This window comes from Xyrauchen texanus, chromosome 2 (assembly GCF_025860055.1).
Source record: "Xyrauchen texanus isolate HMW12.3.18 chromosome 2, RBS_HiC_50CHRs, whole genome shotgun sequence".
In the NCBI taxonomy this organism is placed as follows: domain Eukaryota; kingdom Metazoa; phylum Chordata; class Actinopteri; order Cypriniformes; family Catostomidae; genus Xyrauchen; species Xyrauchen texanus.
In genome coordinates this window covers 13,607,341-13,751,519 of record NC_068277.1, presented here as the reverse complement: position 1 = coordinate 13,751,519, position 144,179 = coordinate 13,607,341, and the positions used below count along the sequence as shown (strand labels likewise).

The 144,179-nt window shown below is 38.0% G+C and overlaps 4 protein-coding genes across 4 annotated transcripts; all 4 read left to right on the top strand.

The window, feature by feature from the left end:
• The first annotated feature begins 78,837 nt into the window (after positions 1–78,837).
• LOC127658546 (probable U2 small nuclear ribonucleoprotein A') lies at positions 78,838–83,431 on the top strand. Its single transcript, XM_052147897.1, has 5 exons — positions 78,838–78,963; positions 79,918–80,157; positions 81,497–81,679; positions 81,885–81,962; positions 82,378–83,431. The coding sequence occupies exons 2-5, from the start codon at positions 79,946–79,948 to the stop codon at positions 82,520–82,522; spliced, it is 618 nt and encodes a 205-aa protein (XP_052003857.1). The 5' UTR covers positions 78,838–78,963; positions 79,918–79,945; the 3' UTR covers positions 82,523–83,431.
• A 763-nt stretch (positions 83,432–84,194) lies between these two features.
• On the top strand, positions 84,195–109,352 carry LOC127658466 (cytoplasmic aconitate hydratase-like). The gene is made up of 21 exons (XM_052147792.1): positions 84,195–84,265; positions 87,828–87,960; positions 88,180–88,348; positions 89,181–89,318; positions 91,404–91,473; positions 91,581–91,764; positions 94,756–94,895; positions 94,984–95,155; positions 95,348–95,448; positions 95,658–95,774; positions 95,947–96,106; positions 96,492–96,627; positions 97,369–97,453; positions 97,550–97,706; positions 97,880–98,004; positions 98,676–98,780; positions 101,067–101,209; positions 101,348–101,495; positions 101,714–101,836; positions 106,395–106,580; positions 106,806–109,352. Exons 2-21 carry the CDS (start codon positions 87,864–87,866, stop codon positions 106,920–106,922), a joined length of 2,673 nt encoding a protein of 890 aa, XP_052003752.1. The 5' UTR covers positions 84,195–84,265; positions 87,828–87,863; the 3' UTR covers positions 106,923–109,352.
• A 1,678-nt stretch (positions 109,353–111,030) lies between these two features.
• Positions 111,031–123,710, top strand: LOC127658515 (O-phosphoseryl-tRNA(Sec) selenium transferase). The gene is made up of 11 exons (XM_052147830.1): positions 111,031–111,577; positions 112,464–112,618; positions 112,798–112,916; positions 113,101–113,259; positions 114,058–114,211; positions 114,382–114,484; positions 114,619–114,748; positions 116,130–116,221; positions 118,759–118,852; positions 119,862–119,952; positions 123,198–123,710. The coding sequence occupies exons 1-11, from the start codon at positions 111,464–111,466 to the stop codon at positions 123,442–123,444; spliced, it is 1,458 nt and encodes a 485-aa protein (XP_052003790.1). The 5' UTR covers positions 111,031–111,463; the 3' UTR covers positions 123,445–123,710.
• Positions 123,711–128,781: 5,071 nt separating this feature from the next.
• On the top strand, positions 128,782–137,303 carry lgi2a (leucine-rich repeat LGI family, member 2a). The gene is made up of 8 exons (XM_052147806.1): positions 128,782–129,036; positions 130,074–130,145; positions 131,779–131,850; positions 132,216–132,287; positions 132,398–132,469; positions 132,732–132,901; positions 134,584–134,748; positions 134,998–137,303. Exons 1-8 carry the CDS (start codon positions 128,804–128,806, stop codon positions 135,813–135,815), a joined length of 1,674 nt encoding a protein of 557 aa, XP_052003766.1. The 5' UTR covers positions 128,782–128,803; the 3' UTR covers positions 135,816–137,303.
• The last annotated feature ends 6,876 nt before the right edge of the window (positions 137,304–144,179 follow it).

The window sequence follows — 144,179 nt, the reverse complement described above, 5'->3', positions numbered from 1 at the left end:
TCTTTAGGTAAGCACGACCTGATCCTCAGGTTCCTGAGAGGCGCCCGGAGGTGGAATCCCTCCCGGCCAGGCCTAGTTCCCTCCTGGGATCTCTCGGTAGTCTTGGCAGGACTCCAGAGACCCCCCTTCGAGCCGCTTGAATCAATTGGACTCAGGGCCCTCTCTCTTAAGACGGCCCTGCTGATCGCGCTCGCCTCTATCAAGAGGGTCGGGGACCTGCAAGCGTTCTCTGTCAGCGACACTTGCCTGGAGTTCGGTGTGGCAGATACATCTGTGATCCTAAGGCCGTGACCGGGCTATGTGCCCAAGGTTCCTACCGCACCATTCCGAGATCAGGTAGTGAACCTGCAAGCGCTGCCCCGGGAGGAGGCAGACCCAGCCCTTTCGTTGCTATGTCCAGTGCGCGCCCTGCGCCTTTACCTGGACTGCACACAGAGCACCAGACGCTCTGAGCAGCTCTTTGTCTGCTTTGGGGGATGGCAGAAAGGGAATGCCGTCTCCAAACAGAGGCTCGCCCACTGGGTTGTTGATGCCATCACACTGGCTTATCACACCCAGGCCGTGCCCCTACCCTTGCGGGTCCGATCTCACTCAACAAGGGGTGTTGCGTCCTCATGGGCACTGGCCAAGGGCACCTCCCTAGCAGACATCTGTAGAGCCGCGGGTTGGGCAACACCCAACACCTTCGCAAGGTTTTACAGCCTCCGCGTTGAGTCGGTTGCATCTCGCGTTTTCTCAGGTCCGAGCCCGTAGAACTCAGTAACACGTAGACTGACCGGCCGGGTGGATCGCTTGCGCCCTGCGCCCTTTTCCTGACGTCAAGGTTAAGTAGTGCGCCTTTTTTCCCAGGGCGCCCCACTCCGAGTCGGGACCCTGGTCGATTCCTCCCCAGCCCTCCGGGTCCGCGGTTCAGCGGAGGAACTCGCCGACCCAAGCCACTCGCGGGTACCCTGATGGCTACCCTGTACTGGTATAGGTGCTCCACAGGTAAGGCCTCCTGCTCGGACTCCCCTGTGTGTAATTCCACGGTTCTGTCCCCTACGCGCGGACCCCCGTGTCTCCCTTAGGCAGTTACAGCTGCCCCGGTCGCCGTGCTGTAGCAACTCCCCCCTTTCGAGGCTGGATCTACCACCGCACCATACTTTCCACACGAGTCCTAAGACGGCCATGTGACGTGTCTACCACTTTTCCTCCCCAAGAAAAAGGGCAAGTGTGGTCTCCGCAGGGTCTGGGTAAGACCCCCTTCCCTATATGCCTGTAAGGGCCCCGGCCGTGATTGCTCTATGCGAGAAACATAGAGAGAAAAGAGGCCAGCCAGGCTGGCCCGTTCCCATGTTGGCAAACATCGCCTTGTTCCCCTCTCAGGGTAACTAGAAGGATCCCGATGTTCGTATCGGCAGTCCACGTACACGGTTCAGCACATGGCAAGATTGGAATGGGTCCCCTAGTGTTGCTTCTCCGACACAACGTGGAGAGAGCGACAGAAGGGGAACGTTTGGTTACGTATGTAACCTCCGTTCCCCGAGGGAGGGAACGACACGTTGTGTCTTTCCTCCGCCATGTCGCTGAACCGAGCCACTGTTGTGGCCAGACCATTTCCGGCTCCTCAGAAAAATCCTGAATGAACTCCCATATTTGCGCCGCTTAAATACCCGTATGTCTGGGGGCGGGACATGCAAATACTGGCTGCCAACTCTCATTGGCCTTTTTTCATAGATCAGAGGTGGATATCGGCGCTCAAGAGAGACCCCTAGTGTCGCTTCTGCGACACAACGTGTCGTTCCCTACGTTGTTTCGAAGTCTTCACTGAATTTTTGTTAGATATAATGCTTTTATACAGATTTGATGCTGCTGGGTTTTGACTCAGAAGCAGATCTGTAATAAAATTATAATTTACTGTTAATTAACTGCTTGTTATGATTTATATGCCAATAAATCCACCACACAGGAAAATCTGGCAACACTGCAATTGGCATTTCGCCCACCCCTTAACGCAGAGTACTGCAATTTTTAATAGAACGTTATTAACCGTTCTTTAATTTTGTCCTTACCGGTAACCTTTTGAAAATGAGGCTGCGGAACTTCTGAACCAGAAAATAAAATACAGTTTGTGCTCAGAATGAAACAAAATTAAAAACATTTCATTTTTAATCCCTGTGTAGATCTTACTTTACTGAGTTTTCATCCAGATTAGAAACAGACCAAGCCACTGTTAATAGTAGAAAATATTAATTCCTAAGCAGTCGGTGGATTAACAAGGTTCTGTCTATGTGTTACAAATTGAGTGAGCAACCGTTGTTATTCCCCCAGCTTTAAGCCATATACATGACATTATTACTGTGTTTTTGGATGGACAGTCAGCCTCAGCTTTTTATCAAAAATGTTTAAATTGTTACGCTTTTCATATTTAAATTATTTTCAGAAAAATATATATATTGTTTGTAATCCATTTTGTTTGTCCAGCTTCTTTTTTCTTATCCCGGTTCTTATGCTGTAGGCTCTTTGAAGTTATGTTCATTTGAAATTTTTTAACAATTTAGAGGGAAAATGTGGCAAAATAATATGGAACAGTAATGTGGTCAACTTGGAAATTTTTCATAGCCGTGCAGTTATAGACTAATTAATCAACACCTCGGAACGTCTGTCAACCAATCAGAATCAAACATGACTCGTTATATGTCCAAACTCACACATTATATATCCTTCAAAAACATTGTTTTAGTCTCATGGAAGAAAGTCAAACGAGTTTGAGATTACATAAAGGTGAGTAAATTATGAGAGTATTATCATTTTTAGGTGAACTGTTCCTTTAATGTTTGATGCATATTGCACAAAAAACTGAAAAACACTTTGTCTGTTTACTAATCTGGTTGGCTGGTTTGTTGCAGCATCATCACTATAAACTGAAACATGACACTCTAAAAAATAGGCACATACACACACAGAACAGAAAAATATTGGACACCATATTTCCAGAAAGGACTTCCTCCCAAGCAATGCAGTAATTCTCTCATGGAGTACAGCTAAATTAAAAAAATAAATACAATATTTACTTAAGTAAATTTTTGACTTGAATAAAAACAGTTCAGTCATGTCAACTCTCTGAAAGGTTTAGCATGTTAATGTAGGTGTGACATATTGATAGAATATTGGTCTTGGCGGACAAGACCTGCTATGCTGCTGCTGCAGAGCAAGTACAGAGATTTGCTACTGTTAGAACACACATAGACATACGGAGTTGAGCATGTGGACATGCTGCTACAAAATTATACGAAATGCAAGACATGTTGCTGCACAAATAAAAACATATAATCCCTCAACAAAGCAGAGAAGCTGCACAAACACATAAAACAAACCCCAACCAAGCAGACCTATCGCCATGACTTCGGTCCGGCAGATACGTCTGTGATCCTAAGGCCGCGACCAGGCTATGTGCCCAAGGTTCCTACCACACCATTCCGAGATCAGGTAGTGAACCTGCAAGCGCTGCCCCGGGAGGAGGCAGACCCAGCCCTTTCGTTGCTATGTCCAGTGCGCGCCCTGCGCATTTACCTGGACCGCACACAGAGCACCAGACGCTCTGAGCAGCTCTTTGTCTGCTTTGGGGGACGGCAGAAAGGGAATTCCGTCTCCAAACAGAGGCTCGCCCACTGGGTTGTTGACGCCATCACACTGGCTTATCACACCCAGGCCGTGCCCCTACCCTTGCGGGTCCGAGCTCACTCAACAAGGGGTGTTGCGTCCTCATGGGCACTGGCCAAGGGCACCTCCCTAGCAGACATCTGTAGAGCCGCGGGTTGGGCAACACCCAACACCTTCGCGAGGTTTTACAACCTCCGCGTTGAGTCGGTTGCATCTCGTGTTTTCTCAGGTCCGAGCCCGTAGAACTCAGTAACACGTAGACTGACCGGCCGGGTGGATCGCTTGCGCCCTGCGCCCTTTTCCTGACGTCAAGGTTAAGTAGTGCGCCTTTTTTCCCAGGGCGCCCCACTCCGAGTCGGGACCCTGGTCGATTCCTCCCCAGCCCTCCGGGTCCGCGGTTCAGCGGAGGAACTCGCCGACCCAAGCCACTGCGGGTACCCTGATGGCTACCCTGTACTGGTATAGGTGCTCCACAGGTAAGGCCTCCTGCTCGGACTCCCCTGTGTGTAATTCCACGGATCTGTCCCCTTACGAGCGGACCCCGTGTCTCCCTTAGGCAGTTACAGCTGCCCCGGTCGCCGTGCTGTAGCAACTCCCCCCTTTCGAGGCTGGATCTACCACCGCACCATACTTTCCACACGAGTCCTAAGACGGCCGTGTGACGTGTCTACCACTTTTCCTCCCCAAGAAAAAGGGCAAGTGTGGTCTCCGCAGGGTCTGGGTAAGACCCCCTTCCCTATATGCGTGTAAGGGCCCCGGCCGTGATTGCTCTATGCGAGAAACATAGAGAGAAAAGAGGCCAGCCAGGCTGGCCCGTTCCCATGTTGGCAAACATCGCCTTGTTCCCCTCTCAGGGTAACTAGAAGGATCCCGATGTTCGTATCGGCAGTCCACGTACACGGTTCAGCACATGGCAAGATTGGAATGGGTCCCCTAGTGTTGCTTCTCTGACACAACGTGGAGAGAGCGACAGAAGGGGAACGTTTGGTTACGTATGTAACCTCCGTTCCCCGAGGGAGGGAACGACACGTTGTGTCTTTCCTCCGCCATGTCGCTGAACCGAGCCACTGTTGTGGCCGGACCATTTCCAGCTCCTCAGAAAAGTCCTGAATGAACTCCCGTATTTGCGCCGCTTAAATACCCGTATGTCTGGGGGCGGGACATGCAAATACTGGCTGCCAACTCTCATTGGCCTTTTTTCATAAATCAGAGGTGGATATCGGCGCTCAAGAGAGACCCCTAGTATCGCTTCTCCGACACAACGTGTCATTCCCTACGTTGTTTCCAAGTCTTCACTGAATTTTTGTTAGATATAATGCTTTTATACAGATTTGATGCTGCTGGGTTTTGACTCAGAAGCAGATCTGTAATAAAATTATAATTTACTGTTAATTAACTGCTTGTTATGATTTATATGCCAATAAATCCACCACACAGGAAAATCTGGCAACACTGCAATTGGCATTTCGCCCACCCCTTAACGCAGAGTACTGCAATTTTTAATAGAACGTTATTAACCGTTCTTTAATTTTGTCCTTACCGTAACCTTTTGAAAATGAGGCTGCGGAACTTCTGAACCAGAAAATAAAATACAGTTTGTGCTCAGAATGAAACAAAATTAAAAACATTTCATTTTTAATCCCTGTGTAGATCTTACTTTACTGAGTTTTCATCCAGATTAGAAACAGACCAAGCCACTGTTAATAGTAGAAAATATTAATTCCTAAGCAGTCGGTGGATTAACAAGGTTCTGTCTATGTGTTACAAATTGAGTGAGCAACCGTTGTTATTCCCCCAGCTTTAAGCCATATACATGACATTATTACTGTGTTTTTGGATGGACAGTCGCCTCAGCTTTTTATCAAAAATGTTTAAATTGTTGCGTTTTTCATATTTAAATTATTTTCAGAAAAATATATATATTGTTTGTAATCCATTTTGTTTGTCCAGCTTCTTTTTTCTTATCCCGGTTCTTATGCTGTAGGCTCTTTGAAGTTATGTTCATTTGAAATTTTTTAACAATTTAGAGGGAAAATGTGGCAAAATAATATGGAACAGTAATGTGGTCAACTTGGAACTTTTTCATAGCCGTGCAGTTATAGACTAATTAATCAACACCTCGGAACGTCTGTCAACCAATCAGAATCAAACATGACTCGTTATACGTCCAAACTCACACATATATCCTTCAAAAACATTGTTTTAGTCTCATGGAAGAAAGTCAAACGAGTTTGAGATTACATAAAGGTGAGTAAATTATGAGAGTATTATAATTTTTAGGTGAACTGTTCCTTTAATGTTTGATGCATATTGCACAAAAAACTGAAAAACACTTTGTCTGTTTACTAATCTGGTTTTACTGGTTTGTTGCAGCATCATCACTATAAACTAAAACATGACACTCTAAAAAATAGGCACATACACACACAGAACAGAAAAATATTGGACACCATATTTCCAGAAAGGACTTCCTCCCAAGCAATGCAGTAATTCTCTCATGGAGTACAGCTAAATTAAAAAAATAAATACAATATTTACTTAAGTTAATTTTTGACTTGAATAAAAACAGTTCAGTCATGTCAACTCTCTGAAAGGTTTAGCATGTTAATGTAGGTGTGACATATTGATAGAATATTGGTCTTGGCGGACTAGACCTGCTATGCTGCTGCTGCAGAGCAAGTACAGAGATTTGCTACTGTTAGAACACACATAGACATACGGAGTTGAGCATGTGGACATGCTGCTACAAAATTATACCTTACCATGCAAGCTAAGAGAATAAAAAGCCCCAGCAATCACCCAAGCAATTTCAAAGATAAACTTTCGCAGCGCACTGTAGTGAAACTGGCTTATCTCTAAAACTGAACCATTTAACTTTTAGACAAAGAGAGAGAGACACAAGTTGATTGGCTCTCTGATTACATGTCAAAGGACCATTCAGCTTACACCATGCAAGCCAATAGGCTTAAAATGTGACATGTGAGCGAGCTGATTGGTTAACAGTTAGGTTCTTTGAACTATTATCAGCTTGCACCACATAGAATTACATGGCTGAACTTCAGTCATTTAATTGATATGTTACCACATAAAGAACATTTCTAGGTTACCTAGCAAAACATTTTCTACAGTGTAACTGTGTACTAGGTTAGTTAATTTGATTATACTCAAGCAAACACTGAGAAAAACGTATGAGCATGTCACACAATTGAATGAATGGATATGAACACATATACAGCATCTTCAGTTCTTGAATAACTCACAAGTGTGCCAGCTGTCTATCCTTACAAAAGGTCAATTTCTTGTTCTTCACTCTTAAACACCCAGATTGTGTTTGACTGATTGTTGGTGCCACAAATGTCTGTTTATGTGTCAGTTTAGAGATATTTTAATTCAAAGGTGTTGGCATGTTCTGTTTTCATGCCTCCACATTAAATTCTGAAAATATTGCTTTCAGTAGTGTCTAATCAGCTGGACTTCCATTCTTAGAGTTTGTTTTGGAAGAAAGGGGAATAATGAATCATGAAAGTGCAGTCTTCAGAATGATTACCCATAATAAACATGCTTCATTAAAGAGGAAAGCAAAAGATAAAAACTCACATAATTGGACATTAATAATGCTCACAAATGCAGTAAGGTTAAACAACAATAAAATATATAATAAAAAGATTTTGTGTGTTTGATGTGTCTTCTCTCTTATTAAACAGATAAACAACTAAATCAAATTGGTCCCATCCTTTATAATTGGTGGTAAATCTTCAGCTAGTCTCAGCCTCAGATTGTCAGGATACGTAAACAGTAAGGAGGCCTCTTGGCATCCACACCCGACAGGACTGATGGGTTGGCCCAGGGAGTGGGCAGAGGACCAGGACAGCAGAAAGCAGATCGAGGAGGGGGCTGGGAAGACCAGGGGAAAGGAATGGGCCAGGCCGAGGGACAGATGACAGTCTGGTAGCTGGTGTCTGATGGCTGCTGGTTATTGGGCTGAACAACATACTGGTTGATGGTGTCTGACGGCTGCTGGTTATTGGGCTGAACAACATACTGGTTGATGGTGTCTGACGGCTGCTGGTTACTGGGCTGAACAACAGACTGGTTGATGGTGTCTGACGGCTGCTGGTTACTGGGCTGAACAACAGACTGGTTGATGGTGTCTGACCGGTAGCTAGCTTGGGCTGGTTGTTGGCTGCCTACATGAGCTAGTTGCTGGCTAAGGGCCTGGGAAACAGAATGGTATCTGGTGTCTGATGGCCAGGAGCGCTTGGGAACGGCCTCTGTGGCCGTGAGAGCTGGCAGCGGATGGTGAACAACACCTTATTTGGCTTCCTACTCCTCCTGGCAGCACTGAAGTTGGAACGGCCACCGCCTCCTGGCAGTCGACAGCGGGAACGGCCCCCGCCTCCTAACGGGCAGCCACGGACTCAGGTGTGGAGCTCCGTCCCATTCCTGGTTGAAGCCCAAACCAGAGGCTATTGCTAGAAACTCCAGCGAATATTCACTCACCGGCTGGTTCCCCTGACGGAGACCATCGGTATTGGCAGCTCTTTGGCAAACTGGAGAATCAGAAGAAAAAAAGAAACTCATTCCTGCTTGTTCCATTTGTGGTCAAATTGTTCTGTCAGGGTACAAAAGTAGTAAGGAGGACCCAAGTGCAGGAATGAGTAAAACACAATTTTATTAAACAACTGAAACAAACAGGTAACACAAAACTCATAAGGGAGAGAAAACAAAATGAACAGACCAGAATATAAACAAATTACTAGGACCTACCAGGACTGGGATAGACGAGCACACTAACAAATCTCACAAAACAATTTGACAAACACAAGAGGAAAAGGGCACAATAAATACAGGACATACATGAGGGAAAGGTGCAGACAATCAACATAACGAGAACTAAACTAGGGGTGAGGCGAGAGGGAACAAGGGGGCAGAGATGGGAGAGCACATGGCAAATGAAAACATTAGCCTAAGCCATGAGTTCATACATAAAACAAACTCACACAGATGAAAAACTGACAAAGACAGAAAGGCAGACAGAGAAGAATCATGACACGGATGCAATATCTACCAACAAATAGATTGACAATGAAATACAATGGACAGAAATACATTTCTAGCTTGCTACATAATTTTTTTCAGTCTTCAGATATATATATATATATATATATATATATATATATATATATATATATGTGTGTGTGTGTGTGTGTGTGTGTATATACACACAAGTGTGTGTGTGTGTGTGTGTGTGTGTGTGTGTGTGTGTGTGTGTGTGTGTGTGTGTGTGTGTGTGTGTGTGTGTGTGTGTGTGGTTTCTTCTGGTATCAGTATATCATTATTTTTGAATAAAAATAACAGATTTGGATATATGGATATAAAACTCATGGCTGGGAATGATGCTGAAAAATGATCATAGATTGCATTCTAGTACTGGCCCTTATTAAATGGGCTATATGTTCATACAGTATGTTTACTTTATATAAAAACATGACTTAAATAGCAACTTGATTTATGACAACATAATTTAAATTTCCTGTACCATAACTCACAGTAAGAAGGTTGTGGGTTCAAACCCTGGTTGCCCCGGCCTTTCTGTGTGGAGTTTGCATGTTCTCCCCGTGTCTGCGTGGGTTCTCTCCGGGTACTCCGGCTTCCTCCCACCATCCAAAAGACATGCAGGCTAGGTTAATTGGTGTCTCCAAAAAATTGCCCTAGGTGTGGATGTGGATGTGGATGTGGATGTGGAGGTGAGTGTGAGTGTATGTCTGTCTATGTGTGGCCCTGCGATGGACTGGCGACCTGTCCAGGGTGTCCCCCGCCTTTCGCCCAATGTTAGCTGGGATAGGCTCCAGCCCCCACGACCCTGTACACAGGATAAGCGGTTGACGATGGATGGATGGATAACTCACAGTAGTATCACTGTATGGTCAGGTAAATTGGGCCACGTTTTGACCTCAAAGACTAAAAAACAATATAATTACTATTACAGGGAACAGTAGCCTATATAGCGAGTTTTGTTAGAAACATATACTGAAGTAACAAGTAAACTAGGCATCCGAGAGCAGAACTGTATTTACTGTTGTATGTAAAAATCAGCAATTTGGTACACCATTTTTTAATGATTTATTATTCTATGCAAGTGTATTATTTACATTTTACATTCATGAATTTGGCAGACGCTATTATCCAAAGCGACTTACAGTGCCCTTATTACAGAGACAATTCCCCCGGAGCAACCTGGAGTTAAGTGCCTTGTTCAAGGACACAATGGTGGTGGCTGTGGGGATTGAACTGACAACCTTCTGTTGTGGTCTAATCTATTGCGAATAAACCCACCCCTAAATGACATGTAAAACAAAATGAACATTGGTTGTTCACTTTAAAATATAGTGTCTTCTTTTAGGTGGCTTTTTTTAACAGTGAACATAATGGTGATAGTAATTTAATTAAAAACACTCTCCTATACTTACCTCAAACTTTTCACAGTTTGCCATATAATGTCTAATTCTGACATCAAATTTTTTTAATTTTTTATTTAAATAAATACATAACATTTTACAGTAATAAAATAACATACTTTCCTGACAGGCTGTTTATTGGAGAAAGCGGCTTTGACATATGTCCATATTGATCATGCCCACAGCCAAAAAGGAGGCCCTTCCATTTCTACCCACTTGTCATAAAAAATAAATATAAGACAACTTGCAGTACAAAAATACACATTATTTCACTTAGATTTCTTAGAACTGCTTTGTGGGCAGAAGCCAGTCATTTATCAGCCCATGAAATTAATTTCCTACTCAAAATTGCAGCGGGTTTTCTTTCGCATGCGAGAAAGGTTAACCTGGTCCATTTCTTGTTTTGCCACTGTCACATTTCATTAGACAACATATCAACACCACACCCACATGCTATATATGTATTTAATTATGCCACTGGACAGGGTATTGGACAGCCTCAGTAACCACATGAGCTATAATGCTCATCTTAACTGGCTGACTTCACTAACTTTGTGATGATTAATAATTGTCCCTGGGAGGGAGAAACATTATTATGACTGTTCACTTTTTCCCTGCATCTGCTATCATGTCGTTTCCGATAGGGCACCCACCGGAAGAAACATAAGTCGTTGCCTGAGGCTCTGGTTTTCAAAGAAGAGTGTCCTGCAGTACCTTTGTGTGTGAAGCAGTGTTGGCAATCAATTCAAATTTGTTGTCAAAATAATTACATTAATTCTTCATCTCATCTGAATTCACTAGATTGATCTGCATGAGGCATAACTAGACAGAACCTCATGAAAGCTTTCCATTAAAAAAAAGGATTCTAAAATATTGGTATATCATTAACCTTTGATATATATGTTTAATTTGTCTCTGAAAAACACAGGAAAGTGTAAGTCAACATAAGCCTATATTTCTACACACTGTATTAAAATGATAACTAATGAGCATGACCAGCTAGTCACAACTGCATACAATTTCTATTAATTTATCCCTTAATTTATGTTGGTTATTCACATTGCTGGTTTGTCTAGATTACTGTCAAGCTGAGTAGAGCTGGCTGGAGTCCAGTTGGCCGAAGGGATCCAGAGACTGCAGTCATATAACAACATGTGGAGAACAAAGACTTCATTCATATAACCTCCCACTGCCCTTACTAATGCATTAGTGTATTTGATCTAAAGCAAGGGCTTGACAACCAGCATTTTAATTTATTTTACCTGCCTCTTTAATGCAAAATTCATTATAAAATAATTACATTTGCTTTGCTTTGTTAAGTTCATATTTCTATGTTTTACATCCATTTCTGATCATCATTATGTCACTGACAGTTGTATCAGTTGTATCCAAAACACATAATCCAAAACAATAAAGTATTTAGCAAATATTGAATTTTTGCATATTCCCAAGTGTAGTCAAGCAAACGTTTCTGGTAAACAATGCTGTTAGATTTCAGCCCTCTTTTACAAATTGTAGCTTCAAAATAACTAAAGAAAAGCTGTTTCATTTTTGAAGGTAAAAGAAGTGTACTAAGCCATTTACTGTTAACAACTCATGGATTAGGAGACACTGGACACTGTAATGCCTTCCCTTTCACCAGCTCTCTTTGAAACTATCAAAATAGAAAAAACATGTGCAACAGTGAAAAGGGAAGAACAAATGACAGGTCTGCAGAACAAACTGATTTCAGTTGAAGGTCCTTCATGGACACCAATATTGTCCATTTAACACAAAGCTAATTCAAATAAAAGCAGTGATTTCATCTGCAGCTACCCATACTCAAAGACAGCGGGTCATACTATGCAGTCAGTATAAAAAGCTATAAAATTGTATCCAGCATACAGGGCTTTTTGAATGACAGCAGTGGTGTAGGGACTTATGAAAGAAAGACAATGGGGAGAATTCACTAAACAGCTGCACCACTTTTGCAAGTGGTATTACAAATCAAGTGTAAGAAAGTGCCATCATTACTGAAATTGTGCTGTGTCTTGAGTATTAAAATTATCATATCATATCAGTCATTGTCATTCCTTTACACACAAACACACTTCAATTCTATGTAAATTAGGCTGATTGTAGATTGCACTTCATTCACAAAAATTGTCTGGCACAATTTACTTTACTCCACCTCCTTTTGAAATCAGGCAGTAAAATGTATTTTATTTAAAAGAGATGATTGTGTACATTTCTATCGATCATATCAGCAGTATAAGCAAACAATTACTAAAATGACTAAATAATGAAAAAAGTCCTGTATGCTGGATAAAATGTAATTGCTTTTTATACTGACCACATCGTAGGAATGACCCACTGTCTTTGAGTATGGGTAGTTAGTGCATTAGCAGTATTGGGTCAAGTGCTCACAAGAAATGCTTCTTTAGGATATTTCCTGAAAGTATTTTGAGAATCAGCAGCTTGGGTGGAGTTCAGTAGGTCATTCCACCAGCGAGGGACAGTGGACGTGAAAGTCAACTAAAGCGATTTTGTGCCTCTAAGAGATGCTACCATGAGGCACCAATCGCAAGCTTCTGGAGGGCACATAGACATGAAGTAGTGAGTCCAGATCGGGGGACGGAACTCCCGCTTGCAGCTGTTCTGTAAGCAAGAATCAATGTCTTGAACAAGACTCAAGCAACCATTGGCAGTTAGTGTTGTTTAATGAAGAGAGCTGTGAGTTTATGTAGCATGCTTAGATAGTAAAGTTCTGATCTACCTAATGTTATACAGTGCAAATCTGCATGATCGGGCTGTGTGGTCCGTGAAGTTCAACTGATCGTCAAACACTACTCCAAGATTTCTGGCTGTCCTGGATGGTGTCATCATTGATTCAACTAGCTAAATGGTGAAGTTATGTTGTATAGCTAGGCTTGCTGAAACAATGAGAAGTTCCTTCTTTGCTAGGTTGAGTTGCATGTGGTTTTCTGTCTTCCAGCACGAGATGTCTACCAGGCAGGCTGAGATCCTACAGCTACTGTAGGATCATAAGGCTGGAATAAGAGGTAAAGTTGTGTGTCATCGACATAGCAATGCTAGGAAAAGCTATGTGCAGAAATGACACATCCCATTTATGTCATGCATATAGTCTCAGTTGAGTGTTCACTTTTGAAGCCAGACTGGTTGATATCTTGTGAGTTGGAATGGGAGAGAAAAAATAAGCCCTGATTGAACATGATTTGTCAGTTGTTTTTGTTAAGAAAGGGAGGAGAGAGAGCAGTCTGTCAGGATTTAGTGTGGGTGTCTAAAGCAGTGGGGTTACTCAAGCTTGATTGAATGTAGTGGAAAAGGCACCAGGGAGGAGAGAAGTGTCAATAATGTGCATGAGTTCAGGTAGGATAGAAGAAATGGGCTGGAGAAGATGAGCGGGAATAGGACAGATGCATTGTTGTATCAAGTATCCAGTCATCATACTTAAGTAAATGTAAAGATACCTTCATGAAAATTGACTCAAGCAAACTTCATCAATTACAGCACAGCTAATTTTACCCATGGCAAAGTAGTTGACTGGCAGTGCCATGCTGGTGTCTAGATTTGTAATGTGTAGGTGCCGTACAGAATGACCCTGGAGCACATTTAACGGTTCCAAAAATAATTTAATAAAGTCAGTAATATGCCACCACACAGAGTAGGGAGTGGTGTGTTCGTCAGTGGAGTGTGTGCATTGTGAAAGTCAGGAAGACCTTCGCAGAATACTCAGTAGAAGCTTGGCGATGAGAGAGATGCAAGCAACAGCAGAAGTGTAGATCCCCGGCACACAGGCATAGAGCGGAACTCCTTTGTGGATTGCCAGGCTGGACTCAGTGAAGACTGAAAAGCAAACCACAATTCAACAATCCAGGCAAACCAACAGAGTGACAAGACAGGACCAGCTAGACAAGGAGGTCAAGGTTAGTACACAACTTAGCATAATAATCTGTCAAAGAAACCGAGAAATATAAGGGCATATGCCCTCATATGTAAGGAGTGCAATCAGGCTGGAACAGGTGTTTCTCGACAAGCAATCAATGGCATGAAAAACGAGGGAGAGAAAATTACAAAAGAAACCTGTGGGCTTACCAGAACCGTGACAATATTAGGAGGAGTCATTGTTATATTAGGTTATATTTGAAGGATTTAAAATATATTCGAAAAAGATTGCAAAAAAGAAAAGTGAAAAAAGTGAGGGAACAGAGAGTAAAATATGAAATTTCCAAAAATACGATCACTTTTCTGTTAAAATCACTGGAACTCACATTACATCGTAATTAGACTTCGGACTGTGTCGGTACAAACTTTCAAGGAATACTTGAACACTGCATTAACTACAACATTACTGAAATAGTCTTTATGCTGGTTATGTGTTGAAATCAGGGGTGAACTGGGAAGAGAAATCGGCCTGGGTCACTGTTCTATTCTACATATCGCTGCCCCCTTTGGCATATCGTGGCGCCGTTTTGTGGCCCATTGTGCATAATGTGGCAGCTCATATCAGCTTATCACAGCTCATTTGGCCCGTTTCACGGCCGGCCTGGTTCTCCCGATGGCCAGTCCTCCCCTGATCGTTTGCAAAGTGCACTGGGCCAACAGGAAAATTCCCAGTATGCCAGATTGCCAATCCAGACCTGGTTGAACTTGATTGATATGAAGAAAAAACTGTCCATAAAAAATTTGAAAATTTATGGAGGGACCTGTGCCATATTTAGTGACCAGAATAGAGACTTGTGTATGGTCTCTTTCTTTTTGGGCCAGTAAGCAACCACCCACCCAACCCACTACATAGCAATGTTCTATAAACACAGAGAACAACTTAGCAACAGCATAGCAACAACCTGAAAACAACCCAGAACAGCCTAGCAAATTCTAGCAATGTGCTGCAAAGATAGTGAACAACTTAGCAACAGCATAGCAACATCCTGGCAACCACCCAGAATACACTAGCAATGACATACTGTAGCAATGCGCTAAAACACGGAGCAGATCATCTTGGCAACTGCATAGTAATTACTCAGAATACCCTAGTTTTGCTTCACATCTTCTTCGGAAATAAAAAATATTCTCCTGAAAAAATATTCTCCTGTTGTTCAGGTTAAATGAGTTTTGCAAATGTTATTGTTAGACATTTTCAATAGCACTTATGTTCATTATATATACATTGTTCTTGTTTAAATGCAAAAGGTAACCACACTGATTGACTTGAAAATTCTGGAAAGGCAGGAAACTGATCACACAGAACTTCATTATTATTTCACAACATGCATAATGAAGCCAAAACTTTAATTAATTCAAAGTCATAACACAGATTAAAACTTAAATGAGCGTTTTCTTCTCTTTCTCAGTAGAGACAGCGCAGCATTGTCTGAGTTGCGCTTCTTTGTGATTTTGATTCAGTTTGTGCATAACAGTAATGATTCACCTAATATTTGACTTTCAAAATAAACCAGGTACCGGTAACTGTTAATTGCTGGAGATTGCAATGGCTTATTTGTTTGACTTATGTGGCATAAAATCTAATACTCTCATACAAAATTGCCTCTTGTACTCTACCATAGGTATTTTCTTACATACATTATATAGCTAAATGTATTTAAAATTCAGAGAGACCATACAATGATCCCCATTTACTAGTTTTCTGAACAGTTCAATTTGGTCACTGATCCAAATGAATTTCATGCTCGGTTCCCTTTTACCCTTGTGTCTTTGGCACCTTTTCTGTTCCCAGCATTCAGCTGTGCCCTTAACTATGCATGATGGCATCCTATAAATTGACAATCTTCTCCTGGCTTGACTATCTGTCTCTCATTTCTGAGGTTTCATAGGTTTTCTTCTTCCCTTAAAGACATCTAAGAAGAAGAAACTGACCCATTCCGGTGTAATCACCCTGCACTTCTCAGAGCCATTCAGTCTGAATACACAAAGTCATGCCAATTCAGGTTCTACAGGTCAAAGTCCATGACCTCTGACCTCCTTGCACTCACAACTTGCCTCAGTGACTTTCCATTGAATGGCACTAATTGTTTTTCAGTTACGGACAGAGGCTCATAAATCGTGTGTATGCAGGCTTTACAGGAGGCATTGTGCCATAGCGAAGGCGACATAAGCAGAGAATAAATCTACCTTCTTTATCTCATCCCTGCCTTACAATTTTTACAAATGGAAAAAATAGCTTAGGCGCAGTGCTCGGTAGTAACGGATTACATGTAATCTGGATTATGTAATCAGATTCCAAAAATCAAGTACTTGTAGTTACAGTAGATAAAGATTTCAGTTACTTTTAATGATTACACATTCATCAGGAAACTACAGTGAATTGTTCATTATTTATTAACTCCCAAGTATTTTTTCTTATTTTAATCTTTTAATTTCTTTCATTATAAATCAGCCTACCGCTGATATAATCGGTAAGTCTTCAAGTGTTTACGAAACCACTTAGACCTGATAACAGAGGCAGATTACAACTAGCAAGAGCCCGGGGGTTTAAGTCTTTTTTATCTTTTAAGGCAATTAGCTATCACAACAAGTAGCAATTACATTTACACACAAAAATTACACACATTACCAAAAGAACTGAGGGCCATGCTCAGCGCAACATCAAACAAGCAAACACATTCCAAGAAAACAATCCATTGCACATACCAGGGTTTATGTTAGCTAGTAAATACAGTTTTTAGACCTTTGAAACATCCTAATGTTAGACAAATAAAAAAAACTGTCGGACACAATGTCCGGTGAAAATATTAACACTAAGCATCAGCAACCCCTTTAATTGATGCTACAAGTGTACAGCATCCCAATGTATTACCGAATATTCTAAATGTTATTCTTAACATTTTAAGTTACAATCCACACCCAATGTTACAAAGCACCTCTGTCTTCCACTAGGTGGCATCATTTCAATATCTGATGTTTTCACAACCTTTCCACTACTGACTTTTGCTACCTCCTTCAATAATAGTTTTTGTCATTTGGTGTCCTTAGTGTATATGGCTTTGCAAGGTACACTGGCTGTATGCATGTTCAGGCCCATATGAAATCTGTGCACACAGAATTCCACTATGAGTAAGCCTGTAGTACTCTCAGTGCTACTTTGCTACTTTCACCTGTTTTACAATCTTCACTATTTTTAAATCCATTTTGCAGTATTTCACGGATTTTCAACTCAAATAAGTGCAGAGAATTTGAAAAAGTCAGCAAGACAGGAAAAGACCTCAGACTTGACTCTGACAAAATGGTGACGTACTTAGCACCATGACTTGTGATGGACATCTACAAGTATGAAATATTTGAAATATTTATCCAATATTTCTGTTTCCCAGAATAGGACAACTAGATCCCATTAATGTGGTTCTATCCTCTCAGCAGAATCTTAGCAACTTTACTTTCAGGGACAGACACCTTGTTACGATCCCTGGTTGTCTGCCCCGTGTTTTCTGTGTCGCCGTCACCCTGATTCCCGTCCTTCATCACTGTGTCATTGTTCGCACCTGATTGTCATTTGTTATCATCATGTCTCTGTGCATTTAAACCCCGCTGTTCCTCCATTCCCTGGTCATTCGTTATTCTGACTGTTTTGATGTTTTGAGGTCCTGACTGTTTAGCCCATGTCCTGATGTTTGTGGATGTCCGATGTAGATGCCTTGCCCTGTTCTCCCTGTTAGTGTTCCCTTGAAGTTTTCATGTTTTGGTTTAATTTTTCCCCTTGTGGTTGTTTCCTTTGTTCCTGTCTTGTTTATTTGAATTTTGTTCAATAAAGAACCCGCGTGTAGATCCCCACTCCTCGTCTGCCTCACCTACTTACGTAACACACCTGTCTTATTCACACCTAGACAATTTCACTTAGACTAGGTCTCTCAACGACCTCATGCAACAACATGATCACACAGGAAACTGACATGTTGCTATCGAATGTTCCGGTACACTGATATCAACCCTTATTCTGCAGTGTTACTGACATCAGACAATTTTTTAAACAATTAAAATGTATGTACCTTTTCCTGTTGAGCTGATGAGCAGCCTCAGAGACACGGTTCTGGTCACATGGAAACCAAGAAGTAATTGCATTCACATAATTATTGGCAGGTGTGTTGCATTTTCCCTATGAGGTTACATTTTTACTACACTGACAGTTAGGTTTAGTGTTGGGGATTGGGTTAGGCTATTTAAAATATTAATTCCTGACTGTATTACATCATTTATAACTAAATATACAACACGTTTTTGGCACCGCTCTGTGGATATTTTTTCCAGAAAATTAAGCTCACATGTGCCTATTCGTTCAGCAACACTTCAAGCTTCGGACACTGGGGGAAGTGTTTTGAATTTTAATGAACACAAACCAAATTTTCAGCAAACTTTCGGCCTACTGTTGCCGAACTCAAAGTGACATCAGTCTGTACATAATTCGCACCTCATTTCCTAGTCACTGCTTTTGTGACAGGTTTTTTCTCCTACTCGGTTTGAGGTTTGTAGATTGCTTTGTCATGTTGCCAATCATTGATATTTCTATTAGAAAGACTCACAGACTTGAGTGAAATTTAAAATGACGTTTATTTGATGAATATAAAACAGAAATGTAATGTCTCTCTTTGGCGTAAGCCCCGTCTGGAAGTCTGAAGAAGTTGTGCACGTAACGGTCAAATCCTGCCGGAGATAGCAGGCAGGACCAAGAAGCCTGCCCCCGTGAAGGACGGGACTCAACTTGTGGTGGTGGGGTGGTGGAGGTTGCCGTGTTAGCACACTGAATCAGCAATGTGATATTGTGAGCAGACTTATAAAGCAATGGCTTACATGTGATTGGCTAGGAGGTACCTAGCTAATGGTACGATGATATGCAGTAAAATGCGTAAAATGAGTATGGGCACTAAAGCCCATTACCCATACCCAGGCTTATGTACTGTAGAACCAAGACTCACTTTCCATTGCCCCATAACTTCACTGATATCGGCCTAGACATACTGTATTTAAAGGGGTCATCAAATTTTCATAGATATTTTAACATATAAGAGTTTATTGTTCTATAAATACATACTGTACGCTTCAAAATTCAAAACATCCCTTCCAATGAAAAAAGGAAGAGGCTATCTGCACATTGTATTTGCTAAATTAAATGTGTTTACTATATTAGCACCATATTACTTTAGTAACACCATGGTTAATTGCATTAAAGCTATGGCTTCCACCAAAACATATGATTACAACAATATTACTACAGTAAAATCATGGTTAATATTACCCGGATCAAAGAAACTCTTGATCGTCACCATGATATATTAATTTAGATTTATTATTATAAATAGTATTAAAGGAAATAGTAAGAGTGGAAACAGGCTTAATGCTGTGAAGGCTAGCGGAGCATCCCAACATTAGAAAAGAGCATCTGAAGTTTAACAAAGATTCTGAACATGTCAGTGCAGAATAATATGTTTGATCAGCACATTTCAACGTAGATTATTTGTGTGTTCAACAGATTTCAGTGTGGATTTATTTTGAAACAGTAACAATGTGATGCAGGCTTTGAAACATTGGACCTGATCGCAAAAACACTAGTGTGGCAGCAGGGGCGTGGTCAGGCGCCCGTCCGGGAGGGAAAGCGGTAAGGGCGCTTGCACTTAAGCTAAATTATGTCTAACACCTGGCTCTAATTTCAGTGAGCTCGGGGAGAGCGGAGAAAAGCAGCCACAGAACCTCGAGTGAGAGGGAGAGACAGACATAAGATGTTGTGTGTGCAAATGTCCACTAAGAACTGTATAATTTATGATATTTGTGAAGCTGAAGGCTTCCTGCCTTATTGTTGTATCCCTTACACTGGTGCCGGAACCCGGGAAGCGGGGTGGCCGTTCAGGTTAGTCAAATTTTAATGGTGTTTTCAACGTCACAAACACAGCACTGAGCCTTCAGCTTCACAAATTTCACAAAGGTTCTGTGACTGCTTTTCTCCGCTCTCCCTGTGCTCACTGAAATTTGAGACAGGTGTTAGACATAATTTAGCTCAGGTGTAAGCGCCTTTACCGCTTTCCCTCCCGGACGGGCGCCTGACCACGCCCCCGCTGCCACAACTAGTAACTAGTATTACTATGTGTTAATGCTTCATCTGTCGATGACTGTTTGATATTTATGGTTTATAATGCTGGGCTTGAGTTAACAGTTTGAAACATTTATGGGATTTATTTTTAGCTTCAGATTTCTGGTCACCATTCACTTGCATTGAAACGATCTATAGACCTTAAATATTTTTCTTTAAATCTGTGTATGTGTTCAACAGAAGACAAAGTCATACACATCTGGGATGGCATGACATAGAGTAAATTATGAGAGAATTTTCATTTGTGGATGAACAATCCCTTTAAGATATGGAAAATATCTGTTAAATAATCAGTACTCATTACTTTTGGATAGACAGAAATTGTAATTATAAAGTCTATGCACATTTTTCAATATGAATTGAAAAATGTGAATTGGAATTGGTGTGTTGTTATCCTTGGCAAAGGTGAATACATTCATGTAAGCAACATGGAGAATGTATTCTCTGATCAGATGCATAGCCCTTGTTTTTCTTGATTGAATTAAATTTTTTACATTACTACCCTAAAAATGTAATTATGTAAGGGAACTGAATGACCTCTGTCTGTACTGTGCACAAAACTGTATGGTAACATCTACAAATCATGTGCATTCCCAGAGCTGAAACAGGATAAACCCTTTAGACTAGAACCATCAACACTGCTCCATCTTTCAAGGAATCTCCTCTGGGATTTTAATGAGTGGAAAATCTGACACTGCGAGATTGAGATGGAAAGGAGATGAAAGGAGGGTGCTTAGACAAGTAGGGAGGAGGTGCTTACTCAGCAATTCCAGTGATCTCACTTCCTCTCCCACCATTGGTTAACAAGACCTGTTAGAACACTCATCTCTGAGATTCACAGGCTCATACGGGGTATCTTTTTATTGATTAGGAAAAAACATCATGCTGTTCTTTAAGAAACAATACAATGGATTGTAGGAACAATTTATGACCAATTTACAATTATAAAACTGATCGAAACAGCATTCCAGCCATGCTAAAATACAATATTGTCTGTATTTGTGCAAGTGTCTTTTCCTCCAACCAATAAGGCATGAAACGGCATTCACAACACATTTAATTCTGCAAAACATTTAGCATTTTTTAATTAAACAACATATTCAGCAGGAAATATTATAGGATTAGACATGATTTTATTCATCAGGATATGGTTGGATCATGGATGTTAGGCTTTCACATTATTGGTAGAAAATTCTCTTCACCCAACTTGCCTTGGTTACATAAGCAGAAAAGACTTTGCAAGTTATTACATTTTTATGAAAGATTCAAATTTGTGTTGTTGTCTAGAATAATGTGCACTGACAAAAGAAAATAAGAAACGAAATAAGTTAAATGATAAGAGCTCTTTAATACACACTCTAAAATTATGGAATAGTTTTCTTGAGGATGTACGCAAGTGTGTGTGTGTGGGCATGTTTATGTGGATTACGAGGACAATTTTTTTAGGTTACAAACTGGTAATTACAAGGGTATTATGCTATAAATGTGGTTTATGAGGACATTTCTAGTGTCCCCATAATTCAAATTGCTTAAGAAAACATACTAAACAATGTTTTATTGAAAATTTATAAATGTAGAAAGTTTTCTGTGAGGGTTAGGTTTAGGGGATAGAATCTATAGTTTGTACAGTATAAAAATCATTATGTCTATGGAAAGTCCTCCTAATGATAGGTAGACCAATGTGTGTGTGTACATGCATTTAACTTTCCAAACAGTGATCTTCTGAAGGTTTTCAGTAGTTTACACAGCTGATTCCTGGCAAAGGTCTGGATTAAGTTTCTGTCTGGCGTGGTGTGCTAAGATGCTGACAAATTTCCTCTTCCTCCCTTCACCAGCCCTTCATTCAAAAGCTCAATGAGTGCTAAGAGTTCACTGAAATTGAATTGCACTGTAGTGCATTTGTGAATCATGCCTGACTTTACGTTTTAAGCCAAAGCTAAATAGCACAGATTTGAAATAAGTCAAGCAAAACATCCAAAGAACACCACATGGATGTAATTATCTCATTTGATCCTCATTTATCTCTTCCCCTTTTCCTTTTTATCCAGTTCCCTGACTGGTAATAAAGTAGTGCTTTACATAGTGATGTATTTTCATCTGCTGGAAATTGTTACCTCAAATTTTTCAGAGCATTATTTATGTATCTTTTTTACATCAAGATTGCAAGAATGAAACCACATGGCCTGTCTGAAGGTTTTCCTACTTAGCACAATATAATTGAGGGTGAAAAAAAAAAGAACACATGTGGTTTTATGACACATTATAAAGAATGCCTCATCCACATTAAAACTGTAACAAGCATATATGTCAAAGTGAGATTTTGTTTGAGTTTTAATTTGGAAGGTTTTCTTTAATTAGTCATACACTGAATTTTTTTTAAAAATGTTCTTCATTTGGTAACATCCATCTTTTATATACACTTATACTGTAGGGTAACAGGGTGGTGCTGGAGCCTACCAGCTACTGTAGCAGGTCTAAGCCTTGAACCAAACCTACCCACTGCAAGAAGAATCACATTACAACATTTCAAAATTTGATTTGAAGTAAAAAAATAAATTGGGGAAAAAAGACAAAGTTTCAAGACTGTGTACTTAGATTTTGAATGGCAGAGGCTGTTTGCTATTTGCACAATGGTGAAATTAGTGACAGATAGGCCACTATTTACACTCTTAATTACTACAGTAACCATAGAATCACCATGGCATTTTGTGGTAAACTCATCATAACCACAAAATTAAACATGGTCACTATATTAATACCATACTACTGTAGTACTACCACTGTAAATTAAAACTATGGCTTCCACAAAAAAAAAAAAACATGGTTACTATAATATAACTATAGTAAAACCATGGTTAATTTTACCCAGATAAAGCCTTTCTCTCAACTCCCCGAACCTCACCGTGAGCAAATCACTGCGAGGAAATGAATCATTGTATTAATTGTTATTTATTATTACAAGTAGTAAAACTACTTATCTTAATTAATATAATAAGAGTGTAGACAGGAAACAGGATGGAGAAAAGTGGGGCAAAAGGCAGATTAGAATCTCGGTCGTCCGCATGAATTAAAGCACACCCACGCTCTTTTTGCACACTACATTATTGCAGCAACAAATTGAAGTGTATTGTATATTAATTAAGTAATAAAATGTACTTTTTTCCTAAGAAATAAGTATACGTGCTAAGACATTTCAATACCACCTCTTAACTCAGCGCTAAATCCGCATTCAGTTCCTGCATGTGCAGTTTGGAGATTCCACCAGCAGCTGGTAATAAAGTTCATGTCCAAATTCTGAGAGTACAGAACATCTAATAATGTCCCTTCAAATCGCTGTTGAAGCCATTTTTTAAACCAAACAAATATGCGATTTGTGTTAAACTTTCTAGAGGTCATGGCTTCAGTGATTATTTTTATGTTTATATGATTATTATTATTATTGAATATTTACAATTTTATTTATGATTTAATTTGTAGCTTACTAGTATTTCATTGAGGGATTTTAAGTCACTGTAAAATGTGCTGGTTGAAGGAGAGAGTAACATTTTTGGATTTGGTATGAATTTTTGGACCACTTTTTATTTTTATAGTATTTTAGTTTAGTTTGAAGTGTAATTTGAATTTATAAATATTTTTATATGTTTAGTTTTTCATGTTTCAATAACTGTATTAAATTTTTCAAATTCAAAATCGACCGATTTTCAGAAGTGCGTTCCGATAAAATCACTGTTAATACTAGCCATGATTTGTGCGTCAGTAGATGAAAATGAATGAAACTTGCATTCTCTTTAATTTAATGAAGCGTAAATACAAATTCTGATCATATGTTCCATATGTATAAAATGTCACTGTCATAGAAATATGGCTGAAATTTAACGAGGATGCAGTCATTGCAAGTAGTCAATTTACACTACCAACTTCTTATGAATGTGCTGTCTTTGTTTATATTGCTGGTGCTTGACAGGGAATGGACAATATAATAGGATGCGGATGCTGGAATAACTTGAAGAACCTTAGAATTAAATTGCACTTGACCCATACCATTTGTGCATTGTGAGGGCGATTTCGCCAAACCCACTTGCGTCTAGACTTAGCGCATGGTTGTACATAAATACCAAAACTCCATGGCCATGCCCACTGACTTTGCGCTTATGACTTAAAACATTGTGCTCCACTTAATGCTAATGCTCTTAAAATAGGACCTGTAAATGTAATGTCAAGTTTCCCAGCATGCAACACTGTATGAGTACAAACTGTGAATTAATGTCTTAATAATTGCTTTTTGTTGCAGTATTTCCCTGAAAATCTCAACTCGCTCACTCCACTTAAAATTTTAGTGGAAACGGCTTGCACATAAAACCTTTAGTTTAGTCCAGCACAGTGACATGAAAGTTTTAAGTACACTTGACACAAATGTAGGTGTTGGTTTTACTCTTAGATTTTAAATGGTAAATGGTCTGCACTATATAGCATCTTTTTAACCTTAGCGGCATTCAGAGCGCTTTACCCATTCACACACCAATGACAGCAGAGTTGCCATGCAAGGCACTAGCCTGCCATTGGGAGCAACTTTGGGTTCAGTGTCTTGTCCAAGGACGCTTCAGCATGTGGTGTCATGTGAGCTGGGAATTGAACCACCAACCCTGCGATTAATGGCCAACCCACGCTACCACCTGAGCCACAGCCACCCCATAACCTGAGCCACAGCCACCCCATAACCTGAGCCAGAGCCGCCCCACAATATAACAGTATAATTTTAAGTGAAGTGAATGAAATATTAATTTTATTGAGTAACAAAATCACAACATAAAAACAATACCTTTTTTGTGTTCAGTAGGCTGTTAAATGACATGCTAATTGCACAATGTATTTGTTGTTAATTGAACTTGAGCACATTAGGCTATATGTGCTTAATAAATCTTAGTACAGTTAACTCGTTGACTTAACATAAAAAAATGTCAAACTAACATGATATGTGTTTTTTGTCAATTGAACAATACATTTTTGACATTTCTTACCATTTGTGTAGATTCTTGTGGGGCGGCTGTGGCTCAGGTGGTAGAGTGGGTCGGTGGCTAATCGCAAGGTTGGCGGTTCGATTCCGGCCCACACGACTCCACATGCCGAAGTGTCCTTGGGCAAGACACTGAACCCCAAGTTGCTCCCAATGGCAGGCTAGTGCCTTGCATGGCAACTCTGCATTGGTGTGTGAATGGGTAAAGCGCTTTGAATGCCGCTAAGGTTAAAAAATTAAGCACTACATAAGTGCAGACCATTTACTGTACACTAAAATTTTGTGTCATGGATGAGTTAGGATTTATTGTGACTGGTGGTGTTGTTTGTTTTCCCTTTGGGTTTTGTTTCATGTGAGAACCTCGGTTTCCAAAAATGTAATTGTTGAGTCATTGTGGTTTGTGTGTTGGATGTTATGGACACTGCATGGCTGGTTGTAAAGCTTCAATTTAAACTCATTGGCAAGATGTTGCTCTCTATTGCCAAGACAACAAGCTCACAGCTCATTACACAAACAACAAATGTTTGACAAAAGAAAACAAAAAACTAATAAAACATAAAACTAAAACTAAGTGGGATCAATTAAGTCGCCTAAATGTAATAAAAAAATATCACTTTGACAAATGTTTATCTAGGTTATGTGACAAAATTAATGTAAGTTTCTTACAATCAAAGTAATTCAAAATAAATTAGTTTTTCATGAAAAGATGTAATTTAATTTAGTGCAAAAGTGTTCCTTAATTTTCATTCAAAAGTTAATTGAATGTTTTTATGTTTTGAGCGTATGGCTATTAAAACGTACTATTTAATTAAAAATCTCTATCTCTTTCTTCTGTGCTAGCTACTATGCACTATCTTCTCCTGAAACTTGGCAGTGTGAAACAGCAGATATTGTTGACTTTTGTTAGACAAATTGCATGTTATGTTCCTCATTTATAAGTTGCTTTGGAGAAAAAAAAGTGTCTGCTAAATAACAAAATGTAAATGTAATTTAAATGTACTATCAGCTGGAACTGTGACAAGATCACTTGGTGGCTAGACAGCCCATTAACCAGGTATTAAACTCTCCTTTAGATAAGGCTGCAGCTCAATTGCCAAAAAACAAAACAAAAAGGAATGCAAAGCTATCGGCTTGCACTTGCCAGACTGCTTGGATAGATCTATGACATGTCTGGCTTATTTCCTGATGGGGTTCTGGCACGGCAAAACATGTCCAACATCCCAAATAAACATTTTGAAAGGCCCAAGAGACCACTTTTAGAACGTTTCCAACTCTGTGCTTCTCTGCCCTTTCTATAGATGTCTCTTTCCCCCACCCCTGTCCCGTCTGACTCAGTATTAGGTCAGCAAACCAGTATAAAAGTTAACAATTATAAAGCTTTTAAACATGCTGACCATGAGGAAAAGGCACTGGAATCTTGCTGGAAGTGAATTTGCAACATCAAATCAAGAGTGTAGTACTCCCAGCTGCATTTAACATACAGTATAATAATAAGTAGTAGTTGATTTAATTCTTCTAGTGAAATTGGTGAATGAACGGTGCGAGTGATCCAGGGCTGTTCATCTCTTCAATTACATGGCACTTAAAATGAATATAATGTTCAAAATTCCTCCGTGAATCACCAGTTCTTTAAAATGTGATGCAACTAAAAGAATTTCAGGTAGCATTGTGTATTTTAAAGACATAGGAAATCAGGTTTGAGCCAAATGTATTATTTAAGAATTGCCCATGCCCTACACGATGTTGAATTGCAGAAAGAGGAATTTATTTTAAGAAATTCAACACAATCACACAATATGGACTTTTTATTAGTCCAACACAACAAGATAACTTCATAAGTATTCTGTTTTTAAGATTTATGTAAGACATTTTGTAATCTGCATCCCAGGGATGAAAAAAATAAATAAAAAATAAATAAAAAAATAAATAAAAAAAGATTTGGTTTTACATAAAATAAGCAAAATGTAACATTTCCCCCAAATTTGAAGTTTTAAGCAACTGGTATCAGGATTAAATTATGGTCCCACAATTATATGTCCCCCTTACCCACCAGTTCTCTGGCCAAGCTTTCCTATATGCATTAAAGGGCCTAGGTGTTTCGCTCATGGTTTTTAATGACAGGGCCAGCTTGTGCTGTATTCACTGAGAGGGCCCAGGACTCTAGTCAGCTCTGTACTTCAGTGGTTAGCTCAATCTGTATGCAGGGTGGTATAGTGATTGTATTAGATGGTAGTAACAAAGTACGGTGAAATATACAGTGGTTCTGAATAGCATCATCTTCATTTAGCATGGAACAGTATTTCAAGTTACTTCAAAGAATACCATGGTACTACCATTATACATACCCAAAACACATGGTATTTCTATGTCCAAAAAATTGCATTATTATGGAGGTAGGTCCAGAAAACACAGTCATAACATGTTATACAATGGTGCTTGTTTGTGTTATAAAATGTTCTGAAACCAAACTCATGTTTTAAAAATGTATTTATTTGGTTTGAAATGTTAAAATCTTGTAAGAAGTGAAGGCAAATATGAACTGTACTTTAAATGGACAATGTAACCTGGAAAATACAAACTGTAAATTTTTTATATAAAAAGCAAGGAAAACATTCAGTTTCATTGTTTGAGTCCTAATGTGTTGGAAAAGAGCACACATTATTTTTTGTTTTCTTAAGTATTTTTTGTCCCTGCCTATTTTAAGGAATAGTTCACCCAAAAATAAGAATTATTTCATCATTTACTCACCCTCAAACCATCCCAGTTGTGTATGACTTACTTTCTTCTACTGAACAAAAATTAAGGTTTTTAGAAGAATATTTCAGCTCTATAGGTCCATACAATGCAAGTGAATGGTGGCCAGAAATTTGAAGGTTCAAAAAGCACATAGCATAAAAGTAATCCATGTGACTCCAGTGGTTGAGTCCATGTCTTTAAAGGCAATATGATTGGTCTGTATATCTCCACTTTAATTTTCACATTTTTCTTCTTCTTCTGTTTTTGGCAATTCACATTCTTTGTACATATTGCCACCTACTGGGCAGGGAAGATCATTTATAGTAAATAGTATGCATTAATTATTGATCTGCTTCTCACTCAAACCTATCCTATCATATCGCTTCTGAATATGGAGTTAACCACTTTAGTCGTCTGGATTACTGCCTTTATGTGCTCTTTGGACCTTCAAATTTCTGACAACCATTCACTTGCATTGTGAAGACCTACAGAGCTGAAATATTCTTCTAAACTTTGTTTGTGATTAACAGAAGTAAGTCATACATGTCTGAGATGGTATGAGGGTGAGTAAATTATCCATCCATCCATCCATCCATCGTCAACCGCTTATCCTGTGTACAGGGTCGCGGGGGTGAGTAAATTAGTGAATTTTAATTTTTGCGTGAACTATCCCTCTAAGGGTTCAAAGGCATTCTCATTCAAATCTGAAAGGTACACAAATCTGAAAAACGTTATGTTCAAAATACCTCTGTGAATCTTACAGTTCTCAATTTATAAAATATTAAATGTACAACAAGTTCAATTATGTGTATTTAACCAAAGTACCTTAAGTTCACGTACCTTGCATGGTTTGTCCTAGATGGTTTGTCACCGTTCTAAATGCAAACCAATACTGGGGTGGGACTTGTGGATGCTGTGCCCTGGGTCAACCACTTAAAAGTAATTGCACCAGTGAAACATCCAGCTGTAATAACATTTCACTTTAACAACACATAAAGAGAAATAACTATGTAATTCGGTAAGAAGTGAAGAAAATATGTTTTCTGCATTTATCATGATTTTAGACCGCAAATAGTTTTCTCATACAGAAAGTATGCATACTTGCACTAGCCAGTTTGTCAAAGACTTGAAAAACGAAATGCAATTAAATAAAGCTGACAGTTATATAAAAGAAAAGTGAAAAATGTTTTTTTAAAATTACATATGCCACTTGATGGTATGATGTTTTAATGACATTTCAAAAATTTTAAACTTACATTTTTGGGGCCCAGTGTATATCTCCTATCATATCAATGTACAATAAACCTAAAAAAACTAAATATTAATTATGCACTTCTTATCATACATCTGCATCAGTAGCATTTTTGTACCCTTTGTTTTTGTGTTCTGCCAACTAAATAATTTATAAGCAATTAATGTTTATGCAAACTTTTCATACAGAGGCAGTCTTATAATCAGAGGTGGAAAGTAACGAATTACAACTATGCTTGTTACAGTACTTGAGAAATGTATTTCAAAATGTTTTTTTTTTTTTAAAGTATAAATAATTAAAAGTAATTTTACTTGAGTTGATTAAAAGTATTCAACTTTGCTACAATTATTTATTACCACAACTACAAAAAAATACATAATATTTTTGAATTTTTGGAAAGAAGAAAGTTATAAGTGCTAAATCTGTTTATAAAGTAAAATGCACTGTGCACGGCACGACAGAAGCCCACAGGGCACAGCATCATGAGCACAGCAGAGCAAACTTGAGCAAACTTGAGCAAACTTCTGCCGGTGTCCTTTCTTCTCTAACTTTATCAAGACTTTCTGCCATGTCACTGTAATACTTTGATTGTCCATATTTTTCATTGTATACTGGAAAGGAGCCGTTCATTCAGGTACGAGGGAACCGTCTGAACATGTTTAACCACTGATCAAACTTAACTTGTTTTAACTGTGTCAAACATTAACACAATGTAGGTTGACATACATGTGGGGATATCTTGTTGATGATCACTGTGCAAATGGGAAGATGATAGAAAAGGAGAAAGGCCTTCACGCTCATTGCTTCTGCATCCGAAGCAATCACAAGCAGAAATCCAAAAGAGAATCAAGAAAGGACAGACAAAAGTAAAACACAAATCACAGTCACAAGCAAGACATTACACCTAAACAATAATCTGCTTGCATACAACATGTATATTTGAGTAAATAAGGGGGTCTTGAACCACACTTTGTATTTTTCCCCCTCTTAACTCTATTAGACATTTTTATAATTAAGTTTTGCATGACCATTTTTCATGTTCTTTCTGACTGACCTTTCTTACTTACTACTTTATGTTTAAGATTTCTGTATGGAAATTACCTTTGTTAAAATGCTCTGAAATAGATGGTTGAGACTATTGACAACTGTATTGGACAAGGCTAATTAATCAGCTGATATCTGGCCATTTTTAAATAATCAGTGCATAACGTAAAAGAAGAATCTTATCAATTGATATTGAACATTGTCTTTTATATATTTTGTATACTTTGTATTAATATTGTGTGACATAAATGTCCATTTGAGCAATTGTGTGTATGCCTCACTGGCTACCATTAGATTGTATTGTAATATAAACACACTTTGCAAATTACTAGGAACACTATGGGTCTAATAAATGCCCAATGTGGTCTGCTGTTGCAGCCCATACGCATCAATGTTCAACATGTTGTGCATTCTGAGATGCTATTCTACTCACTACAATAACGTAGTAAGTGAGTTATATTGTTCATTGTTAGTTCATGATACCTAATGCATTAACTAATGTTAACGAATTGAACTTTATTGTAAAGTGTTACCAAAAATCCTTTTTCCATTACATGTCCCCTTTAATGCATTCCGAGAGCTTAATTTTCTCAAGGAGGAGACAATGAATTATTATTGATCACATGCTTGGCATGAGGCACATGGACGTTACTAAAATCATATTTTTATGGTGCTTATTTTTTTTAGCATGTCTAAATCGCCATCCACTTTCCTTGGATGGAAAACAGAAGCTTGGGCATTCTGCCTAGAGTCTTCTTTTGTGTTTCATGCAAGAAAGAAAATAATATAGGGGTGGAATAACATGGGGGTGATTAAATGATGACAACATTTTTGGGTGAACTATTCCTTTAAAGGGGGATTGAGATTATTTATTTTTAAATCAAAGTCATAGTCAAAGGAGTAGCTCCTAAAATATATCTTTGACTGTTTTCTGCTCTCTCTGCTCTTGTTCCTGTAGGCTTTTTTAGTCTGTTCTTGAGATGAAGATGTATCAAAGTATCCTTAGCATGCATCTGGTGACATAACACATGCCAATATAAGATGCACAACAGAAATGTGATTGGTGCCAGGCTTGTTAGAAGTAAAGCCAAAGCCCTCAGGGGCATAGTACTGGAAAATAGAGATGGAGGCCATAACACTTTTGCATCAGCTACAGGAACCAAAAAGGCACATATTTGCTCTCACATGTCTTAGAATTCTCTCCCCTTTTCTATTATTTCTATCACATTTTATTCAAATCCATTTTACTCTTGTGCTGTCTTTTTTTTTTTTCTTCTTTTTTTAGAGTTGGGGTAATCGAGTTTGGATTCCAATTTTAATGGACGTTTTTTTACTCTGACTTGACTCCGACTCGAGCCTTTGGGACTCTGGATTTTTTTCAAATCAATGTCATGGAGTCCATGACATTTGTGATAGTCAGAGTTGTTTCATTGTGTTTAAGCACACACACACAAAAACAAAGATCCCCCATTTAGCCTTAACAGACTGTAGGGGCAAGTGCTGTTAGCGAGCGCCTATGAAGGCCGGAACAGTACACTGTTCAAAAAGGGGCTGGGTGGCCAGCACCATGCCTGACCGCCTTTGTCTCCCCAGTGGTGATGTTTTACACACTGCACCAGGTACTCCTTTTAGGCTGAGTCGAACTAGGGGAGGCCCGGGACCAGTTCAGATAATCGTCACTGGTGTTGGCCATGAGCAGGAATCGAACTCGGGTCGCCAGGTTCGTAGCGCTGCACGCACGCACGCACGCGCGCTCACGTACACGCGCTCATACAGCAACTCTAAACAGATAAATAGCACCTATTTATTATTTATTGACTATATTCAGAGCATTGACGAGCTGCTTACATTCTTTTACAGTATTTGTCCAACATTCAAACATGCACAGTAAAATATTAGGATATTTTGGGCAGTGGAATGTTTTGTTTATAATTTAATTATAGACTATAAAATAAATGTATTATTCGATGACAGAGTTTGTGTATGAAGCTAAACTTTATGTTACAAGATGAATTTAGATGGTTATGATGTTTTATTTAACATTTTTATTGGAAAGCTTATTGGAAACTTATGCATGTCTTTTTTTTTTAGCCTATATCTCTGACACTTCTGAAGGAAAATTCTGTTAAATGTTTGACTCAAAATTATTATTCGCCCGGTTTCTCCAAGAAGAGCTCAATTAAATTTTCTTTGGTTGGTATTTAAAGATTTCCGACTGACTGCAGACCAACACGGCTGCCCCTCAAGCAAATATAAATTATTATTATTATTATTATTCTTTATCTTCTGCTGCAGCTGCTGCGAGACACACATGGACACATCAGGAATTTAGGTACACGAGCAGCACTCAGAACTGCCCTGCATTGTGCGGTTTCCCACAAATTACCTACAAAATGATGTCCGTGACGACATGGCCCTAATATTATCAGTGGGCTTTTCTGAGTTTTCGGATGTAGCATTTGCAGTCAAACGTGAGTGCTCAGTGATTGCTAATTACTACTGTGTTGTCTCATTTGTACAGTATGTATTTTCCTAAATCAATCGTCAGATAGAGAAAAGGGATTCAGCAAGAAATCTCATTATAGACTATTATTTATTTCGATAGGGATGATTTTAAATAAAACTAATTGATAATGAAGTAGAAATAAAAACTAATAAAAATTTGAAACCTAATGACCTTGGTTGTAATGACTAAAGCAGCTTTCACCGTTTACACGGAGTATGAGTGGAGGGGGAAAAGCAACAAATAATTGATATGTCAACAGAACGCATTAAGAATTGTGTCGAAGGACAGTTTTGTCACCTAAAGCTTATGCTTTCATTCTGAAACCACTTTGAAGTCTTTTCAGCAGGATACTAATCATAAAATGGATTTATGAAATGCAACAGAGGGGTTTTTGTTACATTTATATTGACATACTGTTTTATTTTTTTTAAATGAGCTTAAAATATTGATGTTGAGTTTACGGTTACAATTTTAATTCAGATTCTTGACAGATTCATTTCAGACTTGACTCGGCCTGTTATGGACCCGACTCGATCCCTTTTGGACTTGATTGTTTAAAGACTTGGACTTGACTCGGACTCAACTAAGGTGGACTCGAACCCAACACTCCTTTATTTCTTCCACCCTATCTTCTAAGACAGCTGGCCATACATCTAATTGCATAACCACATGGATGTATTTCTTGTGTGACCCTTGGACTCATAAAAGTTTCATAGCTCATATCTAAACAATTTCTTCATTCACAGAGCACAGAAGATTTTTAAGTGTTCGTATTTCTTTTGCTAGTGTGTATTTTGCTGATTTTAAGCCTTTAATCCACAATAGCTTTTGATATGGTATGTGCATCTTATTTAGTAAAAGTGAAAATATTTTTATTTTCTTTCTTTTTTTTAAGTTTAGGAGACTTCCTAAGTGTTTACCATGAAATCCTTTAAAATTGTATACTAACATTTATGTCAAACTTGTGAGAAAATATATATTGTCTTCGATTTAAATGACAGAATATGTGGTATTGGGCCAATGATTTTGTACGTTGTTAATACAAGATAATATGAATTTACACAAGATGTTCTAATTTTAATAATTTGTGTCATTTAAAATTGTCTCACACTGTCCACAGCATGCTGATCATTTTTTTCTACTGTAAATTACATGTAAGGCTGCATTCATAAGCAAAGCAGTTGGCATCAGCTCTAAAGCTCTTAAGGTATAAGTGATTAATGACTTGAAGTTCAGTCATGAAACTACATCTCGCAAGCTGCTAAGTTCCTTGAACTTGTTATCTGATAGCCTTGACTTGCTCATTCCATGGCTAATTCTTTGACATGTGATGTTGTAAGACAATTGCCTTACATGGTGTGAGCTGATACATCTTTTGACATGTAATCTGTTAGCCTATCATCTTGCATACTCTCTCTCTCTTTGTCTATTGCTCAGATAAGCAGGTTGCTCTGTGTAACAGTACATCCCTTCCAGGTTGACAGGTATGTTTTGGTTTTGGAACATTTCTCTCCCTCCTTTGCCCGATTCTGGTAATTACTTGACACTGACTTGAATGGTGTGGGTTGGCCTAATTAAAGATCACAGGTGTTACAGGTTACCAAGAGGCCTTATAAACCCTCAGCTGTGGCTTTTTCAGTGTGAGAGAAAGATGGAGAGTGTGTGAAAAATATTACTGTGATCTGGTTGAGGGTTTATATATATATATATATATATATAATATATATAAGACAGAATGAACAAGTCACCAGTGTGACTTATGGAATTGATATTTTTGTCAACTCTTGTGGGTGTTGTTAGAATTCTGTTTAGTTATTTTAGGGGGACTGAATATATATATATATATATATATATATATATATATATATATATATATATATATACACCCTACTTTTCACCCACTACACAATTTTCACAATCCCAAATGGCAAAATTGTATTCCTCATCTTCCCCTAACAGATCCTTTCCAAATAAATGCATATAAAATAACAAATAATGTGGCTGTAACACACTTAAATTGCTATTTGCTCAGCTGGTTGGGGTAAGGTCAGTTTTCGGCTATGGCGTGAATTGAGTGCATATGCCTTGGCCAAGACTGGCACACATGGCTATCTCAAGTCATTACTTTAAATAAATTCACACATAGCTAGGCTAAGTCATTAGTTAAATGAGCTCTGGGTTTTCCTGCTCTAGGTACACACTCTGAGTCTGGTCAGCTGCTTTAGCCATTCTGCAACGCTTGTCCAGGCGGACATTGAGATTTAGTTCATTAGTGTTACACCGTTCAGCCAAGCTGGCCCAGCCACACTTATTGTCCAAATTGATCCCGCTCCAGAGTACAGGCCTTGGTGTAACGCTCATTCCTTCAACAATAAACATCACAACATCACCCCTGGTGAGACAAAACCATGACTTGCCAGTGAAAAGCACTTTTTGCCAGTCCTGTCTGGTCCAGCAAAGGTGGGTTTGTGCCCATAGGCAACATTGTTGCCAGTTAAGTCTGGTAAGGACCTACCTTACAACAGGCCTACAAGCCCTCAGTCCAGCCTCTCTCAGCCTATTGCGGACAGTCTAAGCACTGATGGAGGGCACCTGGTGTAACTTGGGCAGTTGTTGTTGCCATCCTGTACCTCTCCCGCAGGTGTGATATTAGGATATACTGATACTGATGTTGTTACACATGGTCTGCCACTGCGAGGATGATCAGCTGTCTTTCCTGTCTCCCTGTAGCGCTATCTTAGGCGTCTCACAATATGGACATTGCAATGTATTGCCCTGGCCACATCTGCAGTCCTCATTCCTCCATGCAGCATGCCTAAGGCACATTCACACAGATGAGCAGGGACCCTGGGCATCTTTCTATTGGTGTTTTTCAGAGTCAGTAGAAAGGTCTCTTTAGTATCCTAAGTTTTAACTGTGACCTAAATTGCCTACCGTCTGTAAGCTGTTAGTGTCTTAATGACCGTTCCACAGGTGCATGTTCATTAATTGTTTATGGTTCATTGAACAAGCATGGAAAACATTGTTTAAACCCTTTACAATAAAGATCTGTAAAGTTATTTGCATTACAGTGTCCTGAAAGAGGGACGTTTTTGGGATTTTTTTGCTGAGTATAGTATACACTCATTTTGAGTAGTAGAAGCCTGTTTCAGGTTGAGAAAACCAGATAGAGCTAATCCAGTTTAGATCGGGTTCAGCAATCTCAAGACGCTTGCTTCAAATGTTCTCTGTCAACTCAGAGTTTGATCCTGAGTTCATGATTAACCTTGAAGCATATGCACATATATGAGTGACGTTTGACACGAACAGCCAATGCATGAAGCTCAGAGAGAGTCAGCGCGATTTACTTCTCATGAGAAATTCTGTGTGATATACGTCTCCATTAATGATCAAGAGAACATATAAAGAATTAACATTTTTACACAGCACAAAGAAATACAGCAGCTGCCATGGAAGTTTGAGGTGACGGCTGGAATAAATAACTGAATATAATGTGTCATTTAATTTAAATAGTTTCGCAATAAGAACATACAGGCTTTTTGTTTTTGAAAGCATCTATATTTATCTAATATGTACAAGCTTTTAAATATAAATTATAATCAATGTATTTTAATTAATTATTTTTACCAGTAGGCCTATATATGTTAAGGTGTAAACAATAAATGCGTCTTTAAAGTGTGAGAATAATCTTATGAGGTTTTCAGCATTATGCAAGGTATACATGTACAGTGTGAAAAGAAACGCAAAGAAACCCAATACAATTTGAATGTGCTGCTCAGAAAATACAAGGTTCCCCTGATCTCTCTAAAAAATTCTATATTTTATCTTAATATATAGGTATAAGATTATTAATTAATAATATATACATGCAAATCTTTTAAATATATACATTTCCCAGTGAAGTGTGCTTTAATTTGGTGCGAGAGATTCAGGGAGTGTGACTTTATTCTGTCAGAGATGTCACTTTATTTGAAGCTGATCGGTTCAGCATCAGTTTGCGATCTGTAACCCAGAATAAAACCTGCTACAGAGAAGGTTAGCCTCGTCGCCTAAGCTGCTTTGGTGATGAGTGCCGGTAAAAACAGACCCCACCACTTAAGACCGAAACACCAGAGTTTGCTCAAACCAAACACAATCTTACCACGTTAGCCACTGAAATTGGCTTTGTGTAACAGGCCACAGCAGTATACGTCTTTGCGGTATATCTGCATTGTTGGGGGTTTGTGTAATGCGTTTGTGCAGCTTACCTGCTTTATTGGGGGATTGTGTGTATGTCTAATTGTTTTGTCTAGTTTTTATCTGAAACCCTCCTCTCCAGCTCCACTTTTATAGATCTGCTAACTGCCTAATTGTCCTACATGCTTGATGCAGCATGTCTTGTTTTTGTCTAAAAACAAGCAGGCCCACATGCTCAACAGTATGTGTGTATGTTCTAGCAGTAGCAAGGCTTCTTACTTGTTGTGCAGCAGCAGCGGCGTAGCAGGTTTAGTCTGCCAAGACCATATTCAATCAATATGTCATACCCACACTAATATGTTAAATAATTCTAAGAGTTTTCTTGACCGAAATACAGTTACGGGCTCTAAATACAGTGACTTAGAAGCAGTTGATTAAGCAGGAGTTCTATGAAGATGACCCGTAGCATTTTCCAGCAGTTGGAAGAGGTTGGAAGAACAGATCCTGAGTGAGTTTATTTTGGCTGCCCTGAGGAAAATTGTCCTTTTTAGTAAAGGGATTGTTCTGATGAGAGTCTGCATTCGATGACCTTATTGGCTCTGCTTACAGTCTGTTCCAGTTTCTTTTGAACTACAATGTTACAGCTGCTGTACCAGGCAGTTACAGATGTTATCAACATACTCTGAAAGATAGCTGTTTAGAAGCTGAATCAGTAGTCTAAAGAAGTACAATCTTTACAGTGTAGGCCTAGTGTTTTTTTATTTTTTATTTAAAAACATTCTAATTCTACATTCTATTTTAAAACAGTGGCTAAATATCAAAGCTGGAGTGTGTGTGTGTGTGTGTGTGTGTGTGTGTGTGTGTGTGTGTGTGTGTGTGTATTTATCAATTTGTGCGGACCAAATAAGGATATACCCTATAAGGATAGTAAAAAAGGATAGTGATGTGAAACTCTGGCGTGGCAGCGGCGGCCATGATGTGGAACTCATATCGAGGTCGATATATTGAGCCAGGTTGAGGGGACTGTGACTGCCAGGCATCAGAGTGGAGATTGACGGGGAGACCCGTGTCTTGGCCTGTTCTGTGACAGACATTTTTGGCTTAATTATGCACAGATTGGGAAAAAGCAGAGGTAAACTTGCAGTAAATTTTAAATCCACACTAAAACTTTGAAGCCATTTTTCTCAAAGTAAAGTGTTGGTGTAGTTACATTTTTGTCTTTTGTAGGCACTCATAGCATGGTTATTTTTCTTTGCTCAGAACTAGAAAGTTTGAAACAGTCGAGCAACAGTACACAGTTAACAAACATTCAGATACCGGCCAAGCCAGTGGGGGAGATGTTTAGAGGAGAATTTAAATATGAGATGTAAAACATTTACTAATGTGCCATTATATGTGTTATGAATGACTACATGCCTAAAGTGTTGCCCTCAAAATATGCCAGGTCACACCCTCTGTTGATGTGGACCAATGACAGTGAGAGTTTAGCAATGTTTTCCTGAGAGTTCGAGCTGTTTCAAACCACTGAACAAACTCCAACACTTTTTTTTTTGTCCAGATGTTGTTCAAAATGATGTTACTCTCGAGTTTGCTAAAAGTGCAACAAACTCCTCTTCCTCTTTTGGGGCTTCTTTCCAGACACCTGCTCCTACCTAAATTGTGCTTTCTAATTGGGGAAGGGTCTGCTGTGGCTGGCAGGTTCAAGCTGATTAGGTTGGAGAATTCTCCTCCTGGCTCATCGGAGCTGCTGTAATTAGGATCCTCCTTCATTAAATGCATCTCTCTCCTACTGGGCTTGAAAATGGAGAGATTTCAGCAGCCCAAGTAATGAATGCCACATCACCCTCAGTTAATTTGTCCACATGCATATATTTTTAGATTTTACACATTTTATATTTCTCATTAAGAAAAATCATAACATTTTAACTAATGACTAATGTGAGATTTCAGTCTTATTTTCCCTTCCAATACACAATAATTTTTTTTGTTTGTTCGATAAGATCCCAGTGAGATCTTGAGTAAAAGCCAAAGCAAACTGAGCGACATCAGCTGTCACTTATGTAAAACTGTTTGACATCAGCTGTCACTTATACGGTACATTTTAGCTAATACTTAGGACAAGGTGGACATCATTGAGTAGGTGTTTAAATTTGGCATCCACTTCCATTCTGACATCCTTATTTACACATCAAGTTTTAATGCTTCTCACCATGAGCAAGTGTTGCCAATGTTTTGTCTGGGAAAAGAGAAAACACAAAATTTTATGTGTCTGGAGACAATTGCAGGCAGAAAATGTCATGAACTACTCACGATTATAACACAAAGGAATGCTGAATAATGATATATTTGTTGCATATCATATAGACAGCTGTACAAATCTTATCTCTCTCTCTCTCTCTCTCTCTCTCTCTCTCTCGCAAACACACACACACACACCTATGTCATCCATTACTGTGCTACTATTAGTTCTTCATAAGATGGCCATCACAGGAACTATCACACTGCAAGTCTATAGATTCTATGGTATAGAAGACCATAGATTTCTGAAAGCCTATGTGTCTGAAAAGCCACCGCAGCTGCCTTGATGTGTCCATGTCTAGGTAGACCTGCTAACGAGCATGAGAGCTCGTAGGAGCAAAACGAGCGTGCAAGCTCGAGCGAGCAAAACGAGTGTGGAAGCCCGAGGGAGCAAAACGAGCGTGGAAGCTCGAAGGGGCGGAGCGAGGAAGCGGGGTTCGTGACAGTACTCCCCCCTCTATAACGGACGGCTCCTGACGGCCACGCTCGGTGCGAGGAGCACGACCTCTGCCAACAAACAAAAAACCCCTGAACAGAAAACCCACAAAACACACAAACAAAATTGAGGGCAGTCCAAGGGGCACAGAGGGAAATGAGACTGTCCATGGGGTCAATGGGCAGTTTCAAGGCAAGGTCAGGGGGAACATAGCGGACAGGCGGGTGGTCGGGAGATCTAGGGGGCAGCCATAGGGCAGAGTCTGGGTCAGGGGGTCTGGAAGGCGACTGGAGGACAGGGACAGGGTCCGGGGGCCTGGAAGGTGCCCACCGGACAGGAACAGGGTCAGGAGGCCAGGGAAGAGGCCATAGGATAGGGAGAGGGTCAGGAGGCCAGGGAAAAGGCCACAGGGCAGGAAGAGGGTCAGGAGGCCACCGGACAGGGTCAGGAGGCCAGGGAAGAGCCGTGAAAGGCAGAGCCATGGGAGACTCGGCAGGCGGGGCACTGAGAGACTGAGGAGGCAGTGCCATAGGGAGCCCAGGAGGCTCTAGAGGCGGAGACTTGGAAGACTCTGGTGGCGGAGCCGAGGGAGGTGGCACCGTAGGCGGCTCTAGAGGTGGGGTTCTGGAAGGTTCTGGAGGTGGAGCCAATGATGGTGGCGCCATGGGAGGCTCTAGAGGCGGAGGCCTGGAAGGCTCTGGAGGTGGAGCCGAAGGAGGCTTTAAGGGGGAAGGCCTGGAAGGCTCTGTAGTCTCGGGGGGTAGAGCCGTAGGAGGCTCGGGAGGTGGAGCCGTAGGAGGCTTTAGGGGCGAAGGCCTGGAAGGCTCAGGAGGTGGAGCCAATGACGGTGGCGCCGTGGGAGGCTCTAGAGGTGGAGGCCTGGAAGGCTCTGGAGGTGGAGCCGAAGGAGGCTTTAAGGGGGAAGGCCTGGAAGGCTCTGTAGTCTCGGGGGGTAGAGCCGTAGGAGGCTCTGGAGGGGGAGCCGTAGGAGGCTCGGGAGGCGGAGCCATAGAAAGCTCTGGAGTCTCTGGGAGCAGAGCTGTAGGAGGCTCGGGAGGTGGAGTCTCTGGGAGCAGACCCGTGGGAGGCTCGGGAGGTGGAGTCTCTGGGAAAAAGGCTGTGGAAGACTCGAGAGGCTGTAGTGGCAGAGCCCTGGAAGGCTCGAGAGGCTTGAGGGTGGAGCCGGGAAAGACTCGAGAGACTAAGCCCTGAGAGGCTGGAGGGGAGGAGGAGCCCTGAGAGACTCGAGAGACGAAGCCCTGAGAGGCTGGAGGGGAGGAGGAGCCCTGAGAGACTCGAGAGATGAAGCCGTGAGAGGCTAGAGGGGTGGAGCCATGAAAGACTCGAGGGACGGAGCTCTGAGAGGCTCGAGGGGAGGAGGAGCCCTGAAAGACTCGAGAGGGGAAGCCCTGAGAGGCTTGAGAGGGGGAGGAGCCCTGAGAGACTCGAGAGGTGAAGCCGTGAGAGGCTTGAGGGGTGGAGCCATGAAAGACTCGAGGGACGGAGCCCTGAGAGGCTCGAGGGGAGGAGGAGCCCTGAAAGACTCGAGAGGGGAAGCCCTGAGAGGCTTGAGAGGGGGAGGAGCCCTGAGAGACTCAAGAGGCAAAGCCGTGAGAGGCTTGAGGGGTGGAGCCCTGAAATACTCGAGAGGAGAAGCCCTGAGAGGCTTGGAAGGAGGGGGAGCCCTGAGGGGCTCGAGGGGTAGAGCTCTGGGAGGCTCGAGAGACTTGAAAGGCAGAGCCCTGGGGGGCTTGGGAGGTAGAGCTCTGGGAGGCTCGAGAAACGGAGCCCTGGGAGGCTCGAGAGGAGGGGCCCTGGGAGGCTTGGGAGGAGGAGCCTTGGGAGGCTCGGAAGGAGGGGGAGCCCTGAAAGACTCGAGAGGAGAAGCTCTGGGAGGCTTGAGAGGCGGAGCTCTGGGAGGCTCGAGAGACTTGAAAGGCAGAACCCTGGGGGCTCGGGAGGTAGAGCTCTGGGAGGCTCGAGAAACGGAGCCCTAGGAGGCTCGAGAGGAGGAGCCCTGGGAGGCTCGAGAGGAGGAGCCTTGGGAGGCTCGTGAGGCGGAGCCCGCAAGGGCTCTGACGGGCGAGCAGAGCCCGGCAGAGCCGTGGAAGACTCTGAGGGCGGAGCAGAGCCCGGCAGAGCCGTGGAAGACTCTGAGGGAACCTCTGCGGTCTTGAGTACAAGACGAGACAAAAATCCACAACATAAGCTTCTAAGGGTTGGCTCCCCTGGCGCAAAACCAAGAGTCGGGCTGCTGGCTCCATAATGTCAAGGGCGGGGTTATGAGTTACACAACCGCTGCCTTGCATGAAAAACCCTTGGTTAGCGTCAGAAGAGCCATAAAACCTCTCCAGGGATGGAGAGCATACGGCGCTCGCGGATGCGTGGAGAGCATCAACGGGCTCAGGGGCAGACACAGGTGAAACAGGGTGAAATAATGCATACCTGCTGCCCCTGGGCCGCGAGCGCTTGGTCATGCCTCCAAACTGTAGCTCCTCGCGCCGAATGTGACGTGCATCTCCGCTCTAGTGAGCTGCGAAAATCCACTGTGGTTTCCATTGTGACTGTCTTCTGTAAGGTTGGTTATTCTGTCACCCGCACAAGAAGAGACAGTCACAATGTGAGTCAAAACTGCATTTTATTGCAGGCAAAAGTACAAACAAGGGCAAATCCAGTGAAGCGTCATCAAAGGGGGGCGTGATGTCAGAGCCGGGGAATCAGAATAGAATAAAGGGGCAAGTCCGGGAGAGAGTGGTCAACGAGAGCGGGAGGTCGAAGCCGGGAAAACAGTTAACAACTAGGGCGTAGAACTAGACAGGACTAGCGGGATCAAAGACAGGGGAACAAGGGGAACACTGGAGCTGGCAAGCTAAGAGGAAGACTACACACAAGGGAGTTCGAAACTAGATGGGACTAGCGGGGGGCAAAGACACGGGAAACTAAATACAATAACCAACCGGTGTGAAACGAATGTGCTGTGATATATATATGGGCGAGTGCAGGTGTAAACAATGATAGGTGATGAGACGAGTACAGGTGAAACTAATGATCTAGTGATTGGGACGAGTGCGGGTGAAACTAATACTGGTGATAGGAGAGCGGGCATGCGAGCCCGAGGAGGGAGACCTGCTAATGAGCATGAGAGCTCGTAGGAGCAAAACGAGCGTGCAAGCTCGAGCGAGCAAAACAAGCGTGGAAGCCCAAGGGAGCAAAACGAGCGTGGAAGCTCGAAGGGGCGGAGCGAGGGAGCGGGGTTCGTGACATCTGCATTTAAAACAAGATCTCACCAACCTTTAAAATATGTGAAATTCACCATCATCCAGTGGTTGACCTTGTTATAGTACATTTGCAAATCACTCATCATTACCTAGTTCTGAAAAAATGGCACCTCCCACTTCCTCTTTCTGAAAATAAACAGAATTTCAGTAGTAACATGATGTGATATTACATGGGACTACAGTGCATGTAAGAAATGGCACAAATTGACCTGAATCGCATGTGGTTAATTTCCTCTGCGAGACATAGCTCTATGGGTTATATAAAAAGAGGATGTTTTAGGGTTACCTAATAACTCATTCAACAAGCAGAGTTAGGAATGTATGGAAGCATATGAGTAGCAATATTCAATTTGACATTTAATAAGCAAAATGACAATGCAATATGTAAAATGGCAATGCATTTTGTATTTAAATTTACATTTTACATTACCATTCTAGCAACGTTTGGTGCAAAATGAAAATGAAAATGAAATTACATAATTTACATTTGCCATTTCATACACTCGTTTTAATATGCATTATTGAAACGCTTTATAAGTTGCAAAATTAAAATGAAAATGTATTACAGAAATGATTAGATATGTGTAACATGTTCAAGCAAAAACTGTGGCAAAATGATCATTCAAATGTTATTTTTCTTAATTGCATTTACACTCACAGTCAAGACACTTGCGATTGCTTTTTCATTAAATGTCCCGCAATGAATGTAGCAAAATTCAATGTGCACATTGAAAATGCATTCCGAGCTGATCTTTCTGATTTTTTGCTTGTTTATTAAGTGCTACTAGTTAAAAATCTAAATGGAAAATGCACAAAGCAGATTAGTTGGTCTGAGGAGGTTAAAGTGGAAAAAATGACATCACATTTAAAGGAATGTTCCAGGTTATATACAAGCTACTATCAACAGCATTTAAGCATAATGTTGAATACTGCAGAAAATACTTTTGACTTCTCTGTTTGTTTAAGTAAAAATCAAAGTTACCATAAGGCAATTACAATGAAAGTCCGCAAGGCAATACATGTTAAAATACACACTGTCTCTTTATCAAGGGTTCTCTCAAATGCAGCATAGGTGTAAAATATGTATGAAGCTAAACGGAAACAAAATTTAACATTGAGAAAACCTTATAAATGGGGGATCAATGTCTTGCTTGCACAACAAAAGCTTTGCAACCTACAAAGTAGTACTTCGAAAGGAATATCTTTATGTAAGAGTAATGGGATACTATGAATTCACTGACATGAGACAAGATCTTCCTCTCATTTTCCCCTGTAGACAGTGTTGGAAGAGGCAGCACCTAACTAACAGTGATGAGAACATTTCTTCCTTATATTATTTAATTAATTTTAATAAAGCTTCATTGTAATAAAAAAAATTATAATCAACCCAGAGCTGTCTTTAGGAAGCAGTGATCTCTGAAAGAGGGGCCAGCTTTAGTTATCAATTTTTTCAAGTATCTTGTACTTATCTTGTAATAGAGTATCTAATTTTCCCCTCTCTCTTTCAACACAGGTAGTAATTAAAGACATTTAAATTGGCTTCATGTCTTGGTCTGTGCATTTGTGAGGAAAAGTTGAAAAGTTCTTTGTTAAGCTGAATGTAGATTTGTTTGTGATATTAAAAGACTCACTGAAGGCCAGTGTTATGATTTCCAGGGCCCTAGACAACCACATGACCGGGGGCCCCCTGAGCGTTTTGGGATTTGGAGACAAGCAGCCTCAACACTTATCTTAGGCTGTTTGCTTTAAAATATTTTTTTTTACATGTCTGTGAGCTTGCTTGGTTAATTAATGTAATGTTATACTGTATCTCAGATGTCCAGAACAAAATATGCAGTCCAGCAGAAAAAAACCATGATAAACAAATCATCTGCAAAATATGTTCTCAACTATTGATAATGAAATGTCATACATCAGGAATGGGTACTTTGGTTTTCCTTTCTCCCAAAGTGCCGAATTACAAATCCACTCACATTGTTCACAATAATACAAATCATCAAGAACATTAAATTTAAATGTCTAATTTGTATGGTCTGTACATTTCAAACAAGGATCACATTTTCAACACAACCTCAGAAAGGTTTTCATTCATCTTTACATTTCAAAGTTAAAATAAAAAAAAAAAACTAATTATCCCAGAAATTCAAATAGTATCATCAAGAACAATATTGAATATAAGATTAACTTTTCAGTGCATAAATACAAAACATTTCCGCACCACACTACCCCCTCAACACACATGCAGACTGATCAGTTCCAATGCACAACATTTCTCATTGTTCAGTGATCACAAGATGACAGACCACCTCAACCATGCATTTCTTTGCAGTTTCTACTGAAAAACATTGTTTTTTTTTTTTCGTAAGCCTGAGCGAGACACCGTAAGATGCAATTTAGTAATTCTCGGAGTGTCAAGGATTTGGTAAAGTTTTACTGCCAATGTATTTTACCTTTTCAATCTGTGATGAGAGCAGCTCTGGTGTATACTTTGTGAGCAGTGGTGTTACAGTGATTTAGACTGAAATCTTTCATGACAGATTTCGTCTCCAAACACATGGGATTCACCGTGAACTTGAATTTCAAACGGAAAAGACATGTTTTAGTTGTCAATTACTCATTATGCCGAATATTAGCCATTTGGAACAAGCAGCCTTTATTGGTAGATAGCTGTAATAACACTCTAGCCTGAATGCTATCTTCACATGAACACTTTTTCAATGTACTAATGTGACGCTCTTGTTCTACCCACTCTGTACAGGACTCGAACCAACGTCTCCGGCATGGGAGGCGGGTGCTCTAACAAGGAAGCTAAAGGCTACAGCCTCTAACGTCAGTCGCTAGCGCACTACTTGAGGTCAGGAGAGTGAGGTTTATACACTGCACAGCTATCTACCAGCTGGCTCCCGTTACACTAACATCAGTTTTCAATCCAATATTGTCTGGCAGGTGTACCAGTTGCCCATCCTTGTTATACGTAATCGCAAAACTGAGGATCTTAGCATTGCGATTGACACACAGATAAAGCTTCTAGTCCACACTTTTATTATTACAAATTGATGATTAAAATGTTTAACTTTAAATTGTTGCTTCAGCCAACCGCTGTATTGCTGTTTGAAATGAGCTAACTCTCACGTGACGTTTGTTCCTCTGTTGTACACAAAGCACGTGCTTCTGACTTCTCGCGTGAACGTTGTGCTTACATCACCCGACAGCTTAGTGATGGGTCGACTGGTAGCAGGAAGTGTTTTTTCAAAGTTAATACAATTTTAATTATCGATTTGTTTTATTTTTATACAAACCTATCGATTTGCTTCAGAAGACATTCATTGATTGGAGTCATGTGGATTACTTTTATGCTGCCTAAATATATGCCTTTTGGACCGTTAAAAAGCCAGCAGCCTCACGGCACCCATTTACTTGGGTGCTCAAATGTGCTTATAAAAATCTTCATTTCGGTTCTGCTGAAGAAGGAAAGATCACACACACATCTGTGATGGCTTAATGGCAAGTAAATCATGAGATAATTATCATTTTTAGGTGAACTAATCCTTTAATGCCTATGAACGAGCACATGGTGACTGCTCATATATGTTAGAGCACCATCTTTATTGCACATCTGTATATTGTGTTTTTCCTAGTTCTAGCTGCCATCTAGTGGAATGAACTAACACTTTTTACAGGGACATAGAGCAAACAGAGCCTGAAAAACAGACTTTCAAAGACATGATTTTTATTTTGGGGGGGTTCTGTAAAATTAGTCTAGTCAGCCCACTCTATGTACAGTATGTAAGGTGTGATTTGGGTGTGAAAAATGGGAGATAGCAGCAAAAATATGCAGCAGAGCTTACAGGTTATGCCATACATCAATTGCTACTGTATGGAAATCAGCAATTGTGACATTCTTTAAAATATATATTTTTTGTTCCGCAAAAGAAAGAAAATCTTAACAGTTTGGAATGACATGAGGGTGTTTAAATTAAGACAGGATTGTCAGTGTTGGTGAACTTATTTTACACTGATCGAAATTCTGTAACAGTTATTCACAAACGTGTCAAAATGGGCCTCATTTTTTATTTGTGATTGGTTACAAGATTTACGATGGTACCTTGAGTTACTATTCATCAGACAGCAATTTCTGTCAACATTGTACATGGTGACGTTCAGTTTATCAACAGCATTTAACACTCTGAAGATGATTAAAGGCCTTCATGAACAGGACAGAACACAGGAGTCTTAGGACGCAATTGTAAGTGTTTTTCTTTGTATTACTTTTTGTTTGTGACAAATTAGGAATACCATCAACTCTGATTAAGGATTCAAATCTTCCAAAGAGCTTCTGCCCCTGACATTCACATGAATTCATGCTTTCCACAGCAAGAAAGCACTATAGGTTTCAATACATGGCACGCACATTTGAAACATGCAAGGCCCTACTGGGGACTGAGGCGTTTTAGGTACTGTGTTACATTTAAGGTCATCCTACCATCACAGCACTCCATGCAACGGCCTGACTACAACTCTTTGTTCGCTGGCAGCGACTCGTTTTCCAACATTCCAAATCCAGTCTGCTCCTTTATTTTTCCTGGCAGCCTTTACTCCTGTAATGTCTCTCAGTCAGAGTAAAGCACAATGCTCTATAGGAGAAAAGGATAGAGGACTACAGATAAATAAGTGATAGAAAAAGGAGAGATGGAAAAAAAGTGAGTTATTGTCTTTAATTTGTTTCCGGGAAATCTAATACTGGTGGAGCTCTGCTGGGCTCATCAGGCCTAATCAAAACCATGTGCCCGCGTCTCAGTCTTTAACATCACCTCTTCAGGCTGGACCAGGGCAGCAAAGGGTGTTTACAAAGCAGCACTCTCAGTTGCCCTCATCTCTGGCCATCTCCTCCTACCCTTCAAGTTCCCCTCTTTTTCCTCTTTAAAATTCCTCATATTTGCTCATGGAAATAAAACAAATGAAAAAAGTATTTCTTGGCAAAAAGAAGACTTTAACCCAGACATTTTTACAGATGAGCTTAAATCAAAACCAGGTTGCTGCCATGAAGATGGATGTTTCCTGCTTGGGTTAAGGCTAGTGTTCTGGGAAAGGGGCCATTTATTTTGAATATTATATTAAACTAATGTCTTAATGTAACTTCATAAAGGTTGTTTGAGTTTAAAATAAAGTTTATAATGACCAAAAACAAGTATTTGGCATTATTTAGAAAGAAATGTAAATATTGCCTTGTGGGGGACTTTGGAAATGAGGCAGTTGTGTAATTGTTTTTTTTTATATAAGTTTATTTATTAAATGTAATTATTACAGTTACAATTTGACATTTACTTATTTGTTTATTTTTAGGTTAAATACATTCATGAATCCGATATCACAATATGTAAAAAACATGGGGCTATAGTTTGTATGTTCATGTACTGTATGCTTTTCACTGATAAAAAAAAAGTCACATACTTGCATTTGTATGCAATAACAACATATTTTTCAAAATACTAAAAGGCTGCTTTCATGTAAGTAACATACAAATAATAGTGGAATTTGAATATGCAGCCTACATATACTGTATGTCCAAATATATGAACTATAGTTTGTATTTATATTCATGGCCATATATCTGATTTTCAGATGGAAAGGTATATGAAATAGCTTAAACACTGTTTATAAGCATAATATAAAATGTTTGTATATTCATAATAACAAACTATTTAAGTCTAATCAAGGCTCGGCAAGTTTTTGCATTTTATTATAATTATTTTATTGCTGACGATTTAAAGCGTTAATTCAGTGCAATTTAATTCTATAAAAAAGAAAGCGGTAAAAAAATGAATGCAATTAATCATGTCCCCGGACTGTAAAAAGGAATATTCCTTCCATCTGAGAAATTCAAGCATGGAGTACTGCCTGTTTTCTCCAGGGGGCAGTAAGTGAAACTAGCTGAATAGGGAACGTGCAACTTATACAGAGAACAAACCACACTTACCGATAGCATGCATACAAACAGAGCTTGATGTAGCGCAAATCCAAAGGCAGGCATCTCAGGATGTGTTTTTCTAAGTTTCAAACTTTATCTTGATACATCGACCTAAAACCAATATTTTTATATTGCAACCGAGGTGCTCCAAAAGCAACCTTTTAAGGCAGGTTTGACACTTCCTTAGACAAGCCCTCGTAATACATCTCGGACTGACTGAAAAATTAAATTTCCAAATGGATTGCTATAGGTCAGTGATAGGCTCGTGTTCAATAATATGGAAATAAACAATAAACAGTGGTGGCCAGAAATATTGGGACCCTTGGTAAATATGTGCAAAGAAGGCTGTGAAAAAATATGTCTTTATTGTTGATCCCTTTAATCTTTCATTCAAAATATTTGCAAAAATATATTCTCTGATGGATATCAAACGATTGCAAACACAACACAAGTTTTATCAAAAAACAAATATATCAAATATATATGTGGCACAGTTATCGGTACCCTTTTATTCGATACTTTGTGCAACCTCCCTTTGCCAAGATAACAGCTCTGAGTCTTCTCCTATAATGCCTTATGAGTTTGGAGAACACACGGCAAGGGTCTGAGACCATTCAGGCGTTTTAGGTACTGTGTTCCTCCATACAGAATCTCTCCAGATCCTTCAAATTCCAAGGTCAACATGGTGGACTCTCCTCTTCAGTTCACCCCACATGATTGCTATGGGGTTTAGGTCAGGAGACTGGGATGGCCATGGAAGAATCTTGATTCTGTGGTCAGTGACTCATTTTTCTGTTTTATTTTGACTTTGTCTTGCTGGAAGATCCAACCAGGGCCCATTTTAAGCTTTCTGGCTGAGGCAGTCAGGTTTTGATTTTTTTTTTATCTGTTGGTATTTGATAGAGTCCATGATGCCATGTATCCCAACAAGATGTTCAGGACCTCTGGCATAAAAACATCCCCACAATGTTAAAGATCCACCACCATATTTAACCGTGGCCATGAGGTACTTTTGCTTATGGCTATCTCTCTGTGTGCACCAAACCCATCTCTGGTGTTTGCTGCCAAAAAGCTCTATTTTTGTTTTATCTGACCATAGAACCCAGTCTCATTTGAAGTTCTAATAGTGTCTGGCAAACACTATATAACACTGGATGAGAGCAGAGGCTTTTTTCTTGAAACCACCCCAAACAACTTGTTGTGATGTAAGTGATGTCTGATTGTAGTTTTGGAGACTTTCTGACCACAAGACACAACTAATTTTACTAATTCTGCAGCTGTGATTCTTGATAACTCAACCCATCCTCCTAACCGTGCTTGGAGACAACACACGTTCTCTTCCAGGTTGATTCATAACATCTTCAGTTGATTTGAACTTGTTAATTATTGTACTGATGGTGCAAATTAGTATTTTCAATGTTTTAGCTATTTTCTTATAGCCGTTTTCCATTTTGTGAAGCTCAACAACCTTTTTCCGCACATCATAACTTAATTCTTTGGTCTTACCCATTGTGATAATGACTAAGGGAATTTGGCCTGTGTGTTACCTCATATTTATACCCCTCTGGAACAGGAAGTCATGGCTGAACAATGTCACGTTCCTTGTCACCCAGGTGTACTAAAACATTTAAAATATAAATGGGAATACACTTTTTACTCAAAAGAATTTCTAGCGGTGCCAATAATTTTGCCACACATATATTTGACAAACATATTTGTATATTGATAAAACTTGTGTTGTGTTTGCAATTGTTTGATATCCTTTAGTGGATATATTTTTGTGAATATTTTGAATGAAAGATCAAAAAGATAAACAATAAAGATAAATTATTTACAGACTTCTTTACTCATATTTACCAATATTTTTGGCCACCACTGTATTCTAAATACACTTTTTGTATTTTTTTTAATGCTTCACTTGTCTGCCAAAATAATGTGATGCATTTTAATTATCTGTATTATTGTTTTTTAAAATATAGATTATTTATAATTATTTTTATCATTATTATTGTTATTTGAGGGGCTTTCTCTGCAAATATTTATCTATGCGATTTAATTGCAATTAATTCAATGAATTCAATCAAAAATTTAATCGATTTGACAGTCCTAAATAATTTTTTTAATTGCTTCAAAATAATACCTATAATACTGTGGCATGGGGGGTGGTCATGTGTCGGTCTGTGGGAGAGAGAGTGGTAAGGCTTGTCACCTGGTTCATAACTGTCTCTTAACACCTGTCTCTCATTATAGTGATGGTGGAGGGAGACTTAAAAGGCACCCCAGAGCACAGAGAGGGGGAGAGAGAGTTATGAACCAGGTGACGAGCCTTACCACTCTCTATCGCCTGCAGATCAACACATGACCACCCCCCATGCCACAAATACCTATAAAAATAACACATCAACAGGCATGTTTCATGTTTCTATTATCAATTCCATTATTGTTTATAGTCACCTTATTTTTGGATCAGTTATCTACTATAAAAAAAAAACTGCTCACTGACACACCTATACAGATGATTTGGACTCATATCACATCATTTCATATTTTATTTTAGTCGATTATTTTTCACACCCAAATTTTTGCCTCTTTGGAGAAAACGCCACTGGCAAAGGCTATTGGTGCTATTTACACTTAGTGTAAATAGCTAGTGATAGATGCTAGTGATGTGTAAATATCAACCAAAAGCATCTTATTTGTAATAAGTGCAAATAGTGTATGATTCATTAGTGCATGTTATTCCAAGGAAATCTTTGTCTTTATAGTCTTTTAACAAAATGCTGATTGTGGCAGGGAGGGCGGGACCGGGTGTGTATAATCACAACCCGGCCCCGCCCTCCGCCCTGTCACATTGATTTTTCGGCTGACAATCGATTTTCAAGACATCATGAAGCTGAATTCACTTTATAATCTGAATTCACAATTTATTTTATTTTTCACTATTTGATAGAATCTAACATGTTTATTAGTTAATAATATAATTGTATTGGGTTATTACATTTTGCACATTATACAGTGAACCAGGGACATTTATTAAGAAAGTAGACTAAATTATTTAATGTTGTCTTTCAACTTGTTAAACATTCAACTATACATAATAGGTCGGTTGCTGCGGCAATTGTCTTATTAACCAAAGTATCTACAGTACAACTTAGTGTTATTATTAGATTTTCTAATGTATAAGCAACATTTTACACTTTCCCAAAGGTTTTCTTCTCCACTTTTCTCCTTGTGTCATTCATTTACCTATAATAAAATTTGACAGCCTATTTTCGAAAGTCATATGCCACCAATTCTCAAATAATCTGCACTTATTATTAAAAAGCAAAGGTGGAATAGTCTGAACATATAGCAAGCAATGTCCATGCTAGTGATGTTTGAAAGAATGTTTTTTCTTTTAACAGTAAATTGCTAGAGGAGCAGGCACTCATAAATGTGTTAATTAAACACAGCCATTTGAGGAGCAGGAGGTGGTGAAGGTCAGAATATTGAAACACCTCCACTGAGAGACCTCTCCAAATGAGTCTTGAAAATAAGATCTGTGAGGGATAGGAAAGGTTAAAAAGGATTCCAAACTAGTATGATTGCCTTCTGTGGAACACCAACGATATTTAGCAGAATGTCTGAGCTGGTATTTTCCATAATATGAGAGTGGATGATGACCAAGGGCTCTCAAGCTCCAAAAAGGACATAAAAGCATCAGAAAAGTAGTGTGGACTCATGCAATAAAATTCTTCTAAAATCTGTAGTCACTTGACAGCTCAATGATAGTACAATGTTACAAGAGGCTATGCTATATTGTGAATACAGTCACAGCTAAAGGCATGACAGTTTTTTTTGGCTTGACACACAGCCGTTATCCCTTCAGTCATGATTATATTCTCAATATAGCACACACTTAAATGCCTTTTATGGTTTTTATAAAAATCTCCACTTTCACATTCTTCTTTTGATTTGGCGATTCACATTCTTCATACATATCGCCACCTACTGTGCAGGGAGGATAATTTATAGTAGAAAAGGGCTTAAATATTGATCTGTTTCTAACCCACAATTATGATATCGCTTTTGAAGATATGGATTTAATCACTGGAGTAATATGGATTACTTTTATGCTGCCTTTTATATGCTTTTTGGACCTTCAAAGTTCTGGCCACCTTTCACTTGCAATATATGGACCTACAGAGCTTGGTTATTGTGATTTATTGAAAAACATTATTTATCCGCTTAGTGCTGTACCCAACAAAATCACCTGTGTCCCCCTCAATATTCAGAATAGTGTAAAATATTTGTTTTCAATGGTGATTCTTAATTTTACCTTTTAGTCCGCCAATATTTATTTTATATATATATATATATATATATATATATATATATATATATATATATATATATATATATATATATATATATATATTTTTTTTATTTTTTTTAATTTTTTTTATTATTATTATATATTTAATATTCTTGAATCACTGAAGCACATTGCCTCTCCACAACATTCTCCTTGCCTGCACAGTTGAAGGAAATAGTCAAGGATGTCTCTGAACTTTAACAAGCAGTATCGCTATTGTCCATTATCCTGCCATATTTGTAAAAAAAAGACCACATTTGAGCATGTGGTCCTTCTTAGTTGAGCTGATTTAACCTGAACAGAACTTTGACCATGAAACATTTCTCATGCTCTGGTTCATGTACTAAAACGTAGATAAATGGTTTTGGAAAGCTTGTTAGATAAGATGCATTTGCATTGTCAAGAGCCTGACAGCAATAATCTGGTCTGACTGAATAGTGATGTTGATGTTAACAGGTGTTAGATTATAGCGGTAAGGGTGCCCAAAAAATAGGCTTTGATTCATGAGCACAGATACAGTATGTAGAGGAATTCATCAGAGTGGAATTTTAAACCACAGGAAATGCAAATGTATTTCCAGGGAGAAAACGGGAGACAGTGGGGCGCCAGATGCATGCCGCCTTCCCCATAATTTCCCACTCTCCAAGTCTGATTCAGCTGATGGTCCACTATTGAAATGCTATCAAAACTGTTATTGCAGAGCACACAGACACTTTGATTTTAGACCTGACATTCAGTATAAACTAATCAGACATCACACAATGTCTCATCCATCTAGAATGAAACATCCTCTATCCCCAAGTAATCTGCTGTATCAGCTCTACTCATACGGCCCAATCTTTTGCAGCCTGCGTATTGATTTAAAAAAGGTTTTATCAATATTAAATGTACTTTGTCCATTTTCAAGAGTATTTTCAGTAGTTCTCTTTATTGCTGAATCACAGAACATTTGGAGAGGAAAATAAACTGCAAAAGGACGATGAAATAAACAATAATAATATATGAATATAGCTGATGTTACATGATGTTGCGTTCACTGAAACAGTATGTGCGCACAGGCACGGTCTGTCAATGAAACGAACAATCTGAGTCTTTCTTGAGTCACTTATTAGTGCGAATCTGTTTATCCTGCAATAATGCCTTCATGAAAATGCTTATTAGTGTTCTGCACCACAAAACGCCAAAGAGGGTGAACAAATCTTTATGACTTCTCACTGGAGCTGTTTTGGAGGGGTGTGCATGCGTGCGTACGTGTTTGACTTGGACAGAGACAACAGAACTGATCATGTCCATTTTCTATTTTGCAATGAATTTGGAAGAGTGACTTTTTTAAAAATATTAACCAAACCATGAAAGCATTGAACTGTTACAACCCTAATTGTATAGGCTAAATGTAATGTACTGTATAAAATAATTACTATAATTACTAAAGAATTACAATAAAAATGAGGACTGCTGCCTTTGAGGCTTTATATAATGTGTATATCTATACATGTATATAAATAAAGGAATAGTTCTCTTAAAATTCTTTCATTTACTCATCTTCATCTAGCTGCATACTCATTTGACTATCTTATTTGGAATATATGATCATTTTTAATGGATATGTCATTTCAGTACAATGGCAGTTGATAGAGACTCACTTTAAAGCTTAAAAAAGGACCCAAAAGCATCACTGAAGTAGTCCATGTGGCTTGTGCATCATACTCCATCTTCTTAAGACAAACAAATCCGAAATGTAAGTCATTTTTCAGCGTAAATCTGTTTGTTGCGCATTCATGAGTGGTTTCATACAAGAACTTGCTTTGTTCAGTGCTAAAAACAATGCATGTTCTTGCGAATTAACTGTGTCATAGCGATGATGAATGAGCAATAGACATTGTGATTATTGGAAAAAAAATTAAAATGACTAATTGTCACTCTTGGAATGCCACTTTTGGAACGCACTCTTGGAATGGCCCATTTTTTTTATCTGATTAGAGTATATGTTCTATAAAAAGAAATAGCTTATACATTAATCCGACAGACGCCCACACAGGTGAAATGCCCAATGGAATTAAGGCAGAGACAGCATTGACTAATTGTAGAGGTAATTGAATGGTTCTACCTTAATCAATTTAAAGAAAATCAATGTATGATCTTGTCAATGAACCAGTTCCTTACAGGTGTCTTTGTCACTGAGCTGATTCAAAGTTGGTGCTTTTTTGTCCAATTCGTGACTGTCTAATCAAAAAACAACCAAATTAACCTCAATTCAGCAGTACTTGCCTTGTGCACATTTTATTTGTTATTGCTTGATTAAAATTTCTAGTAACTCTAGACAAACCAGTGTTAAGAATTCAGATTTATCCTCAGGCTAGTATTGAGCAGTGTCTGGACTGCATTAAGGCGTCTGTGTGGTGAATTGAATTGTTTTTCACTTCAGTTCATTGAAACGCCGACTCCTTTTGTGTGATGTTGCTGTGATGAGGTGTTTGTCATCTAGACTGGTATATACGTATATTCATATTACTGACTGTGAGAGGGTGGAGGGGTAAACTTCAACATCCCTGCTGATCTTCCACAGCTCTCTTTGGAGTGAGTGAGTGAGTGAGTGAGTGAGTGAGTGAGTGAGTGAGTGAGTGAGTGAGTGAGTGAAAACTTGAAGTACTCTTATATTGAAAAACGTGAGATGTGATACAACAGCGAAAGATAATCTACAGTATTCATAGACCAACATGTACAGTATCTGTTAGTGATAGATCATTCATCAACAATTTGTTAATTTTGAACAAATCTTTTAAATGACTCAGGAAGTACGAGTAGTCTTAGAGAGTGATTCGTTCATTTTGTCATTGCTGCGCATAAGCAAAATGTATAGTTTTTTTTTTTTCATTCATTTTACAAATGAGTAGGTGGCGATATGCACAAGAATGTGAACTGAATTGAGATTTATAGAAAAAAAAATACTTAAATATTTAGCTGTTTCTCATCCACACCTCATATTGCTTCTGAAGACACAGATTTAACCACTGGAGTCATAAGGATAAATTTTATGCTTCCTTCAAAGGTCTGACCTCCATTCACTTGCACTGTATGGACTGACAGAGCTGAGGTATTCTTCTAAAAAGAAGAAAGCAGAAGTCAATCTCATCTGGGATGGCATGAGAGTAAATGATGAATAAATGTTCATTTTTGGTTGAACTATCCCTTTAAGGATGATTCTCTGGTCAGTTCTACCCATCTCTGTCTATTCCAAGTAAATCAGAGTTTTGAATATTTGTTCAGTCATTCTTTTGTATTACCTTTTGACTCATACCCTACATGTTAAATTGTATGCAGCACATTTAGATTCTTGCACAGGTGCATGCTTTACTGAAACAGGGATAAACAGATGTAGCTTAAAGACCCAAAGGAAGATTGAGTGCAAAACAGCTGTAAAGTGCACAAATACAGGTTTTACTCAGGGCAAAAAGCAGTTAAATGTACTGAACAATTCCTGATGGCAAAAATCATTAGCCTCTGTCTTGAGCATTCTTAACTCTAACATGCATAAAACAGAGGCAGCTGTGGCACCATCCAAGGCAATGTTGAATGAAGATGGCTTGGGTGAAAAGAGCTAATCAAGGATGCACAGGACAGGGCATTCTCTTTAAGATTATAACCCCCGAGGTCAGAAAAATATGTAATTCTGGACTAATACAGAAAAATCACATCTCTGATTGCTGTAATTATTGCTGTCTAGCACTAACTAAACTATCTACAAAAAAAATTATATAACATCTCTGTACATGTGTCACGCTCAAAGAAGTGTTCCTTCAAATGACAAATTGCGCCAAGGGAACTCCAGATGTCAAGATTTCTAGTGAAAAATAGAGTTATATATTGGTCTGTTTCTCATTCCAAACTGATCGCATTGCTTCAGGAGACATGGATTAAACCACTCGAGTTACTCAGATATTTAGGCTGCCTTTTAAGTTCTTTTTGGAGCTTGAAAGTGTGGACCCCATTGACTTGAATTGTATGGTTATTAAAGCAGCATATCTCCACCGCAGAAAAAAGTCATACAGTATGAGATGGCATAAGGGTGAGTTAATGTTTGGGTGAACTATTCCTGTAAGGGATTTAATTTGCTCACATTGTTTGATCTCCCAGAGGGGACAAAAGAGGATTATGTAGGAGTAAAATGTTTTACACAAGCTTCAACTTGTGTTTAATTAACTGAATTAATGCTGATTTTAACCTAATCAAATCTACACACAATGGTTTTACTAATACTGGGAGAAATTAATTGCTGTGGTTGAAACAAAGTTTAGCCGTCGTAGCTCATTAAGGTGTACAAAATGTTAGTTGTTTTGGAAGCTTTAATGTTGTCAAGTATGAAAATAATCTTTTCATGTAAAGCCATGCAAGGATGATTGTGACATTTTTTTTAAATTCTTAATTTATAGTCTAATTGCAGCCATGGCCTAATGGTTATAGTCTAACTGATTTGGACTTGTGGAATAAGCAATTGTAGAAGTTGTATTGAGACCGCTCCTTTGTTAGGATTTTCACTGATTATTATATAAATAATACAAATTGCCTACAATAACATTGATATCCTAAATAAATTTATCTTCGAAGAATTTTCAGCTCTCTTTAACTTGCCATACTGCATGCTCCTTAATACAACCCATCCTACAGGAGTCTGCAGACAGCCTAATTATAGCATTGGCAAGGTGAGAGGAGAGGAGAGGAGCCATCATTAATAATGCTATTTGATCTCTAGCAAGGCGCACTGGCTATCCTGCTCCCTCACGGACAGCTAGACTTATTCGAGTGTGCCTGTAGAACTCAATCACCAGTCTTTAGTGGGCCAGAAAATATGTCTTAAATCCAAACCCGGCTCATGTGCCATTGTAACAAAGCAATCACAGGAAGCTTCCTCAGCATCAGTCTTGTTCTCCAGTATTTCAGTCAGCATCAGGTAGCAAAGTCTGATTTCTAAATATGAAACTAATTGGAGAATTGCTCTGTATAAAAAGGAATTGCTCTGTATATTGACAAGAGATTGAGAGCCTGCAGTTATTCGGAATTACAGAAGAGCTTTGCTATTTCAGGAGCATGGTTCGTTTCCCTACAGCATAATGAACACCAATCATTCATAACATGGTTATGCAACCTTTTTCTTGTATCAGACCTGAAACATGTAGGCTGAGCTTTCTGACAAACACCTAAAATTATGTGTGGGCACACACACAAATGTGAAAGATGTAGCTAATATTTTTGGTTGTGTAGAGTAAAAAATCTAATTGATATGTGCCAGTTCAACAATAACATTATTTGCTTTTTTTCTGCGACTTCTCACAATATGTTGCTTTGCAACTAGCTTTCAGCTCTCACTTCATTTAAATGTCTCTCTGAATGGATTTGTAAGTGGTTGCTGTTGGAAAGGTGCATGGAGAAGACAAGAGGAAATGTAGTAGGGACTAGCAGCCCATCAAAGTACTAGGCAAAAGGCCCTTTAAGTACTTTTAGACTGCTCCTAGTGGCAGAAAAGTGCATTAAATGTTCACCCAAAATTGAAAATTCTCTCATTTACTCTCCCTCATGCCATCCCAGATATGTATGGCTTTCTTTCTTCTGTGAAACACAAACTAAGATTTTTAGAAGAATATCTCAGCTCTGTAGGTCCATACAATTCAAGTGAATGCTGACCAGACGTTTCAAGCTTAAAAAAATCACAAAGGCAGTACAAAAGTAATCCATATGACTCCAGAGAAAGCGATCGATATCAATATTAAATAGATATCCTGTACTTTCAGAATGTGAAAGTGAGATTTTTCATTAAAAAAGGACTTAAATATTGATCTGTTTCTCACCCACACCTATCATTTCACTTCTTAATACATAGATTAAACATCTGGAGTCAGATTAATTACTTTTATAATGCATTTATGTGATTTTTGGAGCTTGAATGGTCTGGTCACTATTTACTTGCATTTTATGGACCTACAGCGCAAAAAAAAAAAGTGTTTTGCAGAAGAAATAAATATATATATATATATACACATCTGAGATGGCATTAGAGTGAGTAGAGGATGAGAGAATTTACATTTTTGGGTGAACTATCCCTTTAAATGAAAAACGTCTTTACATTAAACACAATGTTGAAGACAACTTGGAAAACGTTACCTAGATCACAGAATGAAAAAAGGCAACAGGTTTGCTAAGAATACAAGCCAAATTGTTGCTTGCTCCTTTAAAAGCATATGGAGGATAAAAGATGATGAAAATGTTGTTTACTTTGCTACCTTTCAAAATGTAGTACAAAGTTATTCTTTTAAAATAAATTCCATTGATGGCACTAAACTCAATCGTCAAAAGAGTCTTCGTTATTTCATTGTCTGTTTGGTTAAAACAGCAATCCCACATTCTACTGAAGTCTAAATACCTCTAGTTCACAAAGATTCTTTGTGTCACTCATGGATTAGACAGATGAATTTAGTTTCCCAAACATACATAAGACAACAAAAACCATATTGAAGTGATACTTCAAAATAGCAAATGCCCAAAAGTTAGAGGCTAAAACAATACTTCCCCAGTGTTAAAATTGAGAAAGGAGTTTAGACTAAGGGGAAATTAATGTCTTTTTTTTTTTGGTGTTTGAAAACCTGGCACTGATACAGAGGCCTCTTGTTTTGGTCATAAGGTCTGACAGTCCTAGGCTCATGGCTAAAGTAGCTGGGGATGGGTGAGGCAGTTTGGAGGGAAATGGAAGGGGGTTTAAAAGGAAGTCTATGGTTTAAGTCCCCAGAGGCTTGTAAATCACAGAGGTACAATCCAGAGGCTGCTGCAAGCTAGCAATGAAGCTGTTATTGTGTATCATGGGAGATGAGGTAAGGGAGGGTGGGAAAGCCTTGTTTTGGCTGGATCAACACATTCAAGAAAGCAAATAACAGATTGCAAAGATCTTTGTCTTATTTTATTGCATTTATTTGTATTATTATTATTATTTTTATTATTATTGCTGTAACAACCCTCACGGGAAGGAGGACAGGAAACGAGGTTGAAACAAAAGGTAAGGCTTTTATTGCCGTCTTTCTCATACATTTACACACAACACAACATAAGCACATTGGGATGGCTTTTCGGGGGTCCCCACTGGAGGCTCTGTCTCTGCTTTTATGCCGCTCTCCTCGTGCTCACTGGAACTAGAGACAGGTGTTAGGCATAATTTAGCTCAGGTGTAAGCGCCCTTACCGCTTTCCTCTCCCGGACGGGTGCTTGACCACGCCCCCACTGCCACAATTGCATATATAACAAATCATCCATTTTGTCCATATATATTATATTTGATATCATTGTTGTTATTGGTGGAGATGTACACTTGTGGCCAAAAGTTTGGAATAATGTACAGATTTTGCTATTTCGGAAGGAAATTGGTACTTTAATTCACCAAAGTGTCATTCAACTGATCACAAAGTACAGTTATTAAATTACTGATGTAGAAAACAGCACCATCACTATTTGAAAAGTCATTTTTGGTCAAATCTAGACAGGCCCCATTTCCAGCAGCCATCACTCCAACACCTTATCCTTGAGAAATCATGCTAAATATCTAATTTAGTACTAAAAAAATATTTACCATTATATAAAAAATAGCTGAAAGCTATTTGGGCCATTCAATTTACATTTATGCATTTTGCAGACACTTTTATTCAAAGCGACTTACAGTGCCCTATTTACAGGGACAATTGCCCGGAGCAACCTAGAGTGACTGGCTCAAGGACACAATGGTGGTGGCTGTGGGAATCGAACCTACAACCTTCTGCTTACCAGTTCAGTGCTTTAGCCCACTACGCCACGACCACTCAAATTAAATGTTGCTTAACATTGTCTTTGTGTTTGTCAACATTGGCAATGGCAAAAAGAAACAACTTTCATACAAAGGTGTACAATACAGTCTTCAAAGAAAAAGGACATCTGGCAGAAAGAGACGTGGAAGGCCAAGATGTACAACTAAACAAGAGTATAAGTACATCAGAGTCTCTAGTTTGAGAAATAGACGCCTCACATGTCCTCAGTTGACAGCTTCATTGAATTCTACCTGCTCAACACCAGTTTCATGTACAACAGTAAAGAGAAGACTCCGGGGTGCAGGCCTTATGGGAAGAATTGCAAAGGAAAAGCCACTTTTGAAACTTAAAATCAAAAAGGTTGGAGTGGGCAAAGAAACAGACATTGGACAACAGATAATTGGAAAAGAGTGTTATGGATCTTAACCCCATTGAGCTTTTGTGGGATCAGCTGGACTGTAAGGTGCGTGAGATGTGCCCTACAAAACAGCCACATCTATGGCAAGAGCTACAGGAAGTGTGAGGTGAAATGTCATCTGAGTATCTGGACAAACTGACCGCTAGAATGACAAGATTCTGCAAAGCTGTCATTGCTGCACGTGGAGGATTTTTTGATGAGAACACTTTAAATGAGTTTAAGTAATTTAAAAATAATTTATAATTTTTTCAAATTGTTATATTAATTTTGCATGTTATTAATATCCTGACTATACATTGTGATCAGCTGAAAGCCACTTTGGTGAATAAAAGTACCAATTTCTTGCCATAAGAGCAAAATGTATACATTATTCCAAACTTTTGGCTGCCAGTGTATATACAAAAATAAAGATTAAAATCCCCATACAAAACATGCTTACCTTATTTTGCATTTTGGGTCCAGTTATGAATATCTTTGAGCTATGTAACTTTTTAAATAAAATGAATGTGAAAGAATTTGAAAATGGGAGATTTATATATAAATATATTAATATTTATATTACTTAAACACTTATCTGTTTCTCACCCCAATGTATCATATTGCTTCTGAAGATGTGGCTTTAACCAATGGAGGATATAGATTACCTTTGTGGCCTTTGTGGATGTGAACTATATGTGATTTTTGGAGCTTCAAAGGTCTGGTCACCATTCACTTGCATTGTAAGGACCAACAGAATATTCTTCTAAAAAGCTTCATTTGTGTTCTGCAGAAGAATGTCAGTCATGCACATCTGGGATGGCAGGAGTGTGAGTAAATAATGAGAGAATTTTCATTTTTGGATGAACTATCCCTACATCAATGACTCAAAGACAGTCCATAGAGTATGTTCAAAAGCATGTCTTTGTGCCTTTTCATTTCTGTAGAGCTTCTACTGTTTTAGGCTGGGTCATCACAGTTTATTTTGGGTTCAGTATGTAATTCCAGATTAGTGCTAAATACACAGATTTTGAAAGCATGCAAAAGAGCCTTGCCAGTTAGGAAAATTCACTATTTCAGTCATTAAATGTGCTCAAGGCACAATCAGTTCCCTTAGCAAAATCAAGAGTCACATTCTATGTGAACATCTGTAAGAGATTGATAAAATTCATTTAGCTGGTTAGGTGACCAATGTGATTAACAAACCAACTATTGTAAATCCCAATTTATTTATAATGTCCCTTCAAAAGGATGAAGCTCCTGCAGGAGGTGATACAGAATTGACTCCAGGCTTGTTATGATAAGGAAGAGGGTTTAGGTTACTCATACACACATGCTCGTCAAGCTTAATGTGCATATGTCTGCTTGCACTTCCTGGAAAACATTACGTTTGTGTACAGATGCTTGTACCTTTTGATTTTGCAAGTCAAGAGGATTAGCATGTCAAGAGCACTTTGCAAATAGATTGAAAATACATTCATTGGAAATGAGAATGAAAGGGAAATGAGAATCAATGCACCCTTGGCCCTGCCCACTGGTGCTCCAGTTCGTAAATTAAGAGAGAAGGACAAACAAGGCCTACTGTGGCCTAACTATCCCTGAACACTAAAGGGGACCCATCAGGACTATTTTAAATAATAATTTTTGTACAGACAGACATCTTTGACAGTTGTAGACATAAATCGTGCATTTAAAGTCTAGCCCTTAAGTGCGATTCATGCCATTAAGAAAATGTTTCACAATGAATCAGACGCCGTATGCCCATCATACTGTACATTACGTGGCAGTCAACTAATAATACCAATTGACATTTTAAAAACACTTCCATGAATGAAAGCCATGAACCAAGGAGGTCTAATGTCAAGAAAAACTTTCTTATAATATTAGCAATTTAAATTTTGTTAACAATAAATTCTGTTTCGTCAGGGTACACGGTTACTTTTCAAAACTTGATCCGACACTGAATGCTCAAGCAGCCTAGTTTACACTTAGAAAACTCCTGATGTTGCTATAACAATGCAAAAAGCACTTACCAATTTGCTTGAAGTGAAAATCAGTCCTCCTTTCCTGTTTAATCAATCGCACAATCATAAAGAACATCTTAAGGATCCATAAAGATATCTTTCTCAATGGCAATAACAGCAGTGATGGCAACCGATTCATCAGCAAGATCTCGCGCTATTCGCTTTCAAATTACGTTCATCACTTAAAGCGTGATTGCGTCACTCAAGGCCAGCTAGAAGGCTTAGAACTGGGACATATCCTAAAAACCACACCCACCAAGAACAAATAAATCAAACTGATTGGCTGATGAATCTGACAATCAGACTTTAGATGGCTATTCACTTACACTGTTGAGGGATTCTGTGGAAATTCTGAAGGACTAACGGGGTGGAGCTCAGACTCACTCGCTGCTTTGGCAGGAGCATGGCTTCGGGCATGCGATTTGTGAAACAGTTGTCACACTTTGCTGGTAAGCATTGAGGAATTCATTCTGATTGGATACATTTTTTTGTTTTTTTGTTATTCATTTGTAGATTAATTAGGAGTGGAAAGCGATTGAAAATACATATGCAAAAAGGTGAATGAGAATGAAAGAATGAAAAAATATTTATTTATTAGGCATGTTACGGCTTTATAAGGCTTTGCTAGCCCTGAGAAATCGCCACTGGTCAAGTTAAAACTTTTGAAGAGAAGAAGACATTCTATGTTATTCAGGTGCTCTACCTCTTGCTGTTTTGAGTGCAGACGCATCATGGATGTGTTCTTTTGCCCATCGTTGCCCAATTTGTAATTGGTGAGTGGAAACATATGCTAGATGGATGCCTTTTGACCGATTAGATGGGGGTTTATTTGGCAATGTGCATTTCAGTGCAGGAATATTTCTGGAAACTGGATGTGTCTACTGTGTATTTCAGCATGGATTGCATGTTTTTCCGGCTATCAACGTGGATTGCTTGTGAACCAGTCTTAAATCAATTCAAACTTGGCAAAGGAACTGTTATTGAAGGATAGGGCAATTAAAAACACAGTTCAGTAAACAGTTCCATGCATGAATATTTCAAATGTCAATGACTGTTTGATAGTTTATTGTAAGGACACCCTGTTCACACTGGGCGCATCCATTGACGTGATGCAACGCATTGGTTTGATGCTGTCTACACCAGGCTTGTCGATTCAAACTTTCTAAACCATTTATTTGTGTGGTTGGCAGTATTAGCACAAGCGCATGCAGCACAAAATGGAATGGGATCTGTTTACTGTCAGTGCAATGACAGGACATCTGGGATGGCATGAGGGTGGGTAAATGATACAAGAATTTAAATTTTTGGGTGAACTATTCCTTTAAGCAATGTGTTAAATAAAACATGTCTTGCTGCAGCAATGGTTGTGGACTTGAATCAACAAATGATCTCTCAGTTAACTCCAGCACACACAAAATGAGACAAGTTCACAGGAAGTTCACTTCTGCTTTCCTTTCATATGACAACCCTTTCATGTCTGTCTCCCAGCCGCTTACAGTCTCCGCACAGCAAAAGAGGACTAATTTGCACTTCATACTGAATGTGTATGAACAGGCCTGCAGATTATAACATTTATAAATGTAAAAATGTATCATCATCTGGCATATCTGTAGATTTATAATTTTCTTAATATCATAAATTAGAAAATGGAAATGTTTTGTTATTTTACACCTACTGTTTTCGACATAAAAGTTCAGATAAGCTGACTGCTAAAGTATTTAATTAGGGATCTTTATGTACTGCTTGCAAATGCAAATAGTTCAGTTATAAATAATTAATGTTTTTTTGCAATTTTGGGGGTTTTAAATTGGTGCATTTTCTTGCACCAAACTGTAGATCAATGTTAACCTTATGCCTTAGTGCAGTGTTTCCCAACCTTTTTTCTGACATGTCACACTTTTTACGACTCTAAAATTCTACTGCACACCACTATCCCACATAGGCAAACCATCGTCAATATATTTCATTTTCAAGAACTTGTCCATGTTTCCAGTCCATCTTAGGCTACGTCTACATTAATCCGGATACATTTGAAAATGGCGTTTTCGTTTTAAAATGCTCTCAAACATTTCAAGTGTTTTCCAAAAGGTGCTCGTCCACACTGAAATTAATGAAAACGCTTAAATCGTGTCACTGCGCATGCGGAAAATCCCCATAGCATGTACAGTCTGAAATTGTCCACGTGTTCTGTCGCCGGACACCAATTCTGAGTAAACTTCCCTTCGCCTTTGAAGTAATGCAATGTGAAGGTTGTACAAAGTGACATTTAGTTTTTAACAATGCTATCAAAGTGAGTATCAGGCACAACAGCGCCGCTATAACACAGGCCACCATCTTGATTGTTTTGGTTGGATAGATCACAAGACTGAAAATGCATCATCGTTTTCCAAAGCATCCGTTTTCACAGTCCACACTAAAACGTGAAAACAGCTTTTGAAATGTATCCACTTTGGAGAGCATTTTCAGTTTTCACTGACAAAAATGCAGTCTCAGTGTGGACTAGGCCTTAGTAGCGTAACTTGTAATATTTAGTACTCTCAAAGACATTTTTGGTGAAGCAAAAACGTGTGATTTAAAAACACTTTGGTGTAAAGTGGCTTCATAGACTGTGAAAGACCCTTAATGCGTATACTGTAAATATCAGTCACTTTTGCACATTAATCATTGCTCTTCACATTCACAAATGTGACTTAAAATTTGGATCCCTGAAATGATTTTTTTTTTCATGCATTTATTTATTTTGTGGAATTTATAATTTTCCATGGCACACCTGACAATCTTTCACGGCACACTAGTGTGCCCCAGCACAGTGTTTGGAAAACACTACTTTAGTGCCTCTATTTCAGTTAAAGCTAGACTCTGTACTGTCATTCCAAAATATTGATTTTTAAGCAGGTTTCCCGAACACTCCCCCTATCCTTTCTCCACTCCCCTGTTTGGACAAGGAGTCCAAATCACAAACTTGCACCAATGGTTGAGGCAATGTTGCTGAGTTAAACAAACAAAGCATTACTTTGATAGTGCTACAGAGTTGACACTTTGCATGGAAATTAACCTTTGAATGGCTTGCTTTTAGTGTCTATGCTTATTAAGATGGCTTAAGTAAAAAGTTACTATATTCACTAATGAATACACACACACACACACACACACACACAATGCATACATGGTACACTTAATTTAATAAATATGTCTGTGAATAATAAGCATCATATGTAGCGTAACCAATCTAATGTAACAGCAAATTGAATTGCCATCTGCCTTTTATGTACGTATTCCTTTTCACTCTGTTAGATGAGTTTTTCCAAAAGCAGTTTTACTCCAGTTACTTGGGTGGCCAATTAGACTTTTTTAACCCCTTTTCTATACTCAACTATTTAAAAGATTTATAGATTGTTAATTTAATTTCTCAATGTCATGATCTGACCTTTTAATCACTTAATAATTAATGATCTGGTAACCATGCATGGAGAACAGTATTGCTGAAATGCAGCATTTTAAACCAACAAAAGAAGAGAGAGATGTGCAAATGTGAGTCAGAGTAATTTGGAGATGCAATAAATCTTAGCAGCATCTCTGTATTAAGGTAGATACAGCTAAAATGGCTAGCTCAAGCTTGAACCATTTCATTAACATCTTCATGAAAACTCCTGTAAAGATGAAGCTATATCATAACCCTGAGAGAGGTGGTTATACCCAAAACAAACTATTTAAATGCAGAGACTTTGGGGAATTTGTTAAGGCCACCAATAACACACTGGGGAGACCGTTCTGCATGCAAAAATTATTTATTTAAAATTAAAACAAAAAAGAACAATGGTCGCAGATTTGAATGGAATTATAAGACGATAAAAATTTGAAAATTGTCCACACTGTAAATAATTCAAGAACGATCACTAAACCCACAGGTTACAGGGTATCATATAAATGAGGATTCTCAGCCAACTGAGAAAAAACACACACACACACACACACAAAATTATAAAAATGACATGCTCGGTGTATTATGATTTATCTGCATGGATATGCACCTATATAATGTGGGGCATTAACATGATTTAATAGTAAAAAAAAAATTACATCACATCTCCACTTTATACAGATCACCCCCCACTATTTTCAGAAGCACTTTCAGCATTTTTAATCTGGAACCGGGTCTGTGTCTTCCATTGGACTGATGATGACCATGGATGATTGAACAGATCCACACATTATCACAGCACATCACGCAGTAGAGTGCCTCTTGCATCAGGATTGCATAACTACAGATAAGAGATTCAAACACAGAGAAAACTTTGGATCTTTTCAGAGATTATGCATTTGAAAATGCCCAGGTAGAGGTTTTTTTCTCATCAGACTTGTAAGAGGCTATTCAAACTAAGTGCTACTTACACTAAGTGTAGGGGCATCTAACATACAGTATAGAGGCATCACTACAGCATGTTTATTGTGTTTATAAGAGCCTACATACACCCTACACCAACTCCTACCCCTAAATCTAAGCCTAGGCTTCTTTACAGTAACTACAGTAACCATAGTATTACCATGGTGATTTTGTAGTAAAATCATAGTAACTACAAAAATAAACATGGTTACTATATTAACACCATGTTGCTGTAGTAATAACAAAGTTATTTGCATTAAAACGTCCACCAAAAAAAAAAAAAAAAATCATGGTATCTTCAATATTATTGTAGTAAATCCATGGTAAATTTGACCCTATTCAAACCTTTCTCTCAATTCCCCAACATTCACAGTTTCAAAATCACTTCAAGGAAATCAACCCTTATATTTATTTTCATTTATTATTATAAAAAAATAGTATTTAAACTAAATACAAAAGGCAGAATCATACCCATGTCTTCCACACAAAAAAAAGCACATTCATATCGTCTTTACAACCCATGTCTCTGCAGCAATACTTGGGGGTCGCTTGTCTATAATTTCTGTTTCCAACAGACTATTGGAGCGCAAATAGTGGCACTGTGTGGCAGGTGCTATTTACACCTAGTGCAAATAGACAGCTTTTTTTAAAAAGCTCTTTTAATGAATAATATTGTCTTTAATGGCAAATATAACACCCCCACGGAGCTTGTTTTGCCCTCTGATCAGCAGTCATGTTCAGGTACAGCACAAGTAACCAGACATGAATGACATTCAATCTAAGCATATATACTGTATATACATATACATATATATATATATATATATATATATATATATATATATATATATATATATATATATATATATTATACAGTATATATCAGTTGTCGGACCACCTCCAGGGGTTTTGTGGAAGCACACAAGAGCACAGCAGTGACCCTTTCTGAAAACTAAAAAAAAAAAGTATTTAAAAATTTGTAAGAGGGTTACAAAGAAAAATATGCTATGTTTTTTTTTTTTTCATTCATTTCAACCACCTGAAGCAGTCCGAATTTCCTCTGCCATCTCTTTTTGGAGTTTCTCCATGTGCAGCCATCTCTTTATGGAGTTTCTCCATGTGCATAACAGAAGAGTGGATGTTCAGTTAACTATATTACATTTGACTTACAATATGAAAACAAAATACCTGCCATGATAAATACTCCACAGCTGTAAGAATCCTGCTGGCTCATGTGGTTTATCATCCCTCATTTCCAATTCACATCCCCCCCAATCATTTTTGCTATGACACTCCAGTCTAATCTTAAAGTACAGTCTTTATGACAAATATATGACACCGTTATGGGTAATACACTTTTAGTTACTGTTATTCATTTGTGTTGGCATTATTGCTTACTCTATGCACAAGTAGTGTACATTTACATGAATCTGGTTGCAGCATGGATAGCCTTCCTCCTCATTATTTCCTGATGGAACATACCTGATTGGTATTTTAAAAGCTTTTACCAAAACCTTCCAGTGGTTTCCATTCACGTTCAGAAAACTTATAATGGCCTTATGAAATAAGTCCACCTGAAATAAATGTTTGATATTGTCACTTTAGTAAAGCTTGCAAAACTTCTGCTTTATTCTGTTGGTCTTCAGAGTATAACAATAAATTGATACCTTCTGCAGACTCAGTCAGTGGAGACAGAGATGCAGTATGTAGACAATCACACCAGTTGAGTAGAGGTTTAACAGATAAATATAGCTTTCATGTTCCATTCTGTTCAATAATGCTTGTAAATAGCATTCAGTTGTCTGAGTAAAAGAGCAAATGGTACATTACTTGTTATATGCATAGTAGAGGTTACAGATAGGTGACTACTTACATTTACATTCATTCATTTGGCAGACGCTTTTATCCAAAGTGACTTCCAAAAGAGGAAAACATAAGCGAATCATCTTAAGGAGATGATTCACTAGCATCAGAATAGTATTCAAAACAGATTAAAGTGCAACAATAATTTTTATTTTTTTTAGTGACTGGTTAAAACACATCTTTTCCATAAGCACTTAAGTAGTTTTTTGAAGACAGAGAGTGAGTCAGCTTAATTCATGGATGGAGTTGGGAAGGTCATTCCATCAACGTGGTATGAAGAAACTGAAAGTCCGGGAAAGTGTTTTTGGTGCCTCTTTGTGTTGGTACGACAAGGCGGCGTTCCTTAGCCGACCGCAGGCTTCTGGTGGGCGTGTTGTTCTGCATAAATTATTTTAGGTATGCTGGAGCAGATTCAGTGACTGTTTTGTATGCCAGCATCAGAGCCTTGAATTGAATACGTGCATCAACCGGCAGCCAGTGGAGAGAGACAAAGAATGGTGTAACGTGTGCTCTCTTTGGTTCATAAAAGACCAGACGTGCTGCTGCATTCTGGATCAATTGCAGAGGTCTAATTACACATGCAGAGAGGCCTGCTATGAGAGAGTTACAGTTGTCCAGTCTAGTTATGACAAGTGACTGAACAAGAAGTTGTGTGCCATGTTCAGAGAGGAAGGGTCTTATCTTCCTGATATTGTAGAGTGTAAATCTACATGATCTTGCAGTCTTTGAGATGTGGTCTGTGAAATTACCTTGTTATCGATGGTTACCCCTAGATTTCTGACCATTTTGGAAGGCCATACTGTAGTTGTACCCAGCTGCACTGTGATGTTGTGTTCAACAGCCAAGGAGTTCGGACTTGGCTGGGTTGAGTTGCAGGAGGTGGCCGAGATGTCTGCCAGGCAGGCAGCAATTTTAGCAGCCACTCTGGTGTCATTGGGCTGGAAAGACAAGATACTTCTCAGATGTGTACAATTATAATGTTGCACATTGGGAATTGAGGCCCTTTTTATCCCCTTTTTATCCCAATTCCCACCACTTAGTAGGTCCTTGTGGTGGCATGGTTACTCACCTCAATCCGGGTGGTGGAGGACAAGTCTCAATTGCCTCTGCTTCTGAGACAGTCAATCTGCGCATCTTATCATGTGGCTCGCTGTGCATGACACCGCGGAGACTCACAGAATGTGGACGCTCATGCTACTCTCCGCGATCCACGCACAACTTGCCACACGCCCCATTGAGAGTGAGAACCCCTAATCGCGTGGAAGTTAGCCCATGTGACTATGCAACTGGGCAATGTGGTTGCTTAGGAGACCTGGCTGGAGTCACTCAGCACGCCCTGACTCGAGACTCCAGTGGTGGTAGTCTGCATCAATACTCGCTGAGCTACCCAGGCCCATGGAAATTGTGACCCATCTTAAATGCTAGTGATTGTTCTTGCCTCTCGCACAAGCCATTAATTGGGTTTCAGAATTTTTAGCTCAGAGTATTGAGGATGAAGAAGTTATGCACAACAGCAACTGCATCTCACATGCCTTTTTTAACTAAAGGCTTTGGATCTGCAATTAATATTTTCATTCGTTGAGAAAAAGAAAGTTTGAGAAAGTAGTTTACATTATAGGATTATGTATTAGTTAATACCTGAGCTACTGTGTCCTGAATTGTTTAATTGTAGATGTTTGGTGTTCTGCTTTCAATTCCTGATTTTCTCTTTGAATGTTATCCCTGTTTTTTTATGTTTTTACCTTATTGATTGGTCCACTGCGGTGTCTGCAATTATTTATCTGCTATCCTTTTGGCTGGCATTGCTGTCCTTTTGATTCTCAGGACTCATTGATGGTCCATAATATTTGGTTCATTGTCTTTCATGTCCTGTAGATATGTTTTTTGGCCCATTTTCCTGATCCAAGAAGTTTTTCTTGGAGCATGGATCACAGTTACAGAGAGTTACAGACAGGAAGCAGGAACTTTTTTTGAAGGATGCTCTGTTTTGCAATCCAAAACCACTGTTCAACATGACAGTTGGTTTGACAGGTTTTGGATTGTTGGAACCTGTCTTTTGGCTGTGTTGTTTTCGGAAAAGCTGCTCAGATCCCCAAGAAGTACTCCACTCTAGAAGGGAAAAATGTATGATTATGTATGTGTCCATAATGACATAAATTATTTTTGGAGAGAATTTGAGTTGTTGTTTTTCCTTTCTTACCCTCGGAGTAGAGACAGGGATCTGCCACAATAATATTTTCAAATTAATTTGACATTATTTCATCCTCCGTTATATTTGTTTTGGTCCGCATGATTTTCAGGTGACGCGATGATTTGGCACCACTCATCTTTCAAGATATAATGAAATGTCCTCTTTGTTGAAAACAAGAAGCACACTTCAATTTAGTGCCAAACTATAGTCAGTCTCCACCTGGTGTATCAGGCATGATGTGATTTGAAATGTCCTGAGTGGTTCCATTAGCCAAAAAGTTGGCACAGATTGCTTATTTGTGATTAGCACATTCAGGAAGTGGTGGCTTGATTTTTTCACCCCATTCCCGGCAGTATAAGAGCATAATAGCACTCTCTTGGGCTGGCTGGGAATGCGTGAAATTAACCTACAAGTGGCATCCAGGTGAAGAGTTACAGTTGGGTTAGTTTTTAGATGCTAGGCCAAAATATGTTAACCGCACTGTTTATACAAGTGAACAGAAAATGGGTCCACCTGCACACACTCCAAAGTAAGGCAGAACTTGTTGTCAGCTATGTTTAGCTTTGATGTGTTCATATTTGAAGGGCAATATGTATATTAATTCCTTAAATGTATATATACGTGTGTGTGTGTGTGTGTGTGTGTGTGTGTGTGTGTGTGTGTGTGTGTGTGTACACTGGCGGCCAAAGTTTTGGAATGATGTACTGATTTTTCTGTTATGGAAGGAAATTGGTACTATAATTCACCAAAGAGGCATTCAACTGATCACAAAGTATAGTCAGGAAATTACTGATGCAGAAAACAGCACCATCACTATTTGAAAAAATTGTTTTTGATCAAATATACTGTAAAATATACTGTGTGTGTTTGTATATATATATATATATATATATATATATATATATATATATATATTTATATAATATGTGAGTGTGTCTATGCATCTTCATATACAGTATATATATATTTAAGTAATTTAGACACATCTGTCTTTCTTTCCCAACTCTCAATCTTAACTGATATCATGAAATTCATAGCACCAGGTTTTGTCTCCCTCCAGTAATTTTCTCTTTTAATGTTCAGCTTTTTGTCCTCTAATCTGTTTGCTCTTCTCCCTTTCTGATCATAGTCATCTTCTCTTTCTGCATTCACACTGAGAAATTAATCTGCTTTAGTTGTCATACAGTATGTTCTTTGTGATGATGAGTTTACACTGAAATCAAACCGTCCTCCTTGTTTTCGAATACAGAGCATTTGAATTAATTCTGGAGTCATCTTCCATCACTTTCACTCCTTCTGTGATCTATAACTATTGTCATCCCTTTTATCTGGTTATGTGTGCCATCTGATATCTGGCATTTTACATTGTTTCTTCTTTTCTCTCTTCCAGGTCATGGACATCTTGTCCATCTTTGCTTTATAAAATGTAATTACTTTTATTATTTTCTGTTATGGCAGAACAATGATATCAATTTTAAGGTTTCAAGCTGACATATGTGAATCTCATAGTATTTTAGATGCATTATACAGTAGGTAGACAACCAGAATGGCCCTTACATCCATGATGAAGTGGTACACACAAGTCACATGTGACTTCTAAGCAAAATACTTTGAGGTAGGTTAGAAAAGTATCATTTTAATTTGGAAATGAACAAATTATAGGTTGCATTATAGTTATAGGTCATTAATTTAGCATTGCCATAGTATATCAGGATAGGGGCAAATTTCTTATATTGTTATTTAACTCAAGTTGCAATAATTGATATGGTGGAGCTATATACCAGTAAACATCCATACAATTCTATGGTTATAGTGCCACTTACTGGATTAAAGCGATAACCACAGTTGTAAAAAAGGTAATTCTGGCTGGGTAAGGTGTACATCTGCAGAACATATTGTTCAAGTGCAGTAAAAGACTGTGATACTGAATAATTGAATTTATTATGCAATTAGATAATACACATAATTTACTCATGATTAATGGTCAACAATAAAAATAAAACATATATAATAAAATAACTTTTTGATCAACTCTCTTACCTTTTAAGAAGAACCTCTGCACTGTTTTTCACCCATATCACCTTAAGCCATTTGCACAGTTTCTTGTTGTTACTTTTAAAAACATTCAGTGCAAGGTTTGACCATGCTTCATTTTCTTCACCTATCCCTTGTGAAATGGATGCATTTATAACCACATCCCTCCCACCAGCATCTTTCCAAAGATCTTTGTTTTTGGATTTTTGTTCTTTTTTATGCCTTCCCATTTTGTCCCTTTTGTCCAGACACGTGGGTCAAACATGAGGCTTTTCTTCTAACAATTCACTTTATATGGACAACAAAGTATGAGCCAGTGAGATACACTGCCTCCTATAGGACTTCGGATCACTCTAATTGTGATCTGGGACAGAACACAATTTCAGAATTAGCTTTATTGCCAGGTATGCTTACACATATAAGTATGTATATGTATATATATATATATATATATATATATATATATATATATATATACATACTGTACATACATATACACACACACATACATTCACACATACACAAACGTAGCGCAAAACTAAATACAAATCTGTTATATAAAGTGCAAGGGAATGTAATGGCAGAAGAAGTTGTGTTGGATAAATATAAAAAGACTAGATTGTGAATTGCACATAATTATTGCTCAGTGGGGCAGTTTTAACTGTTTGTAAGATGGATAGACTGAGGGAAAAAGTTCTCAAAAAAGTTCTGAAGCGTCGGCCAGAAGGCAACAGTTCAAAAAGGTATTGGGCAGGGTGAGTGGGGTCCAGACTGATTTTTCCAGCCTTTTTACTCATTCTGGAAGACTATAGTTCTTGAAGGAAGGGCAGGGGGCAACCAATAGTCCTCTCAGCAGTCCGAACTGTCCTCTGTGGTCTTCTGATGTCTGATTTCGTAGCTGCACCAAACCAGACAGTTATTGAAGTGCAGAGGACAGACTCAATGACTGCTGAGTAGAACTGTATCAGCAGTACCTGTGGCAGGTTGAACTTCCTCATCTGGTGAGGGAAGTACAGCCTCTGCTGGGCCTTTTTCATAATGGAGTCAATGTGGGTCTCCCACTTCAGGTCCTGTGAGATGGTAGTGCCCTGGAACATGAATGACTCCACTGCTGCCACAGTGCTGTTTAGCCTCCCTTCTGTATGCAGACACATCCTCATTTCAACCGATGACAGTTGTGTCATCTGCAAACTTCAGGAGCTTGACAGAGGGGTCCTTGGTGATGCAGTCATTACTGTAGAGCAGCGGTTCTCAAAGTGTGGGGCGCGCCCCACTGGTGGGAAATAGAGACGTGACAGGTGAGGCGCGCCAAACGGGGGGAAATTTTCCTTTTTATGCATTTCTGTCTTTATTCGTTCATGGCGAGTCCGCATCGTCAACTTCATCTTTGCAGTGACACATAAAACACCAGTTTATTAATAAAAAATTAAATGTCTCCTTGCTATTTTTGTTTCACATTCATAATCATTACTTTTGCCGGTTCTTTGTGGCAAGCTTTATGCGTCGTGATCGTGCGCTTGAGTGCGGCTATATAACGCTCAGTATCCCGTGATAGCCTACTTAAGTTATTAAATCAATATAAAGGGGCGATTTGTCCACTACTGGCTTAAATGAACAACTACTAGTCGACTAGAAAAAAACTTTAGTCGGAGGCAGCCCTTATTTCACATATTTTTGAACCAGCAGGCCATTCTGGGTTGAGCTGCGACTCTGAGCGGAATGAGCGAGCAGAGCGGAATATTCAGAAATGCGCGCTCCGCTCACATGCTCTGATCAGAATAAAGGAATATTAGAATAATGAATCATTAGTTTATCTTATAGCTACACTACCCATAATTTTAATCCAATTGTAGAGGGAGAAGAGTAGTGTGGAGAGCACACATCCCTGGGGGGCACCAGTGCTGATTGTACAGGTGCTGGAAGTGAATTTCCCCTGTCTCACAAGCTGCTGCCTGTCTATCAGAAAGCTGGTAATCCACTGGCAGATAGATGTGGGAACAGAGAGCTGGTGTAGTTTAGTCTGGAGAATAGCTGGGATGCTGGTATTGAAAGCTGAACTGAAGTCCAAAAAAAGGATCCTTGCATATGTCCCTGGTCTGTCCAGATGTTGCAGGATATGATGCAATCCCATGTTGACTGCATCGCCACAGACCTGTTTTCCCTAAGCAATTTGAAGGGGATCTAGAAAGGGTCCAGTGATGTCCTTCAGGTGGGCCAACACCAGTCTCTCAAATGATTTAATGACCACAGACGTCAGGGTGACATGTCTGTAGTCATTAAGTCCTGTGATTTTTGGTTTCTTTGGGACAGGAATGATGATTGAGCATTAGAAGCAGCATGGGACTTCACACTGCTTCAGTGATCTATTTAAGATCTGTGTGAAGTGGGGGGCCAGCTGGTTAGCACAGGGTCTAAGACACGTGGGTGAAACACCATCTGGGCCTGAAGCTTTAAAGAAGATGTGCTGTACTCATTTGGAAGTGCTCTTTATTAACCGTAAGCTGTTCTACTTACCACAGGAGTTTTCTTCATTTTTTCTGGTGAGTGTGTATATCGCACCAAACACGTGTGTGAGTGCCGTGCTGCAACAGCTGGCTGATCAAATCACAGACACAGAACAACAATACCCGGACTCCATTATTATTGTTGAGGATTAACAAAGCAAATCTCACACGTGAACTGCCCAAATACAAACAGCACATTACATGTCCAACCAGAGACAGAAATGCATTGGATCATTACAACAATAAAGGACGCATATCGCTCCATCCCTAGAGTAGCTTTTGGACTCTCTGATCACTGTCTGGTTCATTTTCCAACCTAAAGACAGAAACTAAAATCTCCTAAGCCTGTAGTAAGGACAGTAAAGAGATGGACCAATGAAGCAAAGCTGGAACTACAAGCCTGCTTTGATTGCACTGATTGGAGTGTTTTTGAGGCTGCAGCCACCGACCTGGACGAGCTCACAGTTAATGTTACATCATATATCAGTTTCTGTGAGGATATATGCATTCCTACTATGACTTATTTAACGTTCAACAACGACAAACCATGGTTTACAGCAGAACTCAGGCAGCGTCAGGCCAAAGAGGATGCTTACAGAGATGGGGATAAAGTATTGTACAATCAGGCCAGGAACACACTGAATAAGGAAATCAGAGTGGATAAAAGAAGATACTCTGAGAAGCTGAAAAACAAGTTTTCAGTTAACGACCCTGCATCAGTGTGGAGTGGCATGAAACACCTTATGAATGATAAGACTTCTACCCCCAACCCTGTGGTGGACCAACAACTGGCTGATGACCTCAATGAGTTCTACTGTAGATTTGAAAGGCCCAGTTTCAAACCCCACACATCCACTCTGACCTTCACTTCACACAAACATCAACACCTCCTGCAACCCCCCTCCTCCCCCCTCATGCTACTAAATCTGAACTTAAGATCTGTGAAGTGGAGGTGTGCCATGTCTTTCGGAAAAAAGTATAGTAAGAATTTCCTCTGTATTACCTCTGAGAGTAGTAACACTGCACACCTTTGAATTTTGGGATCTAAGCCTTTGCAAGCTATTTCTCTGTTGTAGAATTTCAACAACTTGTCTCCTGCATTTCCACAGAGTTAAAAACTGCAAGTATGTTCACTAGGAGTTTGTCACAAAACACCCTTTGGATTTGGTATGGAATAATATATGTATTTTAAATAAATGTATTCATATTTTTGCATTTCAAAAGCAGCAAAAACAACTAAAAAAATATTCCTCTAGAGGGCAGTAATAGGCACACTGCACACTCTTCGGATATGGGATGGCTTTGCAAGTTATTTCTTAGTTGTTGAATTTTAAAAGCATGTCTTCTGTATTTCACATTATGTTAAGTGGTGGCTCAGCGGTTGAGGGGTGGTTGACCAGAAGGTTGGGAGTTCAAGCCCCAGCACTGCCAAGATGCCACTGTTGGGCCCTTGAGCAAGGCCCATGACCCTATCTGCTCCAGGGGTGCTGTATCATGGCTGACCCTGCACACTGACCCCAGCTTAGCTGGGATATGTGAAAACAAATACATTTCTCTGTATATATGCATAAAGTTATGTATAAATGTTATGTATAATTGTGTGACTTCTATTCTATTAATGTATTAATGCCACCGGATTAGCATGAATTCTGTCACTGTTATTGCAGTAACATTTAAAAAAAAAAATACTTTGGATAAAATGAATTTACAATTTATTTTCAACATTTGCCTTTTTCAATTTATATTAGCAGTCTTGGCTCAAGATTGCAGTAACTTTGGAATGTCAAATCATCAACTGCATTTTAGATTTTAATTTTACAGGGATGATTCACGGTGACAGTTAAACAGTAATAATTTTATTTTTTTGTCATATTTTGCAGACACTGTGAGGTTTTATTTATTTATTTTCACAGCAAATACAATTTTAAACGTATTTATTTAAAACTGGCAAAATTATAACATGAAATTATAATATGAAAATAGTGTCTTGTTTTATTTGAGGTTCACTGCGTTTAAAGAGTAAACACCTGTAACTAACATTCATGTATGTTAGAGGCTCGGGTGTTTTACGGATGTCATTAAGATTTAATAGAATAGCCTTTCAGGATAATATACTGTTTAAGAATGAACTATCGGGCAGTAAAATATGATGATTTCATATGCAAATATCAATTAAAGATAAAAGGGAAAATATATGTGTCAGTTGAAAGTTCAAATGTTCCCACTTTTCAGTACCATAAAGCTGATTCATTAAACCTGTTGACCTATTTTAGACTGCTTCTGACATGCATGCAAACCCCGAGATAAGGAAAGGGTTAATGGCCAATGTGATTATCCCATCTTGTGATCTCATTTCCATCCATGAAAGAAAGTATTTTATTTGTGCAGAATGGTCCCACACACACACACACACTCTCTCTCACACACACACACACACACTCTCACACTCAGAAACCTCCTAAGAAACACTATGGAGAGCTTGCTAACCCTGGTGAGTACTAAGATTAAATATTCTGAAATATAGGACTTCCAAATGGAGTCACTACTGCTGAGTTTTATCTTAAACTTCTGTAAATAGATTAAGACTACTTGCAAAATGTCAATAGTTCTAAAGTATCTACCGCAGGTTTCATATGCACTGAAAGTCTTTGTGGTCTAGGATTTTTGATTACTGTTGATACATTTTCATAACAAAGGAATTTGGCTTCTGTGTTTTTTGTGGATGCATTTATAACCACTACAACCGTCTACAAACCCCTTTGAAGACTTCATATGTTCATATGGGTGTTCTAGATTTTTAAAGCACAACTCCATATTAAAGCCTTAATATTTTTTTCAATAACCTCGATGTTAATGAGATGCTTTGGCTGTCACGCAAAGTAGGACAAGCTTGTTATATAGCTTGCTATAACTCTAAGCATGTGATTAGGATTTTATGAATATTACCTAGTTTTATTTTAAACTGACCTTTAATCTGTGGATCAGCTCTTTGTTAGAACATGAAATTTAATTTCATACCCTTTAAATCATACTGAATCTCACCCTGTTTTGATTGCTTAGACAATCAATGTAAAAGCAGTACTCAGTTTGTTTTTGAACATATTCATTAGAACAATGTTTACCAGTCGGTTGACAGTTGTTTTTGAAATATGTAGATGGAGGTAATCCTTGCAATTGGAAAATGTTTAAAAAATATTTTTGAATCATAACACTGAAATACTTGATGCAGCATGTACACTCTGTTTAATCAAGGAATAGATAGTCAAGAAATGTGATTTAATAATTTCTGACTTTTTATGAATATCCTAAATCTCAGGATTCTATTAATCTAAAATATTTATAAATATTTATATTATTTAAAATGGTTATTCCAAAAATATATCTCAACTCTTGAATTACTTTGACAAAAAGTAATTTTTTATTTATTTATTTTACATTATGTTAGTAGATTGATCAGACCATTATGTGTCCTGATGCCATGGCGGCGGGGTGCCGACCATATTGCGGAGTGTGAGAGCAGTGTAATGGAGACTGGGCCTCCATCCACTGGGGGTCCTGATGTGGTGTTGGGGCTCCAGAGACTCTCTTTTGCCTACCAGGGCCTCTTGGAGATTCCCTATGACACTATCCTTCAGCAACATGATACTCTAGAAGTTCTGGATCTCAGCTACAATTTACTGGACGAGTATCCTTTTCGAATCAAAGGATTTGGATAATCTCTTGGTCATGTTTGGAGTAGTGTGACCATATTGTGGTTGTCCAAAAAGAGGACCAATACTATTTGTTGAATTCTTTCAGCCAATAGAATCATTTTGTGCACTAGAGATAGAGGCAAAGCAAATTTGACCATTTGCACAAAGAAGTTAACACACGTCATAAATTTGCTAACTTATGATTAGGTGACCTAGAAATAATGCAGAACCTTAAAGGGATAATTCAACCAAAAATGAAAATTCCCTCATCATTTACTCACCCTCATGCCATTCAAGCGGTGTATGACTAACTTTCTTCTGTTGAGCACAAATGAATATTTTTAGCAACATCTCAGCTCTGTAGGTCCATACAATGCAAGTGAATGGTGACCAGAACTTTGAAGGTCCAAAAAGCAGATAACGGCAGCATAAAAGTAAACCATAATACTCCAGTGGTTAAATCCATATCTTCAGAAGCGATATGATAGATGTGGGTGAGAAAATGATCAATATTTAAGTGTTTTTTGACTGTAAATCTCCACTTTCACTTTCTTCTTTTGTTTTGGAGATTCACTTTCTTAGTGCATATCGTTACCTACTGGGTAGGGAAGATAATTTATAGTAAAAAAAAAGGACTTAAATATTGTAAATATTATACATAATTTTTCATCGTGGATTTTACACACTGGAGTCATATGGATTACTTTTGTGCTGCATTTATGTGCTTTTTGGAACTTCAAGGTACTGGCCACCTTTAACTTGCATTGTATGGATTTAAAGAGCTGAAATATTCTTCTAAAAATATTAATTTGTGTTCAGCAGAAGAAATAAAGTCAAATACATCTGAATGCTTGAGGCTGAGTTAATGATGAGAGAATTTTCCTTTTGGGGCGAATTATCCCTTTAAATAATTCCCCTTAAATTCCCATAATAACCTTTCTTTGTTTTAAATCTTTCGAAATTCTAAAACTTTTGGTTTATTTCCAGGTTTAAATGATAAAATTGTCCACACTCTATGAACACAGACAAAAAATAAGATTAGATATGCAAATAAAAAGTTTAAATATTGTTGCGGCAACAGTGAAACTAAATGCTACACCACCAATTTCCTGACACAGATACCATGTGCTTTGCGTTAACCAGATGTTTTGAGACAGGTTTATAGATTGGATTGAATGGATATTCTACTCCCTTATAAAATGGTCAGCTTGCGCAAGAAGAGTACACAAAAAATAATAATTATACTTGTAAGGATGTAGGCTAAAAAAGACAACAAAAAACTCTTTTGGCTTTTCGTGTCCCAAGTGTTTGTCCTTAACCAAACTGCTAACGGAACCCGGCACTTTTGGGGGGCCTGGACAATCTCAGCACACTCATCCTGGACTGCAACAACTACAATGCACATGTGAAATTCCCCTACATGCCCAGCCTTACCACCTTGTGGATCAACAAAAACAAAATCAGCAACCTGCCCATCATTGTGGAGGAGATCTGCTGCAAATTTCCAAATATCAAGTAAGTTCATCAGCTTTATCATGTGGAAATCCATCCATGAATTCCTTTTACTCAGGGGTGCAGCTACCCATTTCTGGGGATGCAATATCAACATTGGTGCCCATGGCCGTCTTAAACATTGTTCAACAGTACATTGCATACATGGAAAATGTACACATTAGTCAGAAGTTGTTGACTAACATTTACTGGTTTGGTTTAATTGTAGAATTCTAAGTATGATGGACAATGAAGCAGCTCCCAGTTACTTTAATGGAGGCAGTCTTACCCAGTATATTGACTACAGGTAAGCAGTGTGTGAGGGAGAAGTTTGTTAAATATGGTAGTACGTTTAGCCTATACTTTGGTCTGTTTCTAGAATAAACCATACATTCATGTTATTGCACTGGCAAGCTTAGAGCTTAGATGGCACAGTACATACTACCATCTTGTGGTCATATTTTGTTAAAGTTGATTGCAGTACAGAATCTTCAGCAAGCTGCACTGTAATATTGTATATGTAGAAACTGAAATAGTTCAACGTTCAGTTACTCTCTAAAACAGAGATCTGAGATATGGCAAATCAGCCAGTGTGTTAACAACTTTTAAAAAACAGGGCTTTACTACTACAACACTGCAGTACTTTAAAACAGTGATTTGGTTTAGGCATAATGTATCATTTGAAAATATAACATGTAACAATGTGTATAATACTGTTACAGGCAGTATGTGATCAGTCAGATACCAAGTCTGGAGGTGCTGGATGACACAGAGGTGCAGAAAAAAGAGCGAGAGATGGCCAGGAAGACTTACAGGATGCAGAGAATCAGAGAAGGCAGCAAGAGGAGGAAGGAGCTTCGTCGCTAACAGCAAATTGTGCTTCCTCCAGGCTGCACTCGAAAAATAGCTTTATGGCTGAACTTGATTCAATGGTGGACAGTGGTTCCATGTGTTTTAAATGAGTTTTCTTAACTTTAAAATTACAATGCAATCTCAAAACAAACACTTTGTGTAGAAAGAACCTAGCTGAATTGAATAAAACCAACAAAATTAGACACATCAGTTTAACTCAAATACAACGTTTTTATTTAATTGTGTACTACTAACTAGTGAAAGTGAATGTTAGCACGCTAAATACTTGTTTGGGAAGTCGTCAGAGAGTAGTTTAGCAACTATGCTATGGTTAGCACAGCAATTGCTCAATGAAGCAATCAACTTCTTGTGTGACATTTACTTCATTGTTAGCACAAGCTCATCTCTCCAATACAATGTAAATTATTCTAAATCTCAGCATAACAAAACATGAAACATTAATTAGTATCCCTCTTTATATTCATATTGTAAAAAAAACAAACCTTAAATAATATTTATTTTTTACATTTACTCTCCCTATGGTGTCCCATGCAAAGCATGATGGTAAATGGAAATCCCCTGCCCAGTTTCATCAGCGTGACCATTAATTCCACAAAAATTATTCATGTCCCAACTGGATTAAGTAAACTTCCATTTTACAAATTGAAATGGATAGAACGCAATGAAATCATGTTGTGACAAAAATTTCTAGAATTGTGTTGCTTTAGTTCAGTTTTATTAAAGGTTGTCTTTGTGTCATCTAGGACTTACACTGACACCTAGTGGCTTGGATGCAGCAACATTTAAAATCAGTAGTTTTCAGTTTCAGATGCCATTGTAGAAATATAGTATTCACAGTCATTATGAATGTGACATGTTTGCATTTAAACTTTGATTTGAAGCCACAACAAATAAATATTAAATGGTCTGTTTGATGACTTTTTACTGTCTTTTTTTGATGAGAAGAAATGTGAATATTTTCAGCTGCTATAGTCTGAAATGTTTACACTAGGTGATAGCAGTACAGGATTTTTATATATCAATTCATAAATTATTTGAATTATATTAAAATAATGTTGGTCGAAGAGATGCGCATCTCATTTTATAATATAATTAAAGTTTAATAATACATAGAACATACTTCTAGAAGTATACAATACATATACTATAGATTGAAAGTATAATACATTTAGTCATGTTGCAGTCATCATGTAGTATGTACATCATTTTCGTACTCAGCATGTTCTTCCATTTATATGACTTTGCCCTCCCCAATTCATTTACAATGCAGGATGTTGTAATTTGGTCATAGCTACAGACATCAAATTATCTTTTTGTAACTGATTCGTGCTCGTCATATATATCTGGATGAATTATGTAAGTATATGTTAAACATGTGTTCTGTGGTGCTCCATACATGAGCGCTAAACTAACTTTGACCTTTACCACACATTTGTAACCGAGCAAAGAAACAGGCGCAGAAGAGCTGAATCATTACCGTAATACCAATAGTATTAATATAAAACTTCGTTGAAAGCCTTATCAGACTTATTATAAAATATTTTACCTGCTATATTTTATCATTCAAGTGTGAGGTATAAATATAGTTCAGAGAGCAAGTTTATAGTTTATAGAGCAAGTTCCTGTATTTTTGTGGATGCTACTCATTTAGAGTAATTACGTTAAAAAGGCATCAACGCTAGTTAAATAGGACTAGCATCTAGTGACAGGACTTTAAATCTACTCCAATATTTCGAGGTAAGGCTGTTTCAACATGCTGATGTACTAATACGTCGTGCTCCATGAACATAACTGCATGTAATGTCTACAACTCGTTTGCATTTGTAAATGCATGTCTTTTATTAGTGCTCTGGTAGCTGTTGTCATTCAAAGCGGTGTTAGTGCCTAGTATTGCATGTTAAAAGGATGCGATTCAAGTTCTTCAATTGTGTACACTTACTGACAGATAAAATATATGCATGCTGGACCGAGATAAAGTGAACATCTATGCAGTTTTAACACTTTAACACTTGGTTGAGCTAACGATAGCTAACCTGCTATCTTGTCATTGATGGTGTAATATTGATATTTCACATGATGACTTAAGATACGATACATTTTTATTAATTCAAATACAGGGTAAGCATGATGTTGATGGAGGTTACCGCTTATCCTGGAGCACAGGACAACACACATGTCCATGTCATAGTCCATAGTCTAATTGACAATGCTTCCCTAGCACAGCCTGCTGAAAATCACTGCATGCCATTTGAGTCACAAGATGATGCACATGTTTTGTTACACTGGGATTGCCCTGTCTTTGCCTCAGATTAATTTTGGAACTTTGTATTACTCTTGCAGATACAGTATATTAGGTGGCATTTCACTGAAGTGATTAAGAAACTGTGACTTCATATTCTAAAAGTGTCTTACTATTTCAGCAAGTGCTTTAGAAGAATTGATGTGGCTATTATGTTAACTTGGCCACATTTACAGTATATCTTCATATGAAGCGAATGGTTTCTATCATTTCCTGAATAATTTGCAACTTTCCGCTCTGGTTGGGCCAGCTCACCCTGCTTTGTTGTTGTCTCCTCTTGCCTTCCATTTGCTTTATTGCACAATTGCTCACTTTGCTTGCTGCACAATCTGGCCTCATTGCTTGCCCATATCCCGGAAGGATTAACGTGAACTTGATAACACGATAATATAAGGTAGTCTGCTGGGATTAAGCTCATTGGGCCCCAAGAGGCCTTTTTGGCCTTCATGGTTTTAACATGTCTTTTTAGTCTTTCTCTTGGATTAAGAATTGCTACTTTCTAGATGCCGATTACCATTCCTGGAGCCGCAAGTTCGTATTCAGGGTGTGCTGAGTGACTCCAGCAAGGTCTCCTAATCAACCAATTTGGCCCGATTGCTAGGGAAGGGTAGAGTCACATGAGGTAAACTCCTTGTGGTCGCGATTAGTGGTTCTTGCTGTCAATGGGCCGTGTGGTAAATTGTGCGTGGATCGCGGAGAGTAGAATGAGCTTCCACATGCTGTGAGTCTCCGCGGTGTCATGCACAACGACCCACGTGATAAGTGCAGATTAACTCTCAGAATCGGAGATAACTGAGACGTCCTCCACCACCCAGATTGAGATAACCGCGCCACCACGAGGACCTACTAAGTAGTGGGAATGGGGCATTCCAAATTTCGGTTACATTTTTGCTATAGCTATGTTGATGTTTTTTGTGTATCTGAATGATATTGCCTCATGTAAAACATTCTGAATGAAATATTATCAATCTACAGTTTTATTTTGTTTTTAATAGTATCAGTACACCGTTATATATTTTCAAGGTTGACTGATCTTTCAATATTTGGGATCTCTTGGCAACCTGGACAATATCAGTCGGTCGGTCGGTACTATAAAAAAAACCTTAGATTGATAATACTTTATTTTAGAATGTTTTACATAAGGCAATATCATTCAGATACACAAAAACATCAACATAACAAAAATTATTATTAATATTTTTTAGAAAACATTGTGTAAAATTAGCATTTAATTGAAAAAAAAAATTCAAGTTCATTTGCCATCATTAAATTGTATTGTGTATAGAGGTGTTTCTTCAACTTCGGGCACATTTAGCCCTGTTCATTTCTAGGAAGTAAAATCCAATTATACATTAAAAAAAACTTTTTATTTAATTTGTCTGTTAACAGTGTCCAGCAGTGTATGTACATGTCATTACAGGAGGTTTATGTCATTTTTGTCAAAAAAAAATTATTCTGAAACTCATGAAAATTACCGCCACAGTGTCATTTCCACTATATCTCAAATTCTGAATTTTGTTTAACAGAATTCCGTGGTGGAAATGACACTATGGAATTTTTTTTTTTTACATTTTAAGTAAAAAAAACAAAGAAATGGCAGACTTCTTCCTAAGGATAATTTAGCTAACATTTTATGTGTATTAAATACAGTACACATATTCAAATCATATTTTTCTCACTCTGCAAAATTAAAGCTTGGTTGGAAATTATGCCCAAACAAATGATTCTGCTCACAAGTGATTATTAAACTAGAATCTTTCTGTTTTCTTCAAACATTACATGTCTCAAATTAAATTTTGAGCATTCTCTTTATTGACTCTAGTTTTAAACATGGAATTATATTTATTATGGATTTTTTATAGTTTAATATTGAAAGTCTAGGTCTGGGACAAGGCTAAAACAATAAAATAAGTGATGAATGCATGGTAAAGAATTAAAATGTTTAAGTCATTTTTAATGTGACGTATGATGTCACATGAAAAGTACAGTTAAAATAGTTTCGTTTTAATAAAATCAACCCCTGGGATATAAAAATTGCCAGAAGTTGAAAAACTCCAATATGAGAATACCATCATGTGATCTAAATATCAGCATCAAAAACATATATTTGTCAACCACGTTTTTACATTACAGTGTATATTCATTTTTGTAAGCCGTTATGTAACACTTTTTAAAACCTTTGGCAGTGTGTACCAAATTAGTATGACCTAAAATCAGATGTGACTCAGAAATAGCTGTCTAAATAATAGCATCATGGTCTGACCACTCACCTGATGCATCACTCCACCATCTTTCCCCAACTATGTCCAGGATTTCCAGTTCTGGAAGTCTTCCAAGCTCTGTCACCTATTTGAATGGGGTGTTCTTGTAATTGCAAGTCTGTTGTATGGAATCCAAGACAAATACCACACAGTTCATTGTCCATGTTTAGGAGAAGGGCATGTTTAATTTCATTGCATAAAACTGATATTGCTTAATATTTTAAGATCAACCAGATATAAAGTATGTGATGTAAACTGTTATTTTGTCAACATGCAGCTACTGTATGAACTAGTCTGTGTGGAAACGGTGATAAAGTTTATATTCCATAATCTTTCCTGCTGTATGGTGTTGTGTGGTTCAGATGGTATTGCCCTGACTGTCACGTACCAACCTTTTAATTCTGGGAAGTACTCAAGGCTTTGCTGTTCAAAAGAGATGGGGAAAAAAGATAAATGTCCTATTTAAAATGTTTGAGCTAAATGCCAGGATCATTTGGGGATTTTAGGCAATTGTGTCACCATTCAGTACAGGTGTCTAGTCTATAAACTGTAAATAATGATGCACAGCAAAGTGTGTGAAAGCTATTCCTTTAATAGCTTTCCTATAAATTGTGCATGGCTAAGTTGTTGTATCAAGGTTTTAGTTGTAAAAGTGACTTAACTGGATGTCAATCCAGTAAGCTCTATCGCTTAATACTTAAAACTTTTTACCCCAACTTTTCTAACCCCTCAATTTCAGGTTCAAGAGTGTGTGGTGAGGAAGCATATCTGAATAATGACAAACCCTTATGCACACATTGTTGAGCCTCTGGACCCCCAGAAGCCTGACCATAAGTTCTACAACTTAAGGAAGCTTGCTGACCCTAGATATGGTAGGAAAATACCCCATTTTTATTTATACTTTTTGAATTATTTAAACTTTCAAACAATGTAGGTTTAAGTATAGTCGTCCTGCAGGGTTATTGCAAGCAAAATCACTTTCCCAGTGAATGTAGACATAACTGTGTTCCTCTCTGAGTTGGTCTCAGTACTTTTGAATTCTTATCTTGCATCTGCTGCTTTTTTATAACCGCTTGCCCCTTTCTTTAAAGATCACCTTCCATTCTCCATCCGTGTGCTGCTGGAGTCTGCAGTGAGGAACTGTGATGGGTTCCTGGTGAAAAAGGATGATGTGGAGAACATCCTCAACTGGAAGGTGACCCAAAGTCTGACCGTGGAGGTGCCTTTCAGACCAGCACGTGTCATCTTGCAAGACTTCACGTAAGTTTGAACCAGTGTCAGAAATGTAATTTTCCATCAAGGGGCATTATATGCCCCCTGAAATTAATTTCCAAGGGCTTTTTTTTTTTGCTTTATGAACGTGCAATTATTTCTAACCTTTATAAGAAAGAACTCTGTGTCACCAGTTTATATTCTCTCATAATTTACTCACTTTTATACTATCCCAGATGTATATGAATCTATTTCTTCTGCAGAACAAAAACAAAGATTTTTAGAAGAATATATCCATTCTGTAGGTCCACACATTGCAAGTGAATGGTGACCAGAACTTTCAAGCTCCAAAAATTACATAGAGGTACATGAAAGAAATCCATAAGACTCCAGTGGTTTAATATATGTCTTCTGAAGTGCTACAATCACTTTGGGTGAGAAACAGGTCAATATTTCAATCCTTTTTACAGTAAATCTCCAATTTCACTTTCACATTCCGAAAGTGAAATTGGAGATTTATAGTAAAAAAGGACCTAAATATGGACCACACTTATATCACTTCTATATACATGGATTTAACCACTGGAGTCTTATGGATTACTTTTATGCTGCTTTTATGTAATTTTTGGAGCTTGAAAGGTCTGGTCACCATTCACATGCAATGTGTGGACCTACAGAATGGAAATATTCTTCTAAAAATCTTTGAAAACCCTAACAACTTGCAGCTTTTTTAGTACTTGTGAACAAGGTTTCATGTTGGCTATTGTATTGAAAATGTTAAGCTGTGACTGTTGATTTGTGTAAAGTTTCTTGTCTGGATACATTTAAATGGACTGAGCAGCTGTTGTATCTGATTAACTCTGTGTTCTACTCTGGATAGGGGGGTTCCTGCAGTGGTCGACTTTGCAGCCATGCGTGATGCAGTAAAGAAATTACAGGGTGACCCAGAGAATATTAATCCTGTCTGTCCTGTGGATCTTGTCATAGACCATTCCATCCAAGTGGACTTCAACAGAAAGTAAGTCTCTGACTTTAACTAGAAATTTTATATATTTGTTTTTTGTTATATACAAGTTCTCATGATCAAATTTCTTCAGGAGATTCAGGTTGCATGAAAGGGTGTTTTTGGAGTATTTATCTATACCTTTAATTCTAAATAAAATGTGCAGGGTGTGGGTGCTTTATGTTTACGGGTTAAGAGTGCTAACCAAGTCACGGGAAGCACAGATAGTGAGGCAAAGGAAAATGCTACTGCATATCCTACAGTTGTGCCTAAACAGAGTTGGAAAATTCAGTTGTTCTTTTCTAATGTGGACACATCATTACAGGGATGTGCCCAAAGCCAAATACCTTATTCTGAAAGGCACGGATAATGACTTCAAAATGACTAACGGATTAATCTGAATAATATAAAAAAATATTAATTTCACTGATTATCCGAAAAGCACAAGGATAAAGCGACATTTTAAATGTATCCAAAATTACAATGAATTTATGAATCTGTGCAGCCAATATTTCTAAAGTGTAAACCTTATGAATGAAAATGTGCACGTGTGATTTCAGATCGTGTGGCCGCAGTCTTGACTCCGTTTGTGGTCAGGAAACAGTCTGTCTGTAAACAGTTGTTGGAAAATTGACTCATGTCATGCACAAAGTAGATGTCCTAAACGACTTTCCAAAACTAAAGTTTGCTAATATGAAATCTGTGGAGAGGTTGAAATCATCTCATTTCCTGTAGCTATTATTAATCAGGTATTATTATATACATTTCCTTTATAAGCCACTCAATTCATACATATACAAATAATTAATGGTAATGTATGAGCATATTGACCTGTTTCATGTTACAGCACTGTATGTTTAACAAGTGTCTTGTAAGATTGTTTGTGAAAATTAGTTTTTCCATGCTCTTGAAAAATTAGTGTTTTGGAGATATGTGTTTGTCATCAGATAGCGTCGATATCTACATTTAAAATGACTTTTGAGCCGTTCCATCACTTTGCGATTGCCCAAGAAAGAGATGAATTACATCAACACTCGTTTGCTTTTCTTTGAATTCCTGGATGTCATCCTCGAAATTTGCCACCTGAATTTCTCAACCCGTATTCAACAACCTGAAATTGAGAGCTGAATTTCACGACTTGAAATTCACCTCTTGAATAATAAAAACTTGAATTTCACAACCTGAATTTTTTTTAGATGAATTCATACAAAATATTTTAAATGATCAGTAAAGTGTTTCAATTACATGAAGTCATTTTTCAGGATCATGAATTTGGAGGCTTTTTCAAATTCAAGGTCTGGTGATAAAATAATGGTGTCCTATCATAAAAATTCCTGATAGACTTATTGGACTTTCACCTGTTTGTAGGCTGTATTGATTTTATTTTAATATGTTTAAATTATATTTAAATTTGTTTATATTATTCCATGCAAAAATGTGTACTTGACATTTCATATTTAGCTTGACACCTCTTGCCTCCAGAATAATGTTGTTATACATGCACAGACAAATTAAAATTCTGTTTCATGCAGATATTAATATCTGAAATACCAGGAGAAACCACAACATAATTCACAGTTAATGTAGTTTACTAATTCGGCTTCATCTGGTAAGATAATTTTTTTATAAAATAATAATTGTATAAAATTATTATTATTATTAGGCTATTATTATGAAAAGGTATATACAAGGCATGTTTTATTAATAGAAACTATAATGTAAGAGTGATACTTAATGTCCATTTAATTTAGTTTTGACGCGCTTCCGGTTTAAGCCCCGCCCACACTGTTCTATCCAAATGCAGAGACAGATACAGATTATTTTTTCATATGAACAGATATGTATACAAATACAGATAATGGCTCTGCTGCACATGCCTACATTATGATTTATCATAGCTTCAATTAACTAAATTGTGTCTTAATTACCACTTGAAACACTTTGCATAAATGTTATCAATGGTCAAAAGGATTATCATAATATCAGCCATTTCAGTGTTTCTTCTGTTTATCTATCAACAGAATGATTGTTCAGCAGGCAAAACATTGAGAATCCTTACAAAAATATATTGTTGAAAAAAACCTTTTTTCTTATTTTAAGGTCTGACAGCCTTCATAAAAATGAAGAACTTGAATTTGAAAGGAACAGAGAACGATTTGTGTTTTTAAAGGTAATATTTTTCAATGTATGTTGATGAATGTATTGACAATGAGTTGCATCTTTTAGTCCTTGATGATGATGATGATTGCATGTATTAACTAATGTTATCGTCCACAGTGGGGTTCTAAAGCGTTCCGGAACATGAGGATCATTCCCCCAGGTTCAGGAATAGTACATCAGGTCAATCTAGAGTACCTGGCCAGGGTTGTGTTTAATCAGGATGGTTACTACTACCCAGACAGTCTGGTGGGCACTGACTCCCACACAACCATGATTGACGGGTTGGGAGTGCTGGGCTGGGGTGAGTTACACTAATCAAGAATCCCCTTAGATTTCTTTACATTTAGCTGTAGTGAAAAAAAAAACATATAGTGGATTGCTAGTGGTTTATCTGCAGTACAAGTGTGATAACACTTACACTTACCACACTTTTACTGCAATATGGGAAACTGCAGGAATTCTGCATCCAAATTACCACACTTTTACTGTAGTACTGAAAACTGCAGGAATACTGTGTCCAAATCACCCCACTTGTACTACAGTACTGAAAACTGCAGGAATACTGTGTCCAAATCACCCCACTTGTACTACAGTACTGGAAACTGCAGGAATACTGTGTCCAAATCACCCCACTTGTACTACAGTACTGGAAACTGCAGGAATACTGTGTCCAAATCACCCCACTTGTACTACAGTACTGGAAACTGCAGGAATACTGTGTCCAAATCACCCCACTTGTACTACAGTACTGGAAACTGCAGGAATACTGTGTCCAAATCACCCCACTTGTACTACAGTACTGGAAACTGCAGGAATACTGTGTCCAAATCACCCCACTTGTACTACAGTACTGGAAACTGCAGGAATACTGTGTCCAAATCACCCCACTTGTACTACAGTACTGGAAACTGCAGGAATACTGTGTCCAAATTACCACACTTATACTGCAGTTCTACTGTTCTCTAGATCTGCACTCTGAATTCCTACACTTAACACATTTGCTATACTTCCCTAAATTCTTCAAAATCTTACCAATTACCGCAAACACAATGTGGGCCGATCAGGGTTGGACTTGCCATCTGGAGAACTGCGCGGGCTGGTGGGTTGGCTGTGAAACGTGGCGAATGGGCCGTGATGAGCTAAAATGAGCCGCCGCGTTATGCAGAACGGACCACAAAACGGTGCCGCAATATGCAGAAAATATTTGTGTGTGTGTGTGTGTGTGTGTGTGTGTGTGTGTGTGGGAGAGAGAGCTCATGCAACTGATGATGCATTCTCATCTCAGCGTAAGATGTGCTCAGTGTTCACTCTATTTACAGTTGAGCGTATTCAAAATATATTTGCATAACCTATATTTGAAAATGTATATAGGAATTTTATTTGCTTTTTACACTAATACTGCCCTCATAATGTTCCTTCATCCGAATAGTCCGGTAAGATGGAAGCACAACAAGGTGCTAAGGAAACACTGGCTGCCTCACTTCACTGAGTCATGTATAGGAGTATTTAGTTTGCTGTGTCTGGATATTTACACAAGAAAAACCCATCACTTTCTCCATCACTTTTTTGCTGTGTTCTTGTTTGTGGTGTGTGTATCTCTGTGTAAGGTCCCCTCGGTTACATAGCAAAGGTTCCGACCTATTAGTTTAGATCTCATACAGAGCTGAATAGAATGCCAGAATGTAATGTCAAATTGGTAATTACATTAATCACGTTAAGAAATCATGTGTCAAACATTGTAAATTAATCGCATGCGTTAATTTTGACAGCCCTAGTTTAGAAACTTAAGAACTGCAGTTTTGTTCAATGGGGATTTGCAATTGTTACTCCATTTATACTGCAGTGCAGCTGTTTAACTGCACTGAACTGCTATCATTTTACATTTTCATTTTGCAATGTACTGCAGTTATACCAGTGTGGAATGCAGGTACACTTCACTGAACTGTAGTAGTACTACACAGACTTTCATTTGTACTGCAATCAGACTGCAATTTAACTGCAGTTCATTTTTGTAAGGGAAGAAAGCACAATCTCATTGAGTAGTGGTTGGCACATATGGGTTTTTCAAGGGCAAATGCCGATACCAATGTCTAGATATATAAATCCGATAAACGTAGTACAATTTAACTAGAGTAAATCAGATGTACACAAAATTTATAAACAAACACTTCTGCAATATCTACTCAAATTTGCATAAACTTGAAAAGGAAAAACCTTTAAAACAGAAAGTGTCAACTATCCATTGACAAATCTATTTGTACATTTTGGAACTGACACAAGGGAAGGCTAGCACTTATGTTAATCGGGCAAATGAACACAGTTATCGGCCAATATAGATGATCATCGATATATCGGTCTATCAATATTATTGAGTTCTCAATTGATAATTAATTTACAAGTATACAATATGTTTCTAATAGCAGTCTACGTTTCAGTGTCTTGTCAATTTAACATGTTTTAACTCGTTATAACTGACGTATCGGTGGCAGATATTTATTGACGAGATTAAAATGATTGGCATATTGTTTTTTTTACACGAAAATGCTGATATGAAAAAATGTGTTTTATTTGTGTAAATTCAAATGCGCAATCCAGAAATAATAATAGCCACAATAATGTAGAAGGGTTGGCACTCCTAAGAACATGTAATATTACATTTTTATTCTTTCTTGCCATAAATGTTGTGATGGCGGCACATACCTATAGAGATATGATGAGGGGTACACATAGCTACATCATGAGGGAACCAACTAAAATGCTTTTAAACCAGCAGACTTTGACTTCTGAGACATCGGTATGATATCCATTAGTGCTGCCTAATAGACTTTAGACTATAATTGCAAAATGGACTTTCTTAGTTACTAAACAGTAAAAGGCTGTGTTTTAAAACCTAGTTTGCATTCAGCGCTTTAGTCAGCAGAAGTACAAAATAAAAAAATGTATATCAATCGTGATGTTAACTTATTTAGCTATTTTTGTGTCTTATTTATGCTTTTATCATCTATTTATCTTTCATTGTGGCTCTCTTTGGCCTGTGTTCAACAGGTCCAATCCATGTTCTATTGAAATTATGTATTGTGCCAACCATAAAAACACTTTGCACTTTTGTACATTGTATATTTTTAAAGCATAATTCCTAAGTAAAACCGTGATCTGATGACAAAATTAGGTATGTGGCAAAATACCGGAATCGTTATCGGCCTAGAATTGTTTCGCTAAAATCTGTATCGTGTTGGCCAAAAATATTTATGTTGGTGCAACCCTAGTTTTAAACCTAGATATCTTTGTGCAGGTGTGGGAGGTATTGAGGCAGAGGCAGTCATGTTGGGTCAACCAATCAGCATGGTGCTGCCAGAGGTCATTGGTTACAAACTACAGGGGACACCCACCAAATACATCACCTCCACTGACATAGTCCTTACTGTTACCAAGGTATGGAATTCATGTCATATCTGTAATTGAGAATTGTGATCAACGTGAATTTATCATTGAATTTATATTTTGAATATAAAAAAAACAGCATTTGCGGCAAGTCGGTGTGGTTGGGAAGTTTGTGGAGTTTTTTGGCCCCGGTGTTGCCCAGCTGTCCATTGCTGACCGTGCCACCATCGCCAACATGTGCCCCGAGTATGGAGCCACTGCTGCCTTCTTCCCTGTAGACCACATCAGTGTGCAGTATTTGGAGCAGACCGGTAGGTTAACCCTGACCCCAGATCATTTTATAAAGCCTGTGATGGTGTTCGACTCAGTTAATCTCTGAAATGGAGAAAGTGGAATTGTTGTTGCTACTGGCTACAAAGAGTAATTTGAATACCCCCTCCCCCCACACCACCTTTCTACCTTTGCTGTGTACTTGCCAATGGTTTACATGTATGTTTTTTAAGGGAGGGATTCAGAGAAGCTGAGTTACATAGCTCAATATCTGAAAGCAGTGGGCATGTTCAGAGACTACAGCAACACCGCTCAAGATCCACACTTCACTCAGGTACTCGACATACACTGAATATGCTGTCATTGCACAGACCGATTTCCTCTGGCTACAGCTGTCTTCACCTCTGAATGCAGAATTAATATCTGTTAAATGTGTCAAAATTCCCTATTGACTTGGCCCTTAAGCAACCACCCTCAGCCTGGTTCCGGGAATGTTTTCGCTGGAAAATGTAACAATCTACTTCCCCGCTCCTTCTCCTTCAGGTTGTTGAGTTGGACCTCAGTGAGGTCGTCCCCTGCTGCAGTGGTCCCAAGCGGCCACATGACAAAGTGGCTATATCAGACATGAAGCAGGACTTTGAAAGATGTTTAGGAGCCAAGGTACATGTCACAGTAACACCTGAGAAAACACATCTTTCCTTTCATCCTAGAAATGTCCTAGACTTCGAGATCATGCTCTATTCTGTTTAGTTGTTTTAACACAATCTTAAGGTATTTCCAAGTTGTGAAAAAAGACAATGGGTAGTTCAGCCATTTTTACCTTTGTCTACAGCAAGGGTTTAAAGGATTTCAATTGGCCCCTGATCATCACAATACTAGTGTACCATTCCAGTATAACGGGGCGGAGTATTCACTATCCCACGGATCTGTGGTCATTGCAGCTATTACGAGCTGTACCAACACCAGTAACCCCTCTGTCATGCTGGCAGCAGGTATGTGTCTACCCATAAAGATGCCAACTTTCTTGCATTAGTGGCATATGTTAGATCGTATTCCCCAAAAATGAAATTTCTGATGTCACCCTAACATCATATTTTTTGTATGTGGAGCGCTACAGTTTATCCTGATAGCTTTGTCTGGACAATAGTTCATGTGATAGTTTTGTGTGAAAATTATATAGGCTTCAAGCAACATGTGCTCATGTGTAGAGGATGACATAATTTTATTTATGGGTGAACTATCCCTTTCATGGAGAGATTTTGATTATTTCTGAGCTTGGAGGTCCAATGTATGTATTGCCAAGCTCAATAATTATTTGTCATTTTATTGTTGAATGTTTTGTTATTGTAATGCAACTCTTCATCATATTCATCTCAGGTCTCTTGGCCAAGAAGGCTGTTGAGTGTGGTCTCAGTGTCAAGCCATATATAAAGACCAGCCTATCTCCAGGTAGTGGAGTGGTCACCTACTACCTTAAAGAGAGTGGAGTCATGGACTTCCTCACACAATTAGGGTAAGACAATGGTGATTTCCATTTGATAATTTTGTCCCAAATCTAAACATTTCAACAGTGTTTTACATTTAAACGAATAAGTCTTTCATCATTTACTCACCCTTATGCCAACTCAAACTCATATGACTTCTGTGGGACACAAACGAACACATGTCATTTTTTGAAGGATATTTATGTTATTGTCAATAAAATGCAAGTCAATGGGGTCCACACTTTTAGGCTCCAAAAAGAATTTAAAGGCAGCATAAAGGTAATCCATAAAACTCCATTGGTTCAATCCATGTCTTTTAAAGCAGTCTGATTGGTTTTGGGTGAGAACAGACCATTGTGTAACTCCTTTTTAACTATAAATCTGTCTCCTTGGTGCACTCATGAGAGCTGCTCGTTCACCCTCCCTTCCTGATGCTTTTAAACAGTTTCTCACCCAAAACCAATCATATCTCTTCAGAAAACCTGGAATAAACTACCTGAGTCGTATTGATTACCTTTATGCTGCCCTTATGTCCTTTTTGGAGCTTGAAATTTTGGAACCCCATTGACATGCATTTTCTGCACAATAACACATAATATGTCCTTCAAAGTTCTTCATTGTTTTATGAAGAAAGTCATACGAGTTTGAGACAACATAAGGGTGAGTAAATGATTAGATCATTATCGTTTTGTGTAAACTATCCCTTTAATATGATACAGAGGCAGTACAGTACCCAATTAATGTATCCGTTATATTTGTATTGTCTTTAGTTTTGAGGTTGTTGGTTATGGCTGTATGACCTGCATTGGAAACAGTGGACCCCTTCCAGAGCAGGTTGTAGAGGCAATTACTCAGGTACACACATTCTAACTCTTGATTTCACAAAGTTTTTGATTAATTCTTTCATATTAATCCAATTTTTGGAATGTTAACACAATTTTCTTCTCTCAGGGTGATTTGGTAGCTGCTGGTGTCCTGTCTGGAAACCGAAACTTTGAGGGTCGTGTTCATCCCAATACACGGGCCAATTATTTGGCTTCTCCTCCACTGGTCATTGCCTATGCCATCGCAGGCACAGTGAGAATAGACTTGGAAAAGGAGCCCTTATGTAAGTGAGGTGTTTATTCAAATTCTTTTTTAATTCTTTCTGGGTAATACACATATTAAGTTGACAGCCAGGAGCAATATGTCGGAACATCTGTGACTCATGTGGTGTCTGGTTGTTTGGTTCTTCATTAAGATAATGATTTGGTAACTGTTTCTGGTTATTTCTTGGTCTAGCGGTGAACTCTGAGGGAAAGAAGATTTTTCTGATGGACATATGGCCCACGCGAGAGGAAATCCAAGCAGTGGAGAGACAATTTGTTATTCCTTCCATGTTTAAGGAGGTCTATGAGAAAGTGGAGGTACTGTTGGCTAATAAACTCTGTTATTATTGCCCCTTCTTAACAAAATCAGTCCCAAAAATAACATTAATATATGTAGTTAACAAATAATGTGGACATGGGCTTTTTTATTATTATAATTTTTTTTGTTGTGTGGTTAAAATATATGAATGTATATGAATGTATAAGACAAAATATATGTTAGTTGCTGTAAACGTTCGCTATTTATTTTTAAAGGAATATTTCACCCAAAAAGGAAAATTCTCATAATTTACTCACCCTCGTGCCATCTGATACATGTATGACTTTATTTCTTCTCCTGAACATAAACAGAGATTTTTAGAAGAATATCTCAACTCTTTAGGTCCATACAATGCAAGTGAATGGTGGTCAGAACTTTGAAGGTCCAAAATGCCTTTTATATGCTTTTTGGACCTTCAAATTATGACCACATTTCACTTGCATTGAAAGAATATACAGAGCTGAAATATTCTTCTGAAAATCTTAATTTGTGTTCAGCAGAAGAAAGTCATATACATCTGGGATGGCATGAGGGTGAGTAAATCATGTGATAATTTTCATTTTTGGGTGAACTATCCCTTTTATTTTTACTCATATATTTCCTTGATTTTATTAATAATACTGTTATTATTATTATTATTATTATTAATAATTATTTCATATATATTTAGAAAATAAATGAAAGCTGGAACTCCCTGAAAGCCCCCTCTGACAAGCTGTATACCTGGGATCCCAAATCTACCTACATAAAGTCCCCACCTTTTTTTGAAGGACTGGTATTGTACACTTTCTCTTTTTTTTCATAATTAATATATATAAATGCATTCATAAAGTATTCAGACTCCTTCATTTTTTTCACATTTTGTTATGTTGCAGCCAAATGCTAAAATGTGCTTGTCATTATGCTTCATACCCCATAATGACAAAGCAAAAACCAGATTTTTTATAAATTTGTACATTTATTAAAATGAAATATCACATTGACATAAGTATTCAGACCCTTTGCTATAATTCTTGAAATTTAGCTCCGGTGCATCCCATTTCTCTGGATCATCTTTTGAGATGTTTCTACACTTTGGAGTCCACCTGTGGAAAATTCAATTGGTTGGACATGATTTGGAAAGGCACACACCTGTCTATATAGGGTCTCGCAGCTGAAAATGCATATCAGAGCAAAAACCATGCCATGAGGTCAAATGATTTGCCTGCAGAGCTCAGAGACAGGATTGTGTCAAGACACCGATCTGGGGAAGGCTACAAAAATTATTTTTCAGCTGCATTGAAGTTTCCCAAGAGCACAGTGGCCTCCATAATTCTTAAATGGAAGAAGTTTGGAACAACCAGAGCTCTTCCTAGAGCTAGCCACCCGGCCAATCTGAGCAATCGGGGGGAGAAGGGCCTTAGTAAGAGAGGTGACCAAAACCCTGATGGTCATGTGGAAATGGGATAAACTTCCAGAAAGGCAACCATCACTGCAACATTCTTTAGACCTTTAGGGGGGTGCTAGGGATTTTTTTTTATTGATTATAACCTTGAGTTTCCTTCATATGGCAGAGCGTAAGTCCAGTGGGGAGAGTGTGTTATCACTAGCTGTGAGTGCTCGCTCACATGTGGCTTTTCTGCTTTAACCCTATTTTGAGGAACATCATTGTTCTATAGCTCAAAAGTTGTTTTTCTCATTGTAAACAAACTGTTACTTTGTATCAATGTTTGCTTCTACTATATAATTCTTTGTTTGTTTGTTTGTTTGCTTGCTTGGTTGGATCTGTGTTCAGAGGGTTCTTGTTTGATGCTGAAGGCATCTTAATGTCTCAATTGGATTATACATAAATATTGAACTCTCATGTCTGAATCTCCTGTTTCCCATTCTGGATTACTGTACCTACAGACTGAACCTTCTTACCTGAATTTTAACTGGATTTTCCCACCGCTTTTTTACCCAGCTTCATTATGTTCATAAAACTATGGTCTGGTGAGAGATTGACTGCTGCCAGATCACCATTAATTCATACCTGTTGATTTAGAAAGGACTCTGAAACTGCATGGTCTAAGAGATAGACCAGTTATTGACTTTTGTGGTTGAACATATCTGACTGCAAAGCGTTTAAGTGATTGATGTTTGTTTATATGCTTTATTGTTCACCCTGTTCATTCTTGTAAATACACAAGGTTAAATCTTGGCTTGGAGAATTCCCCTCATTTATTTGTGACCTTGTGTAAGGATTTATTTAGCCAGTGTTACAATGTCTGGAGGAAACCATGCACCGCTCATCACCTGCACAATACCATCCCAACGGTGAAGCATGTTGGTGGTAGCATCATGTTGTGGGGGTGTTTTTCAGTGGCAGGGACTGGGGGACTGGTCAGTCAGGGTTGAAAGAAAGTGGAACACAACAGAATTCAAGAAATATCTTGAATGAAACATGGTCCAGAGTGCTCAGGACCTCACACTGGGCTGAAGGTTCACATTCCAACAGGACAGTGACCCTAATCACACCACCAAGACAACGCAAAAGTTGCTTAGGAATAACTTGGTGAATGTACTTGAGTGGCCCAGCCAATGTCCGGATTTGAACCCAATCGAACATCTCTGGAGAGACCTGAAATGGCTGTCCAATGACAGTCCCCATCCAACCTGACAGAGATTGAGAGGATGTGCTGAAAAGGATGGCAGAAAATCCCCAAATCCAGGTCTGCAAAGCTTGTCGTCATACCCAAAAAGAAATGAGGCTTTTATCGCTGCCAATGGTGCTTCAACTAAGAGCTGAGTTAAGGGTCTGAATACTTAATGTCAATGTGATATTTCTTTTTTTTTTTTGTTAATACATTTTCAAAGTTATCAAAAATCATTTTTTTTGCTTTGTCATTATGGGGTATGGAGTGTAGACTGATGGGAATTGTTTTTTTTTTTTTAAAGCATTTTAGCATAAGGCTGCAACATGAAAAAAATGAAGGGGTCTGTGTGTGGGTGTGGGTGTGGGTGTGCGCACGCATGGTTTATAAGATAATTACTGTAGGCTAGAACATGCATATCAGTTGCTTTGCTGCTTATAAACTTCTAGACCCGGGAGCTGCAGTCACCAAAGTCCATATCAGATGCATATGTACTGCTCAATTTGGGAGATTCTGTGACCACAGACCACATCTCGCCTGCAGGAAACATTGCACGTAACAGCTCTGCTGCTCGTTACTTAACTGGCCGTGGGTAAGACATTGACACTTGCATGCTCACTTAAGTATCAAAGCACTTTCTAGTTTTTGATGGTGTCTACAGTATGAGGTATTCATTTAATTATTTTTGCAAGAATGTTTGATATTCTCTCACAAATGCTTTTATTCCTAGACTAACTCCGAGAGAGTTTAACTCATATGGTTCTCGTCGAGGCAATGACGCAGTTATGGCTCGAGGCACATTTGCCAACATCCGCCTCTTTAACAAGTTTCTAAACAAGCAGGCACCCTCCACAACTTACCTTCCTACAGGGGAGACGGTATGAGATTTTGATCTTTAAAAAGTTCTCAATTTAGATACATATAAAGAGTCACATCATTGATGAGGAACTTGATACCATTATATTATTAATATTAAATCAGATTTAAATGTGCTGCGTTTCTAAAGTATACTTTAAATAAAATCACCACTGTGACTAACACTATTGTATTTTTTAACACTATTTTATTGCTTGCCTATATTTTTCCTTACAAACAGATGGATGTGTATGATGCAGCAGAAAAATATCTGCAGGCTGGTCAACCTCTCTTGGTTCTGGCTGGTAAAGAGTATGGATCAGGCAGCTCCAGGGATTGGGCTGCCAAAGGACCCTTTCTGCTGGTGAGACCTTTACATCAACATCTACGCTCACCAATCACTTTATTAGGAACACTTGTACACTACATATTCATGTGATTATCTAATAGCATCTCCGAATGCACAACACGTCGAACCTTGAGGTGGATGGGCTACAACAGCAGAAGACCACGTTGGGCACTTAATTAGGACATTCAGTACATTCAGTACATTCAAGGGCTGTATATTTGGTTTGACCATAGTCAAACATTACACTGCTGTTACATTTAGACATTTGAAATGAATCATTTACTTTCTCATGTAGAAGAATGCACATTTAGGACACATTATTGGACAGAACAAGCAATATCTGCCTGAATACCTTTTGTAGGGGAAAAAAAAAAATCTTAAAGAAATGTACTAAGGTGGCAGAGGGGTATACAACACATACAAATTAGCAAAGCAAATAAAAGCTGAAAACACAACTGCAATAAGCCATAACATGACAATTAACACAACAAAATAAATAAGATTATGTATGTATGTAATGTAATGGTTATAAAAATGCTGTACTTGCAGTTGAAGTCAGAAGTTTACATACACATTAGCCAAATACATTTAAACTCAGTTTTTCACAATTCATGACATTTAATCATAGAAAACATTCCCTGTCTGTGGTCAGTTAGGATCACTACTTTATTTTAAGAATGTGAAATATCAGCATAATAGTAGAGAGAATTATTTATTTCAGCTTTTATTTCTTTCATCACATTCCCAGTGGGTCAGAGGTTTACACACACTTTGTTAGTATTTGGTAGTATTTGCCTTTAAACTGTTTAAATTGGGTCAAACATTTTGGGTAGCCTTCCAGAAGCATCTCACAATAAGTTGCTGGAATTTTGGCCCATTCCTCCAGACAGAACTGGTGGAGTCAGGTTTGTAGGCCTCCTTGCTCGCACACACTTTTTCAGATTGAGGTCAGGGCTTTGTGGCCACTCCAATACCTTGACTTAGTTGTCCTTTAGCCATTTTGCTACATCTTTGGAAGGATGCTTGGGGTCATTTTCCATTTGGAAGACCCATTTGCGACCCAGCTTTAATTTCCTGGCTGAAGTCTTGAGATTTTGCTTCAATATATCCACATAATTTTCCTTCCTCATGATGCCATCTATTTTATGAAGTGCACCAATCCCTCCTGCAGCAAGGCACCCCATAACATGGTGCTGCCACTCCCATGCTTCACAGTTGGGATGGTGTTTTTCGGCTTGTAATTCTCAACCTTTTTCTTCCAAACATACAATGGTCATTATGGCTAAAATCTTTGTCCCCATGTGCTCTTGCAAACTGCAGTCTGGCTTTTTTTATGGTGGTTTTGGAGCACTGGCCTTCTTCCTTGCTGAGCAGCCTTTCCGGTTTTGTCGATATAGGATATAGGGGTCGTTTTACTGTGGATATAGATATTTATGTACCTGTTTCCTCCAGCATCTTTACAAGGCCCATTGCTGATGTTCTGGTATTGATTTGTGTTTTTGCGCCAAATTTCGTTCATCTCTACAAGACAGAATGCATCTCCTTCCTGAGTGGTATGATGGTTGCGTGTTCCCATGGTGTTTATACTTGTGTACTATTGTTTATATAGATGAATGTGGTACCTTCAGGAATTTGGAAATTGCCAGACATGTGGATGTCCACAAATGTTTTTTTCTAAGGTCTTGGCTGATTTCTTTTGATTTTCCCATGATGTCAAGCAAAGAGGCACTGAGTTTGGTACAACTCTAATTGACTCCAATTAGCCTATCAGAAGTTAATTAGTTAATTGTCTAAATGCTTGATGTAATTTTCTGGGACTTTCCAAGCTGCTTAAAGGCACAGTTAACTAATGCTGGAGGTGCGCCTTCAAGCACAGTACACTACACGGCTTTCAAAGATGTTTGATTGTGGTACCGTTCATATTACACAACTGTCTGTCTTGTCATTGAAGTCGTAGAGTTTTCAAATTACACAAGGAATCGATGACAGGGGTGAACACAATACAAAACATTTCATGATTGACAAATCCCCAACGACTCTGCCTGGACTCCAAATTACGTTTCACAACAGAGTACACGCGAGAAGTGATACAAGATACAAAAACGAATGCATGATCATATATTATGCATTTCAGAATATGATGTGTATGTTTTTAATTGCCTAAAGGCCTCCTATATTTTATTGGTTACAATATGAAAACTTTCTTCCTACTGAAAAATCTACCTATTTGCTTACCTGACTGTCCAAGAGAATTGGCAATTTCTCTCCAACTCTTCTCTTGCTCCACCCGGTTGTGGTACAGTTTAGAGGAAACATCAAATGCCAATGTTCCACAAATTTCTCCTCCATTTCTTTGGTCCAATGAGACTTTCTTTATACCACAGCCATGCTAGTTAATGTTCTGTTGCAGGTACATCAGGACTCCTTCCACTGAAACTTCCCTTGCCCCGTTTCTTGCTCTCTCATTGGCTGTAGGTCAACGCTGCAGTTGTATTCAGTCAAAACACATTTCATATTGCGTGATTTGGAATCGCAGACAGGTCCAGATATTTAACATGCTAGATATCTCGTTGACATCGGCAACGCATTGGCACTTCTCTCAGATCGCGTCTTTGATAATTCATTGTGTTTGTCACTCATGGGAGCGAGCTCTGGTTTGCCTACGATTTCGGGCTTTTGTCGGCGATCTCCACAAAACTGTTGGCGAGTGAAAATCGGGCCTAAAATCGTGTAGTGTAAACTCTGCATTAGTGTATGTAAACTTCTGACCCACTGGAATTGTTACGAGTTTTAATGACTTAAACCTAAGTGTATGTAAACTTCTGACTTCAACTGTATTTTACACAGGAAGTAGAAAGAACAACACACAGTCGGTCTGTATTCAATCTACTCAACGTTTATTAGAGCAAGCATGTAATTTATATTCTTCATGAGACAATAAACAGCCAATAGTAAAGCGACAACAAGGCTTATGATCAAGGGGGAGAAACTGGGTACTCTGGAGTAATACAGGAACAAGGCCATATACAGATGCCATAGTCGTTATGCCATATGGTTGACCCTGTTCACCTCAAGAGGACAAGTATGACCTAATCAACTCAGAAATAAGTATGCTGCATAAAATGCAGAAACATCATAAAGAGGAAGAGAGAAACGGTCAGCAATTGCTAAATATAATGACTCAATAAGCGTGCACTGCAGCCTGCATCTGGGGGTCAACCGAACACACATGGAAGGCCAGAAACACACACACAGAGCAGAACAGCTTGTACAATTTCATATTTCTCATAGTCATTTAAATACATTTTTCGGGTTCAATACAAGTTAAGCTCATTCGAAAAAATAACTTCAACTCATCCCTCCTTTTCTTTAAAAAAAAAAAAAAGCTAAATTCTAAGTTACAGTGGGGCACTTACAATAAAACTGAATGGGGCACATTTTTGGAGGATTTATTGGCAGAAATCTGAAGTTTATAATTTTATAAAAGCATTAATTATTCTGTTAAACTCATGTATTATTTGAGCTGTAAAGTTGTTTAAATTGTAATTTTTACAGTTGTTTTAGGGTTTGTTGACATTGTCATGGCAGCAAAGTTGTACAATTGGCCATAACTTAACACAGAAAAGGTTAGAAAGTGATTTTATCACACTAAAATCATGTTAACATGCATATTATTTATGTCTTGCAGCTATACTTTTGAAACCGTGAGTATTTAAACTTTTACAGTTTGGCCCCATTCACTTCCATTGTAAGTGCCTCACTATATTTTTTTTTAAAGAAACTGAGGGACGAGTCAAAATAATGTTTTTATGGTAATCAATATTATGCCACAAATGCTGTCAATTCAGCTTAACTTGTAATGAACCCGGAATATTCCTGTAAGTGCACTGGCCAATGCCTGGTTGGGTTTCTACCAGAACTTAATGCACATAACTTCAACATTTGCTTGAATCCGTACCGGGCAATGCTGCAAAAATGACGTCACAATACATGCAGCTATTCTTGCTTACGGGTAGCTCTTATAAAGCTGTCCTGCTTCCGCAAAAATGGGCTGTATGGAAGCTGTAGCACCCTCGCAGACGCTGAAATTCTCAGGTGAAATGCTTTGTTCCCAGGTCAGCGCTCTCTTCTGGGTCTCTTTGACCGGGGAACTCTTGTAGTGACTTGCAGTGGGACGAGTTGCTCTGCATCTTCCAAGCAGCCTCATGATCTCTCATGCATTAAGTCAGACTGCCACATGACTTAAAATACAGTGCTTAAAAAATATATATATTTTCTGTTGATTTTGCTGTGTAGTGGCTTCATTTTGCTGTAATGTGGCTTATTGTCATTGTATTTTCAGATTGAATTTGCTTTGCTAATTTGATTGTGTTGTGCAATTCCAGTCACCATAATTTACAGATTTACAGAATATCTTTATGCAGTTTCAATGAGATTTTTCAGTGATGTCTGTATGTGAGATATCTCAGCCAATATGTTGTTTTTCTGCATTAATGTCAGTCTTTCTCTCAGGATGTATTAAAGGCTAGTGTGCTTCCCACTCAGTGGTTCTGTTATTCCATTTCTCCCTCAGGGCATTAAAGCTGTGCTAGCAGAGAGTTATGAGCGAATTCACCGCAGTAATCTGGTGGGCATGGGCATCATCCCTCTAGAGTACCTTTCAGGTGAAACGGCTGAAAGCCTCGGGCTCACTGGCCGCGAGCGATACACTGTGGTCATCCCCCCACAGCTCACGCCCAGAATGACCGTGGACATCAAGGTACTGCTTGACTCTGTAGTCTGGAAAAAAACAAATCTGAATTTTTGTGAAAAGAATACTCACTAGATTTCTGAGGAAATTCTAAATTAATCTATATATTTAAATATTATAGTCTCTAAGAGGGAGGATAGATTTTGTGGGAGGTAAAAACTTTTCAAAAGGTGCCTTAAATGTTGTATCTCAGTGGGATTTATCTGTTCTATGTGATGTCATTCATCTCTGCAGCTGGACACTGGTAAAGCATTTCAAGCTAAGATGAGGTTCGACACAGATGTGGAGCTCACTTACTTCCATCACGGTGGCATCCTCAACTACATGATTCGCAAAATGTCTGAAAATTGAAAAATGTATTAATTTAATGCTTTCTTCACGACGTTCCACACTAAACACACACATTTTTTTTTTTTTTTAAACTGACATGGATTTTAGTATGTTTCCTGTTAAATTTTGGATCTAAAGTCAACATCAACATGTCATGCATACTCATTTATTCAGCATATTTGAATCAAATACATTTAATCAAATGCTGTTTTTATTTTAGGGTATATGCAATCAAATGGCAGTATTGGTTTGGTTTAGGTTCAATTGGATTGAATGGGATGTTTGAAAGCATTAATCTTCTCCATTCTAACCCTTCCTCAACACTGCAGTCCCATTTTTGCTTTACTCTTTGTTTAGTCAATATCCATTTATAAATGAACAATCATTGTATTAATTACTGTAATGACATTGAACTTGGACAAGTTCTTTACAGATAAAAATTGTGCAAAGTATGCACCATGATTATAAAAAAAATACATAGAATTTTTTTTTACTTTTAAGATGTATAGATTTATTGTTTTTATTATTTTATATTTTTAATTCTGAAGAGTCAAGTAATGGCTATCCATTACTGATAAATTACTTCTAGAGTAAATTAATGAAAGACAATGGGGGCCTAAGTAACTCAGCGAGTATTGACACTGACTACCATCTGGCTGGAGTCACTCATCATGCCCTGCATTCAGACTTGCGACTCTAGCCAGTTCTCCTAAGCAACCAAATTGGCCCAGTTGCTGCCAATGTCACATGGGGTATCCTCCTCGTGGTCATTATATTGTGTGGTTCTCGCTCTTCGGTGGGGTGAGTTGTGCGAGGATGCCGCGGAGAATAGCGTGGGCCTCCACACGTGTTACGTCTCCACGGTAACGCACTCAATAAGCCACATGATAAAATGCATGGATTGATGGTCTCTGAAGTGGAGGCAACTGAGATTCGTCCTCCACAACCCGGATTGAGGCGAGTCACTATGTCACCACGAGGACTTAAAGCGCATTGGGAATTGGGCATACCAAATTGGGTAGGGAAAAAAAAAAATTATGAAAGACAATGTGTTGCCCAATCAACAGTTTAATCAAATAGTCCATTAGATTAATTATTTCAACAATATGGGCTTTGCTCTTTAATAAGCTGCAGCATATGTACTATACATTTGGAAGTGCCTATATTTTGTGTTGTGTACATAAACACCAGAAGAAAGTCTCTCTACTTACCATTCCAGTGTAATTACTTGTGTGTTTACACTTTGTTGAATAATTTGTCTTTATTCATCATGAAATATGTAAGGCATTCCTGTGCAAAGTGCTTATTCTCGTGAAGAAAAACTAAATCCATCCAAAGCTTATCTTGCTGATCCTGAGTAAACATAATAACAAAAAGGTGCTTGAAATCAGGTGTGACTTTGCTGACTTTGACAAAACGTAGCTGTTTCAAATACATACTCTTTTCTGTACTGTGCAAACTGTACTTTACTAAACTGTACGTTGTTGTAAAAACAGTTAAGGAAAAATTTAACTGCTTTTGGTTGAGTTCTTATGAGTTTCAGAGTAGACTAAGATATTGTTGAATACTTAGTGTGTGTGTGTGTGTGTGTAAGAGAAAATATCGTTATAGTTATTGTAGAATGAAGCCTTTCATCTCTGATTAAGGGATTCAGTCTCTGCAACATGAATGTGCATCTCTGTAATCCTGAATCTATAATTAAATTAGTAATATTTAGAATACCACTTTCTTTGACGCAACCAAAACAGCAGAGCAATTATGACATTATTCACAAACAAATAACACAGTCCTGTCTGTTAAAATCAGACCAGTTGTACCCATTCTATGGAGCGAAACAAATTTGTTCCTGATTTTGTAAACCTTACCTGTATGTTCTGTAATATCCTAAAGTAAATGAAAACTTTTACAGCTTTTTGTAATTTTTCAAGCCCAGAATGCCACACCCTCACAGTTGTTTCAGTAGATTAACCTCTATTTTAATAACATTAGGCATACAGTCACATTTTCAATGTTGTGAAACGCTTACTTTATTCAAATAAATGTTTGTTGGAAAACTTCTAACTTCTGTTGTTGAAAGTGACATTTGATGGCAACATATTTTATAATACATTATCAAATAACTTTATTTGTTAAAAAAATAAATACTTTGTTCCTAAACATTATTTTCCTACTCTGTGTTTTGGTATCCAAATGGAAGTTGTTCAGTTTAACTGCTAATAATAATTAGGGGTAAGACCAGAATTAAAGCAATAGCTCAACCAAAAATAAAAATTCTCTCAATTACTTGCCCTCATATGAGGTAAAGATGCCCAATTTATGATACCAGTGTTGTTTGATTTCACTGCTGATTTGAAATATGTCATTTAAACGCAAGCATGACAAACAGCTTTTTGATTTTCGGTGCTCCCCCCATTCAAGTAAATAGGAGTTGCATTGTCTCATGACTGGAAATAGCCTCCCGGGAGCGTTCCAAAGATGGCGGCCATTGAATGTATGGATGTACTTTTTCCATGCAGATGACCTGGTTTCTAATCCACATTTTGACCCAGTTTTCCCCAATTTTTTTAATATTGGTTACAGCCTTATTCCAAAATGGATTAAATTCATTATTTTCCTCAAAATTATACAAACAATTCCCCATAATGACAACGTGAAAGAAGTTTGTTTGAAATCTTTGCAAATGTATTCTAAATAAAAAAACAAACAAAAAAATCACATGTACATAAGTATTCACAGCCTTTGCCATGACACTCAAAATTGAGCTCAGGTGCATCCTGTTTCCACTGATCATCCTTGAGATGTTTCTACAACTTATTGGAGACCACCTGTGGTAAATTGAGTTGATTGGACATGATTTGGAAAGGCACACACCTGTTTATATAAGGTCCCACAGTTAACAGTGCATGTCAGAACACAAACCAAGCCATGAAGTTATCTGTAGACCGCTGAGACAAGATGCAGCATTGAAGGTCCCAATGAGCACAGTGGCCCCCATCATCCTTAAATGGAAGAAGTTTGGAACCATCAGGACGCTTCCTAGAGCAGGCCGCCCGGCCAAACTGAGCAATAGGAGGAGAAGGGCCTTAGTCAGGGAGGCTTCATCAGCATCATGCTCTGGGTATGTTTTTCTGCGGCAGGAACGGGGAGACTAGTCAGGATCAAGGGAAACATGAATGCAGCAATGTACAGAGACATCCTTGATGAAAACCTGCTCCAGAGCGCTCTGGACCTCAGACTGGGGCGACGGTTCATCTTCCAACAGGACAACGACCCTAAGCACACCGCCAAGATAACAAAGGAGTGGCTACGGGACAACTCTGTGAATGTCCTTGAGTGGCCAAGCCAGAGCCCAGACTTAACCCGATTGAACATATCTGGAGAGATCTGAAAATGGCTGTGCACCAATGCTCCCCATCCAGCCTGATGGAGCTTGAGAGGTCCTGCAAAGAACAATGGGAGAAACAGGCCAAAAATAGGTGTGCAAGCTTGTAGAATCATACACTAAAAGATTTGAGGCTTTAATTGGTGCCAAAGGTGCTTCAAAAAGTATTGAGCAAACATGTGTGTGTTTGTTTTTTTTTTGTTTGTTTTGTTTTTTTTAAATAAATTTGCAAAGATTTCTTCTTTCACGTTGTCATTAAGGGGTATTGTTTGTAGACTTGAGCAAAATAAATAATCCATTTTGGAATAAGGCTGTAACGTAATTAAATATGGAAAAAGCGCTGTCAATACTTTCCGGATGCTCTGTGTATATATGCTTTTTTTTTTTTTTTTAATAATAATAAGTCATGGGTCAGGAAAGTTCTAATTTTAGCATATAAGAAAGGATATACAATCCAACCCCCATGAAGTATCGGCATGTTTTTTGACAATATTTACAAATGTAATACCTTAAATATGACATGACCCGCTAAGAATATACGCCGATACGGGTGAAAACACTGGAGACCGGAAAATGAAAACAGTCGAATCGTGGAACACTTCCGAGTTCTGGAAAAAAATGAACGACTTTTGAACTGGCCAATCGCAGACAGCTCTTAAGTAGCTCTTTGTAGCCAATCCGAATGCAGATGGGAGGTCCCTACTCACTACATAGGATAAAGCTCTCTAGAGAGCATGGCATTACAGGCTCAATGTACACTTCACTTAAAATCTTGTATAAGGACCCTTTGTGAAAAAATGTACTTTCTTACATTAGTTTGGAACGACACTTCGAGTGACGTCCCTTTCCCGAAGTGCCATTCAAGGGAGCGAAAACGCCGTTTAGAACGCTCCAGTGGACACGACAATTAAGGGGAGGAGTTTCTACCCGGAAGGAAACAGTCATCCGAGAAGCTGACTGATTTGAAACTCACGCTGACACAGAGAAATTAGAAAATGTTTAACCTCCTATTTGCTCATCCGTACGCCACAGTTACGCCAGCACGTTACTGAAATCATCGTTTTCAGATGTATCAGTGTCAAAGAGCATTAGGTCGCAGCGACATCTAATTAAACACGTGCAAGTGCAATTCACGCTCAAAGCAAATACACTTGCAGCGAGTTCACGAGACTAGAAGAACATGAACAACGAAAACTTCAACCTGAGCGAAAAAATCGTCTCGTCTTCTTATGTGCGGCAGGGTCTTCAAGCTCGTCGCAGTCACGAGCAACTGATCAGAGTCCTTATAGATCAGGTAATGACTTTGATTATGTGCTCAGCTTATTGATATGACTGTGGAGTTCCCACGGCCATGAATATATCATGGAATATATATATATATATATGTAAGTGTTTTCCAGGCCTAGGTCAGTAATGGTCGAAGGCTAATAAAATATTTGAAAGCCATGGAAATGTAAATTAATAAAAATTATAATAATATAAATAAAATAAACTGGAAATATTTTAGTAATGGTCGAATAAAACCATAAAACGAGATATTTTCATGGAAATTAGGCTAATTAAATATTTGAAAGCCATGGAAATGTAAATAATAATTATAATAAATTACATAAACTGAATTCATTTTTAATGGATTCAACAACATATTTTGCATATCAAAATTGCATATACTAATAGACAAATTAAGCTTTTTATAGCCTATATGTTATTATTCAGTTGGAGACACAATGTAAGTACTGACCAGGGACATTTCCATATAGTCACATTTGTCTTTGCTTGCCCTCTCTTCAAATAAAAAAAATGTAATTATCAAAGTTAAAAAAACTAATTGTTTCAAAACAATTAGATTTTTGCCAAAAATGCAACTATCAGCACAGATTAATCTGTAAGACCGATATAACAGTCTACCTCTAATACCTCTGTATTAATAGTTTTCAGGGTTCCCACTGTCATGGAAAACTTGAGAATATTAGGGAATTTTAAAATTGTGATTTCCAGGTCTAGAAAAGTGAATAAAATCTTTGAATGCCGTGGAAATTTCTACAGTGAATTTAATCTTTTCTCATTATTTTCTGTGCTAAATATTTTTTTATATTGACAACCTGGAATTATCAGGGGACTTTTTTTAAATAAATGTTTATTTAGTCTTTTTTGATTGTCAGACTTCTCTGTTCTTGTAGGGCAAATGTCCAGAGGAAAGATGGAGCGAAAGCACCATAGAGCTCTTTCTAAACGAGCTGGCAGTCATGGACAGCAACAACTTTTTAGGAAACTGTGGTGTCGGAGAGAGAGAGGGCAGAGTCGCCTCCAGTCTGGTGGCCAGAAGACATTACAGGTTGGCCACACTCACTGTAAGGTTTTGTGCCACTTAAATCACTGTGACAAGCCACCTGTTCTTTTAAAATGAGAGAAAGTGTAATAGAATAGGCCATATGGTATATAGAGAGCCATCCAAAAAATATGGACTGTGACCTCCCTTTTACTTTGAGACTTTATGCCGTGTTTTTCCTACAGACTGATCCATGGCATCGGTCGATCTGGGGACATTGCTGCTGTGCAGCCTAAGGCAGCCGGTTCCAGTCTTCTGAATAAAATCACCAATTCAGTAGTGCTAGATGTTCTAAAATTAACAGGTGAGCAAACCTCACTTTAACTCTATTAACTACATTGTTAATTAAATTATTAATAGTTACATTTTTAATGTCATGTCTACACACCTGTATGTGGCAATGGGACATGGATCATTCAGAAGATCATTGCAGCAAACTCTTAATAATACAGCATAAAGTATTTGCACACCTTTAACTATTTTCACAGGTGTAAGAAGTGTGTCTTCGTGTTTTGTGGTCCCCATGGCGACAGGAATGAGTCTTACGTTGTGCTTCCTCACACTAAGACACAGGAGGCCAGGAGCGCGCTACATCCTCTGGCCCCGTATTGACCAGAAGTCCTGTTTCAAATCTATGGTGACTGCTGGTAAGATTCTTTGAGAAACATTTATTATGCTATTTTTCATTTTGAGATGATTTAAATATGATTTACCTTAAACTAGCTACATTTCCATCCCATGTGTTCAAAAGCACAAAATCATCACTTCTGGAGAAATTGTAGCCACTGGGAGTCTTTTATTTATAAAATACTTGGTTTACTTGGCTTATGTCTGGGAGCGACAGTGCGCGTCACAGTTTGGGAGCACTGTGTGTGTGTGCATTCACCCTTCCTTATGTCTTTGCTGTGTGGATCTATAATATATTTTTCAAAAGTGTCTTTAAACATGCACTTTGACACAGTTCAAGTTTGTATTGGACTTATTTGCTCTGCCAACTCTATGTAGGCTTTGGATGTTCTAGACAGAATCCAGAATTAATAATAGCCACAGTATGAAGAAGGGTTGGCACTCCTACATGTAATATTTCATTTTTATTCTGTCTCGCTTTGAAACCAGCAGACTTTGACTTCTGAGATATTGGTCATTATACACATTTGTGTGGTCAAAACATTTGCAGATTAGCTGCTGACTAGAAAAAGGAGTGCAAAACGATGTGCATAAATTAAGGAAAATAACAGAAGGCAACATTTTAAAAGAATTAGAAAAATATTAAAGAATAAGATATTGATAGAAAGGAAGTTTTAAAAAAGAACGTTGGACAAAAGAGACAGTCTTCCCTTCTCTAATCTGCCAAAACAAGAATAGGTCACAGTTGACCTTCATATTAGTAATGAATCTCACAAATTACACATTAACATTATCAGATGTACTGTGTATTTTAAAAGGTTTTGAACCTGTGGTGATTGAGAATGTTCTGGAAGGAGATGAGCTGACAACAAACCTAGAAGAAGTAGAGCGGAAGATTGAGGAGTTGGGTGCCAAAAACATCCTGTGTGTCCATTCTACAACATCATGCTTTGCACCACGTGTCCCTGACAGGCAAGTCATAACCACTGAAAGCAAATGCATTTTCTCTACATACATTCTAGCCTTACATAGGTTCTTCGAGCATGTAGATATAAAGTTTCAGGGATGTTCTTATTAATCCTGGATAATAATACATTGTAAGTTGCAACAATACATTGAAAGTCCATTGTACTTTTTTACAGACTAGAGGAACTTGCTGTTTTGTGTGCCAAGCATGATATCCCCCACATTGTCAACAATGCCTATGGAGTGCAGTCATCTAAATGTATGCACCTAATTCAGCAGGTACCTCCTTTTCATATCAACCCACACTGATCTTCATTTTTGAGCAGAGATGCTTTTACCATACATTTCATTTCTCAATTTATATATGTACTTTTCAGTAAAAACCAATTTGGCTTATGGAGTATCTTTTATAGGGGGCCCGTGTAGGGAGAATTGATGCCTTTGTCCAAAGTCTTGATAAGAACTTCATGGTTCCAGTTGGTGGGGCCATCATCGCTGGATTTGATGAGGATTTAATTAAGGAGATCAGTAAAATGTACCCTGGTATGTATATGATCTTTAAAGAGCAAATATGTCATAAATGAGTGATTTATTATGAACCTGATTTGTACAATCCGTATGCACGGATGCAAGTTGTAACTGCATTTATGTGTCTACAGTAATCTCTTTCTATTTATTTAGATGCAGTTCTACAATTGCAACTGCTAACCCATTAAACCTGCAGTATATATTCTGTAAACTTTTTCCCTGAATATTCTGTAGTTCATAACACTGCTATTACATCTTAAAGCTACCTTTTTAACTTTTTTTTTCTCCTCTTTTTCTTCCTCCTTTTCTGTTTTGTATGTATGAAGGGATAGTTCACCCAAAAATGAAAATTCTCTCATCATATACTCGACCCTCATGCCATCCCAGATGTGTTTGACTTTCATCTGCAGAACACAAACAAAGATTTTTTGAAGAATATCTCAGCTCTGTAGGCCCATAAAATGCATGTGAATGGTGGACAGAAATTTGAAGGTCCAAAAAGCACATAAAGGCAACATAAAAGTATTTTATAAGACTCTAGCGGTTAAGTCCATATCTTCAGTAGTGATATGATAGATGTGGGAAATAAATAGATCAATATTTTTGTCCTTTTTTACTATAAATTCTCCTCCATGCCCAGTAGGTGGCAGTATGCACAAAGAATGGGAATCACCAAAAACAAAAGAAGAATATGAAAGTGGAGATTTATACTGATAAAAGATTTATCAGTTTCTCACCCACATCTGCTTCTGAAGACATGGATTAAACCACTGTTTTATGGATAACTTTTATGCTGTCTCTTATATGCTTTTTGGACCTTCAAAGTTCTGGCCAGAGCTTTTCTAAACATATTGGTTTGTGTTATACTCTTCTGTATTGGCACAAGGGTGAGTAAATGATAAGAGTATTCATTTTTGGGTGAACTAACCCTTTAATGTGCCACTACAAAATTGCTCTCTGCTGGCGCCAGCTTACACCCACCTTTTTTTTCCAGCAGTGCAGAGGAAATCCCAAACACTCAACTATTGATTCTCTGAGTGTGCTTGAGTGAGTTAGTCAGAACATACTTTTGTCCATTACTTTAGTGTACTGCATTTTTCCAAGATGACACCACTACCACACTCTGATGATCATTTAAATTCGATAAACCTGGCTCTTTTGCTTTTAAACAGAAAGTGCTTGTAAGGTCTTTTGCTTTTACAGCAGAGGATATCCAATATAAAGAAGCTTCACTATCCGTATTATGTTTGTACTTTTCCTTGCCTTCATAAAGTGTAATGAAGACAAGCATTCGCCTATACGCATTATAATTCACTTAAATAAGGTTGGTGGTCTTGCAAGCTGTTGATTTAATGGCATTGAGATCACCCCTGACGTCAGATCTGCTCTGATCCAGGTCGAGCCTCTGCCTCCCCATCTCTAGACGTGCTCATCACATTGCTCTCTCTGGGGGCCAGCGGATACAAGAAACTCTTGACTGAGAGAAAGGTGAGACACCACAAAGCACCCATGCTAAATTTATCCTCATGTGCAGTGAGACTACTTTCAGAAAGTGGCTTAATCGTAGTAACACGCAATTGATTTGGTACACTGAATTTTATGTTCACTTCGATGTTCTTAGCAGCCACTTTCTAACCAAAGTAATTAAAAGTGCACTTTTGGACGCAGCACCATGCAAAAGCAATCTTTTTGGTTACTGGTGCTATTGTAGTGATGCGCTATTAGCAGTGAGTTTACATTATTTTAATCCTCTTTATTACTGTAGGGGGAAACATTTTTAAAATGAGGGAGAAATTCCTGAAGTGAGTGCACCTTTAAAAGAAACTGAACAATGTCTCCCTTACTTAGTGTAGTATTTGTTAATAAAAAAAAGTCCTGACGTGGTCTTGACGTGTTAAGAGCTGTGCTTTATGCTGTCCTGCGTAAAGCATCTTTTGACGAGCTATTTTCTATGGTGCAGACAAATCAGCCTTATGCTTGCTTTCGGGAGGAACAAATTACTGTGTTCAGAATGTTTTCTTCATTTATTGTCAAACAAATGTATTCTGGATAGCGTGCAGCTTCTTTTAAAGGGATAGTTCACCCAAAAAATTGTATTCCATCATAATTTTCTCACTTTCATGCTATCCCAGATGTGTTTGACTTTCTTTTTTCTGCTGAACACTTATATTTAAGCTCTGTAGCTCCATACAATGCAAGTGAATGGTGATCAGAACTTTTAAGGTCCAAAAAGCATATTGAGGCAGCATAAAAGTAATCCATATGACTCCAGTTAATATATGCCTTCTAAAGCAATGCAATCACTTTGGGTGAGAAACAGATCAATATATGTTCAGAAAATGAGTGAAAATTTATAGTCAAACAAATGACTTCAATATTGATCTGGTTCTCACCCACACTTATTATATAGCATCTGAAGACATAGATTTAACCACTAGAGTCATATGGATTACTTCTATGCTGCATTTATATTCTTTTTGGACCTTCAAAGTTATGAAAACCATTCACTTGCATTGTAAGGACCTTCTGAGCTCAGATATGCTTATAAAAATCTCCATCTTTCATGGTTTAATATTCCTACTTCTATTTAATATTCAAAGAGTAATACAAGTACACATGAAATCAAACTTTACCCATTTACCTGTTTACTTCAATTCACGTTGCTGTGTGTCTTTGCAATATTTCATCAAAATGTTATAACATACTCCACTTCTGAAATGACTACTTTTCACCTGATGTCATCCAACGGGTCCCAGAGGTGTTTCAGCGGAATAATCCTCCACAATTGACTGCAAACTCTTAAGATAGAATAATTTTCCAATGGATAAAATATGTCCTGCCCTACTTGTTTTCTCATTGACTATCCTATTTTAAATGTTGTTTCATATTGACTTCTAAGTCTTTCTGCACTTGGTCTAAGCCTAAAATAATGTGTTCATGATTAAGCATAAAGACACATGGGCATGAAACTCCAATTCATGGTAGAAGACACCATTAGCTATCATGTGTTATAGCGTTCTGAGACCATATTGATTTAACACTGATGCATCCTGATTATTAATAATTTATCTTCAGATTGAACAGTTGCCTTTGTTGACTAGATAATGTGTTATTTGTGGTCCGATTCAGTGGCGTACCATACTTCATGCTGTTCTAAACCTGTATGACCTTCTTTCTTCTTTGGAACACCAGAGGAGATCAGTCAGAATAACAGCGTCAGTCACCATTCCCTTTCATTATGTGGAATAAAGATGTGAAAATTATTGATGACTGAGGCTAACATTTTGCTTAAAGGCCTGTTTATTCTCGGATTTGTTGTAAATAAGACGTACATTGTAGCTGCTCTGCCATTTATCAAATAATTTCTTGTGCTCCGATACCAAAAACAAGAGCAAATCAACATCCGTCTTCAATGGTGGTTCCTTGTTGCTCATCTGGGACTGCTCTCCATAAAAAAATTTAAAAAAACATTTGGGTTGTCGGTGGATGATTTTCAGATCCTGTTTGAATTGCTCTATAAAAATTCCTATTCTGTATCTAACTCGCAATGAATATTCACATTGACAATTAAGACTTGATGTGAATAGGCCTTAACATCTAATTTAGTGTTCCACAAAAGAAAGTCATATGGGTTCGGAACAACATGAGGGTGAGTAAATGATTACATAATAGGTGAACTTTCCCTTTAACGATGCTACAGTAGGGAATGCCAGCTTTAGCCATAACCTGAAGGCCTCCTATAGTTTATTTGTAATATTGATCCCAGTGGTAGGACACAGCAACGCCAGCAAAGCTGATTCTGTTGACGTAATTACATTAAAGCTTCAGTAAGGTATGCGGTCCACAATGTATTTGCGTCTGGAGAACAGAAAGCTAGGGATGAAACAGAGACAGGGGCTGGAGAATGGTTGCAGGTGGTGAGTGTAGGCAAGCAGGCAAAATGGCTAATTAGCAGAAAACGGAATGTGCGACAGAAAAAGCTGTGTGGAGAGCTATTTTTAACTTGCAATTTGTATGGCCCACAGGAGCTGTACAGCCACCTGGCACAGGAGGTGAAAGCTCTAGCTGAGAGGCATGGAGAGAGACTGCTACACACTCCACACAATCCAATATCACTAGGTGAGAAATTAAAAAAAATATCTAATGTCTTATATTGTGGTCAGTGGGGCCACATATTTGAGATTCTGCAGAATTTCTAGGTCACTAATCAAAAATGGCAATTATGTGTCATTGACGATGTTAACTCAAAAGGTCAGATTTCCTTGCTTCCATTGAAGCACAAGATGCTCTTTGAAACATTCTCAAATCTTGCTGGACAACATGGATCATCAGGTTTTGCAGAAATATGTGGAGTCCATGCCAGCTTGTGTGCATTCTGTCATTATAGCAAAAGGGGGAAATACTGAAACCAGCCCGTCTGGGACCAACATCATCCATTCGATTATCTAATCTGCCAGTCTTGAGGCACCAGTGCATGCTCTTGATAATGGTCAAGGGCTTCAGTTAATGTTCACATCAACCATCAGAATGGGGGCAAAAAAATATATCTCAATGATTTGGACCATGGCATGATTGTTTGTGCCAGATGAGCTGGTATGAGGATTTCTGAAACTGCTGATCTTGCTGGGATTTTCACTCACAACAGTCTCTAGAATTGACTCCAAATGATGCTAAAAACAAAAAACATCAGTGAGCGGCAGTTCTGCAGATGGAAATACCTTGTTGATGAGAGAGGTCAACAGAGATTGGCCAGACTAGTTCGAACTGACAAAGTCTACGGTAAACCAGATAACTGCTGTGTACAATTGTGGTGGGAAGAATAGATACTTAGGTGACCTACACAATATTAGGCAGGTGGTTTTAATGTTGTGGCTGATCGGTTTATATTTCCTTTATGCTGTCTTATTGGGTGAATGATTTTTAAGTTAGAAAAATGCAAAACAGATGCATTTTCACAAGTGGACTCTCAAGCCCAACTGTATGTTCTTGGTAAAGGCACTTGGATATATACCCTGTTCAGACCAATCTGAATAGACCAGATTACCACTAAAAGCAAAGGCTTTTCAAAGGTGTCTCTGTCATTAAATGTAATTTGTTATTTTGGTTGTTTTTTTTGTGTGCACCACAGCCATGTCACTGAACCATCTCAAGACTTGCAGTGATCAAGCTGTCACCCAGTTGGGCTCCATGCTTTTCACCAGACAGGTGTCTGGGGCCAGGTGAGCTTCTGTCTGCATTAATGCCTGTTTTAATCTCTGTATTTGTTGACCTCTAATTTGACTTGAAATGTAATAAAAAATGATTACTTCCACATTAGCTGTTTGTTTGTTTCTATATTACTACTATTTTTTTTATATATATATATATATATATACACACCAAATACTGTCCTGTATGCTGCCTCATTTTCAGTGCTTAACAGTTTTGCAATTGCTTTTAAACCAATTGCTCCCTGTGCTTGTTTTGTGGATGTAGGAAGTTATTTCCATAGTTCTCACAGGTGCCTTAGCATTAACTATGGACATATTCCACTGATATCTGACAACTAGAAAGTGTTCAAATACTAAAATGTTAAGGATTTTTATTGTGTTTTCTAAAAGTGTGCTTGTGCCATCTTTCATTACGAAAATGCCAGTTGGTTTGATATTTAGTTATTAAGTGCAATGTCATTCATACATTCAGTGGGTTAAGTTTACTAATACTTTTTTGGTGCCACTGTTTACAGTGCATGAATGATCAGCTGTAATATTGGTGTGAATCGGTCTTTCTGCTGTACACTATTATTATTCAAATAGGGGTCTTTCCTATTCACATGCCGGGTTTTACCTAGCAGTATTATAAAATCTAGTCTGTCATGGCCGATGTACTTTAACTGTCATTATAGATGTACAATAAATAAATATGACATGAGTATTTAAGACTTGGTTATAAATGTAACACTATTTCTGCAGTGATATTGGAGTGTAAGATAATCGATACTGGACTGTTTTTGTGTTTGAAAATAACTACCTTCTTCTTTGGCATGATAGAGAGACTCTAATTGTCCTCATTAGTCTTTTGGAAGACTGGTTTGATTCATCATTGTTGGTCAGAAATTAATCATTCACTGGAAATGGTAGGATGGCACAATTAATTGTAGCAAGTCTGAAGATTTGTTTTCCTTGGAGAATGTCATACCATTAGATATGACACATCTTAATGAGGTGTAGGTCTGGGTTGCCAATTCAGCAAATGTCTGTTTTGGAATAAATTACTTTTCTTCTTTTTTGAAAATTAGTTGTTTGATCTGTCAGCATTGTCTCTTTAAAAAATTATGTATTTAACTTGACTTAATGGTGATGTGTGTAATTTTATTGACTTTACAATACTTCTATCCTAGCTTAATATGCAGGGACAGATAAGTAAGCCATTCATAAGTTAACATCACCAAAAGGTTTAAACCCTTTATAGTGACGGGGTCCTCACATGTCCTGGAAAACCTAGAATTTTGCAATGCAGTTTTGCAATTCCAGTCATTGAAAAGTCATGGAAAATTAGAAAAATACCTAAATGTTCTGGAAAATATATATATTTTTTTATAATAGAACTGTTTGACTGTTCCTACAAGTGATGCATGCTTTAAAATTAATGTGTGAAGCCAGCTGCTCATACTCTGAAAACACCTCATCATGATCATCACATGCTCTCTTTTGTTTGTGTGAGATAACAGAGCAGAGCACTCTGAAGTGGGCAGCACATACAGACTATGTATTTACTTATTTAATCACAGCTTTATGGGGCTATTTAGAGAACTGCTGTTCTGGAGGTGAGAAACTACCGTCCAAAACACACAAACGGCAAAATAAAAGCTTGTATTTTGCTTAAATATTACACTTGTTGGTCACAAAACAATGTCCTTTAAATATCCTGAGAAGTTGTTCCTTGAAAAGAGTGGGAATCCTGAATGACTCTGTGGTGCTTTCAAAACATAGCTCTGTGTATTGCCTTCAAAACACGTGCTATTGGAATTTTTGTAAAACGAGTTTCATACTTGGAGGTTGCACATGAACGCCCCCTGAAGTTGTAATTACATTTACATTTATTGCATATTTCAGAGGCTTTTATCCAAAGCGACTTAGTGCATTCAAGGTATACTTTTTTTTTTTTTTTTATCAATTACAGCTTGTACATTTTATATCGGAGTTTCCCAGCTGGGAGGAGCCATAAACTTTCAACATGATTGTGAAGAAAACCGTTTCTTTAGAGATTGATTGTTTTTATGAATTTTTCTAAATGCAGCTACCTTGTTAGCACTTGCCATTGCGGTCATATACGTTTATGTATATCAGTAACCATTTGATGCATATTGCTAATTTTTTACACATAGAAAATAACACGTTTTTGACCAAAGTTCCATTGACGTTAGAAAGCTGAATAACATGTATTATGGTGTCCAAATTGTAGTTCCCCGAGAAATCTGCAAGAATGAACCTGCTGTCGTCCATGTTTCAGTCAACAAAGCACTTGTTGTTATGATGGCCAAAGTGGAAAGTTAGATAATTCCGATACCACAAAGACAAAATTAGAGACCACTCTCAGCCAGACACAGTAACATTGGGACAACCAATGGCTTGAGTTTGGGAGAGGACTACCTGTTTATCGACCAATGGTGATTGGAAGTGTTAATGAAACCTGTTTGAAATCAATCGTTATTTTTTACAATTCCTTTTGAAATTATGCACTTATTAACTGTGTTCAAAGATGAGCTTTTATATAGCTATATTAATGTGTTAGGTGTGCACTCCATATTAAGGAGCAGGAAACAATTTTAACTCCAAAGAAGTTATGAAATGTCTCTATTTTCAATGGTATTGATGATGCTAACAGAGTTTATGTACATCGCATCCTCTCTATACATTTTAAAACATACACTTTTGTTGTGGTTTTTTATATGGTCTTACAGCAGTGACCTAGCAATGTCTTTACAAGGGTTTGTTTCATAGCTTTTAATTTTATTTATAAGATACTAATGGTTTGTTTTTAGTAATTGATTTCATATTGTCTTTGCATATAATACATCTGCAACTTTAATATGCATGTTTCTTTTTGAATTAACTTGAATGCTGAAGTTTCCACCAAGAGACTGAGCTCTATGAATGCTAAGGCATAACCTCCTAAAAGCTCAGTTATAGGACCATCTATGTTTACAGGTTTTCTAGGAGTTAATGAGGCCTTAATGAGGCTATTGGTGTTACTTAAATGAGAACAAAGTGGGCTGCACTAATAACAGTACTGCAGTCCCTGATATATGTGAGCTACCTTTTATTAGCGCTGCAAAAAAATACATTTCAATCAGAAATTATGTATTATAAATACTAGGGTTGTCACGATACCAACATTTCAGTAGTTGATACCAATACGTGTGAAAATTTTAAAAAAGTGACATTTCTCATGGCTTACTCGTTTGCCTAATTCATTGTTGCAGGGTGGTCCCACTGGGTGTGGAACAGACTGTGAGTGGACACACATTCCGTGGCTTCATGTCACATTCAGATGCCTACCCATGCCCATACCTAAACGCAGCCTCTGCTATAGGTATAACCAAAGAAGACATATCATTGTGCATGAAGAGACTTGATAAATGCCTCAAGAGTCTTAGGAAAGAAGTTTCTTCAGAAAAGAATGAGTCCGCATCTCCAGTGGAATGTTTGGAAGACCAAACAGTGCTCTGAGAATACAGGTTTTTCAGGACTGTATGATATATGAACTTGATATTGTGACAATTACCTTATGTTTGATCTGAACAAATGCATCTATTGAGTTTCTCCATACAAAACTAGGAAACCTGTGTTTGAAAGCTGTTTTATCTGACTGACAATAAATACACAATTTCATTTTTAAATAATCTGTCCTTGTTGCTTTTTACAATGTTCATATGGATAAATCTATAAATGCAGATGGAATTTTCTGTTCAAGACATTTGAAGCACACTCCAAAATGTTACATTTCTCGAATAAAGTTTAGTTCTAAAATAAGATTTTTACACCGTTTCATTCCTCTTGAGTTCTGAGGTCGATTCTGACACGTTCTGTTCCTGTTCTACCCCCAAGGAAGCATATTTACATTAAAAAAAAAACAATAGAATATAAAGAAAGTGATCATTTTCGGTGGTGCTTGTAATGTATTAACTACACAAAATTGTCCAGCATTTTTACTAACATCTGTTCTGTGATGTGTTAGAGGAAGCTGCGTAGTATCAGTTTTTGAGTCAGATGTGTTGACTCGGCTTGCTCATACCACAGTGTAATGCATTTTTTGGGCAATACAGCAGCATTTCTGTAAATGATTTATTCAGGATCAGCCTATGCTGTTCTCTGAAACTCTGACACCCGCTTTCTCTGGCACGTTGCTATCATACTGTACTTCCATCTCTCACTGCTGTTCCCTCTTATGCACTTCGTATATTCCATCTGTTCAACAAGCTGTATTGGTACTAAACTCCATTAAAAATGAATTCTCATCTTACTATTTATCTTGATGTTTTGCTACCAAATCAGTTATTCCCCTACCACTTGAGGCAGCTCATACTAATTTCCTCTCTTACTCTCAATCACTCCCTATTGACGACAAAGTATATGTACAGGTTAGACAAATGCCTGACATACATATGTACAGTGGCTGAACTGAATCATTTTACTGTTGGGTATACATATCACAATGGTGGAAACTTTTAATTCTGGAGAGCATGTTCTACTTGTATTTCTTGGTGAAAGAAACAAAACTATTGCAGTCTATGATTTGACATTTGGATGATTTAAGTTTTACATGCAACTTGTAAAGCTATATAAGGATTCTTGAAAAGGAGGATGCTGGAGGCCGGCTTGACAAACACGTAGACCTTTATTGTTGTATTTTTCAGTCGCACACAATAAGGTCACTTTTCAGCTTCATTACACATAAACTACTTTCTTTTCAGCTTCACTACACATAAACTCCGTTGGCTTTTCAGCTCAACACCAGGGCTTGATTTGTAATCTGGCATACCAGCCCCAGCACTTTGAGACCAATCAGGGGTTGGTAGAATCGGGACTAAGCTGAAATGAGCCGCCATGTTATGCAGAATGGGCCTAAAAATGGCGCCACGATGTGCAGAAAAGGACAGTGACGATCCCCCCGCTCAACTTTTTCGCCAGTTCTCAGGCCAGTTTCTCTTCCCAGTCAACACTACACATAAAATCTATTTGATTTTCAGCTTCACTACACATAAACAGCATTGTTGAGTCGCTCTCTCTTCCTGTGTCTCTCCCCGACTGCAGCACTAGCCGTGGTTTTATCTCTCACCCATTAACGCTGTAATCAGCCACAGCTGGGCGAGATAATCGGCTGCAGGTGTCCAACCCGGCCTGCCTCCCGCACAGTCACCATTTGGACCGCCCTGCTCTCCACATACCCCCATTGCCCAACTCAGGCTGGGGACCTCTCTGGCCTGAGCCTCACTCCTACTCCCTGTTTCTGGAGAGGAGCCGCTGCTCTTTTGGCAGACCCAGCGCCGGATGGTTTTCCCTGCCTCTGTGAATCCCAAAAAGCTCTAGGGGGAAAAACTTGTCGGCTCCCAGACACGTCGCCCACACGGTCCTCCACCAGCTGGTCCACCTCCGTCCATGATGCCAGGCGATGGCACTGGTCTCGCTCAGCCATCCCTTTCGGTAGCCTACTGATGAACCCGTTGTGTCTCACCAGATTGTGTGTCCTTGGCACCGTGTTCTTGAGCCAGCAGCGAGGACATCAGGACAACATGATCTTCCTCCAATTTTCCCTGGGTGTCAGCACCAGTGTAAGGCAGTTCTTGGAAAAGGAGGATGCTGGGGCTGGCTTGACAAAACACATAGACATTTATTGTTGCACTTTTCAGTTGCACACAATAAGGCCACTTTTTAGCATTACACAAAAGGTTTGCTTTTCAGTTTAACTACACATACTCTTGGTTGGCTTTTCAGCTTCACTACACATAAACCACTTTGAGTCTCTCTCTCTCCCCTCTCGTCTCTCCGATTCGCCGCTCGGCCCACCCTGCTCACCACAGTGAGTGTTTGCTATTATCTCCAAAGATGTTCTAAAAAAATCATTCATAGAATTCAAATTGCCTCATTTTGCTGATCCAAGCCAACTACACTGTTAGGCATAGCCCATATCGACTAATAGACCTTCAGTATATATTCCATTCAAACTTTGTTTTCTAAATATTTTTGGTGTTTATAACATTTTTAAGGAAGCCATTGTCATATCTGCATGCTGAGAATAGTAAATGGTCTACTTTTGCTGTCTTGTAAGTACAGGTATAGAGCTCAACTGTATGGTTTCAGAGCTCAACTGTATGGTTCAGAATGGAGTTTGTTTAGCAGTGATATAGTGTATAATGGTGCAAAAGCCACCCATAAGTAAAATTGCCTTTTTTGGGGGGTCACAATGTGTATCAAGTAGGGCTGTCGATTTAACGTGTTTATTCAGTGCGATTGATTTGACAAAAAATAATGCGTTAAAAAAATGTATGCAATTAATCGCACCTTAATAAGGAAGATTCCTGAGAAATGCAAGCTTGTAGTACCACCTGTTTACTCCAGAGGGCAGTAAGTGAAATTTCAGCTGTATGAGCAACACAGTTTGTACAGTGAAGAAAACAATTCAGTAGGAAGAACGACGCAAACATATGTTACAATCTTCAAAACACTTGAAGGAGCGCAAATGCAAACTAAGGGATCTCAAGATGTATTTAAAGATTGAGTATTAAACTATATTTAACTTGAAACCATGAACTAAAAATTGTATGTTTATGATGCGACGCACCCGAGACGCTACACAAGCATGTCTGACGCAGGTGTAGATTGACGGGCTCTTAAACAAGCCCTCATAGTAAAGCTTGAACTGATTGACAAATTCACTTGTGAAATGGATTGCTGTGAACTGTATGCCAATGATTGAATTATGATCAATAATATGGTAGTAAACAATATATTGTATTCTAAAGCCGCTTTTTGTTTTGTCTTATCAATGATTAACTCTTCTGCCACAAGCATGTAATGCATTTTAATTATCTGAATATTTTTTATTATATATATAAATATATATAATATATATTTTTTTATAATTAAAGATAACTATGTATAATTATATATTGATATAAATATGTATAATCTTTATATATTGAATTATTGTTATATGAGGGGCTTTCTCCGCAAATATTTTTATATGCGATTAATCGCAATTAAATAATCGGGACACCATGTAATTAATTCGATTAAAATTATCGATTGACAGCCCTAGTATCAAGAATTAAAAAAATAAAACACATTTATTGATAAAGTAACATAATTATTTGAAAATAAATACTTACAAAAGGTCATTTTGATTAAAATTCATTAAAAAAGGGTCAAGGGGGGCCTTTTGCCCCACACTTGAAATGCGTTCAAAATCACATCTTGTCTGAGTATCTAAGGTATTTCATGAAGGATGTACTTCTTGGCTGGTGAAACAGTACGTTGTTTTGGTATCCATGTGAGTAGTATGAATAGATTCCTGACATACTTTATCCGGGGAATTGGTTATTGATCCATGACCCAAATATATGACATAATAATAACAACCATGAAAACGGTCTTCTCTGGTTTTGTTTAAACAAGCAGAGATTATTTAGCAGAGACAGCCCACTTATATAAAAATGAATGGGAGAAATTGGAATGCTCTAGCACCCAACATTCAACAGATGTAGAAAGGAAGTACAGGTAAAAGAGCCAATAACCTTTTAGATACACATTGCCTGTCAATCAATCCTAGAACACGCACTCACATTAACTACAAGTAAGAAATAATGTATGTTTTAGTGTAATATGAGGTAAAGAATCATAATTTATTATACCAGTATTGTCAGATTTTATTGCTTATTTGAAATATGTTCTTTGAACATACTCTTGACCAATTTTTTAGATTTTGGTCTTTCTCCATTCAAGTAGATGGGAGCTGTACTGGCCTGACTGGAAATAGCCTCCTGACTGAGAGCATCCCAAAGATGGCTGCCATTGGACTGAATTGCTAGAAAGACTTTATGGCCCCTTAATGTTATTGTTTACACTCAGTCATATGGAACGAGCTTAATTGATATGTCACCTGTTTTGACTTCAGGTTCATTAAAAGAAACAAGGTAGCTGGCTGCTAACAATATAGCAGGCTGCCTTCTGTAATGTAGGCTAACATTGAATCGTATCAGAGAAGAATTTTGCGCTAACAAACAATTAGATATTAGCATATGCTAGTAGGCCTACGCTATTTTAATAGAGTTTGTCAAACTCTTGTGCACTCTTAAAGATGAGCAGCCTGGTTAGGGTCCCAACCCATCCCGTAAAATAAGGGATCGTCCTGTATTTAAAGATACATTTCTTTAATTAAAAATATTAAATTAATATGGGACGTGATTTGTCCCATATTTAAGCTGGTCAGATGACGTCATGCAGAAATTGTTCAAGATTGCCAATTTAGCATTGATATAAGTTGGAAAATGTGTCTGTGGTGGGAAAAGAACCTTCTGGAAAGTCCACAACTGGTGCTAAAACTATTTTATATATAAATGTTCAGTAAGATCAAACAATGTATGAATGCAATCACGTCAAAGACCGATGAAGGAATTTAAGTGTCCCTTATTTTAATAGGCCTACTTCAAAAGTGGCAACCCTAAGCCTGGGCGACCTGTCCATGGTGCTGATAGTAAATTGCAACAGCAGAAGTCTCTTCATCTTTTACAGACTTCACTAAAAATGGTTGCGAAATTAAATATTCACATTTATTTGGTAGGATAGAGATAAGTCTCGTAGTAGGCTAATCAAATTCTGATAATATTGCAGGATCTCTGTCTGGATATTTGCAACGAATAAAGCACATTCATAGCTTAAAAAAAATAAAATAATTGCTTTGGCCCACAGAGGCTGTTTAACCATAGTTCGCCGTTATTGGGCGCCCTAATAAATAAATAACTGAAGAGAGAACTGCAGCTGAATTGCTGATGTCAAGAGCTTCAGTGCTGCATTTCATGCTGCAGGGTGAATGGCGACGGCGATCTTCTCCGGATTCACACATGCGAACCTGACAAACAAGATGCGGACCATCGTCAAAAACTGCGTGATTATATCGGCGGTATTAATATGTCTGGTCCCGTCTGGAAACACGGGGAAAAAGGTTTTTAAATGCCCGTCCCCCTGTAGCTGCTCCAAGGAGTCTATTATTTGCGTCGGGTCCTCTAATGTCCCTCGATTCATACCCAACGATATCAGTTCACTGTAAGTCTGCATATGCTTCTTCATTAAATATCTCTGCTATTTCTTAATACGTGGCTTCATATTCACTTTGGATCTAAAGCTTTGATGGGGAGTAGTGACAACGGAGCCAAAGGCACACCTTCTAAAGAAAATGTAAAAAAAATTCTGGTCTTAAAGTGTATCAAGATTGGAAAAAAAATACATAGGCCAATATTTTTATTGAATATTGATGGAGCGACATAATTTGTGTGAAAAGAAATTATAACGGAAGGTTCATTTGAGGGAGCCTTTTACCCCACACAATTGGGGTAAAAGGCCCCTAAGGGGGGTTAAGTGATATAGTGTGTTTTTTTTATTAATTTCCATAACATTTTGCATTTTATAACATCTCAGCTATTTTATAAACAGATTCATCTCCATTGTTATGTGATCAGTCAACGGGAGCCCACTTTGAACATTTGTTTATTAATAACAAATTTAGTCACCCCACTTAAGAAAAATAATTGGCTTTTTGGGGGACCTTTAGCCCCTGCAGCAGGGGGGATTTTTACCCCAAATACTATCCTTTCACTTACTGGACAGTTAATGAAAACTTTTGATTTTAGCACCTTGAACAAAACTGAAAATTATAAATAAGTAATTTGTCTCAAAATAAATGTGATCATTTCAGGAATTCTCATTATCTACATAAATTTGCAATATACATATAAAAAAAAAAGATTTAAATATTAGATCAAATTACCTGAAAATCCAACTTTAGACATTGCAGGCAAAGGCGTCATGGATCAGGAATATTTTGCTGTGTATATTGACAAACAGATGGTAAGTAAAGTACTGAGCTATTTTATTTTTTTTACTATTTAGTGTTTTGGGAGAAAATAAAATCAAAAGTGCCTTTAGCCTCGTTGTAACCTATAAAGCATTTTCAAGACCAACATGCCTCAAATTCAGCTATTTTGCTATTATATTGCTATTATAATCTATGTTACAAGGTTTTGTTAGGAAATATTATCAAGCTTGCATTGAATGTCTCCAATGTATGATGTTTGCTTTTGCAGGAGTATTGTGAATGGTACCTTCTCTGAGGTCAAGGAGGCGATGTTCGCACACACGCCGTCCTTACAGTTACTGTAAGTGGAATACATCTGACTAAGCAAATGTTCACTCTTTTATGGTAGAGTATGCCTCAAATGCCTTGATATTGATTCTCTGTGGAAACCATCATACACTTTCCATTTCACTACTGTTGAACCTCCTAAAACTTCCATCATGTTGGTTAGTCAATCTCAAAATGTACCTAATTAGTTTGAGAGACAAAAAGGTTAGTTTTTGAACCACCATGTGAGCTGCAATCCCTCCGTTACCCTTATAAAAATAAAAAAAGTACTGTGGTGGTACAGTGAAGCTGTCAGATGATAATAGCATGGTACTGTATGATTACTGTATTAATGTGCATTGTGTTATAGTGATATCTTGCCCCCCAAAGACATGGTTTTGCCATTGTAAACAATGCCCAAAAAGTGAATTTTGGTACTTTTTTGTGGCTTACTTCAGTGTTTATATTCCAGGTTCTAAACCAGTCAAGCTCAATCAACAGTATTTGTGTCTTAATGTTAATAATCGCAAAAATACAATTTCTTTAAAAAAAGCACAAATCTGGCTTACAGTGAGGCACTTGCAATGGAAGTAAATATGGTCAATCCGTAAACGTTAAACAACGATTTATACAACAATATGTACAAGTGTTTCAATAAAATTATAAGCTTCATCTTTCTGCCTTTAAACCCTCCAAATAATAATAATAATAATAACGCCAGGCAACACCCACCAGGCCACCACAGTGGATCCTGGTAGATGCTCATTATTTAGATGCCCCATGAAGATGCCTTGTGGGACTAGAGCCTAATACTAGTGATGCATAACCTCAGAAAGGGATTGGTTTTATTTTCTTGAGGAAATTAGAAGTGTCAGTCTATATATATATATATATATATTATATTATATTATATTATTTATTTATTTATTATTATTATTATTATTCAGAATTAAATGATCTGTTCTACTGATACTGTATAACTTTATATTTTGGCCCTTGTTCAGGATCATTGAAAGAATGGTCAAGGTTGGAACATAACATATTCTTACATTTTTCAAGGCATGCATTTTGCCCTTAAAGTTTAAATAATTTTTCTTTACAGGCATGGTAATTATATTAAACGATTTTGTTCACCACCTTTTCTCAGTCTTTGATGCTTTAGTGATGTACCATTAGAATCCAGTGTACTCGACTAAACACTTAAAAATGTATGTTTTCTTTTAGATAGCTAAAATTGGACTGATTTAAAGACAGATTTTTAACTTAGCACCTAGCTATTTTACTAGTTCGGGCACACTTCCTCGCAGTTATTGACAGTGTTCCTCCCCTTGCATTTTATTCTGAGGTACAGTATGTTCTGCAGCCCGGTGGAACACAGTGACTCTTTTACATACAGTAGCTGTCATTGGATGCTTTCATGATGTCAGCCGTTTAATATACTGACATAGGGAAATAGATAGATCTATGCTAGCCCCATCCATAGATGGAGATAATGGTGAGATTGCAAGTTTTATATGCTGTAGTTTGATCAGAGACAGCTTTGGAATGCACATAATCAAACTTTTAATAAACAGTGTTTATTACAGATTGTATTTTAAACATCACTGCGATGTAAATACACAGCCTGACTTGTCATTATAACATTCTGTCTGTATATCACTTGACAGGTTGCTTAACTCCAATGCACTCACTACAATTAGGGACGATGCATTTGCTGGTCTTGCACACCTGGAGTACCTGTAAGTGTGTTATCACTATGGTCTTTCTTATCCTTTAACAGGTATTTAACTATTTTAAAACCTTATAATGGAGATGTCTGTTACAGTATTGTTGCTGTAGCAATGGGATGTCTATTGTATGTGATTTAAGTGAATGTTTTATGTGAGAGCAAGAGATTTTCAGATACAAACACCTGTTACTTTTGTATTTGTGCCTGTTTACATAATGAACAATATTTATTTATCATGCATTGATGATGTAAATGTTCATTTCATTGTAATTTATTTGTATTTAATTTACACAGTCTAACAGATAGGTTGCTTTATTTTATTTTTCCCACCAATCCTTCAACTCTTTCAGTCTCCATTTTCTCCTTATGCACTAGGTTTGTTGAAAACAACAAGATTGAGACAACGTCAAAATATTCTTTCAGAGGACTTAGGGATTTGACTCATCTGTACGTCAGTTGCTTTGTATTATAATCATAATAATATTTTTTTAACAACCCTTTACCAATTGTTTGTATTGTTCTTCACTTTACTATACAATGTTGCTATATCCTTACAGGTCTTTGGCAAATAACAAGATTAAAGCTTTGCCACGAGATCTATTTATTGATCTGGACTCATTAATAGAGCTGTGAGTTTAAGCTTCTGTAAATGCAAATAATTACTCAGTGTGTGTGTGTAAGTTGTTGTCCATTGTAGATCATGCACAGTACTTAGATGAATGTAGGATGGTCAGTTTAAGCCTACAAAGAAATCTACATTGTATAAAAATGTATATAACTATTATTATTGTTGCTGTTATACTGTATTTATTAATACTATAAAATGTATGCTTTTACATAAAAAATGCTTTTAACAATTCACTAATGATTTCGATTTTTTTATCCTTGCAGAGACCTGAGGGGCAATGCTTTTGAGTGTGATTGCCGAGCGAAATGGCTGATGATGTGGCTAAAGAGCACTAATGCCACTGTATCAGACGTTCTCTGTGCCGGCCCTGAGGAGATGAAGGGTAAACGGCTCAATGACATGGCAAGCTTGCATAATGAGTGCATCTCCACAGGTATGACAACTTTTGTGTGGGTGCGTACTTGCTTATTTGTGTATGAATGTGTGCATGCCTATAAAACTCAGCCAGTGTTTTCTTTGTGAAAGGAATAGTTCATCCAAAAATGAAAATTCTGTCATTATTACTCATAAAATAAATGTCTATTTTTAAGATTTGTGCATTTCAATTTCATAACACATATAAAAAAAAAAATATTAAATTAAAGGTGCAAATTTTCCAATAAATATATGAAATCATGAAGACTCCAGTCATATCAGTAACCTTATAAAAGCTGTTTTATTCTACATGGGGGATGCTATGCCATTACTCGCTTAATCTCATTAACATTGTTATTTTACACTTTCACTCATGGATTAAAGTAATCATGGCTATGACTGTGGTATCGTCTTGCAGAGGATTACGTCTGACAGACATGGGTGGAATGTTGTTATGGACCATGCGCAATAATTAAGCCGTTGCGCACCGTCTCCAGGACGCCAGCGGGGTCTGAGTTGGGGTGGCAAGTTGGGTGGCGAAGCATTTTTCAACCCGTGCCACCATTCTAGCCCCGCATCTGCTGAGTGCACCTTTAAATGAATATAACTTTTAAATTAAAAATGTTTGAAAGTTATTCTGTTAAAGACTGGATGGAATTGGATAGAAATGTGTTATACAATTGAAATGAGTAAATCTTAAAACTAGGCTAAAATATTTTTGGGAGATTATGACTATACTCTGTATCTGTAGAAATATGATATGTTCCTCAGACAAAGCTATCGTCCGACTTCAGAAGACTTATAGGAATATAATGTATTAGTTGTATGGAGTACTTTAATGGCACCATCCTTCGGATGAGATGTTAAACCGAGGTCCTGACTCTCTGTGGTCATTAAAAATCCCAGGACACTTCTTGTAAAGAGTAGGGGTGTAACCCCGGTGTCCTGGCCAAATACCACCTATTGGCCCCTATCTACCATGGCATCGTATTAATCTCCATCCCTGAATTGGCTACATAACTATACTCTCTCCTCTCCACCAATAGCTGGTGTGTGGTGGGCGTTCTGGCGCACTATGGCTGCCGTCGCATCATCCAGGTGGATGCTGCACACTGGTGGTGGTTGAGGAGATTCCCCCTATACTATGTAAAGCGCTTTGAGTGCCTAGAAAAGCGCTATATAAATGCAAGGAATTATTATTATTATTATTATTATTTAATGATATTAAAGATCAGATTTTTATGTTGTTTTCTTTGCATATTTAACAGAAATCACTATGAGCTATGTTGTTCAAAATTTCTCCTTTTGTGTTTCATGTAAAAACAATAACAGCATAGGGGTTTACAATGTTATGAGGGTGATTAAAAAATGACAGCAAATGACATTATTGGGTGAACTATTCATTTAAGTTCTTGGAACACACAATATACTTCTGTACTCAAAGTATATAGACTTATTTGTTTGCTATATATAGCTTTTTTTATTAAAAAGTTCTCAAAGTGCTGAAGAAAAGGAAATGTGAATTTTTACAGCCTTTTTAAATATTCCTAATGGACGTTTTTTCATGTCTTGCAAAGAATAGACTTCTTGCGTATCTTTTTAGGGTTTCCATTAAACAAGTTCAGCACCACTAATGATAAAGTTATGTGAGCCAAAATAAAATGACTAAGATCTGTTTTTGCCTTATGTTCAACTGGCCAGATTTTATCCCCCTCCACGCTGTTTCTACTGAGTCTTTGTCTGTGGACACATTCTCCCACAAGAATGATGTGTATGTGGCCATTGCTGCTCCCAACATAGAGAGCTGCATGTTGCTCCAATGGGACCACATCGAGATGAACTTCAGAAGTTATGACAACATCACAGGTACAGTCGTGTTAATGAAATTATGGGAAATAGTGTGCATTTGGCACAAGATAAACAATTAGAAGAAGAAAAAAAGCCATTCTAAAGTTGATTTTCACAAAGAATGTAAACGGACTGTTTGAGTAGTCCGAACTATCAACTCCTGGCTCAATGTTTTGGTTCTTTTTGGCTAAAATAAAGATGTTACACATTTTACCTTTCAAAAATGTCTTCTTTTGTTTAATCTGTATCTCTTTTCATTAATCTCAGGTCAGTCTATTGTTGGCTGCAAGTCTGTGATTATCCAGGACCAGGTCTTTGTAATTGTCGCTCAGCTCTTTGGTGGCTCTCACATCTATAAATTTGATGAGGACCAAAGCAAGTTCACAAAATTCCAGGACATTGAGGTGTCTAAGATCTCCAAGCCAAATGATATTGAGGCCTTCCAGATTGGCACTGACTGGTTCTTCATCATCGCTGACAGCTCTAAGGCTGGTCTATCCACACTCTACAAATGGAACGACAAGGGCTTCTACTCCTACCAGTCCCTCCATGAATGGTTTCGGGATACTGATGCAGAATTTGTGAATTTGGACGGCAAGGCGCATCTTATCCTAGCGAGCCGTTCCCAAGTTCCAGTCATCTACCAGTGGAGCAAGAGCTCTCAGAAATTTGCCTTGCAGGGGGAGATCCCCAACATGGAGGATGCAGTCGCTGTCAAGGCCTTCTGGATCAAAGAGGAGCTGTATCTGGCGATGACGAGATACATTGGTGACTCCAAAGTCTTGCATTGGACTGCTAAAGAGTTCTCTGAGGTTCAGGCCCTCCCATCAAGGGGATCCATGATCCTACAGCCTTTTTCCTTCAAAGAGAGGTACTATCTGGCTCTCGGAAGTGATTATACATTTTCACAGGTCTATCTGTGGGATGCTGAGCTGAAGAAATTTGAGCGTTTCAAGGAAGTCTATATCCAGGCTCCACGTTCCTTCACTGTGGTCTCCACTGACCGGAGGGACTTTGTATTTGCCTCCAGTTTCAAAGGCAGCACACAGATCTTTGAGCATATCATCATTGATCTGAGCCTTTGAGTGCTGATGTGGACACAGTATAGGTTGGAGCAAATTTGTGCTCAGCACTGCCCTCTTGTAGATGGAGATTTTTCTGGGTGTTGTGACAAGGAAGGTCTGAGAACCATATTATGGCATTATCAGGCTTACAGTAAATTAGGACTTCATATGTCATTTTACATTGATTCTTGGAGGGCCCTGACCTTTTTTGCTATACCATATTAGAATGGTTATATATTAAATACAACAATTCCACAGCCCCAATAAATCAGACATTTCTTCCAAACTTGGTGCATGGACTGCTGAAAAGAGTTGCACTTGTTATCTGTATCTAAATCACTCTTTATATCAATATATAACATTTTAAAAGTCTGTTGCTTATATCATGCATGATATGGCTGCAAATAAATAAATAAAATAAAATTAAAAAAGCTAAATTTTCAGAGCAGGCATGCAAATAACATTTGAAATAGACATACAGATGGCAAATGCAGTTCTATTAAATTTAGGAACATTAAAGACCTTACCTAGGGCTGTTTACTGATACAGATTTCCCAATTCGATTCTGATTCACAAGCTTTCGATTCTGATTTTGATTAGTTTCAAAATCGATACATATGGATATATTTTATTTACAATGGCCATTTTGTTGACAGATTAATTACATTATCTCTCTGCTAATGGTGTTAATTTTACAGGGGACCTTCTAACTTGGTGTATTATGAAGTTATTAATTTAAAAAGAATTATATATTTCATCATTCATTTTTCAAATTTAATGAATTCCATCAATAAATATGATGTCTTAATCTAATATATTATAAATTGCACATATTATATTGTTTATACACTCACTGATCATTTTATTAGGAAGACCTGTACACCTACTCATTCATGTGATTATCTCATCAACCAATCATGTGGCAGCAGTACAATGCATAAAATCATGCAGATACGGGTCAGGAGCTTCCGTTAATGTTCACATCATCTATCAGAATGGGGATAAAATGTGATATCTGTGATTTCGACCGTGGCATGATTGTTTGTGCCAGATGGGCTGGTTTGAGTATTTCTGTAACTGCTGATCTCCTGGGATTTCCACACACAACAGTCTCTAGAATGTACTCTGAATGGTGCCAAAAACAAAAAACATCCAGTGAGCAGCAGTTCTGCGGACAGAAACCCCTTGTTGATGAGAGAGGTCAACGGAGAATGGCCAGACTGGTTTGAGCTGACAGAAAGGCTACGGTAACTCAGATAGCTCTGTACAATTGTACTGAACACATCAAACCTTGAGGCAAATGGGCTACAACAGCAGAAGACCATGTCGGGCACTTTATTAGGAGCATAGTGTTCCTAATAAAGTGCTCAGTGAGTGTATATTTTGTTACATGTTTATTGTTTACATGCATAATTTGTACAATTTGCATAATCCAAGCATCTGAAACCTTTTGAATTCAACAGTGAATTTTTTACTTTAAGATAATATGTGAATTCAAAATAAATTTAATTAACACCTTATTTCTATTGGACTAGTTGTTATATTCTGACTGTACCCATGAGTAGAGCACTTTACTCATTTTACTAGTTGAGAATATGCTAGTGAAAATATTTTTTTCCCACTCCATAACAGATATAGTTTTTCTTTCATGAAATCTTTAGATATATGTGGAGGCAAACAATGCCAGGTGATGATGTGTAATTTCAAAAACCTTTATTTAAATGCACATGCATTTGTCTCTTTTCCTCGTCAGTGCTGAATAATGTCGGGGCTGTCCAGCTGTTTGAGAGGTTTAACTTCCTCGATAGCACATTAAAGTAGTAATTTTCAGAATTAAAATGGCTCTTTGAAGTCTGCACCACGATATCAAGGTAGGCTAAGCCTTGTGATCACCAGGGTGATCACAGCTGATATCTCTTCCCGAGGGGAGCCCGGTTAAAGTGTGCACTCCAAAATTACACCGGTATAGACAAATCCTTTGGTAACGTCACCGCTTGATTGTGTGACAGTTCCAGAAGAATCTGTTGCTTGAGCTGGGAGTTGGAATAGATCTACAGAGAAGGGAACACAAACATGTGTGTCGAACTTCTGGACTTGGCGGTTGGCATAAACTGGTTTGTGACCGGTTCAGAATGGCGACTGAGGTAGTGGATGAAGATGATGATATGGATTTTGATAACTGGACTCCGGTGTCTAGTGGAAAAGGACGAGGAAAGGGAAAAAACAGGCGAGATGAAGGAAGTTCAAAGCTGTAAAAGGAGCTGAGAAGAGTTTAGATGAAGGCAGTAGAGTTATTCGGAAAAAGGTTGTGAAAGAGGAATTTAAAATAATCCTTAAAGGTGCAGCGTGTAACAATTTTCATGTAATATTTGCCATTTTTTGCCAATGTGTGAACTTAAAAAGTTAAATCCTTATGGCACTATATTTCACATGCTTTGCAGTTATGCAAGCTTACCTGTCCAATAAGAACAACACCAATTCAGGGTCGGTTTTGATTCCCAAAACCAAACAAGTTCCCTCCAGGAATCAAATGCCCTGCCGATGTTCACTCTAGTTTTTCCTCGATCACGTTCCCACTTAGCCAGATGGGATTCAGTAGAAGGCTCTCGGAAGTGCACATGAATATCACATCCTTTGGATTGTCCCGGCAAAACTGACCCAAGCCCTTCCATGAAAATCAGTTTACTGGCTTTAATACGAATTGAAAGCTACCTTTTTTTTCGTAACTTTCAAATATTTTCAACGATCTTCTCTTTATTCTAAAAGTCAGGAATACAGGATAAATGTAAGAAAATACGCTGGTTTCTTGATTGTAATACAACATATGACATTCAATTGAAGAATTAATGGAGATTAAAAATCTAGTATGCCTAAATGATGGAAGTGGTACAAGAATTAACATCAGAACAGGTACAGAATCGGCCACTGATCTCAAACTAGTGTCAGACTCATTGGCAGGTGTTTGCTCATGGGAAGTATTTAGAGGAACAACTGTAGGAAGTGACCATTATCCGATAGTGATAGAAGTAGGCCTGAGTTTAGAAGAATATGATACAGGAGGTTTACAGAGATGGATTTTCAGATTGGGAGATATTTAGGTATAGCCTGTTAGTGACCAAGAAATGCAAAAAAATTATATTAATGGAAATGTTGATAATTTAAATGATGCTGTTAGCAAAGCTATTCCAGAGGCTGCAAAGCAGTCTATGCAGAAGAAGGGAGCTAAGCACAAAAAGATTGTACCATGGTGGACAAAAGAATGTGAAAAAGCAATTAAGTCTCGAAATAAACCCTTTAAAATGTTGAAAAGGAATTAAAGTTTTCAGAATCTTATTGAATATAAAAGGATGCAGGCCAATGGAAGGAGTATCATAATGATAAAAGAAAGAATGGGATTAAAGGAGAGTATGGGTACACAGTCCTAAACGATGGTGAAACAACAGCAGTGAGAGATGAGGAGAAAGCAGAGATACAGGCAAAAAAAATTGTCAAAAATCACAGTTCAGACAATATTAGTGAAGAGGGGAAAAGAGAAAGGGAAACTACGGGAAAATATATAAGGGAAAATATATTACAGAATGAAGATGCCAGCACTGGGCAAGGATCAGATTGGTTACATAATGATAAACCATCTCAGTGAATCATCCAAAAATATTTTACTGGAACTATATAATAAAGTTTGGGAGGAAGGGAAATGACCATAAATGTGGAAGGAAGCTGTTGTAATTCCAATACGCAAACCAGGAAAAGATTGCATAAACCCAGGGAATTATAGACCAATTGCTTTAACATCCAACATCTGCAAAATAATGGAGAAAATGATAAATGAAAGGTTAACATTAAATAGAAAAAAAGGATATATTTCCAAATACTAGAATGGCTTTTGGAGAGGAAGAAAAAACATGGATCCAGCTTTATGTTTAGAACATGAAATAAGAAAAGCACAAATAAACAGAGAAAGTGCAGTGGCCATCTTCTTTGATATGGAGAAGGCATACGATATGATGTGGAACGGATTATTAATCAGACTTTGTAAATTAGGTATCAAAGGTCAAATATATAGATGGATTAAATACTTTTTACAAGGAAGACAAAATCAGGAACATTTCTTGTTGAAAATGGAACACCTCAAGGAAGCATAGTAAGCCCTTTATTATTCTCCATAATGATAAATTGTACATTTATGGAAATAGAGAATGGGATGGGGTTTTCGCTTTTTGCGGATAATAGAGCAATTTGGAAGAGGGGAAGAAATATGGAATTCATTGTAAAGAAACTGCAAGAGTCTATCACGAAAATAGATGAATGGTCATATAAATTGGGGTTAAAATGTTGTCATTGACAAAGACAATGTTCTTCATAAGGAAAATAATCGGTAGTGAGGTAAAAATAAAATGATATAACCAAGAATTGAAAAGAGTGAAGCTCTTTACGTTTCTAGGGTTATGGTTTGATGAAAGATTTACATGGGTAGTACATATTCAGAAAATATTGTACAAATGTTAGAAAGTACTAAATGTTATGAGGTGTTTAGTCAGAAGCGAATGGGGGTAGGGGGCAGACAGGACTGCTTTGAGGGCCATATACAGTGGATTAATTAGATCAGTATTAGATTATGATGTGGGGATCACCCGCAGACACATCTCTCAAAACTTTAGATAAGCCTAATATACAATTTCAGGCTTTGAGAGTATGTACAGTTGCATTTAAAACAAGCCCAAAAGCATTACAGGTAGATATGGGACAAATGGCATTATACATGAGAAGGATACAGCTATCACTGAATTACTGGGTTAATTTACAGGGTCATAGTCAAGACACCCAACACAAGATACTTTAAAACCTTTTTGGGGAAAGTCTCATTACCAACAATACAACCTTGGATATTTCCTGATGCCACAATAGATTTTACAATATTAGAAAAGAACAACAAGGATTACTGCAGTTATGTCCAGATCTACACAATTGCACTCAAAGAGTATAGTTAATAAAATAGTAGCATTTATTGTTCCTGAGTTTCACATCTCATTAAAAGGGTCAGTGAAGGACTATCAGTTTATACAGGAGAAATGCTTGCAATATTGTTAGCAGTACAGTGGATAGAGGATGCAAGACCATTGAGAGCAATCCTTTGTTCAGACTCACACTCATCACTAGCCAGTTTACAGTACAGTCATTGAGACAGCAGTCCAGACATTTTGATAGAAATACAACAAACGTTATACAGAATTCATATGATGGGACTTACAGTAATATTTATGGGTAAATGCACATATTGGTATAAAAGGAAATGATATGGCATATAAGCTGGCAATGGAAGACACAAAAAAAATTGCATACTGATTTGATAGTTAGCCTTAGCAGGACAGAAATCAAGAGTATTATTAAGCAAATAGTGAAGGAAAGGTGGCAAAAGCAATGGGAGGAAGAAAGGAAAGGACAATGGTTCTATATAATTCAAAGGAAAGTGGGAGAGATGAGGTGTGCAGGAAAGAACAGGAGAGAGGAGAGATTACATCAAGACTCAGATTTTTTGACACACTGGACTAAACAGTACACTATTCAAAATAGGTCAACGTAATACAGGTAGATGCAACTACTGTGGGCAAGAAGAAACCATTGTCAGAAATATGAAGGAAGGAATCTGATTCAAAAGAGCCCAGAAAATGAGTGTTATCGAATCTTATTTCAATATCTTAAAATAAATAATTTGCCAATAAAACTCATAAGTAGAAGAACTTCGCCGCTTACGTCACACACGGAAATGGTGGCAGAAACCGTGCGCAAACAGTCAACTTTAATCGGATTCCATTGTTAAAAAATTATTTCGAGGGTTCTCGTAGATGTAGATGGCTGTGGTTTAAAGCCATCAACAGAGCTGACTGGACTGAGGAGATAATTTCAACTCACGGCTTTGCAGACAAACATTCATAGTGAACATTGTTACAGGAATGTTATTAACTCATATAATTATTATAGCTAAGAAAATGTTTGATGGTTTGGTGTCGTAGGCTACTTTCGTTTAATCGTCTAATCTGTCAAATCTAACACAACAGTTTGCCGGTGTTGTGTTTTTTTGTGTGTATCAAATCACACAATAATCAAATACAAAATAACAATAATAGCACAAAAAAATCATTAAAAATAACAATAATATTAATATAAATGATTACAAATAAATAAATAAATATAATAAACAACAATATAACACAAAAATTAAGAACTATATACTAAATATATATTCAAATCAAAAACATATCTAATTACAAAATAAATACAAAAATACTTAAAAATGATCATATTTCAAGGCGTTACAACAATCTATATTCTTTTTTGCTTTGGTGTTTTGCCGGTGTTGTGTCGAAGTCTGTTTCCGGATTCTGTTACCCCCTAGCCACGCCCCCGTCCAAACGGCGAAGGAAACGCGCGTTCTCAAAAAGCTCGCCCCCAAGATGCTGTGCTCGTACCCATAGACATACCACTGAGGTACTACGGAGAGCGCTAAAGCAAAAAACTACTAATTTCTAACGAGTTTTATGTTATATTCTAGAAGTGAAAGGCAAATTTTATGACTGTCTAGTTATATTTTGAAAATGGGGTAACATAACCTATGTTTGTTGCATTTTTTATGTCTTTATGAACACAACCACCTACTGTTATTTCTATCAATAAATAATATTATATTTGTGAGAGTTTTCATTTTGAATATATAACTTTTTATAAAACTCCCTATTAATGCCCATGTTTTTTTTTTTACATTTTATTCAAAATTAGTTATTTGTTCTTCCAAGTAAGAAGTTTAAATTTCATTGAAGTTGTATCCACTGCATTGTATCCACACTTTCTCTGTACTTTTTTTTTTTTTTTTTTTTACTTTTAGCTATCTGTTTCTTGACTTTGTGTATAGCTAAACTGTATAACCCTGGCCAATTTATCTGCATCTCTATCTGTTGGGCTTTCTTTCGTTTCCATGCACAGGAACGTGTATACTATGAATCAGAACACTTGGCCACTTAGAAATATTTGTAAAAGTTTGTTGAAGAAGATCTTTGGACAGGTATGGTTTGAGTTCCCACCTAAAGGTGATTAATGATGAAAATGCCTTACTGAAAATATGGTATACTAAATTGGACAGGGTCTGTAGCACCAAGACGGTAAGCAGTCAACTTACTATCTCCTTATTTGAACAAATGTTTTAATTCTAATGAAATGTTAGTCTTCTGTGTTTGTTACAGATGCTACAAATGACCTAACTCAAACGCATTGTCTCATAGCATCCTTATAGATTACATGCTCTGTCTAAGAACAAGGAAGATGTAAGTTTAAATTCCACACAAGGTGTATACAATTAATAAAAGACCATGGTTGATTTTTTTTTTTTTTTTTTTTTGTAAGGACATGGCACACAAAAAGTAAGTTTTATGTGGTTATTTTATCCATCATTTTTATGCTCAAGCTTCTTGCTTGTTTGTTGTTTTTAATCCTAATTGATTAGATTATCTATGGTGAATATCTATGATATAGAGTTTTCTTTTTTTTTATGTGACTTCAGATCCAAACTGAAGGGGTCAAAATTATCAAGCTACAGTATTAAGCTTATTTTACACTAATAAAACACGTAAATAAACAAAAATATAATTATGTAGTACCCGCTGATCCCAAAAAACACTCACCAAACGGACTAGCTCCGCTTCTGCAATTACAGCTGGAGTTCCAATGATTATTGTGAAATGAATACTTGCAGCAAAAGCTAATTCAGAAGGCAAATTTTACTCCATTTCAATACGCTGTTGATTATGGCCGTGAAGACATGGTGAAAGCACAAGTAGAAGCTGGAGCTTCAGCTGTATGGAACTATGGAAGGAATCCAGCACTTGATAAAAAAAGTGGACAACATGGTCAATCGATTTTCGATAGAGAGGGACATTTTTGTTAAAGCAGATATTTCTCTCTTTTACTCATGCTGTCACAAAATACATCCAGAGAGAAGTTTTCAAATTCTTTGAGAATTTTTTTTTTAAAGAGCACCCTGAATTTCATACAATTCTGTTCGATAGATACTTTAGTGTAATTGGTCCATGTGCAGAGAAGTATGGTCAGAGTGCCATCAAGTGGTTAAAAGATGAATGGAGAAATATACATCAAGGGAGTCACTGAATGCTTTACAAGAATACCTCAAGAACATTGGCTGACTACGCGGATCTGTCTATATGCTGTTTTATGTGTTAGCAAAAGCATCTGTCTTCAGGTCTGTGAGCTTGTGCCAATCATAATAAACAGTGTGCAGAACTTGTCAGTAGGCCTACTTGAAAAATCCAAGAAGAAATGCTTCTTTTAAAACTAAAACTACTCGGTGCCCTGATGCAGAAGACCTCTGAACTAAAT

What these genes read in the sequence shown, in the direction of transcription:
- LOC127658546 (XM_052147897.1), top strand. Translation starts at nt 79,946, where the DNA reads ATGCCATGGCGGCGGGGTGCCGACCATATTGCGGAGTGTGAGAGCAGT. An exon ending in TGCAAATTTCCAAATATCAA is followed by an intron (nt 81,680 to 81,884) that starts GTAAGTTCATCA and finishes GTTTAATTGTAG; the next exon opens with AATTCTAAGTATGATGGACA. An exon ending in ACCCAGTATATTGACTACAG is followed by an intron (nt 81,963 to 82,377) that starts GTAAGCAGTGTG and finishes ATACTGTTACAG; the next exon opens with GCAGTATGTGATCAGTCAGA.
- LOC127658466 (XM_052147792.1), top strand. Translation starts at nt 87,864, where the DNA reads ATGACAAACCCTTATGCACACATTGTTGAGCCTCTGGACCCCCAGAAG. An exon ending in GACTTCCTCACACAATTAGG is followed by an intron (nt 96,628 to 97,368) that starts GTAAGACAATGG and finishes TATTGTCTTTAG; the next exon opens with TTTTGAGGTTGTTGGTTATG. An exon ending in ACCTTCCTACAGGGGAGACG is followed by an intron (nt 101,496 to 101,713) that starts GTATGAGATTTT and finishes CCTTACAAACAG; the next exon opens with ATGGATGTGTATGATGCAGC.
- LOC127658515 (XM_052147830.1), top strand. Translation starts at nt 111,464, where the DNA reads ATGAACAACGAAAACTTCAACCTGAGCGAAAAAATCGTCTCGTCTTCT. An exon ending in GATCAGTAAAATGTACCCTG is followed by an intron (nt 114,749 to 116,129) that starts GTATGTATATGA and finishes GCTCTGATCCAG; the next exon opens with GTCGAGCCTCTGCCTCCCCA. An exon ending in AACTCTTGACTGAGAGAAAG is followed by an intron (nt 116,222 to 118,758) that starts GTGAGACACCAC and finishes TATGGCCCACAG; the next exon opens with GAGCTGTACAGCCACCTGGC.
- lgi2a (XM_052147806.1), top strand. Translation starts at nt 128,804, where the DNA reads ATGGCGACGGCGATCTTCTCCGGATTCACACATGCGAACCTGACAAAC. An exon ending in CTTGCACACCTGGAGTACCT is followed by an intron (nt 131,851 to 132,215) that starts GTAAGTGTGTTA and finishes CTTATGCACTAG; the next exon opens with GTTTGTTGAAAACAACAAGA. An exon ending in AAGTTATGACAACATCACAG is followed by an intron (nt 134,749 to 134,997) that starts GTACAGTCGTGT and finishes CATTAATCTCAG; the next exon opens with GTCAGTCTATTGTTGGCTGC.